General features: G+C 42.8%; 1 protein-coding gene across 1 annotated transcript; it reads right to left on the reverse strand.

The window, feature by feature from the left end:
• Window positions 1-2,267: 2,267 nt before the first annotated feature.
• On the reverse strand, window positions 2,268-98,140 carry SLC9A6 (solute carrier family 9 member A6). The gene is made up of 16 exons (XM_033945742.1): window positions 97,774-98,140; window positions 79,631-79,830; window positions 79,205-79,282; window positions 75,430-75,506; window positions 63,127-63,239; window positions 55,350-55,455; window positions 43,742-43,883; window positions 42,992-43,097; window positions 37,272-37,360; window positions 36,222-36,335; window positions 32,157-32,268; window positions 26,871-27,024; window positions 10,228-10,258; window positions 7,120-7,199; window positions 6,651-6,756; window positions 2,268-6,101 (listed from the first exon to the last, which is right to left on the reverse strand). The coding sequence occupies exons 1-16, from the start codon at window positions 98,042-98,044 to the stop codon at window positions 5,829-5,831; spliced, it is 2,052 nt and encodes a 683-aa protein (XP_033801633.1). The 5' UTR covers window positions 98,045-98,140; the 3' UTR covers window positions 2,268-5,828.
• Window positions 98,141-122,443: the final 24,303 nt, after the last annotated feature.

Raw genomic sequence — 122,443 nt, forward strand, 5'->3', positions numbered from 1 at the left:
CTTGTAGAGAAGTTTTTCAGCTGCTCCCGAAGCCAGGTGAACACCACTTCCTTTACTTCATCATGCTTTGTCTTTTGCTCTCGGGTCGCAGTGATGCACCCATGTCTCATCACTGGTGACAGTTCTCTCCATAATATTCGGATCTTCTTACCTTCTCAGGAACTGGGTTGTAACCTCCACACGCTGTTGCTTGTGCAGATCAGTAAGCTGTTTGGGAACCCATCGTGCACAGACTTTCCTGTTCCCAAGTCATCATGCATTATGGCAAATGCAGATCCATAGCTGATATCCAAATTTCAGCCAAATGAGACACCTTTATCCGTCATTCTTCTCTAATCAAGGCATCTGCCCTGTCAATCTGCTCTTGTGTGTGCAATATTGATGGGCGACCAAAATGACCATTGGTTACACCTGTCCTTCCCACTTCCCATACCGAGCCAATTTCAAACATGAGTTTCCACAAGTTTCACTCCCTTTGCCCCAAAAAAGCGCACTACTGCACATTCTTCAATGGTGCAATCTTGCAATGGAGCGTCCATGTTTCTGACCTCGTGGCTAAAGGCTAAGCGCTGCAGTGTGCATGGACGAACTATCCAACAGACAATGTATAAGTATATATGTTGCATTTCGCAAGCTCTATTGCCAGTTATTGCGTAAATTTAACAATTGTCTTTAATTTTTGATTCGTCCTTGCATTCTCATAGCTTTAGTGTTGCAGTCTTATTAATCTGGAAAGATGGGTCTAAGTTGAATTACACCTTTGGTGGAATTCAGTATGCTTGACTAGTAAATATGAGATGCTACAGCAGAACAACAGAATAGGTAAAAAGTTCTACAGACCTGGAAACCACTCGTGGACTTCATAAATACTGAACATGTATGATGTGGTGGAGCCCTCTTAAGTGAATAGCATGGTATTGCTACTGCTTTTTTTTTCCTCTTTATGTTGATGTGTTTCTGCCATTGTATGTCTGAATCGATGCGACATATATGTGCTTTATTGGAAAATTTTATTTTCTGTTATAAAGAAAAATAGTTATAAAACAGACCCCAGAGAAAGACACACAAGACACATAAAGCACCGCACTTTCAGATATCCTAGGAAACAGGTTTTAATCAACACATATTTGCTTTTATTAATTTGTCACCCAACAGCGCACAAGAGAAAAGCACAATTTTTTTTTTAAATTTACTCACTGCACATATCCTTTAAAAACATAAAAAAATAGTCAATGAAAATGTTTTAGTGAATCAAAACCAAATAAATTCAGCACATAAAACAATGAATTCCAGACATGAAGTTACAGGGTTGCAGGCATTATTTACAATGCGCTCTCTCCTAGAGATTCCTGCATAGCAGGAAAAAAAAGCAGCTACTTAAACAACTGGCCGTGGCAAAAGCTGGACCTGCTATTGCCGGGGTGCAAGGAACATTGCGCTGGCCCAGGGAACACATCTTTTACCAGAAATGGGCACATAGCTGCCCATATTGTATATATTTAACCCACTCAATTGTAAGAGGGGGAGGGAGGGGGACAGAAGGCTCACCGCAGACCTACAAAAATGTGTTTTCTTTGAAAACATAGTGCAAGGATTTCTCTTTAATCATGGGTCTAAGCTATTGCAAGGATTTGACCCAAAATTACCTTCTCACCAGAGAAAAAATTAAACACACAAGGAGATGTCTTACAAAAAATAAAATACAAAAGGCTGTCTAGGGTTTGCTTTTTGTTTTGATCTTTACGGAAAAAAAAATCTAGACGGACTACTTAAAATGTTCATTGCACCGACAGCCATTCCCACCACTACGTTATAACACACAATTCAAAACATTGACCTGGTCAATTGTTCTACGCTCTTTCTTCCGACGGGGAAACAGAAGGATGGCTCACAAGTAATGCATTTCTGATTTTAAAAGCTAGCAAACGTAAGAACAAAGTAATGAAATTTTGATAAAAACACACCGCATGCCAATGAGATTGTGAACATAAAGTGCAATGTTGTGATCAATAACCATATAAACTCCAATTCAATAGTATTTACATTCTTTCCTATGTACTGCTAAAAAAAAACATTCAAACTCAAGTCTACTGTACATACACTGGGTACCAGGACAGCAATAATTCTGTGCTGTAAAGTGGAACTGTTGCAGGATGCTGAACTTGTCTTTTCTATGGCATCATGCAAACAAGGATCACCCAACATAATCAAAAGATTGTACAAGAGAATATTTCCCAATAAGAAAGTAAAGGTTTCCTTCCATAGTGAAAAGACACACTGTCTCACACCAGATACATGCCAACTGAACGAACCATCAAGGAAAAAATTTGGAGGCTGGATTTGAAGCAATGGAAGAGATTATTTTTAAAATTTAAATCATATCTATTTCCTCATCAAAATCCTAACTCTATAGTTTAAAGACTCCCCAAAAAAGGCAGGATCCGAGGTCACAGTAGGTGAGTCAAAGATCTAGGGGATGTGCCCATCCAAAAAAAAAAAAAATCCAGGACATAATACATAGGTTATATGCTCAGGCTGTAGGGAAAACATCCTTTGAACAGGTGGTAACTTGTATAGTACACAGCAACTAACCACTGCTGAATAGGCTGACTCTGTTGACCGAGGTCAATGTGTAGAAGGTCTGGGTTTGGATTCTCCATCCACTGGGGCCAATCAGGATTGGGTACATCACAGCGGTAGTGAGCTCCAGCCTGGGAATGTAAGAAGGATAAACAGTGGCTAACACTGTGGTGGTCCCTGCTGGTTGCTGAGTGACACCTTAAAAGAGCCACTCTTCAGGCCAGCAAGGGTTTATTAAGTCACTAGGACACACCGTCTGGGAATGAAAAGGAGCAATGTCAGTATAATTAAAAAGGTAGGAAAAAGGTAAATAGCTTTGGTGCATAGGTGCTGTTCAGAGCATTTTTGAAGAGATGGGTATAAAGAGGACACAAGGTAAAAGACCTTATAGATTCTACTAGATTCAACACAGACATTAGGATGGATTTCAAGCCAATCTGCCCAGCAAATGATATTTTTCTCACACTAGTTTCAGTTAACCAAAATGACTGAAAATCAAGGATAATTCTGTGATTTTCTCCCAAGTTTAAAAATAAATGCCTTTAAAAGAGACTGGCCATCAATCCCACGGTAGTAGTGCACACTGTCATGTAGGAGACATGAGTTCTAAAGCTACATAAAATCAGTTTCCCATTTGGTGGGCAGTGCTGCAAACAGAGGGAGCAAAACCCCAGGCATTACGTTGCTGCAACACATACTGGCCTTTTTAAGAATAGTTTTGTGCTAGGCTAGAAAAGGTAGCTACAGATGGCTAAGGACAAAAGCCTTAAAAGAAAATCAGGATGCTGTCTGTACCTCTCTCCTTTTCAAGGCTTATCCATTCCTCCTTCACACCCCCAATGTGCTCAAATCTACCGTCACCACAATATCTAGGTTGGAGACGGGGAAGGCCTGATCAAGATAAAAGACACTAATGACTGATAAATGGCCCCTCAGTCTCACTGCACATTGCCCACACATGACAGCAAGCAGGGCTGCAGAAGCTTCCAACTGGGCTAGGAGCCCAAAAGCAGTAGATGGTGATACCAGAAACATTCCCAGAAAAATGGGATCTGCTGCTCAAAAAAAGAAGAGATTTTGATGATTCTTACAATTTTTTAAAAAACGAATCTTAAAATTATAGCTCCACTCCTCATTGCAAACTCCTGCCTTCCCATTTTAGAATTTCTTTCTACTTAATGCAAGAGTCTCCTTTCATCTCGAGCAATTTTCTCCCTCTCTCAGATGCCTTGCTCAAACACTTCCTCTACCAGCTTGGCCCCCTGTGTTATCAGTTTCCTCTGCCACATGAGCTAGGATCCCAAAATGAACTGCGATCTCATGGGATCTCAAGGCTTATAATTACAAGAACGACACCATGGTGCAGAGAAAACTTATCAGATCTGGGGACTGAGCCGCTGGGGAAAATGCTGCAGCACACTAAATGTAGTGGCTGCATCTTGAAGCCTCCAGAAGTGCGCGGACATCACCGTGATGACATCATGCACATGTGTGTTGTCATCACATTGACATCCACGCTTGTGTGAAGGCCCTCCAGATGGGACCTGAGCCACCAGTGGGGGGGGGGTGCCAGCAGGGAAGAGGTGCTGGCTGATTGCCTACAGGATGTGTTTCTCACTGCGAGAGCCGGCACAGGTGCCTCTCTCTCCTCCTCCCCAGTGTGTCGCGGCACACCTGAAATCTCCGGAGGCACACAGTTTATGATACACTGGCTTGGGGTTTGGCTTCTAGGGGAGGAAGGGTGTTTAAACTTCCTGCTCCACTGCCCACTACCTTTTTGCCACTCTCAGAATCTTGATGCACCAGGCAACTACCTAGTTCACCTAATAGAAGCACCGACCCTGGAAAAATCAGGATTGCTTAGATATTCAAAACAATAAGAAGAAGAAAAAAAAAAAAGGGGGGGGATTTCCTTTTGGCATATGTCCTATTGTCTTTGCATATTACTGTCTGACAATTGCTCCAAACCCATAACACCCTCATTTGTGTGGGAATCCAATCAAGAAACAGATAGGCAGGCAGTCAACAAGAGCCAGTCTGGCAGACATTAGTCAAAAACCAAGGAGACCAAGGTCTAAGAGTATTCCAAATGCAGACATTAGCAACAGTAGTGGAGGGATCAAAACAATGCCCGAATCAGCTGAGTTTCACCTAAACAGGCTGCCTCAGGGGCCTACAATACCAAATTGGTAAAGGAAACTGCTTGCACCAAAACGGGCTTAAAATGCTGCTCTTCCTTTCCAACTTTCTACACCATTTTTGACTACTGTCTGGAAACTAATCAAGGCCCAGTCCATGTGTCATGTGGGGGCAATGAACCCTTAAGCACAACTCATTAATTACCTCCAAGCCACATCTAGCGCTCAAATAAGGTCCCTACAGTGAGAGCACACGCATATTCACCCATCTATAGGGTATGCACACAAATGCCCCCTCCCCTCCTCCACAGCAGACAAGCATGGGATGAGCCCAGGAGTTCCACATTCGGATGATTCGCTCTGTAATCGTGGTGGTCATAGCGTTGCTATAGTTGGTAGAATTAATCTTTCATTTAAAAAAACAAAACAAAAAACAACCCACCATTAATTAAAATAAAAACAAAAATCGGTTCCTCGCAGAAATTCTATAAAAGGGCACTCCAATGTAACACAGGGAGCACCTATTCTATACTGCCTACGTGCACCCAGATTCCATTATAGAATACAAGTGCCAACCTTCATCAGCATGGTGAAATGTAGGTGTGATCACTTACACCAGGTCTATAGCAGGCAAGTAAGCATTGCAGGCAAATTACAGTGTTCTATAACTTCTGCATAAGTATGATACACACCCACATTCTGCCATGCTTCACTCTTGTGTATGCCCCCCCTTTTACAGTTAAACATTATGCCACGTAGCTACAGGCGCAGAGTTATAGAATTGCGCTTTTTTCTTTAATATACTCAGTTGCAGCTCTCCATCACCTAAACACCGAATTCTAAACTCTGCATGCACGCAGCTTCTCATATGAAACAGTTCCACTCTACTCCAATAAGCCAGATTTACGTTCAAGGTGAGACATGAGAGCTTGTCCTTCACTACAAGCTGCCTCACAAAATAAATAGGTACAGTCTTCCTGTGCCATATAAATAAAGATTTATACAGCTTAAATATTCGGAGACATGCATTAGATTTTAGGTAGCAGACACTTCTTCATGATCATAACACGCAAACATTACTGTGAACAGCCACAGCGGAGAAGATAAGCCTTACACAGGGCCACGCCTTGCATTATTTTGAATGTTTAAAGGAGGTTCCGAGTCATCCATGGGAAGGACAAGACGTGTTCCTCGAATGACAAGTTCATGGTCTCCAAATGTGAGCTCCCGGTCCAGGGCGTCTTCTGTGCTGTTTCCGCCAGCCCTTCTGGATATGCCCGAGGCCCCAGAATCTGTGTTCACAGTGGAATCTCCATATGTCAGGCTAATATCTCCATCATTCAGGATAAGATCTGAGTCGTCATCCTTCAGTTGCTCTTGGTTCTAAAATGAAAACAAATGCCTAGAGTTATCCAAATCTCCCTGTGAACTAATGCAGTGTCAGTGTCGCCATCCGTGGCACAAGAGGTCTATAAGCACTGGGCTAAAGACTGTCCCTGCATTGCTTCGCAAGATAGAACTCTCTTATTGTCAGAGCTCTGATAGAGGCTGGGCCAAACTAAAAATGCAAAAGAGAAGGACACTGCTGCACTAAATAAAACCCATGCAAGCTAAAACATACTGAATATTCTGGGGCAGCTGTATACACATACATTTTATTTTAGTAAAATAAAGAGAGGAAGGGAATAATAGTTTAAGACTTAAAACTGTAGTTTAATTTTCAGAAATGTATGGTATCTTGATTTCTTGTGGTATTATATTAAATGTATTATAAGGGGGGGGATCTGTAACTCAGTAATAAAGAGCGCAGATATATTTCCCATAGTCCCTGCTTCATGTTTGCATAATACTGTATGGAAAGGAATTCTAGCAGATAGAAGAGAACAAGCAGAGATTAATTTAAGATGACATATCTGTTACAACTGTTTTTACCTCGTAGGCCTGAGGACTTGTCAGACATCTCGCAACAGGTCCACAGCAACTAGGAAGCGTAGTTGTGAGAGGTGGGCCACTGTGCGTCAACAAAGGCTTCAAATAGCTACAGATGGCTAAGGAAAGAGCCTTAAAAGACAATCAGGATGCTGTTTGTACCTCTTCCCTTTTCAAGGCTTGCCCATTCCTCCTTCACACCCCCCCTCAATGTGCCCTAATCTACTGCCTTGATAAGCAAAGTCCCTCTGTTGGATTTCTCTGGGTTTGACCTGTTGGTGCCCTCGATTCTATAACAGCTGATCCTGACGTGAACAGCTGTCCTGCCTCCACCATCCCTGCATCCCTTCCATCAGCAGGTTCAGAACAAAGACAGGTGTTAAGAACTGAGCTGGAAGCTCATGCCAGGCCCTGTGTTATTCATGAAGAGAATTTTTAAATTAGCACCCCATTTCACTTCCATTAAGGATACTTATGATCAAAGTTGTACCATAGCCTGAAGAGCCAGGCACTGTCTGCTCTTGTACTCCGTCTTTCACTCTCAGGCAGACCCTAAAACAAAACAATAAATGAGATAAAAAGGCAAAGTCACACTTCTTTCTCTCTCAAAGGCCTGTGATCACCAGGAATCCATAAACTGTAGCAGGGGAGGCCACACTGTCCAGTATGCTTGGATGAATTTGTGTTCTCCAGCACAGAAATTCTCTCAATGTGGCAGAAATGAATCAGTCCTCATATTTCAAATGGAAAGGTAGAGAGAGTAAAGTTACTCACTGGTAGCAAATGTTCTCCAAGGACAGCAAGACAATATTCTTATTGTTGGGTGACTTCATTCAATGGAGCTCACAGCAGGCTTTCCTTCGCCAAGATTTTGAAAGCAGTCTACCATGCATGCACGTCTTCCTACCTACCATAGTCCCTGGGACCAGCTCAGTCTACCATAATAGTTGAGAGAATTCAATTCACTGGCAAGGTGGGTGGGGCAGTAAGAATATTCATCCTGCTGTCCTCAGAGAACACCTGCTACAGATGAGGAACTTTACTTTCACAAAGGAAAAACAGGAGGTCAATATTCTTACTGCTGGAAATCCAAAGCTACTAGGTTGTCTTAAATAAGAGGAGAAAAGAAGCCTGCAACAGGCAAAACCTTACATAGTAACTACAGTAAATAACTATCAATTTAACAGCCTAGAACAGAAAATAAATGGGTCTATGGGTGTGGAGTTGGACTCGGATTCTAGACCCTGAATGAATTCTGAAGGACTGTGTGATCAAACCAGCTGTCATGTTGGGAGTCTTGTTCAAGAGGTAAATGTATAGATTGAAGTCCATGTGGCAGCTCTGCAAAACTCCTTTATGGAGGCTGACCTCAGGTAGGCAATCAATACAGCCATGGCTCTGATGTTGTGAGCTGAAACATGATGCTCTAGGGTTAGCCCAGCTTAGGCATATGCAGACTGTAAGCCAACTGAAAAGAGTGTTATTTACCAATGGCAGCCCTCATCTTGTTGGAATAAAACAAAACAAACAACCAAAAATTAGGTTTTACCTTCTATGGGCTTTAGCCTACTCCAGAAAGAAGGCCAACACTCTCTTGCAGTCCAGAGCATGAAATGTGCTTTCACCCTGATGGCATGAGGCCTTGGGATAAAAGCTGAAGTTGCCTCACAGCCATTCGTGAGAGTGTGGTGCCGTGGTTAAAGCTACAGGCTCAGCACCCTGAGGCTGTGAGTTCAAACTCACGCTACTCCTTGTGACCCTTAATCTCCCGTTGCCCCAGGTACATTAGATAGATTGTAAGCCCACTGGGACAGACAGGGAAAAATGCTTGAGTACCTGAATAAATTCAAGTAAACCATTCTGAGCTCCCCTGGCAGAACGGTATAGAAAATTGAATGAATAAACAACAACTGATTGGTTAAGATGGAATTGCAACACTACTTTAGAAAGGAACTTAGGATACATGTGCAAAACCACTCTGTTGTTGTAAAACTTTGGTACTAAGGCCTGGAGCTCATTGACCCTGAGGGTTGAAATGACCACCATCATATAAACAAGACCTGCCAGGTCAGGCACTTCAGATGACAAGTATGAAGTGGCATGAAAAGGAGCTTTCATCAGCTGGATACGGACAACATTGAGATCCCATGACACTGCAAAGTGCAAGCCCCTCATGAATCAACAAATAAAGGCTGAGCAGATGTCTATATCCTCTATACCAGGGGTGTCAAATGTCGGTCCTCGAGGGCTGCAATCCAGTCAGGTTTTCTCCAATAAATATGCATGAGATCTATTTGCATGCACTGCTTTCATTGTATGCCAACAGATCTCATGCATATTAATTGGGGAAATCCTGAAAACCCGACTGAATTGCGGCCCTCGAGGACTGACATTTGACACCCCTGCTCTATTCATTATTGATATGCTCCAACTGCACTAAGGTAAACTCTTATAAAGCTGGTTTAGATTTGACTCAGACAGGTGAAGAATGTATCCAAACATCTTTTGTGTAGGACAAGAGAAACTATCTATGGCCCTGCCCTCAAACCAGACAGCAAATGTTTTCTGCTTGAAACCATATGATCTTCTAGTGGACTTGAATCAAATAGAACGAGAGAAATCCCCTGGTAGATCCAAGTGGTTCACTTCTAACATCCCAACATCCAAACCACGAGGGCCAGAGACTAGAAATTGGAGTGTAAAAGGGATGCCATATCTTGAGTGATGAGGGTCAGAAAGCATTTCAGTCTCCTTGAAGTAGAGGGAACCAAATCTGCTGTGGCCAGGATAGCACCACACTGGTTTCCGGTCCTGCTTGAGTTTCAGGAGGGTTTTTGCTATTAGAGGCTTTGGAGGATGCATGTACTGAAAACTCCTTCCCAACTGAGGAGAAATACATCCAAGGCTATGGACCCCAGCCTGGAACAGAACTGAGGGATTTTGTTGTTGGAGTGAGTGAGTGGAGAAAGATCTTCCTTGCAATGCCCTTGTTCAAAGGCTACTTGTGCAGTTACATGACCTGACTCAAGTCTGTCTGCCAGATAATAGCTTTTCTTTTCCAAATGGCTCATCACCACAGCCTGTCCACTTCCTGACATAGGAAGTATGAACCTGTGCCTCCCTGCCTGTTGACAACCTGATTGTGAATTTGGATCAGAATAATTTGGGTTCACCAACTTATCTTTGAAAGCCTTTAGAGCTTTCCAAACAGTTCTTAGCTCAAGGAGACTGATCTGGTAACCTAGGTTGGAAGCATCTGACATCAGTGTCTTGTAGTGCTGGGTAATTTGGAATTTATTTATTTAAAAGCCTGTATGGGAGGCCACTTCCAAAAGCTTTGAGAAGGAGTGCTGGGGAGCATTTAATGTGGTAGGCTCTGTCAGATGTCACCCAACAGCAAGAATATTGTCAACCTGCTTTTCCTCTGAGAAAAAAAACCCTTCTGTCTTCATATGTCCATTTCTCCCACATTCCTAGGAACCTCCATTTCCAGCTGCACTTAATGACGAACTAAGCACACTAAAATATGACACAGCTACAATTTATACAGCAACCAGAAACAGAAACAATCAATGCTTACCAACTGATCCTGATCAGCATCAACACCAACCCTAATCGGACAAAATAAATTGGCATTGTTAGAACAATCTCCCAATAGAAAGCTCTACACCTATAGCTAACTTGTGCAACTAATATATACATTTTTTTCAATTATATTTATTAAAGGTTTCCAAAACAAACAAAATGTAAGAGAGCCAAATAATGGTACTTTTATGTTTCATAATCTATACCAAGTATGGTAGTATACTGGCAAAAAACTCAGTTAGGCCCTTACAACCTAGTTTCCCTACGTTCCCTCCCCCCTCCCTCAACCCTTGCTCCTCATTTCCTGATATTCCACCTGTCCTTGAACAGAGCTGGTATCCCCAAAGTTGCTAAATTTGTGACCACTAGGAGGCGTAAGGTAGTGGTAGTTGGCGACTCCCTTTGAGGGGTACAGAGGCATCCATCTGTAGACCACACATGATGTCCCGGGAGGTATGCTGTCTGCCTGGTGTCAAAATCCAAGATGTTATGGAGAGTTTGCAAAGACTCATCAAGCCTAATGTCTATTATCCGATGCTGCTCATTCATGTTGGCACTAATGATACTGCTAGATACCCCTCCAAACGTATCAAAAATGACTGTGGTTTTGGGATAGAAGGTGAAGCAGTCAGGTGCACAGGTGGTATTCTTGTCAATCCTTCCTGTCAAGGGTAAAGGCCAGGGCAGACAAGCTTGCATCCTGGAGATGAATGAATGGCTGCATGGATGGTGTCAGAGAGCGTTTCAGCTTCCTGGACCATGAGATGATTTTCTAAGGGCTGCTGAGCAGGGATGGTGAACATCTATCAAAGAAGGGAAGAAGTGTCTTCAGCAGCAGCTAACCTACTGAAGAGGACTTTAAACTAGAATCGTTGGGGCAAGGTGATCCAAACCTCCCAGGTGAGTATAAGCCCTCAGGTAAGTGAATCATTAAATACCTCTACACAACTGGGACAAGGGAGCAATGTCTGGAAAGCAGTACATACTAATGCTCGAAGTATGGGACTAGAGGCTCTGATGGAAGAGGCCGAGTTGAATTTAGTGGCAAGCACAGAGATGTGGTAATGGGATATAGTTATACCAGGCTATATTAATCCGTTCAGGAAAGACAGGATAGGAAGAAAAGGAGGGGGAGTGGCATTATACGTTAAAAATCATATTAAAGCCACATAATTGTAGGATCTTCATGGTAAGGAAGAGGCACTGAGGGTCAATCTGGAAAGAGGTTATAGAAAATGTATTTACAGTACAATGTGAAGGAAGCCTGTATATCACACCAGACAGAAATGGACAGAGATTTAATAGTAGACATTCAAAACATAGCTGTAAAAGGGGAAGTATTACTAATAAGTGATTTTTTAAAATTTATTTATTTATAACTTTCAATTAAATTTCACAAGAATACATCTTGCTACATCAAACGCAGAGAAGGAAAAATAATTTCAGGAAATTAAGAAAAAACAATCTTACAATATAATCAAATCTTAAACCCCTTCTTAGACCACAATAATGGTGGGGGTAATCAACGTATAATTAAAAGGAGAAATTAAATGTATATCATTCTAAAGAAAGGCTTAGTGTGATTTAAAAGATTGCATTATTCAAAAAGTCCCTCTTTAATCATTCCTTAATGATCTTCTTGACATCTTGGAACTACTTCAAATGGTCCGGAGAAAAAAAAAAGTATACTTAACTCCCAAGTACGTGACCAGGCACTTACAAGATTTTTAACATGCCAGATGTTGATTGGGTTATCCCTATTGCAGGGTCTTTCAGAATTAGGGAGATCCTGGATTCTCTACAAGAAGACCTGCTCCAGCAGTTGGTAATGGAACCCACACAGGATGGGGCCATATTGGACTTAGTACTTACAAATAGGAAGAGTGTTTCTGATGTTACACTGGGTGATCATCTGGCATCCAATGATCACTGCATGGTGTGATTTAATATTAAGATAGGTGTAGAGGAGAACTTTGCAGCGCACGAAGATGGCTGGGTAGAGGATTAGCTCTGTTGTGACAGGCAAATTTTATTAAGATTTTGGCAGTTAAAATTAAAGAAAAGTGAAGGAAAAGAGAGAATTGAAGTAAGAAATGGCTTCGGGTAAAACTAGTAAAAGTAATCCGGTGAATTCAGGAGCAGGAAGTAAAAAAAGAACAAAAATTGATTCGGTATCCCCGACAGCGGTCCCGTTGCCTCAGGAAGAAATTGATAACAGTGATTTGATGAATGAACTTCAGAAAATTAAAGAAATAGTAAGTGATAACGCTAAAAATATAAAAGTTGTGAAGGAGGAAATAGAGAGTCTGACAAATAGAATGCAGGCAGTTGACTTCAAAATTGAGCAGTTAGAAAAGCATGCTGAGAAATCTGAGGCAGAGATGCTGGTGTGTAAAAAAGATCACAGAGAAATAGAGGCGTTGAAAAAGGATTTTGAAGATTTATCAAATCGTGAAAGAAGGAATAATTTGCGTCTGATTGGGATACCTGAGGGGATTGAGCAGAATGATCCTATTCAATTTGTGACTAATTTTATCCCAAAGATCTTGCCATTTAAAAGTTCTTTTCCTTTGGAGATAGAAAGAGCACATCGGATACCGATGAAAAGATCAAATAGTCAGAAGGGTCCCCGTCCACTAATCTTTAAGCTGCTAAGACATCAGCAGGTGGTAGAGATTATAAAGCTGGCTAAAACAAACAAGGATCTTAAATGCCAGGATTCTAAGATCTTTATAGTACCTGACTTTGCAAAAGCTACAGCCTACAAAAGAAAACAGCAATGGGAGCAAGATATGGATTGATATACCCTGCTATTATGAGGGTAATTTATGAGAATAAAATTTATAATTTTGAAGAAGCAGGCAAATTACAGGAATTTCTAGATCAATATAATTTGCCTATGGTTTCATGAAAGTATTTAGAAAATGTAATAAATAATATACTTAGATTATTTTTGGTTTATATTTTTGAGTGAAAATTGAAAGATATTTTATAAAGAAGGAAAAAGTGGAAAAAAAAAATAGAAAAGGAGAAAAATATTTTCTAGAAAATTGTTGCAGTTAGGTTTAAGGGGGATCAACATTTCAAACAAGATTTAAAGAATAGAAATGAAAAATTTTAAAGAGACAATAAGAAAAGAAGATTTTGACAAGGTAAGAAGAGGGATGGAGCATATAGGAAGTGAAGAAAATATGAGGAACAATTATAAGATTTGGATGGTTTCTTAATGTGAATTTATAATTTGCATTTGAGCGTGACTGAGATAATAATATGAGGACACATAAATGCTGCATTGGAGAAATGTGGGAACTTAGAATATAATAAGATGAAAAATACAAAAGACTATTGATGTAAAGAGAAGAAGATGTGAAGATGGACTGATGGAAATGACTTGAGCATTATTTAGATTTACAATTTGCATCTGAAATTGACTGAGATATAAGGATGATGTTGCAAAAATACTTTATTGGAGAAAGATGAAATAGCAATCTGCAAGAAGATGGAATAAGAGACTGAAACAGCAGGATGAAGATGTACAAGTGTTACAGTTGTGCAGAATGGAGAATAGACTGTAATAGATTGAAGATGCAATGAAAATTAATGAGTTTTAAAAAATATGAGGTCTGCTTGGTTGAAATGTTTGATCCTTCTTTTGATGTAAGGTTAAAAAAAAAAAAAAGAATATTATAGGATGGAGTGATGTATGTTCCATTGAAGTTGTGAGAAACTTAGGTTAGACAAAAAAAATATAAAATAAAATAAAATAATATTAATCTTGGGGGGATATATATTGTAAGAAATGGTTTCCGAAATATTGGGTATATCCTTTTATAAATATATTAGAGGTATAGGATGGAAGAATGTTTGGAAATTTGAATGAGGGGGGAAGTATATAATAAAGAATTATAGTAAATATGGGTATTTAGGGTATTGAAGAATGGATTGACTGCAGGAGAATTTAGTGTTGGTTGTTTGAAAGATTATAGAAAGAAAAATGAGTATGTTATTGCCTGTGGGGAGTTTATTTTTTGCTCAGTAATATGTGCGTTTCGAAGTTTGCATTTGTGTTAGGGGAGGGGAGGGTGGGGGATGGGAATAGGGGGGATGGGGAAAGAGGGGAGGGGGAGACTCATATATTGGTTTAAGGAAAAAGAAAAAATGTATATTTTATGTTTGAGTGGATTATATATGTATTTTATATTTTATTTGTAAAATGGGTTTTAAAATTTTTTCTTTGAATGTAAATGGCCTTAATCACCCTATAAAAAGAAAAAAGGTATTGGAATATATTAAACAACAAAATATAGATATATGTTTCTTGCAAGAGACACATTTGTCTGGAACAGAGTCTATGAAGCTGACAGATAAGTGGATAAAACAATGTTTTTTGGACCAGCGGTAAAAAAGAAGGCAGGAGTTGCAATATTGATTAATAAAAAATGTCCAGCAACATTTAATATGGTTAAGGCAGATCCTCAAGGAAGGTGGTTACTTGTTGACATGAGCATGGGCAGTAATACAATGGTGTTACTAAATATATATGCACCTAATTCGAATCAAAGTGAATTCTTTAAATCTCTACAACAATTAGTTTTACCACTGGCTACTACTAATTTAGTGGTGGCTGGGGATTTCAATGCTGTTATAGAGCCAATAATGGATAAAAAGCCTAGTAGAATAATGAAATCAATGGGATTAGATAATTTGGTACAAGTATGTAATTTAAAAGATATATGGCGTATTCTTCATTTTAATGATCGGGAATTTACATTTTGTTCACATGTTCATCAATCGTTCTCAAGAATTGATTATATTTTTGTTTCAGATCAGATGGTACAGCAAGTTATAAAAGCTGACATAGAACCAATAGTAATATCTGATCATGGTGGTATATGGATAGAAGTTAACTTAGTAGATCCAGATAATTCCAAACCTGTATGGAGGTTTGATAATACATTGCTTGCTGATTCTAAATTTTGCACAGAATTTCAAAATAAAATAAATGAATATTTTAGACTTAATGATTTAGAGGAAATTTTGATTGGAATTTTATGGGATGCTTTCAAAGCAACTATGAGAGGACAAATTATATCATATTCTGCATATAAAAAGAAACTGTTAAGAAAACAATATGTGAATTTGGAAAAAGAAATTAAGAATTTGGAATTAAAATTGGTTAATAAATGGGAACAGGAGACATTTCAAATATTGTTAAAAAAAATGTGAATATAATGAAATTTCCTCTGGGTTAGTAAGGAAAGATATTTTTGCTCAGCAGGTGGTGTATTATGGTAGTGCAAATAAGGCTGGAAGATTATTGGCAAATTATTTAAAAGCAAAGAAAAGGAAGGAGAAAATAAGCATAATTAGGAAATTCTCATTCTCAAATTGGAAATATATTAAAACAATTTTTAAAATATTATAAATCATTGTATTCTTCGGAGTCTTATTTAAATAAAGAGAAAGATGGGATGGATTTTTTGAGTTTAGTTGAAGGTCCTAAGGTTCCTGATCATATAAAAAGAAGTTTAGATAAACCTATATCATTAAAAGAGTTACAAATGGCATTGAAATCCCTTAGAGTTGGGACCGCTCCAGGTGGAGATGGATTTACAGTAGAGTTTTATAAAGAATTTCAAATTTCCCTATTACCGTATTTATTAAAATTATATCAGGATCAACTGAATAAAGGTTGTATATCAGGCACTATGGCAGAATCTTTAACTATTGTTTTGCCAAAGCCAAATAAAGATCCAACATTGGTTTCAAACTACAGGCCTATATCTTTAATAAATGTAGATGGTAAATTATTAGCTAAGATTTTAGCATTAAGATTGGCTAAAGCTCTTCCGCATATAATAGGAATGAATCAAACTGGATTTGTTGCTCAAAGACACTCTTCTAATAATACTAGACTGGCATTTCAGATGTATTATTTAACAAAACAAATTAATGATCCGGCTTTTTCGGTTTCACTAGATGCTGAGAAGGCTTTTGATCGTGTAGAATGGAGTTTCATGTATCAAGCTATGGAATGGTTTGGTATTGGATCCGGATTTATACAAATGATACAAGTATTGTACAGCTCCCCAACTGCTCGCTTATATATAAATAATAATTTTTCGGATGCTTTTAAGATGCAAAGGGGAGTTAGACAAGGTTGTCCATTATCTCCTTTGCTCTTTGATATAGTTCTTGAACCCTTATTATTAGCTATTCGACAGGCAAAGGACATACAGGGTATTCCATGTGCTGGAGTGGAATATAAAGTATCTGCTTATGCAGATGACATCTTGCTTCATTTGAGGAATCCGGAAACAACAATCCCATGTCTACTGAAAGTCATAGATACATTTGGAAAATTCTCAGGATACAAAATAAATTGGACTAAATCAGAGATTTTACCTTTAAATGTGCATTGTACAAAAGGTATACTTGATTCTTTCCCTCTTATATGGAAAGAGGATGGAATAAAGTACTTAGGTATTTGGCTGAATAAAACACTTGAAGAGACAATGAGAATAAATGAAAAATTTTTATTACAAAAAGTTACAGAGTTGTGTGAGCAATGGAATCCTTTACATTTGTCCTGGTGGGGAAGAGTACAAACTGTTAAAATGATGATTTTGCCTGTGGTTTGCTATCAATTGGGAATGATACCAGTGTTTTTTCAGGGGTCTTTCTATAAAAAATTAAATAGTATTCTGGTTAAATTTATTTGGCTGGGTAAAATTGCAAGAGTGGCTTTAGTGTCTTTGCAAAGACCAATTGAGGAGGGTGGGGTAAATTTTCCCAATTTTTATAGGTATCATCAGGCCTATATCATGCGCCAAGGTATGTATTGGGTCCTCCCAGAGCTTTTGGAACAATTACCAGAGTGGTTAAGGGTGGAGAGATCACTTATCTTTCCACTTAGGCTTGATCTTTTGCTTGGTATAAAAGTGCCTAGAATACGTAAGGACAATAGAGTATTAATGGATACTTGGAAAACATTAAGGTTTGTAGACAAATTAACTACTGATTCTATTTTAAAATCGAAACAACAGACTATTTGGGTAAACTCCAAGATACAAATAGGCGGGTTTAAGGTTGTCTGGAAAGATTGGATTAAAGCAGGTATAAGATCATTAACGGAAGTAATTGATAATGGTAAGATGCTTGAATTTTCACAATTGCAACATAAATATGGTCTGAATAAAAAACAAAGTTATAAGTGGTTGCAATTGAAGCAGGCTATTCAGGTGGGGTTCCCTGAATGGAAATCTTTAAATGATCATTACAGCTTAGAATTCTTATGTTTCCAGGCAGATTTTCTGGGTCACCAGGCCGCAAAGTGGTATAAAATTATATCTAATTATTTGAATAAGAAGCCTAAAAATGGATTAAGAGATATTTGGAGCATTGAGATTAAGCATCAGATTAATGCATCTCAATGGCCACGTATTTGGTCTTGGAGAATTAAAGGTACGATGTCAGCATCTATTAGGCAAACATGGTTCTTTTTGTTGCATAGAGCATTCTGGACCCCTACTAGATTACAAAAATTAGATTGCTCTAAGTCTAATAGATGCTGGCATTGTAAAATTGAAGTTGGAACTCTAGACCATCTTTTATTTTATTGTCCATGTATTCAGACATTTTGGATATCAATATGGGATCAAGTTAATATGTTGATGGAGAGTCATGTGGCTTTATCCTATGACACAGTGATTTTTGGAATGTGTATGAGGGCCAAATGCCAAATATCTACAGCAAACAATAAATTATTGTTGATTCTTACGGGAGTGGAAATTCAACAGATAACAACTAATTGGAAAGAATGTTCTAGATTGAATTGTAATTTTTGGAGGAACTCAGTTTGTCATATGTATAAGATGGAAAGATTTCTTGCGATACAGAGGGGGTATTTTAAAAGATTTCAAGAGGTGTGGAGGCCATTAATTGAATATTATAACAAGTAAAGTTTATTCTTTTTCCTTAGGGGATAATATATAGAAATGGGATGGGAGGGATAGGGAGGGAAAAATATTGGAAATATGTTGTTATGAAAAATAAGGAGATATATGTAATAGGATGGGATATTTATTGTTGTGCATTACTGGGTATAATAAAATGTTTAAAGTGTTTGAGGAAGAAGGATGGGGGGAGGGACAGATTTCATGTCAGATTAATTGTATTATCAAAAAGGGATGTATAATTATTTATAAATTTGGAAGGAATATTTTATTGATATGGAAAAGGGTGGGAGGTGGGGGGGGAAATAAAAACATGTATAATAATATTGTTTAAGAATGCCAAGTGTGTTATGTAAATTAATTGTAATAATACTGTACACTTGTTGAAAGAAATAAAAAGGAATAAAGATTTAAAAAAAAAAAAAAAAAGATAGGTGTAGAGAGGGTTCATTCAAAAGTAAAGGTTCTAGATTTTTTTTTTTTAAACTAACTTTGTTCAGATGGGGGATTACTTCAAGGAATTGTCGTCTGGATGGGAACATCTGGCAGAAGTAGGAAAGTAGTGGGCAAACCTGAAAGGAGCTATTGTAAGAGCAACATACCATTTTTGTAAGGAAAGTAAGGAAAAGCAAAAGGAGGACACTTTGTTTCTCAAAAGTAGTAGCTGAGAAGGTAATGAATAAGAGGTTAGCTTTCATAAACTACAAGAGATTGCAGAAAGAGGAAGACAGGCGAAAATATCTGGAAAAGTTAAGAGAGGCAGGCCAAGTAGTCAGGAAAGCAAAGATGTAAATGGAAGAAAAAAAAAATAGCCGACAGTAAAACAGGGGGAAAAGAAATTTTAAAGAAATATTAGTGATAGGAAGAAGTGCAAAAGTAGCTTTGTGAGACTCAAGGTGAAGGGGAGAAATATGTAGAAGCTGATAAAGATAAGGCTGAATTGCTTAATAAATACTGTTCTGTGTTCACAGCTGATGTGTCACAGAAGACAAACACAAATAGGAATGGAGATATGGTAGACCCTGATCGATTTTCAGAGGACAAAGCAATAGGGCAGGATGGTGTACATCCAAGGGTACCAAAGAAACTTAGGAAAGTTCTGGCGGCTCCACTGGCTTCCCTCTTCAATGCTTCTCTAGAGTCGGAAGTGGTACCAGAGGACTGGAGAAGGGCAAATGTAGTGCCTCTCCACAAAAGTGGAAGTAAGACGAAGTAGGAAACTTTAGGCTGGTAAGTGACTTTTATGGTAAATAAATTAATGGAAATGCTTTTACAACAAAGAGTAGTGTCATTTCTGGAATCCTGTGGATTACAAGACCCGAGGCAACATGGATTCACTAGAGGAAGGTTTTGTTAGACAAATCTGATCAATTTCTTTGTATGGGTGACCAGAGAATTGGATAGAGTGCACTAGATATGGTGTACAGGTATTTAGATTTTAGCAAAGCCTTTGACAGTGTTCCAAACAGTGTTCCAATAAATAAACTGAGCATCCCCAGTATGGGCCCCAAAGCGACAGACTAGGTAAGGAACTGGTTGAGTGGAAGGCAACATAGGGTAGTGATCAGTGATGTGCCTAAAGGTTCTATTCTTGGTCCTGTTCTTTTTAACATTTTTATAAGCAATATTGCTGAAGGGCTTTCGGGTAAGATTTGCCTATTTGTGGATGATGATAACGAAGCCTTAGATATTTATATCTAATCATTGCATACATACTAACCCCCCCTCCCTCCAATCTCTCTCTCTCCTATTGTTTCAGTCCAGTCTGTGGATTACTGTATTATTTGTCTCCTGTCCATTTGATTATGTATTCTTTTATGTTCCCCTATTTTACTTTTGTAAACTACCTTGAAGTCTGACTAGGTGATATAACAAATTTTATTAAAACTTGAAACTTAATTTTATAAAAGGCATTTTATGCATGTATAATACCGTCAAAAGAACATAGGGGCCCTTCTACTAAAGCTTAGCATGTGCTAAATGGTAAGAAGTCCAAAAGTATAAAATGGGCTTATCATTTAGCATGTGATAAGCTTTAGTAAAAAGGGACCCTATGCTCGAGGGTGTTATACATGCATAAAATGCATTTTAGAAAATGAGAGTAATTACTTCATTCCTTCACTAAAAACGTGTGGAGCGTGGAGTGTGGAGAGTGGTTAAAGCTACAGCCTCAGCCCCCTGAGGTTGTGGGTTCAAATCCACGCTGCTCCTTGTGACCCTGGGCAAGTCACTTAATCCCCCCATTGCCCCAGGTACATTAGATAGATTGTGAGCCTGCCGGGACAGATAGGGGAAAATGCTTGAGTACCTGAATAAATTCATGTAAACCGTTCTGAGCTCCCCTGGGAGAACGGTATAGAAAATTGAATAAATAAAATAAAAAAAAAATAAAAAATATCAGGTTAGATGTTTGGGGGGGGGTTAATTGCCATACTATGAACTATAGATGACACTTAGTGGTCAAACAGGTTTATTACAAGTTTATTACAATAGCCAAATTCTGAAATCCACTGTTACTGTTCCCATAATTCATTTTTATTTATTTTCATACTTTCACATTTCTCTCAAAGAGGCTTTGAAACCACTTATAACAAAAGCAATCACAACAGTAAAACAGAACTAACCTAAAACTTATATAAAATCTCATAAAATGTTATAATACACTTGCAAAATATATGATAAAAATTACATAACATAGAAATAGCCTTATTGGGTTAGACCAATGGTTCATCCAGCCCAGTATCTCATCCTCACAGTGGCCATTCCAGGTTATAAGTATCTGGAAACCCCCAAATAGTAGCAGCATAGTAGCTACTGATTCTGGGCAAGCAGTGACTTCCCCTATATCTGTCTCAATAGCAGACTATGGACTTTTCCTTCAGGAACTTGTCCAAACCTTTTATAAAAGCAGCTATATTAACTGCTCTTACCATATCTTCTGGCAATATGTTCCATAACTTAACTATTTTCTGAGTGAAAAAATATTTCCCTTAACTTCATCGAGTGTCCCATAGTCTTTGTAATTTTTGACGGAGTGAAAAATTGATCCACTTGAACCCGTTCTATTCCACTCAGGATTTTGTAGACTTCAATCATATCTCCCCTCAGCTGTCTCTTGTCCAAGTTTCAAGTTTATTAGGTTTTAATATACCGACCATCAAATAAATATCTGGCCGGTTTACATTATAATAAAAAATATAGATAAGAAAGAGGAGTTAATATATTCAATATTTAGAAGTACAAACAGTGTATATTAAAACATAAACAAGACAAACTTGATTGTGAGGGAAGAGGTTTGTGGAAGGGTAAAGTTATATTGTTAAGAGAAAAGGGAGAAAGAGGGAATGGGAAAAAACATTTGGGTGGGGAAAAAGTCTTTTAAAAATAATTTTTGAAGGTTAAATAATTGAAAATAACAGAGAAAGTAGATACTAAACTGAAATAAATGCATCGCGGAATAGAAAAGTCTTTAGGCCTATCTTAAATTTATCCAGTTGTTGTTCGTCGCGAAGAGGTTGTGGTAAAGAGTTCCATAGCGTTGGAGCAGAGACAGAGAAATTTATTTTCCGTGTATAGTAAAAATGTTTAATAGAGGGGATCAGAAGGAGATTTTGATTTGTGGATCTCAGAGTACGAGATGAACATTGGGGAATGAGGAGTTTATGTAGAAATGAAGGCAGATGAGAGGATTTTATTTTAAAGGTCAAGAGAATGATTTTATATGTGATTCGGTGGGCCACAGGAAGCCAGTGGGCATCTTTCAGAATTGGAGTGACGTGATCATATTTACCCAGTTTATAAATGAGTTTTATAGCTGTATTTTGAATCAATTGGAGACGTCGGATTTCTTTTTGGGGAAGACCGTTAAGAAGGGAATTACAATAGTCTAGGTGAGAAATGATCAGAGAATGAACCAGAATTGTAATTGATTCGATCTGCAAGATTGAAGTTAATGAACGAATGATACGGAGTTTATAGAAACAAGTTTTTATTATAGAACTGATGTGATCATGAAATGATAAATCTTTATCAATAATGACCCCTAAAAGTTTTATTTTTGTTTCCATTTGAATTGGAACTGATTTAATAGTTATTTTTTCCGGTAAAGATTCAGTATTCTTGGTTGAGAATAAGAGGCCACGGGATTTGTTGACATTGAGGGAAAGTTTGTTAGAGTAAAGCCAGTCGTTTATGGAATCCAGTTTATTGTTGATATCTTTTATGTCAGAAATGTTGGAAGTGTTGATTGGATGAAGGAGCTGAATGTCATCTGCATAGGCGAAGATCGTAAATCCGATAGATTGAGCTAGAGTTAGAAGAGGAGATAGAAAGATATTAAATAGTAATGGTGATAGAATGGAACCTTGTGGAACACCATAGATTTGAGCTAAAGAAATCGAAGTTTCATTCATTGCATGAACTTTAAAACTGCGTTCTGTGAAGTAGGACGTGAACCATGAAAGTGCAGATCCAGTGATACCACAGTCTTTGAGTCTATTTAAAAGGAGAGAATGGTCAATGGTATCAAAGGCTGCTGAGAGGTCGAGAGAAATAAGGACGACGGATTTTTGGTGTTCATGATAATAGTGTATAGTTGAGATGAGGCCTAGCAGTGACAGTTCCGTTGAATGTGATGAGCGAAAACCAGTTTGACAGGGATGCAAGGCGTGAGTTTTTTCGATAAATTCAGACAGTTGAGTGTGGACGATTTTTTCCGTTAGTTTCGATAATAACGGAAGATTAGCAATTGGACGGTAACTTGCTGGAAGAGAGGGATCAGAATTATGTTGTTTAATTTTTGGAAAGACAAGAGCAGTTTTCCAACCCGAAGGAACAGTACAGTCAGAAAGAGATTTAGATATCATTTCCCAGATATAAGGGCCAAAGTGAGAGAAAAATTTTTTAAGGAGAGAAGGAGGAATACTCTCTAAAGGAGTGTTAGAGGTATTTAAAGATTGCAAACTGAAGAGCCTTAACCTTTTTAGTCTTTCCTCATACGATCCCCTTTATCATCTTGGTCGCTCTTCTTTGAACCTTTTCTGGTGCCATTATATCTTTCTTGAGATAAGGAGACCAGAATTGAATGCAATTCTCCAGGAGTTGCATCATGAAATGATACAGAGGCATTATAAAATTCTTATTCTTGTTAACCATCCCATTTTTAATAATTCCTAGCATCTTGTTTGCTTTCTGGCCACCACCACACATTGGGAGAAGGTTTCATCATATTGTCTATGATGACACCTAGATCCTTTTTTTGGGTGCTAATCCCCAAGGTGGACCCTAGCATCCAGAAACTGCAATTTGGGTTATTCACAAGTACGAGGGGGCACTCGGAGAAATTGAAAGGGGACAGGTTTAGAACAAACGCTAGGAAGTTCTTTTTCATCCAGAGGGTGGTGGATACATGGAACGCACTTCCAGAGGCTGTGATAGGCAGAAGCACGTTACAGGGCTTCAAAGAAGGTTTGGATAGGTTCCTAGAGGACAAAGGGATTGAGGGGTACAGATAGGAGTAGAGGCAGGTTATAGGGATAGGAGTAAGAGGTAAGTTATAGAAATAGTCAGGGATCACTGCTCAGGTAATAGGCCTGATGGTCCGCCACGGGAGCGGACCCCTGGGTGAGATGGACCTCTGGTCTGCCTCAGCGGAGGCAACTTCTTATGTTCTTAGCTACCTTGTGAGGCTTGATAGGAAGAGGAATGAGCCCTCAGGATTAAACCTAAGTTCTAAAAGCTGTCTTGCATGCTCAAATCCTTGGAGGAGAGTATCCCATCTGCAAGAGCAGTGAGTGAGCCTCTGTGCCTGTGTCTCAGAGCCAGCCTCTACCCTCTGAGAAAGAGTTGCAAGTTAATCTTCACACCAATCTCTTATGGAGGAAGACTGAAATAGATCCATCAACAGGAACAGTACCCCCAAAAATTGAACTCGCATAAATGTCAAGCTCCAACACAGATCTCCTATGCAGGCCTCTTGTACCACCAAAGGCTTGTCACTTGACACTAAATGTTGCTCTATTTTCCAAACAGCTAAGGATATAAACAAGAATGGAAGTGATCTTCCAAGAAGGAATCATCCGACTGGTGCAAAAGGTGAAGTACCCATCCTGACCAGCCCTTGAGACTGGATGAAAGTCCTGGATCTACCAGAATTATCCAGCCTCCTGCTTTTCTTTCTCTGGCTGAAGAACTTTCTTGTCTTTGAGTTTTGCCAAGCCTATGTGACCGCCACTCACACAGGTGCCCTACTTTATCCCTTGTAGAGCCACAAATGCTTCTTTCAAGTCCAGATTACAGCTCCCCTCCCAGGATATCAGGTTCACTTCTATGGTGCAAAATAACCATGAAGGGGGACTCCTATCAATTCCCTACCAGAGACAACTGTGAAAGTGACCTACTCAGGCCTCTTCCAGTCTCCATAAAGAAACAGAAAGTAACCTTGTAACTCTGTGATAATGAAAGTCACCCTGAAAGGAGTCTGAACCAGAAGAGATATATATGGGTCCAAGTCTAAGTTACAATGTATAAGTCCATTATTGTAGAGCCCAGGACTTGCAAAAAGGACCAGTCCCATGGAGGATGTGAAAACAGGAGATCTGAGCAGTGCAAGTGGGGTCTTGGATCTCAAGACCATATCTCCTATGCTCCATAATAGGAGCACGAGGCAATACCCCATTTGGTTTAGCGACAGTGATGTTTTATAAATTGACAGCATGGATCACTGAAGAGACACTGAAATGGCATATTACATTGGACTTTACAAGCCGTTTTTTCAGACAATAGTGATTTTTGATTGCTGATAAACATTGTTAATATTGTGATTCTTTCTTACAGTGGCAAAACTTTTGGGGAGGACACTGTGGTATACATAAATATGTTATCTGACACGTTTGACTTGTATTTAGTAACATACCTGGGGTGATATCAATGATGTATTAACAGAGCGATGAGTGGTGGTGCCCATTGAGGCATCCATACTTTACTTCTGCGCTCTCCTGTTTAAGAAGTTGGTGGTGCAATTTATTCTGAAGGTCAACACCATATAATAAAATAACAATAAAACAAGGTATCATAGGGGTCACATTTTAGGGCGAGGCCTTTAAACTACTGATCTACAGCATTTTAGAGCATAATCAGAGAACAATAGTTAAGTGCCCTATTGTCATTTGAACATGTACGTCTACTTAGGAAACATAAATCCCAGTATTCTATAAATTTAAGCACATAATAGGCACTTAAATTTAGGTGACCTGTTAAAGAATGAGGGGGATATAACCAGGGATCTAAAGGAAAGCTGATTAAGAAGAGTGCAGTGTTCTAGCTGAACATAACCTTGGACATATGCATAACTGTGAAGGGGCCTTTATCATTAAAAATCTTATAAACCAGAAAAAAAAGCTTAAATTTCATCCATTGACCAACAGGCAGCCAAGTACAGGAATTCAGCTGCCTTACTCTACACGATCTGGAGTCTCATTAGCAGAGACTCTAAGAGAAGGCTGATCAAAACAGGGACTCCTCTTAGCAGATCAGAGTCCATCCCTGCTTTTGTAAGTTCATAACAGAAAAGGTCCAACTGCAAACAGTTCCCTCTGATCTCTCTCCTGCCAACAACCACCAGCTTACGACCCCCTAGTCCAATCTTCTGTAATGCCCCTCTAGGAATTCCCTAAGAATGTCAAGTTACTGTACTACCCAGCCTTGCCCTTTTGCGATTGTATTGTGTAGTATTGTATTGTTTCGTATCACTAAATATACTCTCCAATGTAACTTCTGTGAAAACCGTTCTGACCTCCCGGGAGGATAGAAATCGAATCAAATAAATAAATAAATGTAAATCCATAAAAGCTCCATGCTTTCATTATTAATCAGCTGGATTACTGTAATGCCCTGCTAAATGGTTTATGGATTACTAATCTGAAAAGATTACAAATCATATAGAATACAGCTGTTAAACTAATTACAAACTCTAAGAAATTTGATCACGTGACCCCGACTTTTACAAGAGGAACACTGATTACCAATTATAGAATTTTTAAGATCATGGCCTAACTCAAAAAGTTCACAACTTAAATTCCCCGTTATATCTGTCTAGGCTTTTGACTCCATATGGCCCCAAGAGAACTCTGAGATCCTCACAGCAGAATCTACTTGTCATTCCCTCCTTTTGAACTATTGGCCTTTAAACTGCTAGATCCAGAAATTTTAGTGTCTCTACTTCATCACTTTGAAATGCCCTACCTTTGGCCCTCCAAGTGGAACGTTCACTAGAGAGATTCAAGACTGCCTTAAAGGCATTCTGGTTTAACGACACCTTTGGTATCAATCAATGACATTTTTGTTTTTTGGGCCCTAATCCTACTTCTGTCGGGGAATATGCTGCCTCTAATTTGTATTCACTTTACCTTTTTCACTCCTATATATTGTAGATCTGTTTCTTTCTCTTTTCCCTATATTTGCGTATTAATACACTGTGAATTGCCCAGAGAGTCTACTGATTGGGCGATATGTCAAAGCTGAAATAAACTTGGAACTCTTTCTAAGCTAGCACTCAATTAATAAGGCCCTTAAGCTCGGACAGACATTAGGGCTGCCCTTCAGAAAGCATTCAAGATGTCCTTTAAGAAATAATTCAACCATGATTAATAAGTAGCTCATGAGGAATGCTATGTTCACATCTCACCTGATATGCAAGCAGGACAACATTGCTGTGGTGCCCCCTCCAAAAACCCAGACAGTAAAAAACACAATCAGAAGTGTTGTGGTGAACATCATCTGTCTTGCATAGGTGGCTGTGTCACGAATGGCCAGGGCAAAAGCCATGGCTCCTCGAAGCCCTGAAAAACAAACAAATTAAAAAAAAATAACCACAGTCTGTCTACAGGCCCCATCTTCAAGTCCTGCAGGAGGCAAACAACTAATCTGAATCCACATCATGTCCTACTAGATGAGAGAATCAATGGTTGCAAATCTAAAATGCACATTTCCTCCTCCTGCCAGCTGCATGCTGTTTTCTGACCTCAAGTTGCTCTCGCTGCAAGGGTGGTATTTATGATTTCTGTAGTGCCTTTTGGGGCTAGTCATCCATTGCATAGCACATGTGGCCCAAAACGACTCTCATTGCGCTCTCTTGCTCCTGCTCTTCCCTCCTAGTCTCACCTTTAAACACACTGCTGCCGCTTTTGAGGACCAACAAGCTAGGAAGCAAATGGCAGCCTGCTAGGTTCGCACTGCAGGCTGCTGTAATTAGCTTAGTGGCGGACTCGGAAGACAACCTCTCTCGCTGGATGCAGGAAGTAGCAAAGGTAAGGCCCCGCCCGTCGCAAGGGCCCCAGCGAGATACTGGATCTGGACACCCAGGATCTTGAGAGGGCGGGAAAATAGACTCGAAGACAGGGAAGATGCTGGACTGGAGGAGGTAGAGAGGGGAAACACCCTGAACCGAGAAGAGTGAGATGACAGGCGCTGGGGAGGGGGAAGACAAAGAGAGTGAGACAGAAAGACAAGGATCAAAGGTGGGAGGACTCAAAATGTTAACAGAAGGAAGATAGAGAGGGAGAAACCTGAAACAAAGGGGAGGCAGAAGAGAGGGGGACAGATGTTGACTTGGGGGGGTGTATAGAGGAAAGAGAGAGAGAGACTGCAGAGGTGGAAAGATTCTGGACCAGGAAGGAAGGAAGGAGAAAGAGAGAAGCACCTGGAAGAAAGGAGGTGGGGGTTGTAAGCAGAAGATAGGACAAAAGGGGATAGACAGGAGGCAGGTGCTGGACTATGGGAGGTACAGACAGAGTGTGAGAGACCCGAGGAAGAACAGAGAGATGGAAAATCATAACAGAGGAGGGAGAGAGGAGGAGATCTGGAACAAAGGTGGTGGTAGATACAAAGGAGAATTGACACTGGATCTGGGGAGGGTAAGCAGAGGGAAAAGAGATAGAGACCTGGACCCAAAGGGGATGGGGCTGGATTGTGAAAGAAATGTTGGATGCACAGTAAGAAGGAAGTCCAACCAGAAACTAATTAAATCACCAGACAGCAAAGGTAGGAAAATTATTTTATTTTCAATTTAGTGATTGAAATGTGTCAGTTTTGAGAATTTACATCTGCTGTGTGTATTGTGTGTATATGAAAGGAAAAAAAATTGCATTATAATTAGTAAAAGGGGCAGGATCTGGGGCACAGCTTGGGTAGGTTTAGAGCGGAGCTTGGGAGGTCTGTGGTTGGGGGTACTTAGCTTGAAGTATTAAGAGAAATACTGCTGTAGGCAATCAGTCATGCCTCTCCTCTCCTGCCCTCTTCCCTGCTGGCGTCTCATGACCCATCTGGAAGTCCTCTGTGCATACGCAGATATCAACGTGATAATGTCACGAATGCATGTAATGTCATCACAGCAACATCTGTGCACTTCTGGGTGCCTCGAGCCATGGCCACTACCTGCAGCCCTCGCTACATTTTCCGACTTTGTTTCGGCCCCGGATCATTTTTGAGTTGTGCAAGCCTGCCACAGCAGATCAAAGATTGCTGTAAATTGCTGTCTAATCTGCATGCAAAGTATGCACAAACTTCATAGTTAATTTTGAAAAAGAAACCACTTGGATATTTTATCTCAGAAAATCTGTTAGTAGGTAAATACACACACATCGAAAAGAATACTTGTATTTTGCAGCTGCTGTCTAGTTCCAAATGAAACTTATCAATCAAAACTTATCTTTTCAATAAATTTCTCTGACTCCATATTTATTTTGATGTATCTTCAAATGCTTCCAGACTAATCTGATTAATCTTATTATGCTGATGTCATTTTTGGAGCTTTTGTAATTTCGCTGTTTACAGTCTCTTCCTTTGTAAACCGCTTTGAACTGTTTGTGGTATTGCGGTATATAATAATAAAGTTATTATTATTATTATAATAATAAAAGAGCACATGTGAAAATCAAACTACTGAATATACTCGAATATAAGTCGAGACCCCCATTTATCCCCCAAAAAGAGGAAAAATGGCCGACTCAAATATAAGACGGGAGCTTAATATTCAAGTGCCATACCCTGCCAGGATCTGCACCCAGTGTCCCCTCCTTCACGCCCTCCCCTGCCAGGCTCTGTACTCAGCCCCTCTCTCTGCCAGCTTCTGCAACCAGCCCCCCTGACTATTTGCCAGCTTCTGCACCCAGCCCCCTTCCCTCCCTGCCCTACAACAATCTGAACCCAGCCCCCCCCCTCACTAACAGGCTATGCAGACAGCCGCCCTCACTACTTCCACAATGCACCCTGTCCCCCCTCCCTGCAGGGCTCTGCACCCTGTCCCACCTCCTCTTCCACCTCTGGTGGTAGGCCGGGACAGGAGGGATCCCTCCCATCTCCCGTCCGGCCGAAACTAATAATTTTTTTTTTTTACCCCATGTACCTTTTCTGTTAACCCTGATGGTCCAGAGGTGTATGGGCAGGAGTGAATTTTCCGCGCTCCTGCCTGCATACCCCCTTCCGGACTTGGAGCTCACTGCACACAGGAGCGAGCTTCTCAAGCTCCCGCCTGGCCCTGCGCCGCTCACTGAACGGCTGCCGCCAGTTCTCATGGGACCTGGTGGCAGCCATTCAGCAAGCAGCGCAGGGCCAGGTGGGAGCTCAAGAAGCTCGCTCCTACGTGCCTGTGTACCTCTAGCCCTGAGCCCAGAAGGAGATGCACAGGGCCGCACAGAAAGTTCGCTCCTGCCCATACACCGCTGGACCACCAGGGATAACAGAAAAGGTACGCGAAGGGAGGGGGGTAAAAACATTTATTAGTATCGGCCGGGACAGGAGACGGTAGGGATCCCTCCTGTCCCAGCCTATCAGAGGCCTGCATCAAGTCTTTTGACCCAAAAATCTCATCCTATATTCGAGTATATACGGTAATGTACGCTGTTTTGATTCACTGACTTAGACACACTGCTGGGAGCCACCAAAAGAGAAGTTCTACAATCCAGATGTGGGTTAGCACACGAGAACCTGTAAAAATGTCAAAGGGTACCTAGGCATTATTCTGCAATGGCGCATGCCAACGAGTCCTGTCAGAGGGTGGTTTGAAGCTTTTCAGCCTTTTGGCCACGCTTTTTATGTTGTGGAGACAATACTTTCAGTACGTAGCAACTCAATTTATTTGTCATCGCTCTCCACTTGTGTTTTACACAGAGTGTTGACCCCTGAGGCAGGCGCACTTTTGCGCCGAAATGCAGTGCTTTGTCAGGTCCGGTTCAGAACAATAAAACTATATTGTGTGGAATCTCCTGCTGCCTCCTTTCTTTGTTCAGCCCTACTTCCCTTTCCCTTTGCTCCTCTGCACATAAGGGATGTAGCACGGGTGGGACTCCCAGTTATGCATGTAACTTACTGAATACTGTAAGTTATGTCCGTGCTGCATATACATACCCCCAGTTACACCCTGTATGGCTGGTATAACAGAATTACAAAATATTCTATAAAAGAACCAGGGCATTCAGGGGCCATTATAGAATAGGCTCTTATCATGCATGCTCGGGGCAAGTATGATTTAATAATTTTTACTAAGCAAGATAAAATACACAAAAATAATAGCATAAGCAAAATTAAACATTTTCCAAGAGATCCAAACCAGAACAAAAACAAAACCCCCCAAAAAACAGAGCAAACTTTCCTGCAGTCTCTACTGTAAACAGAAAGAGTAAAACTCCCCCATTTCTATATATTTGCCTGTCAAACTACCCAACTAAATCCACATATTATCCAAATCAGAACAACGTTGCCCCTTCTAATCCCCCTCCCAAATACTTACCATATCCTTGAATTCCTAACAGGGCTAGATCCTTATGGCCTCAACCCTCTTCAAAAATAAACTCAGAATCTAAAAATATACCCTCCCTTCCCTACTCTAATTTATACTAAAATTCCTGATCCAGGAAGAGTGCCTACCATATATACTCAGATATAAACCAAGGCAACCTTTCTTCCTCAAAAAAGGAGGAAAAAAGGTTCTGCATGAAGAAGGAGCGAAGGTCACTCCTATCGCAGTTCACCAGGGATACTAAAGGAATGCAGGGGAGGCAGGAGGGAGGTAAAAATTCTTAGAATCGGCTGGGACAGGAGGCAGGAAGGATCCCTCTTCTCCCAGCCACCGCTGGACCACCAAGTCTCACTGCAGACCCGGCAAAGGCCTGCAACAGGTTTGGGAGGGGGGCAGGACCCAAATATAAACAGAGACCCCCATTTCTGGGCCATTTTTTGGCCCCAAAATCTCAGTTTATATTCAAGTATATACAGTAGTTCATGTTAGTGCAAGTAAATGGAGGTGTCCTTTGTGTCTAAATTTGAAGCCCTTTTGACCCTGACCAACTGTCCCCACTGTGAAAGCTTCTCTTAAATCCAATTAAAGTGAATATGCTAAGAAAGGCTGTCTGGGGTGGGGTGGGGAAGGCCCAACAGTTTTCAACTGGTGCTTTGGGTTGTCTACTCAATTGGAACCAACCATTTTGTGCTGCAGCATAAGCTGTCATTTGCAGCTACCTGGGAATTTTCCTTTATTTCATATTCCCTCTCAATTTAGCTCAGTCATCAGCTGGAGGCCATAAGCTGTGGCTCGTTCTGGAAGCTGGAAAGGTACACCCTAGGTCTGGCCACTAGGTTCCACTATTCCATGACAACTGAGTTTTCCTCTCCCCAGGGGCTTTAAACGCTCCCTCTCCATAGCATTCCCAGCCCAAGCCAACAGGCAGAGGTGAAGTCTGGCTCAAAAACAAACCCAACTCTAATGTACAGCAGCACCTGCCACTGAGACAAGCCACAAGCCTGAATGTTTGACCTCAAAGATGAGTGCTCGGAGATCCAAGAACCCACAGTGTTGCATCTTCTAGGGCAAGTATTACCTCTCATTCTGGGCACTGTACAATCTATGGTCCCTGAAAAAACGTTCACACCACCAGCCAGAAAATGGGAAGAAAAATGCATGCTTAAATCTACATACCTGCAAACATCATCATGTGCTGGAAATTTGACCCAATCTTGTTTCTTCGACCAAAATTCAGTAACAAGGAGAGTGGGTAAATATTGGCGGCTCTCCCCAAGAACACAGCCAGCTGTATTCAACAGGCATTAAGGTTCAACAAAACCTGTAGGACTATGGTGTGATCCGAGAATACACATCTACAGTAGGCTTGTTCAAGTTCAGTCCTGGGGGCTGCAAACAGGCCAGGTTTTCAGGATAACCCTAATGCAGAGATTTTCAACCTTTTTCATCTCACATCACACTCACATGGCAGTAAAACTGTCAAGACACACCCTCACACATGGTCTAGCATTTACCTTCTTCCCTTTCCCTCTCCACTCACACATGGTCTAGCATTTACCTTCTTCCCTTTCCCCTCCACTCACACATGGTCTAGCATTTACCTTCTTCCTTTTCCCCTCCACTCACACATGGTCTAGCATTTACCTTCTTCCCTTTCCCCTCCACTCACACATGGTCTAGCATTTACCTTCTTCCCTTTCCCTCTCCACTCACACATGGTCTAGCATTCACCTTCATCCCTTTCCCTCTCCACTCACACATGGTCTAGCATTCACCTTCTTCCCTTTCCCCCTCCACTCACACATAGTCTAGCATTCACCTTCATCCCTTTACCCCTCCACTCACACATGGTCTAGCATTCACCTTCATCCCTTTCCCACTCCACTCACACTTGGTCTAGCATTCACCTTCTTCCCTTTCCCCCTCCACTCACACATAGTCTAGCATTTTACCTTCTTCCCTTTCCCCCTCCACTCGCACCCCCACATATGGTCTAGGATTTACCTTCTCTTCTCCCCCCTCAAAAATAGTCCACCATCTCTCCCTCTTCTCCAGCCAGCAACTAGTCATCTCCCCTTGTTTCTCCCGATTGCCACCCCTTGTACTTTTAAGTTTTCTCGTCTCTAGCAGTTGGTGGCAGTGAGCAACAATTCATTTAGCCTGCTCATGCCAACCCTGGAGCCTTCTATCTGTCGACCACTAGAGACAAGAAAACTTTTAAAAGGTAAACTCTGTTCCAGCACAAATTAAGCTGGCTCTACTAATAAATGACCTTAAAGTTCCAAGACACATCAATTCTATCCTGATTAATATTGTGAAAGATTTGCATGCCTACTACATCCACTGTGCAGATCTTTCTCATGCTTATTTATTAACCTAAAGCCTATGCTTGGGGGTTTTATATTTAATTAAATAGCTGCTTATTGTATTATTCAAACTTTTAAAACCAGCTATTAAATATTTAATACAAACAAGTACTATTTTAATTAATTCCATTTTAATATTATCTACTACAGTTCATTTCATCTGCATTACATAATACTTTCATAAGTTACCAATGATTAATTTATAAATATCATAATAATTTAGTTAGTGAACCTAATTCCCATCAACTCACATTCACTTTTCAACATTAACACACATACTACAGTCATTGTGATTACTTTTATCCAAAAATGGATCTTAGTTCGTCAATCCATAATCATCAGATCAGAGAGGCTTGAAACCGGAAGCTGCACAGTAGTCTAACACATGGAAATCACAATTTTTTTAAACGCATCCAGCAAGCCCCTCTGCCTTCACAATAATCCTGGTCTTCAATTTGCAAAGCATTCTGCTCAACACTTTCGCCGCATGGAGTCTTAAGAAGCTGCATTTGCAAGGCTCACCAACTTCAAAACATTACCTACAACACAAAATAATTCACATACAATTCCCTTTCATTCATACCAGAACACTTCCATAACCGTTAAAAAACTTTCACCTACCAGTAAACTAAGCATGACTCAAGCAGGGGCCCAGGGTTCGGCACAAGCTGGGATCAGCTAACAAACAGGAAACACACCGTCCACCAGGAGATTCAAACTGCACGACCTCACTTCCTCTCTATCACCCTTATATACCTATTCAGACAGTTCCCAGATCCAGTTATAAGATATTCCATTCCACTTCTTTGTTGAGTCCATAGGGCTCAACCGTATTCCACTCATAAATTAATCTCTGTTCCCTTCTAAGCAATACCTCTGAAACATTACCACCACATGACAAAGACACTTGGATCAAAACCACAAACCTCATATCCTCTACCTTATGAGCTTTAGTTTGCCAATGCTGAACAAGCGGGTTATACTCCTTACCCAATCTTAGATTACTAAGATGTTGAGCCACCCTAAATCTAATCTTATGCCGCATTTGCCCTAGGTACTATTTGTCACAAGGGCAAACAATATCATATACAACCTGCTTAGTGTCACAGTCCGTGTGGGCTTTTAAGAAAAATTTGCGATCACTCCCAGGAATCACGACCCTGTCAGTTACCAAGGCAAACTGACAATATACACACCCTGCACATCTAAAATGCCCCAGTTGAGTTACAGCCTTACTCGCTGCCACTGCAGGATTGGAAAACAATTCCTTCAAATTCCTGCCCCTAGTGTAGGCGTTTTAAAAATTTGTGATTTCCATGTTTTCAAGCCTCTCTGATCTGATGATTATGGACTGATGAACTAAGATCCATTTTTGGATAAAAGTAATCACAATGACTGTAGTATGTGTGTGAATGTTGAAAAGTGAATGCGAGTTGATGGGAATTAGATTCACTAACTAAATTATTATGATATTTATAAATTATTGGTAACTTATGAAAGTATTATGCAATACATATGAAATGAACTGTGGTAGATAATATTAAAATAATTGAATTAAAATAGTACTTGTTTGTATTAAATATTTAATAACTGGTTTTAAAAGTTTGAGTAATGCATATGCATTAGGGACATCCTGAAAACGTGGTCTGCATGTAGCCCTTGAGGACTAAACTTGGAGAAGATCTAGAGAACTGGTCTGAAGGAAAATGTTGAGCCACCAGCTGGCTTCCAGAGAAATAACAAAGAGAATAAAAAGTTATTTTCTCAGTCTCAGGACAGACTGTTACACACTCACAAATATAACCTAAAGAAAGGACCTATATGACCCCCAAAATTCCTATAGTCCAGTATCTCTTCTGTTGGTCCAAGCTGGAATTCCAGCTGCCAAAGATTTCCTTAACAGAAGGAATTTTCAACTCAGTCCTTAGGACACAGCAGTTAGGAAAGAGAGAGGGAATGAGACTTATATACAGCTTTTTTATGGTTACACATTCAAAGTGGTTTACATGTATACAGGTACTTATTTTGTACCTGGGACAATAGAAGAATAAAGTGACTTGCCCAGAGTCACAAGGAGCAGCGTTGGGATTCGATCCAACAACCTCAGGATGCTGAGGTGGCAGTTCTATGCTCACCTCATAGCTTTTCAGGATATACACAATGAATATGCATGAGAAAAATTTGCATACAATGGAGGCAGAACATGCAAATTTATCTTATCCATATCCATTGTGAACATCTTGAAAACCAGACTGACTTGATATGTCCAGAGGACTAATTGAGAATCTGTGATCTCCCAGGACAAAACTTTTGTTATCTGACAAAATTGTTAAAAAGGAGTCTGAGCTGGGTTTGTAGATGCTTAGAAGTTGACCGAAAACAGGCCACCACTCCTTACATATCAGATAGTTGCTAATAAACACTCTGGGAGGGAGGGAGGATTTATTTTGAAATGATTCTCTGAATTCTTGTAAAATTAATGTATTGGATTATTTATTAGGGCTTATTATCTCTTATGGATATGAAATGTATATCATAATGAGCTTTTTGAAGATTTGATTATAAAATAAAAATTTATAATAGTTATGGGATAGGGTGGGAGGAGGGGAGATTGATTTGTTTCTTGAAAGAATATTAAGTGATGTCTTAAATATAAAATGTATAATTTGTACTGCACTTATTGGAAATATTGAAAATGAATAAAGAATTTGAAAAACAAAACAAAACACTCTGAATTTGCATTTAATGAAGCATTTTCTTGATTTCCCTCATTTTTGTTAACAGTTATTAGTTTTGCCTTGGGGGAGGGGTGGTCAGTCCTGCCTTAACACCCACCATGCAAGTTATCCTCATCCTGGATACCACAAAAGGATACAAAGCTTCCCATTATAAAGGCTGGATTAAAGACGTGATTCTGAAACGTGAAGAGTGCAAGTCCCATGTACGAAAAGATGAAGTTTTCAGCCAAGAAATTTAGGAGCTCAAATAACTGAAGACAAGAAGTATGATTAAATCACATGACTGATACCATTATGGTTTGAAAGATGCTGCGTACAAAGACACTCAAGCAGGGTACAGAAAGTATACCTTTACATTCCCATTGCTCAAGAACATTTTCTCATATTTTTTTATCCCTCTCCGCCTTCTCTGTTGCCGCTGTTGAACTGTCCTCCCCTGATGGCATGCCTAGATAACTGAGAAGCCCTCCTCCAAGAGAAAATGGATCTCTGGAAGCAGAGTTCTAAAGGCTAAGCATAGCATATGTAAAAGCACCACCACCGTAGCAGCAGCTATCCCGCCTCTCTCCCCCCTAGACCCAGGCCTGACTAGCACCAAAGGAGAGGACGTGATGAACCTCCACATTGCAGCAACCTGCTCATGGGACCAGCCCTACTAACACCTCTTTGACATCAGTGCAGACACAGATTCACATTAAGACATCTCAATAGACAGCACAATGTGTTAGTGGAAGTCAACCATATAGACCAGTGGTCTCAAACTCGAACCCTTTGCAGGGCCACGTTTATGATTTGTAGGTACTTGGAGGGCTGCAGAAAAAATAGTTAATGTCTTATTAAAGAAATGACAATTTTGCATGAGGTAAAACTCTTCATAGTTTATAAATCTTTCCTTTTGGCCAAGTCTTAATAATAATATTGTCATTTATAGCTAAAGAGACATATGATCAAGAGAACTGTTTTATTTTACTTTTGTGATTAAGATAAACATACCGAGGGCCTCAAAATAGTACCTGGCGGGCCGCGAGTTTGAGACCACTGATATAGACGGATAAAACAGAGTTAGACAGAAAATAAGGACGAGTAACTTAAGGAAAAGTTACAGGACAATGATCTCAGCTGGCATAGGAGAAGCAATGGAAAGTAGGTAACAAAGACCTCTCATGTCTCTGACCCTATGTACTTACTTGTTTAGTTCGATGTTGTGATTCTTGCGACAGATTGTTGTATGTATAATGAGCCTGCGTTATACCACAAAACAAAACTGCCACCACACCTGCAACCAGAAAAAAAAGATTCCATTACAACACATTTTACCAAATGGGAAATATTTGATGACCCTACTAATGATTTTCTACAGTCACGGTGCCACAGCCTTTTAGAGCACTCGGCAAGTTACTACAGTGGATCCTGGGATTAGAACTCAAAATCTCACGAGATCTAAGGTGCATCCCAAAACACTTCAGTAATAAATGAATCTGGGGGACTGGGGGGAAGGAAAGCCCAGTTATCAACTGCAGAGCCCAAACTGTAAGACAGGGTCTTAAGGTGAAGGGGGAGGAAAAAGAAAGCTTAATGCAAAGTTGTTTGACAACCTTTTGCACTTCCTTCCCTCCCTCCAATTACCTTTCATGTCCTGAGGAATTTCTCCCACCCCCATTCCTTCCCCATTTTCATAATTCAACTCATCATCATTATTAACCCAGTATCGGCCATCCTAGAACAAACCTGTAAAAACGCACAGAAGGGACATCATGCTTTCAAATATTTAAATGTTGCTTTGCATCTATGCTGTATATGTAATGAGGGCAATTTTCAAACACCATTTCTCAAGGTAAATAGGCTATTTGAAAATTATCCACACTCCCTACATGTAAAAGATAGCTCTTTGAATTGTTTGGTTGATAGGATCTATTGTTTTGATCCAACAGCAGTTGCTCTAGGCAACAGCCTAAATTGCTCAACTGTTGAACCAGTCCTGAGAGAAAGATTATTAACATTATCAGTAGACAAGGTATCCCAGCTCAGCAAGACTACTAGACTGTTGCAGGTGAAAACACAGGACCTGGCTATACCATCCCCTTTCCCTTTATAGCAACTTGGATATGACTGGATGGCAAGTAAACTCTGGGGCCTAGCCTAGAAGTAGGATATGAAGAAGCAAGGCATTTCTAGAGACCGCATGTCTACCTATCTCAGTGCCTCCTTAGAAAGCCTTTAGTAGTATCCAGAAATAAGATGGTGAGGAGAGTGGAAGGCAGAATGAAATACCGTATTTTTCGCTCCATAAGATGTACTTTTTCCACCCCCAAAAAGGGGGTAGAAATAAGGGTGCGTCTTATGGAACAAATACTCACCCACCCACCCACCCCACATCCTCTGTTACCTTATTTAGTTCCTCCGGCGGTCCTGCCCTTCCCTCCGGCTGACTCCCAAACTAACTGCAGCAGCGTCAGAGCGGGTAAAAGGCAGGCGCGAGCTTTTCACGCTCCTGCCTTGTCCCGCGTTGCTGTGTGAATGGCTGCCTCAGTTCTCGCGCCTGCCTTTTTCCCGCTCTGACGCTGCTGCAGATAGTTCAGGAGTGAGCCGAAGGGAAGGGAAGGCCTGCCGGAGGAACTAAAATAAGGTACGGGGAAGGGGTCCCGCCTACCTGCTTGCCTCGGGGTGGGAGGCCCTGCCTGTCACTACGCCACTAATCCTGCCTGCCTGTCACTACGCCACTAGGCCTGCGTGCCTGCCACTGGGCCACTAGGCCTGCGTGCCCTGTCCCTGCCTACCACTAGACCACCAGAGGAGGGACAAGGTACAGAGCCTGGCAGGGAGAATTTGGTTCAGAATGGGTTTTTTTCTAGTTTTCTTCCTCTAAATCTAGGGTGTGTCTTATGGTCAGTTGCATCTTATGGAGCAAAAAATACAGTAAATAGCTGTGTAAGAGAGAGCAGAAGAGACCTTATTCCACTCCCCAACATTTTGTTGGTCTCTTACTCCAATATCTTTTAAACAGATAGGTGATTTTGGAGGAGCATGAGGGGGAATTCTATAAATGACGCTAGAAACCTATCTCAGCAGCACCTAGCCAATTTTCATATGCAACTTAAATTTGTTAAAATTAGGTTAATTGCCATTTTAATTGAAAATGCCATTAAAACCTAATTTAAAAAACATTCAAGTTGCATGCAGATATCTGCACACCTAGAAGCACCTAGCTGCAATATAGGTGTGGTAAGAGGCGCTGGTTATGTTAGGCCAGGAAAACCCTTGGCTTTATATACCGGCCCCTAACTCAACGTAGGCGCCACTAGGCATGATTCTGCAAACGGCGCCTACATTTAAACGACATGCAGCAGAGGCCATTTTGCTAGGTGCTTGCCATTGTAGGTGTCCATTTACAGAATTCCCCCCCAACCCCCCCCCACACACACCACTTTCCAAAAGCACTGCTGATTCCTACACTCGTTTGTTAGGGCTAGGTCAGGCACAGAGATCCATTCAGATATGCAAAAATCGCATGTAAAATAAGCTCAAATCCTGTTCTTCTACAGATACAAGTCTCCAAACCCCTGATAACACCTAGCTCATTGCTTTCATGACCAAATTCCCATTAAACCTGAACAAGATAATTTATTTCACTTGCATCAGTCACATAATCACCCCAAGCTGAACTGCAGTCCAATGTATTCTCTACCCTTTAAAAGAACCTGGGAGTTCTTGTTATACCATTTCCTTTTTTTTTTTTTTTTTTTAGTATTTATAGACCACTTATAGCTTAAGTAGTTTACATTCATAGAAACATAGAAAAATGACGGCAGATAAGGGCATAGCCCATCAAGTCTGCCCACTTCACAGACCCACCCCCCTGAGTCTGCTCTCCTAGAGATCCCTCTCCTAATGACCCATCCTTAACTCCACCCTCTTAAGGATCCCACATGGGCATCCCATTTACCCTTAAAATCTGGCACGCTGCTGGCCTCGATTACCTGTATTGGAAGCTTGTTCCAATGATCAACCACTCTGTCCCGGTGGGCTCACAATCTAACTAACATACCTGGGACAATGGAGTGTTAATTGATTTGCCCAGGGTCATAAGGAGCAGCTCTGGGCTTGAACCTGCATCCTCAGAGTGCTGAGGCTGCAGCCCTAAACACTTGGCCATTCCTCCACTCTACTTTTCTTTGAATTCCTTTGGGTTTCTAGCTCAATTGACACCAACCCTACATCAACAACCACCTAGGGTAGGGATAAGCAACCTATAGCTTGCCACCAAATTTTATGCAGCCTACAAGATCATGGGAAGTATACACAAAGAACATTATTAGCCAGAATTCTGCCGATTTTAAATACTGAATTTTACAAATATGTTCAGAATAACCACTCTAGCAGCTTGCTTCTGTCATTTTTTTATTACATTTTTACTATGTATTTATCACCCAAGATCTATGGAGCTCTGAGCATTTCCAGTTCAGACATTATATAAAATTACAGCCCACTAAAAATAGTACCGACGTGCACATGGACCTCTTGTTAAAATGTTGCCCACTCCTAGCCTAGGGTTTCCCCACCATCATTTCTTAACACCACACTTCCTACCTAGCCACTGCTGAAAATCCTCAACCAAAAGCCACAGAGGATGGTTCCTGCTGGATCTTGCATATTAAGTCTGACCACTAGGTGTCCCTGTTGAGCAATAATTGAAGCCTCCTTCCCTCTTGGAAGCTGTGAATGCTGCAGCAGCTGTATCTCCCACCTCATCAGCTCAGGAAACAGAAATCTACCCCAAATCCTGGTATTCTGGATTGCAGTGCACAGTGCTATCAATCATCAGGATTCCATTTTCAAGAATTTTTCAGGTTTGCTGTTCCCTGCTGCTGGGACTTAGCAGAGAGCAGCACAGATCTCTGGGAGCATAAATCACCTAACATAATAGAATAGAGAGCTCTCTGCATCTTTGCAGACTGCATTATGATGCAACACTCCAACAGTAGGGTTATCAGACATCTGGATTTGCCCAGACATGTCCTCTTTTTTTAATTATTATTTATTAATTTTCAAACTTAAACATCAAGTATTATACTTGTACAGAAAGCAGTAATAGCATACAGGTTAAATTCCTAGTAAAATATAAATCTTTAGCATTCATTAATGAAAGAAATCTTTAACATTCATTACCTAAATAAATTTACTAACTATTTATGCTCAAGTCCTCAATAGGAATCCAAGATCGAATAAGCGAGTAAAGAAGGAAGAAATATTAAAGAATGCTATTGGCTATAGAGCTGAGAGCAAGGATCAATATTTAAATCCAAATCTATAGAGCTCCAGATTTTTCAACATCCAGATGAGATAACGCCAAGAAGGTTGTCAACTGATTCAGTTGAAAAAACATATTTAACAGTACGGTAACACACAATACACTTACAAGGATGTCTCAAATAACCCAGCTCCCAGAGAAATAACTTCAGGTTTCAGAAGAAATTCACAGCGATGCTTTTGCGTCTCTCATGAAAGATCAAGAAACATCTGTATTTTAAGGCCTAAAAATACTGTCTGTCTATTTTTAAAGAAAATTTTTAACAACCATGATTTATCTATCGAAAGAGCTAATGTTATAATCAATGTTGCTGGCACTGCTGTCTCTTTATAGTTCAGAAACATTCATTCGTTCTTGAGCTGGAGACTCTTTTTGTTGTTGAGTTACATTTCTATCAGACAGGTAATATACACGCGAGAATGGAGGTAATGTTTCTTCTGAAACCTCTAAGATTTCTAATAAATATCTCTTAAGCATTTTCCTAGGGGTTACCATCGCCAGCCTAGGAAAATTAATCAGCCTTAAGTTATTACTTCAAGAGTTGTTCTCAAGCATCTCAATTTTTCTTCTCAAATTAATGTTATCTTTTATTAATGTCTCTTGCAGTTGTTTAGATGTTGTCGATTCCTGTTCAAGTTTCTGGATGGAAGATTTAGAGACTGTCATTTCACTTTTCAAATCTTTTAGCTCTTTAGTATGTTCCGTTAATTTCTTTTCAATAAATTGAAAATTACAGCTTATGGTTTTTGAGAAACTAGCCATAAGATCCCACAAAGAGTCTAGGGTTGCCTCTTCCGGTTTGTTCAAGGAAATTAACGACATGTCCTCTTTTTAGAGAACTGTCCAGGCATCTAGACGGCTTTTCAAAACCCAGCACTTTGTCCAGGTTTTGAAAAGCTTCAAGCTCGGGGCCACATCGGGAGGGCATCGGCGCATGCACCCATATGTGTGATGTTATCACATCACACCTATGCATGCTCAGAGGACCTCCAAACGTGGCATCAGCTGGTGAAGAGGCGGGGCTGGGGGTCACATGTTCAGATTTTACAGGCCTAAAGTCTTGTAACCCTTCCAATAGGGCAGAATTACTGTAAGGTCAGCTGTGCAAAGAACTAGCATTTCTTTAGTGTTCAGACACAGCTCCATGCAGCAATAAAATTACAAACTGAAGATATTAATAAAACTTTGCAACTAAAGCCCACTTCCATATTAGCAGATGAATGGAGGAAAACCTAATTTAGAAAAACAAGCTACAGCCAGTTACTAAGTAACTTTTGCTTTCATTAGGTGGCATAATATTTCACCCTGCAGCCCAAGACTGGAGTGGAGGAGTAACCTAATTGGGCTGAGAACCCGATGAACTCGGTTCAACAGCCAGTGCAACTTCTTGGGCAAATCACCTAACCCTTCCCTGTCTCAGATACAAAAACTTAAGAATGTGAGCCCACCAGAATATACAGATATCTGAATATAATATGTAAACAGCTTTGGTTGTTCGCAAAAAGGTGATGCATCTAATACATTACCCTTACACATAAGAAAATGCAAAGCACGAAGCCTAGATCCCCACTAAACTGAGCCAGCTGAACTATGACCTACCAGTAAAACCATATGCTTCAGCCAAAAGGAAGGTGCTCCAGGACATCAGGAAAAACAAACCGGTCTCTAGAAGCTGGAACTCCCGCAACTTGGTGAACTTGGTGACGTAATAAGTCATGGTTAAGCACAAATAACATGGCATCGAATGTGTCTGTTCCTCAACTTGGCCTACTGCTTCCTTAAGAAAGCAGGTATTTTACAAACTCATGATGGGGGCAGAACGTATTGCATGAGCTATGCACTCACAAAGAATAGTGGATCTCAAATACACGTATGGATTACTTTTTTATTCAAAAAGTTTAAAATGTCCTTAAAACTACCCCTGGGCCATGTTTTGCCCAATCAAGGACTGCATCGGGGGTAATCTTGATAGTGCTAGTAAGTACCATGCACTATTTACCATATATGCTTATTCCCAACACAAAAGCTTACTAACTTCCCTCTTCAGCATAATGCACAAAAAACTGTTAGTAAGCTGCTGTGCTGGGTAAAAGCGCATATGGCAAAGAGCGCATGTTACAAGAACTCTTCCTTTGGCAAGATTACCCCCAATGAAGTCCTTGTTTGGGTGAAACCTGGCCCACATTGGGTTAATTTTAAGGACATTTTAACATTTTTGAATAACATAGTTATTCATACATCTGTTTGGGATCCACTCTTCTTTTCTGCATTGCTGCAGATTTATGAGGCCTCTATTTTGGACTTCCCGTGCACGAGCTGTATGCCACCACCCTGAAACATAAAGGATATTAAAGCAGTGACTATGCCTGTCACAGCTCCCATTGCAAAGGATCCGCTGAATATCCCAAGGAAATTCCCAATGGACTTAAACATGGCAGTCACATCAAACGTGTGGCTGTTGTCTCCTGCCGGCTGATAAGCTACGATTGATCTAAAGGAAAAATATGGCCATTAATCAAAAACAAGTAATTTTAAAAAGCCACAAACACATTTTAAGATGTCCAATTTATTCAACTTGTGTCCGAGTCCTGTATATTTGTTTTTTTCCAAATCAACCTTGTCTTACAAAACATACAATAGAGGAGACATGATAGAAACCTACAAGATCATGAAGGGCATAGAGAAAGTAGAGAGAGATAGATTCTTCAAATTTTCAAAACATAAAAGAACAAGAGGGCATTCGGAAAAATTGGAAGGGGATAGATTCAAAACAAATGCTAGGAAGTTTTTCTTTACTCAGCGGGTGGTGGATACCTGGAATGCGCTTCCAGAGGACGTAATAGGGCAGAGTACGGTAATGGGGTTTAAGAAAGGATTGGACAATTTTCTGTTGAAAAAGGGGATAGAGGGGTATAGATAGAGGATTGCTGCACAGGTCCTGGACCTGTTGGGCCGCCGCGTGAGCGGACTGCTGGGCGCGATGGACCTCGGGTCTGACCCGGCAGAGGCATTGCTTATGTTCTTATGTTCTTAATATAGCAGAATAATCACGAGAAAGATTTAGGCATTTATTGTAACTGAATGTTACTTGCCATTAAAGTGTTTTATGATCATAGCTCAACTGGATACTAGAGGAAGAATTATTTTGTCCATAATTCTTTTAGGTCTTTAATATGTTACATTAAAATAAGCATTCATTTGATTCTAGCCGACAAACGTTAACAGAAGGTACATGTGAAATCTTTACTTGGATTTCATATACAAGGAATTTATTTAAAAAGCTATGCAGATCACATCTCCCAGAGGAGTTTATTTAGTTGGGGCTCATTTTGCACACAGCATTTTTCTATTGCACAACCAGCTTTAACACAAAAAAGTTCTAGAAATATAGGTGGCTGGGGCAATGGATGGAACAGTAAGAGTTTATTCTGTAATGATGGATTACATTTTTCTGTGGCAGGCAAAAGGATCCTACACTGAAAAAAATTCAAATAATATAGGAATATGCATTTAAACTAGAGAAAAAAGGGGTGGTAGGTGATATTACCCCTAGCAAAAGCACTACAAGAGAGGCAAAAAATAAAGACATCTCTTATCAGCAACAAATGGGAAGAGAAAGCACAGTTACTTACCGTAACAGGTGTTATCCAGGGACAGCAGGCATATATTCTCACATGTGGGTGACGTCATCTACGGAGCCCCGATGCGGAAGCATTTTCAAGCAAACTTGGTTGAAGATTTAAGTTTGCTCTGCTGCTCCACGCATGCGTGCCTTCCTGCTCCACTAGGGGGCGCATCCCCTCGTGGTCTCCAGTTCACTTAACTAGCAAAGAAGCCAACCTCGGGGAGGTGGGCGGGTTGTGAGAATATATGCCTGCTGTCCCTGGATAACACCTGTTATGGTAAGTAACTGTGCTTTATCCCAGGACAAGCAGGCATGATATTCTCACATGTGGGTGACCTCCAAGCTTACTGAAGAGGGATGGAGGGAAGTTGGCAATTTAAGCAAATAGATTTCACAATACCGATTGGCCGAACCGGCCATCGCTTCTGGACAGTGAGTCCAGACAGTAGTGAGAGGTGAAAGTATGAACTGAAGACCACGTGGCAGCCTTGCAGATTTCCTCAATAGGTGTGGACCTGAGGAACGCCACAGAGGCTGCCATCGCTCGGACCTTGTGTCCCGTTACAGCGTGAGACCAGCCTGAGCGTAGCAAAAGGTGATGCAATCGGCCAACCAGTTGGACAAGGTGCGCTTGGAAACTGGGTGGCCTAACCGGTTTGGGTCGAAGGACAAAAACAATTGTGGGACTTTCCGGTGTGGTTGAGTGCGTTGGAGGTAAAAGGCCAACGCTCTCTTGCAGTCAAGAGTGTGAAGCGCCACCTCTCCGGGGTGAGAGTGGGGCTTGGGGAAAAACACGGGCAATACGATGGACTGATTGAGGTGAAAATCAGACACTACTTTAGGCAAGAATTTTGGATGTGTGCGGAGTACCACCTTGTCATGGTGGAAAACAGTAAAGGATGGGTCCGCTACCAGAGCATGTAGCTCACTAACTCGCCGGGCGGAAGTGAGTGCAAGCAGGAAAATCACCTTCCACGTGAGGAATTTAGGATGGCATTTGTCTAGGTGCTCCAATGGAGGTTTCATTAGTTGAGCCAGAACCACGTTAAGGTCCCAAACCACTGGAGGGGGTTTGAGAGGAGGGTGGACATTCAGAAGACCCTTCATGAAGCGAGAGACTAAGGGGTGGAGCGAGAGGGCTTTTCCTTCCAGGGGCTGATGAAAGGCCGCAATTGCACTGAGATGTACTCGAATGGAGTTGGTCTTTAGGCCGGAGTGAGATAATTGAAGTAAATAGTCAAGGACCAGAGGGACGGGGACCGACACCGGGTCCTGGCTGTGAGAGGAGCACCAGGCTGAGAATCTGGTCCACTTTTGAGAATAGCAGGTTCTCGTCGAGGTCTTTCTAGAGGCCTCCAATATCTCCTTGACTGATTGAGACACGGGGAGAGAAGTCAGGGGGAAAGAAACCAAGCATTCAGATGAAGAGATTGAAGATTGAGATGTAACAGCGAACCCTGACTCTGTAATAGTAGAGAGGGAAACCGAGGCAGAGGCAGTGGATCTCTGACACTGAGTTGAAGTAGAAGGGAAAACCAAGGCTGGTGTGGCCAGCGAGGAGTAATCAAGATCAGGGTGGCTTTCACCGTTTTCAGGTGGACCAGCGTCCGCAGGATCAGAGGAAACGGCGGAAACGCGTACAGAAACCTTCCCTCCCAGTCGAGGAGGAAGGCGTTGGCCTCGAGTCGGTCCGGGGAGTGTATCCGGGAGCAGAAGAGGGACAGTTTGTGATTGTGGGGGGATGCGAACAGATCTATTTGAGGCATCCCCCACTGTTCGAACACCTGTCGTAGGGTCTGAGAGTGCAGCGACCACTCGTGTGGCTGGAGGAGGCGGCTGAGTCTGTCCGCCAGACAGTTTTGTTCTCCTTGTATGTACACCGCTCGAAGGAAGGTGTTGTTGGAGATTGCCCATTTCCAGAGGCGCATGGCTTCCCGACAGAGGGACCAAGACCCTGTCCCCCCTTGTTTGTTTACGCAGTACATTGCTACCTGGTTGTCGGTTCGGATGAGGACCACCCGGTCGTGAAGCAGGTGTTGAAAAGCTACAGCTGCGAGTTAGATGGCCCGGAGCTCTAGCACGTTGATGTGACAGCAGCGGACTTCTGCCGACCACATCCCCTGAGTGCGGAGGCCGTCCAGGTGGGCTCCCCAAGCGTACTCCGACGAGTCCGTGGTGAGTACCTTGCTGTGAGGAGGGGCGAGGAAGAGCAAACCTTTGGAGAGATTTGAAAGTCGGCCCACCAGCGGAGCGATCGTTGCAAGGAAGGAGTCACTGTCACGGGACGATCGATCGGGTCCCGGTCTTGACGCCATTGAGAGGCCAGGGTCCATTGAGGGATTCTCAGATGGAGACGGGCGAAGGGTGTGACATGGACGGTGGAGGCCATGTGGCCCAGGAGAGTCATCATCTGTCGAGCTGATACTGAGGTCAGCAGTGAGATCCTTCGGCTCAGACTTACTAACGCCTCTAGACGCGGAGGGGGGAGGAAGGAACGGAGGCGGACCGTGTCCAGCGTTGCCCCGATGAATTGTAGGGACTGTGAGGGGCGTAGTTGGGATTTTGGGAAGTTTATCTCAAACTCCAGACTCTGTAGGTAGATAATAGTCTGTTGGGTCGCTGAGATAACCCCTTCCCTGGACGGGGCTTTGATCAGCCAGTCGTCCAGGTAGGGGAATACCTGAAGACCTTGGGATCGTAAGGTAGCTGCGACCACCACGAGGCACTTGGTGAAGACCCGAGGTGACGATGCTAGGCCGAAGGGGAGGACTTGATATTGCAGGTGCAGGTCTCCCACCTGAAAACGCAAGAACTTGCGGTGAGTGGGGTGCACTGGAACATGTGTGTACGCATCCTTCAGATCGAGGGAGCAGAGCCAGTCGCCCTCGTCGATCAGGGGGTAGAGGGTCGGTAGGGAAAGCATCCAAAATTTTTCCCGTACCAGAAATTTGTTGAGGCGTCTCAAGTCTAGTATTGGGCGAAGGTCTCCCGTTTTTTTCGGTACCAGGAAGTAACGTGAGTAGAAGCCCTTCCCCCGTTGGCCGGGGGGAACCTCCTCCACTGCTCTCAGGTGAAGCAGATCTCGAGCTTCGGAGAGAAGTAGGGGTAGCTGCGTCCGGTTGGGAGAGCAATTCCTTGGGGGGGTTGTCTGGAGGAATGGCCCGAAAGTTGAGAGAGTATCCTGATGAGATCACGCCAAGGATCCATGCGTCCGACGTGACTTGTTCCCAGCGAGGGTAAAAGGCTTTGAGGCGACCCCCGATGGGAAGGAGGCCTGGGACTATGGCGGAGGGGGCCCGCCCCCTTCCGCGTATCCCGTCAAAAGGACGGGGATGGTTTGGTAGTCGCAGGCGGTTGGGACTTGGGCAGAGCTCGATTGTGGGCTTGCGGACGCCTGGGCGGAGGCCGCGAGAAGGCAGGAGTGGATTTTTGTGGGTAGCGGCGCGGAGGTGCCCTGAACGGCCTGGACGCGGGCGGTTTAGGCTTTTGCCGCACGAGGGAGGCAAACGAGCGTTCGTGTTCGGAGAGGCGTTTTGTAGCCGCCTCGATAGTGTCATCGAACAGTTCTTTACCCACGCAGGGGAGGTTAGCCAACCGGTCCTGTAAGTTGGGGTCCATGTCGACCAGGCGCAGCCAAGCTAGGCGGCGCATGGCGATAGCAAAGGCTGCCTCTCTGGAGGAGAGTTCGAAGCCATCGTAGGCCGCGTGGAATAGATGGAGGCGTAGGTTGGAGAGGGACTCTGAAAGCAGGTTAAACGCTCCTTGGCGAGAGGCCGGTAAGTCAGTCTCAAAGGCTCTCAGTAGTCCAATGAGGTGTTTGAGGTAAGATGTGAAGGTGAAAGTGTAGCTTTGCACCCTAGAGGTCATCATCGCATTTTGATATATTCTCCTGCCGAACTTGTCTAGGGTTCGGCCTTCTCGGCCTGGGGGGACCGCCGCTGAGACCCTGGAGGGGTGAGCCTTTTTCAAGGAGGATTCTACTAACAGCGACTGGTGGGAGAGCTGCGGTTGTTCAAATCCCGGGAAGGGTACTGTACGGTACTTGGCCTCCATTTTGGAGGGTACTGCTGTGACCATATAGGGGGTCTCCAGGTTCCTGAAGAAAGCCTGTTGGAGTACCGGGTTAGGCGGTAAGCGAAGGGACTCTCTGGGCAGTGATGGCATATCCAGCTCCGCTAGCTACTCCTTAGAGTATCTGGAGTCGGACTGGAGGTCCAAGTCTAAAGCGTGGCCCATGTCCTGGACAAAGCGAGAGAAGGATGGGCGGGATGTTCCCGAGGCCCCGTGCGGGGTCGGTGAACGAGACCTCCGTCGGGTGGAGAAGGATGGGGAGGCTTCCCTCGAGTATCGAGGCTCCTGCTCCGATCCACGCTCCGAGACCGGAAGCACTGTGAAAGTGTTCCGGGGTCGTGGATCTCCGACGTCTCAAGGAGCCCCTCGGAGACGATGCCGGGGTTCGGGGTACCGATTGATGTCGAATCGGTGACCTCGACCCGAAGTCCCTCGGTGAAAGCCTGAAACCTCGGATCGGAGCCCCAGTCCGAGGGAGAGTTCGGAGGATGCGCGGGTTGGAGAGTGATAGCTCCGCCACCCTCAGCGGTCCCGTACGAGGTGTAGGTGAACGGCCTCGTAGAGTGGGGGAACCTCGGGCCTTCTTGGAGGTACGGCGGTTCGCGGTTTCTGTCGTTTTAGCATGACGTTTTGCCCCGCGGCGGTCTGTGGAGGGAGAGCGCCTCGGGTGTCTCGGCGAGGAGTCCGAGGAGGATAGGATGCAGCGAAGCTTGCGCGCTTTTCCCCGAGGTGGCTCGACGCGAGGCTCAGGCTGGTCTGGCACATGCGGGGTCGAGGTCGAGGCCGGTTGTAGATGGGCCATTGCAGCGGACAGCTCCGATGAGATCATCGCTCGGAGTAGGTCCTGGAAAACGGGCACGGACAGCATCGAGGGCATGTCCACTGCCTCGGTGCGCTCCACCGGGGGCGACCTCGTATCAGAGTATTCCCGTGTGGTGGAGGCACGGCCCGAAGGCTTGGAGGGCTTCGCCGGGGCTGTAAGCATGGGACTTCCGCCATGCGTCGCCGGTGTCCCCGAGGCTGGCTTCTTCGATGTTACGGGACCTGAAGAGGGAAGAGGGGACTTACCCGGAGCCGAGGCTTTCTGTTGTCCCGAGGACTTCGGATTCGAGTCTCGAGGCGATGCCGAGGTATTTGGGGCCGAGGTCAAGGCCGGGGCCGACCTCGAGGCCGAGGTAGAGGGTTGGTCGGCGGCGAAGAAATCCGCCATGCGGGGCAGGAGTCGGTTAGATGAGCAGCCCCCAGGCAGAGGATGCACCGGCGATGCGGGTCTGTGATGGAAAGAAGCCGCTCGCACTGGGTGCACTTTTTAAAGCCGGTCAAAGGCCGGGACATAGAATCGAAACTGGCCGCGGCTCGAGTAGCCACGCGGCCACGGGGACCCGTAAGCCTCCGGGTCGGTCAAAAACGAAGCAGGAACAAGTTGAAACAAGAAAAAATTCGCGCACAGCGACTTAAATCGAGAAAAATAAGAAAAAATCGCGGTGCTAGAAAGCAGTTGGGGCAGAGCCTGAAAAAACACGACTTCTAGGCTCAGCGGAAAATTTTGAACTGGAGACCACAAGGGGATGCGCCCCCTAGTGGAGCAGGAAGGCACGCATGCGTGGAGCAGCAGAGCAAACTTAAATCTTCAACCAAGTTTGCTTGAAAATGCTTCCGCATCGGGGATCCGTAGATGACGTCACCCACATGTGAGAATATCATGCCTGCTTGTCCTGGGATAATACCAGATTCATAGAAAATCAGAATCGAAACTTAACAAAATTGAACAAAGTCACTCATCAATTGCTGGAACGCAATAAGCACAAATACTCACAGTCCAGGCAACAAAGTTCCTAATCTGGAAGCCCAGATGGTGGAAATTGGCATGAATATCATGGCTATTATGGAGTCATAGTTCAATGAGTCTCATAAATGAGATACCATCATATCTGACTATAAACTATTTGGGAAGAAAACAGAAGGCAGAAAGGTGGGGGGAAGGAGTAGCTCTACATGTCAAAAACAGTATTAAAGTAGCTGAAATTCAGGGGACGTGGGGAAATGAGAACGCACAATGGACTATCTTTAAAAAGGGGACAGATGTGGTCAACAGATCTGCAACTCAAATGAAAGAGCTGAACAGAGATTTAATTAATGATATTATAAAGGTGGGAATGAAGGGAGAGGTGATAATACTGAGTAGATTGCAGTATCCTTTCTGCAAATCTGAAAAGGAGTAGAATGATTATGGATGACTTACAAGGGGCTGTCTTCAGACAAACAGTGGTGGAACCACAAATGGAGAAAGTGTGTTCACGTCAACAGCGATCAACATACAGTGTGGTTCAACATAAAAGCTAAGGCGGAGTGTTCATTCACAACAGACTCAATCAAGGTTCTGGATTTTAAAACACAATGACATCAGTAAAATGGGGAAGTAGCTGAAGGAGGCGCTGGCAAGTAGAGAGGAGATGACGGAAGTAGAAAGATTGTGGGCTAAACTGAAAGGGGCTGATCTACAAAAATTAGAAGCATGAACTGATGCTAGTTAAGATTTACTATGAGCCTACTGGGACAGACGGGGGAAAATACTTGAGTACCTGAACAAATTCACGTAAACCGTTCAGAGCGCCCCTGGAAGAATAGTATAGAAAACTGAATAAATAAATAAAAAATACAGAGTATTCTATTTTGAGTGCAGAAATCCAAAGGAGATGTATGTAATAGGAGAAGAGAAGCTAATGTGCACAGACCAAGAGAGAGATCTGGGGGTGAAAGCGTCCAAGGATTTCAAAGCAGTAAAACAATGTGACTAAGGCAGTGGCCATAGCGAGAAGGCTGCATAGAAAGAGGCATAATCAGCAGAAGAGAGGAGGTAATAGTGCCTCTGTAGAAGTCACTGGCGAGGCTTCACTTGGAGTTCAATTTTGGAGACTAGATATCACTAAGGATATAAAAGCCATAAAAAAATGGTATGGTGTCTGTCTAAATACTTAAGACAAGGGCTTGAGGCCTGAATATGTATACCCTAGAAAAAACGAGGGAAAGGGAAGATATGATGCAGACTTTCAAATACTTGAAAGGGATCAATGAACAAAACAAAGCTGTAGATGAGAACATGAAATATTGCTCTTAAGCACACTGCTTTGCAGCTTCATGAGGAAATACTTTTCCCACAAAAAGGCTGGTAGATGCCTGGAATGGCCTCCCAGCTGAGGGAGTGGTGCAGAAACAGTAACAATTCAAAAAGCATGGGATAAACATAGAAGATCCCTATATAGCAAGAGGATGAAATCAAAGCAAAACTTCAATGACATTCACACATCAAAAAAGGGCACAGAGTGGTGTAACCTGTGCTATGTTAGTTTTAAGATGGTTTGCGTGCTATTTTGTGTTTTCTCCGCCCATCTCTATAGATTATTTTAATTGTTATATTCAGTCTTCAAGTGTTTTATGTATGTCCTCATTTGATTTAAACCACTTTGATGTCTATTATCTTCATAGAACAACTTTAGTATAAACTATAAACTGTAGAGGGTGTGAGCAGCAAATACAAAGCTTACTGAGTAAGCTAGATGGACTACACTGTTCTTTCTTGGATTATTGTAATATTGTTTATTTAAGATTCCCAAAAAATATTTTATTAAGACTTCGATTGGTTCAGAATGCTGCTGTACGCTTAATCTTTGGCCTTAAAAAATATGATCCTGTAAACCCTTTTTATATTAGATTGCATTGGCTGCCTTTTGGGGCCAGAGTGTTTTTTTACGTTTGGGTGCATTTGTTATAAGGCTCTTTTTGGATTACTACCCTCTTATCTGGTACCTTACTTGAAATTGTTTAATTAAAAAAAACAATCAAAAAAAACATATCAGAAATTCGAGTATGTTTATCTTCCCTACCCCAAGGGCCTGTCGTTATAGAACTTTTTTTGACAGGACATTAGAGTATCAGCGGGGAAAATGAACTCCTGGATAAGTCCATTGTTTGTCCAAGCTTATTCCTACCCTATATTTAGGAAATTATTAAAAGCTCATTTATTTGATAAACAAGAATGTTGATTTTTACTAAGCCTATGCTTATAATTGTATTTTTATCAGGTTACATTTTTTCTAACTTTCTTTTTAATTAAGTTGTATTTAATTGAGGTATTACAGCTGTGTTTGACATTGTATTTTAACTATGTTGTATTAATCTGTTTACTAGATGCAATGTATATGAGATTGTATTTATTAATTGAAATGTTTCATTTCTCTCTGTTGTGAACCGCCTAGAACTGCTGGTAGGGTGGTATACAAGAAATAAATTATTATTATTCTCTGCTGTCAATTGCAACGTTACTATGTTCCATCTTGCTTGAGGCTTAAATGGCACTTTTGGTGAGCTCACAGATGCGATGCCCTAGCACTACAAACCTCTATGTTCTTAGACAAGCACTCTTAGGGTTTAAGAAACAGGAATCTGACAGACTGGCATTTGTTCGTAGCAGCTGTGCAGCAAGAAATGCCTTCAAATACAAATCACATGACTAGTCTCAGCAGGCAGAGTTCGTCCCTTTTGAAAGTATACTGCTTTAATTTGCATATCTTTGTTGCTACACCACAGCTGCAAACAAACATTAGCTGCTGCCTTGCTACAAATTGTGGATTGAAAGCATTCATACACCTGTTATCTTAATCTCCTTTCCTCCATCCACAAACTACTACCTCCCCCAACACAAACTGCCTCCCCTCAATCAGCAGTGAAATAACATTTTTTTTATATCTTATCTTTCTTAATTTTATAAGTGTTAAGGAATCAGGCAGGAAAGGGTGTGTGACATGGAACAGAGCAAACAGTGTGCGAGGGGAGTCCCTCACCATGAGAGGGCGTTTCACTTCTTCAAATAGCCATTGGCACATCCTGATCTGCAGGTTACGCCACTTAGAAGTTAGATAAGCGGAATAACAAATGTTAAATAAACTTGATCAGACCAAACTATAATTACTTCATCCTTCTGAACAGTACAAGGTGATGGTTATTGGCTTTAGAGCAGAGTATGAAGCAGGTAATCTAGATTTTTGTTTTAGTTCCCTGTGGATCGCTGATTGGAGAAGCAACAAAATAAAACATCAACGGAATTCTGTCCTAAAGAAGCACAGCTTTAAAGTATTCAAAGAAACTTAGGGGCAGATTCTATACTGCCTTACTGAGGCAGTAGCGGCAGCCAGTGAACAGAAGCAGCGCTGTAAACAGACTGCTTCCAGCCAGCCCCGGCAGGGCCTTTCCTCTGCCATGTCACTTCTGACACAGCAGAAGGACGTGCACTTCTGTTCACTGGCTGCTGCTGCTTCGGGGCTGATGGAGGTTGTTAGGATTGGCTGCTGCTGCTGCCTCAGGCCCGGAGGGAGGGGTTGTTAGGATTAGCCGCCGCCTCGGGCCCAGAAGGAGAGAGGAGGGTTGTTAGGATTGGCTGCTGCCTCGGACCCAGAGGGAGAGAGGAGGGTTGTTAGGATTGGCTGCCACTGCTGCCTCGGGCCCAGAGGGAGAGAGGAGGGTTGCCAGGATTGGCTGTTGCTTCGGGGGCTGGAGGGAGGGAGGGGGCTCTTTAGAGGTTGTCTGAGGTATGTGTGAGACACTTTTTAGGGGGGCTGGCAATTTTTTGGCCAGTTGATTGAGAGTACCGGTTAATTGAAATGCCAGTTAGCTGAGATTCTACTGTTGTTTAAAATGGGTATTTATAATCTTAAATTAAACCTGAATACACGAAAATGTTCTCTTTCAGCAGCCTAACATCTTCCCTGCACTAGTCTCCCTTTCCTGGGAGGGATTTTGAAATGCAAACATCATGAATTTTCAAAACAGCCTTAATTATAATCTTTTATAAAACATGGTTTAATCTAAATTAGCTCTTGGGATACGAGATAGTGAGATGTTCTCGTACGTAAAACTTCCATAACACATTTTTTCAACAGCTGGGAAGGAGAAAGAGCAAAGGAGCAGAAAGCAATCCATGTGTACATACACAAAACTACAATAACCAGACCCTTTTCTCTCCATGTTCAATTAGGACATCAGGGGTATGAATGTGTTAAAAAGATCATCACCGGCTGTGTGAAGGAAATCTCCAACTGGGTGCAGTTTTTCCGACATCTGAGATTTTTCAGTACAACTGGTCTCATCTACTAGTATTAATTTCAAATTAAAGAACATGTAAAAAAAACAAAAAAAACAAACAGAGAGAGAGAGAGACAGACAGAGAGAGAGACAGAGACAGACAGACAGAAATGAGGCACTTACGAGGAAAGCACTATGGCGACAGCATCGTTGAGAACGCTTTCACCAAAGAGTAGCGCATACAGTTCCACGTCTACCTGCAGCTCATGGAATATGGCAAGGACGGTAACTGACAAACAGACAAGCAGAACCAGCCTTAGATACATTTTATCAGATACATTTAATTCTTTTAACTTTCCAGTCAGCATTGTACATTCAAAAAAACTCCATATAAATTGATTTAGCCATCGCCAGGTGTCCTGTCAGTCCCAGCTAATAAGTAGAAAAGGTTTGACTCCTCATCCAAAAATATCACAAAGCCTAAAGTTCAATATAAATATGAAGAGGTCAATTTCAAATATAGTACACTCACACAGACCTGCTTCAGTTCCTTGTATTCCAACTATGCACCAGCACTCACTCTATTCAAAAAGAATTGAGAAGAATTAAATTTGTAGAATGGTTAACACAGGGAGACTAATCAGTTCTGGGAACTTCCTAAGAGTAAAAGCTCCAAAGGAGTTCACCTGTGTATCCTCAGAGCATGAGCGCAAAAAGCGCCCTACAGGATTATATCCATAAAAATCACCTTCAGTCTCCCCATGAACCTTTTAAATCTCAAAGTGTATTTCCTCATAGACATACCGAACAGAACAGTATCATATGATATTTCCACATGATTTTCCAATAAGCAATTTATTTGAGACCAAATTGAATTCCAAAAATTCTTAATGCAGGGGCAATAAAAAATTAGATGATCCAATGTCCCCACTTCTAGATTACAGTGCCAGCATCTATTAGATTTAGAGCTATCCAACTTTTGTAAACGAACTGGGGTCCAAAAAGCTCTAAGTAATAAAAAGAACCAAGTTTGTCTCATAGATGCTGACACTGTACATCTCATTCTCCAAGACCAAATTCGTGGCCATTGAGAAGCAGAAATATTATGCTTAATCTCAATGCTCCAAATGTCTCTCAGACCAGTTTTTGCCTTTTTATTTAAAAATCCAGATAATAATTTATACCACTGTGCGGCTAGGTGTCCCATGAAATCAGCCTGGAAACATAGGAACTCCAAACTATATTGAGTATTAAGAGTTTTCCATTATCAATTATCAGCACATAACAATAAGCTTTTGATGATAATGACGGGTGTTGCTATGCAACATATTACTAACAACTGGAAAAATTATAGTAATCTCAATTATACGTTTTGGTGGAATTCCCTGTGTCATATTTACAAGATGGAAAGAGCAATTGCAATACAGAAAGGAAGTTATAAAATTTTTTTTAAAGATATGGAGACCGATGGTTGATTTTTGTAGTGAATAAGCATCATTTTTCTTTGATAATATACATAGGGGGGGTGGGGAGATTGGAAGATAAGATGTAGCAAAATTGAAATTTTGAAGGAATATGATAGTTTTAATGATTGTATTGAAAGATGGGAGGGGGGAGGGTTTTTAATTAATTTACATATTAAGAATATAATGTATGATGTTCAAGTGTTATACGATAGTATTTCATGTTGTTCTTTTTGTGCACTTGATATAAGTTTGAAAAAGAATAAAGAAATTTAAAAAAAAAAAAATCTCAAAGTGTATTTCATATATAAAACAATCAATAAATAGTAAAGTGCCAAGTGCAAGTTTGGAATCAAGTAAATCAATAGTGTATCAGTGAAAATGTTTAAATCTAACAGTTCTTAAATGTAGAAGCTTTCTCCATAGAATGTAATATGGAGAAAAACTTAGCTTTCAAGAGTCCTCGTGGAGTCAAAGCTCTCTCTTTATGGGGGGTGCCTCAACCATTCTTTGTGCAATTCTAACAGAGGTGCTTAACCTTCCTGTGTAAGGATCAGAGCACAAATTCACAGGGATATGGACAGTGTAATCATATGATTTGTCTTGTAAAGTAGTTTTTCTGCTCTATGGAATTCTCTTCCTACTTTTCTTAGGCTCAAGTCTAGTTTGCAAAAATTCAAGAGAGGACTTAAAATCATATTTTTTAAATAATATCTGCTTTTGAGGATCTACTGTAGAGAGGTGGAGTTAAAGCTCTGCAACTGTCTTCCCTTCTTCTCCCATTTTTAAACTCTCTTCATTGAGTTGGATGAAAAACATTACATTCAGAAAAAAAGCCCATTACTTATATAAGACAAGATAACAGATTGTGTATAATGCATGCAGTGGTTTCTTATCTGTGTGTAGTCATATCTAGTAACAGTAAAACAAAAGAACTAATAATTTATATTATTACAAAACATTTAAACATGAGCAATAATTGAGAACATTCTGTAACAAGAGGATGTAAGACAGGAACATTTAATATCAGTTTCTGTTTCTCTACTGTTTATTCCCCTAGGTACCAATCCTATCCCCTCCAAGTTATCCAAACCAACACTAAATCCTCCTTACCGCTCTCTCTCTCTCTCTCTCTATCCCCAAGGCCCTAACTTAACCTGACTCCTTCCCAACTCTCCCCTGCAGCAATCATCCATGTACTTTCCCTCAAAACAATGATAACTCAAGAAACCCCAACTCCTTGATATGCAGTTTAAGACACAACAGTGATGGTAATAAAACGCAATGCACTCCAGCAATTTAAAATCAGACTTCAATTGCTATGAGTATGTGTCCCTGATTGGCCTGGGTGCCTTAGCTATCTGGACCAATCAAGTCTTAGGCCCCACCCAGTGCATCCCAGGATATCTTCCACTAAAGCCGCCTTATGTGAAATTGATAAGCTTGCTCTCTTGCAGTGGAATGCCACTACAAGCTCTCCCATTTGGCATAATCCTCATTTAAAAATACAAGGCCAATATACTGAATGGAAGTCATGGCGCAAACGTGGACTATGGACTAATAATAAATTGATGTCCAATTGTTCTTTTTTAGATTATGCTGCGTTATCCAGCATATATGGTCTAGAACCCATTTATCACTACAATTGGTTACAATTGCGCCACTGCATTACCTTCTTGAAACAGTCTACACTATCAGATGAAGTGCCATCTATTTTGAAATGGTGTACCTTCCTTAGATCCTTACCAGGAGAATCTTCTGCATGGTATAAGATTTTACACCAAAAGAAATTTACTCCACCTCATGCATTATATGATACATGGGCCCATGACACTGCCACCTCGTTTGCTTCACAGATATGGATGTCAACTTGGATAACCTCCTTTAAGGCCTTGAAATTCTCGGCCATCATGCAAATGGTTCTCTATCAGAGGGCGTATTGGACGCCTCATAAACTTTCAAAAATAAATTCATCAGTCACCAATAGTTGTTGGTCTTGTGTTCAAAATATTGGCACCCTAGATCACAGTTCTTCAACTGCCGGTCCGCGGACCGATGCCGGTCCGCAAAAAAATGTTGCCAGTCCGCGAAGGATTCGGGTTCCCAGCCACAGCAAAAAGTGCCAGCGTCAGCTGACGCGCAACTTCCTGTTGCCGTTGCTATGCCGACACTCCTGCCTTCCACCTCCTACTCCTGCCGCGTATGTCTCCGCACCCACAGACAAGCAAGGGCAGCTTTGTGTGCTTTTAACTTCGGCACACAGCTGCCCCTAGGCAGTATTTTAGCCGCGGTTTCATGAGGCAGCCTCGGGACCTTTGATAGGCCGGCCCACATCGCATCATCAAAGCGGGCCGGCCTACCAAAGGCCCCGAGGCTGCCTCATGAAACCGCGGCTAAAATACTGCCTAGGGGCAGCTGTGTGCCGAAGTTAAAAGCACACAGAGCTGCCGCTAGCCTACATAGAGGAAACATTTGCTGGAGAGGGAAGGGAGAAAGGGTACTCCTGGACAAGGGAGGGGAAGGGGCTACTGCTGACAGGGGAGGAGGAAAGGGAGAAGGGGTACTCCTGGACAAGGGAGGGGAAGGGGCTACTGCTGACAGGGGAGAAGGGGAAGGGAAAGGGAAGAGAATTTCTGTTGGATAAGGGGAGGAAGAAAGGGAGAAGAGGTACTCCTGGACAAGGGAGGAGAAGGGGCTACTGCTGACAGGGGAGAAGGGGAAGGGAAGGGATGAGAATTGCTATTGGATAAGGGGAGGAGGAAAGGGAGAAGAGGTACTCCTGGACAAGGGAGGGGAAGGGGCTACTGCTGACAGGGGAGAAGGGAAAGGGAAGAGAGTTACTGTTGGATAAGGGGAGGAAGAAAGGGAGAAGAGGTACTCCTGGACAAAGGAGGAGAAGGGGCTACTGCTGACAGGAGAGAAGGGAAAGGGAAGGGATGAGAATTGCTGTTGGATAAGGGGAGGAGGAAAGGGAGAAGGGGTACTCCTGGACAAGGGAGGGGAAGGGGCTACTGATGACAGGAGAGATGGGAAAGGGAAGGGATGAGAATTGCTATTGGATAAGGGGAGGAGGAAAGGGAAAAGAGGTACTCCTGGACAAGGGAGGGGAAGGGGCTACTGCTGACAGGGGAGAAGGGGAAGGGAAGGGATGAGAATTGCTATTGGATAAGGGGAGGAGGAAAGGGAAAAGAGGTACTCCTGGACAAGGGAGGGGAAGGGGCTACTGCTGACAGGGGAGAAGGGGAAGGGATGAGAATTACTGTTGCATAAGGGGAGGAAGAAAGGGAGAAGGTACTGCTGGACAGGGGAGGAGGAACATTGGAAGGAAACAGCTGGCAGGGAGATTAGAGGAGGGGAAGGAGTCAGGATGGAATGGAGAGATCAGATGAGGGAAAGGGGAGAGACAGAGGAATGACAAAGTAGAAAGAAATTGATGCTGGGAAGGGGATCAGATGAAAAATAAGGAAAGAGGGACAAAGATGCTAGATCTGGTGTAGGAGAGAGGGGCATAGAAAGAACGCAGATACCATATGGAAGGGGGAGGGGTAGAGGGCAGACAGTGGTGGAAGAGTCAGATGCTGGATTGAAGAGACAGAGGGTAGACGCTGGATGGAAGAGATGAAAAGAAGATGAAAGCAGAAACCAGAGACGACAAAAGGTAGAAAAAAATAATTTTATTTCTATCTTGTGATTAGAATATATCAGATTTAAAATATGTATCCTGCTAGAGCTGATGTTAGACATAACTGGGGAGTGCAAAGCCCAGGCAGTGCGTCTTTAGCTTCCAGCTGGCTTAGGGCTTTCTCTGACCAGGAGGCAGTTGCCCTAGTTCCACTCCCCTAACACCATTCGTGCCATGTGTGACTGTGGTATTCTGTTAGCATGATATTTGTGTAGCATTCTGTAATAATTTGGCTTATTCAGTTTTCTTGATAGTAGAGGGGATATATGTGAAGGGGAGGGGAGACGGGGGTTTTGTTGATCCTTGCCCTGTATTATTTATATTTATAAAATGACAATTGTACAGAATATTGTTTCTTTTTATACTTTAATAAAATATGTTCAATATAAAATCATAACTATTTGAGGCTTGTGCGGATGGGATCGAGCTCGCGGGGATGGGACGGCAATGGGGTTTTTAAAAATTTCAGTCTTATTAGTTTGCCGGTCCACGAAATAATTATTTTATTTCCGCCGGTCCATAGGTGTAAAAAGGTTGAAGAACACTGCCCTAGATCATATGATCTAATCATTGTCCTCACCTACAACTTTACTGGTCTGCCGTTTGGTCAACAATATGTAAGATATTGGCCATTACGGATGAGATGTCCTATCCTATACTCATTTTTGGAGCACATGCTCTCACGTCTCCTCTAGACAAATATGACTCTAAATTACTTAAATGTTTGCTGTTAATAGCATTTAAATCTATATTGGCTGGGGTGCCTCTGTAACCCAGGACATCAGAGTCCAGTCCTCTTGGGGGGGGGGCTTTTTTTTTTTTTTGTACAACTCAAAAATTTCTTGCCTGTCATTTTGCCTTTGTTTGTTTGTGGTTCTTCATTGTTAATAATAAAAACCAGATTTAAACATAAATCTATATTGTCATGTTGGAAAGACTTCTCTTAATTATATTACATGGTGGAACACTGTCAGTCTCTATTCTAAATTTGAGAAAATTGCAGCTGAGAAAACAAATATATCATCATCCTATGATAAGGTATGAGTTATTGTACAGAATGCTATACTTGATCACACTGGTTATACCTCTTTACTTTACTTTATCATTTTGTTGTTATTTTAATATTCTGTGTATTATGCATCGTTTTTGCTTGAATGATACCAGCATGTAAGTTATCGCCGGTTACATTAATGATTGTTATCTGCAAGATCTGTTTGCTGTTCATGCAATTTATTGTTGTTTTATTGTATATTTGAAATGCAATAAAAAGACTGAACTTAAAAAAAATAACAGGAATAAATAATACACAGAAAATCCAATACATTAGTATTTAACTTTCAAAAAGGAAACTGTGATAAATTGAGGTAAACAGTTTAAAAAACACAAATTAAAGGAACAGCTGCAAAGACCAAAAATTGACATCAGGTATTAGTGGTGTTCAAAAATATCATCCTGGAAGCCCAGAGCAGATATATTCCATGTATTAAAGGCAGAAGGAAGGCCAAATGACAGCCGGCATGGTTAAAAAGTGAGGCGAAGGAAGCTATTAGAGCTAAAAGAACATCCTTTAGAGAATGGAAAAATAATCCAACTGAAGATAACAGGAAACAGCATAAGGAATGGTAAGTCAAATGGAAAGCACAGATAAAGAAGACAAAGACAGACTTGAAAAGAAGCTTGCCTCCAGAGGCAAAAAAAAAAAATAATAAAAACTTTTTTAAGTACATTCAAAGCAAGAAGCCAGTAAAAGAATCAGATGGGCTGATAGATGATTGAGGTGTAAAAGGAGCACTCGGGGTAGACAAGGTCAGGGTGAAGAGACAAAATAAACTCTTTGTTTTGGTCTTCAATGAGAATGATTTGAGGGGAGATCTCATGTCAGAAATGGTATTTAACTGTGATGAACCAAAGAAAAACAAAGCTCCTTAAACTTGGAAGATGTAATAGGGCAATTTGACAATCTGAAGAGTAGAAAATAACCTGGATCAAATGGGATACTTTCCAGAGTACTGATAGAACTGAAAAAAAATTGAGATTGGTAATTTTATCTTCAAAATCCACCATGGTACCAGAAGACTGGAGGGTAGTCAATGCCAATTCTTAAAAAAAGGTTCCAGGAAGTGACCTGGGAAAAAACAGACCAGTGAGCCTGACTTCAAGTCTCTACCACTTTGTACAGTACTATTATACAGAACAAATTTATTACTGAGCATATACATAAGATGAGGGAAATCTATCCTCATCAATTTGCTACATCCCTTGGAAGAGGTGAACAAACATGTGGATAAAGGTAAGCTGGCTGATAATTTGGATTTTAGAAGACATTCAACAAAAATGCTAGTGCTAATCGGAAGGGGGAGGGGAAGGATCATGAAAAATTTGGTTCAATGTACCTTGAAGATTAAGAAAACTTGCAAAGTGTGCTATAAATTATAGATTAAAAAGTAGTACTAAGGAGCTAGGGGCCAAACTGCAGTAATTGGCATCTAAGAGAAGTCCTAGGAATTAAGACTCCATTATATGCTCTGTTTTTGTTCATGTTATACCAATTATCTCTATTGTGCTGTTTATTTTTATATTTTACCTCTGAGTTGTTCATGTAAAGTGGTTAATCAAATTTAACATTAAACTAAATATCTAGGTCAGTTTGGTAATTTATACACCCAACTGAGAAATTGCTCGTCTATGCTAACCTTAAAAACACTGCATTAATTATACAACTGGGTTCTAAATATTATTTTTTAAAAACCAATGTTACACATGGTAGAACAGCACTCTTTTTGATGTGTTAAGAAATGTCTGAATAGGGACATACCTGGATCAGTAGCAGATATGATGGCGCCATAGAACAGACAGTCTGTAAAGAAGAAATCCCCGCCGAGTGTGCCCATCGCTTTCATCATCTTTACACAGCCATACATGACTGATCTATAATAAGAGAAAGACACAAGATGATTACAAAATTGTCTAACCGGAAACTGGTAACTTCACTCAGCAGGCTGATTTCAAGTCTATTTTTAGGCAAAAGGACATGTCTATTCTAATAAACAGCTGGTTTCTAAGTATGGTTGTTATCTTCACATATGGCAGAGTTCTGTCCCATGAGATGGAAGAGTTCACGCCCGGACCTGGGAGCTCAAGGACCAGCTACTCTGCAGCTTGAATGAGCTAGCTTAATTCTTGGTCTGAGAGAGGAGGGAGTTTCCTTTCCAGGTTATACCATGCAAATCTGTCAAGATTAGCTTGTGTCCACATAAAACTCTTATAGTGATGCTTACAATAATTAATGATGTTAACATTCATTTATTGATTAGGATTTTTTACTGCCTTTTTACACCAAGGTGGTGTGCAGCAGGAATAAGCCAGACATAGGTAAAGCAATATTACTTACCGTAACAGTTGTTATCCAGGGACAGCAGGCAGCTATTCTCACTAGTGGGTGATGTCATCTGACAGAGCCCCGATACGGATGTCTCACAAGCATGTCTTGCTTGAAGAAACTCAGAAGTTTCGAGATGCCCGCACCGCGCATGCGCCAGTGCCTTCCCGCCCGATGGTCCGGGCGTGTCTCCTCAGTTCAGGTAGCTAGCAGAGAAGACAACCCAGGGGAAGTGGGAGGGCCTGCTGTCCCTGGATAACAACTGTTACGGTAAGTAACATTGCTTTATCCCAGAAAAAGCAGGCAGGTATTCTCACTAGTGGGTGACCTCCAAGCTAACCTCAATGGGATGGTGGGAGAGTTGGCAACTTAGGAGAACAAATTTTGTAACACTGTTTGGCCAAACTGTCCATCCCTTCTGGAGAAAATATCCAGACAATAATGAGAGGTGAATGTATGAACCGAGGACCAAGTGGCAGCCTTACAAATCTCCTCAATCGGTGTCGATCTGAGGAAGGTTACAGAGGTTGCCATTGCTCTGACCCTATGGGCTGTGACCCTACAGGGAAGGGGTAATCCAGCCTGGGCATAGCAGAAAGAGTTACAAGCTGTCATCCAGTAGGAGATGGTGCGCTTCGATACAGGTCGTCCCAACTTGTTTGGATCAAAGGAGACGAAAAGTTGAGGAGCAGTTCTGTGTGGTTTGGTGCGATCCAAGTAGAAAGCCAAAGCACGTTTACAGTCCAGAGTGTGTAGAGCTGATTCTCCAGGATGAGAATGAGGCTTTGGAAAAAACACTGGAAGTACAATGGATTGGTTGAGATGAAATTCAGAGACCACTTTAGGTAGGAATTTTGGATGAGTGCGGAGGACCACCTTGTCATGATGGAATACTGTGAAAGGCGGGTCCGCCACCAAGGCCTGAAGCTCACTGACCCTGCGAGCAGATGCGAGGGCCACCAGAAAAAACACTTTCCAAGTGAGAAACTTTAGTGGAGCCTTTCTCAGAGGCTCAAAAGGAGGTTTCATAAGCTGAGAAAGGACAACATTGAGATCCCAAACCACTGGAGGCGGTTTGAGAGGAGGATTGACATGAAAAAGTCCTTTCATAAATCTGGAAACCACAGGATGAGCAGAGAGAGGTTTCCCTTGCAGAGGCTGATGGAAAGCCGCAATAGCGCTCAGGTGGACTCGAATAGAGGTCGACTTGAGACCAGACTGAGACAAGTGTAGAAGATAGTCCAACACAGAGGATAGGGAGGCTCGCTGAGGCTCCTTAGAATTGGAAATACACCAGGAAGAAAATCTAGTCCATTTTTGGGAGTAGCATTGACGAGTAGCAGGCTTCCTGGAAGCCTCCAAGACATCCCTCACCGCCTGGGAAAACTGGTGAGGAGTTACGTTGAGAGGAACCAAGCTGTCAGGTGGAGAGACTGCAGGATGGGATGAAGTAGCGATCCCTGATGCTGAGTAAGCAGTGAAGGAAACACTGGAAGGAGAAATGGCTCCCTGCTGCTGAGTTGAAGTAGAAGGGAGAACCAAGGTTGACGGGGCCACCGAGGAGCAATCAGAATCATGGTGGCGCGGTCGGACCTCAGCTTGACCAGAGTCTTTGTATGAGAGGAAATGTAGGAAACGCATACAAAAAGCGATTCCCCCAATCCAGCAGAAAAGCATCTGCCTCGAGGCGATGAGGAGTGTATATCCTGGAGCAAAATTGAGGCAGCTTGAAATTGTGGGGAGCCGCAGAGGTCTATCTGAGGCGTCCCCCACTGAGCAAAGATCTGATGAAGGGGTGTGGAATGGAGCGTCCATTCGTGAGGCTGGAGTAGACGACTCAAGTTGTCCGCCAAGACATTGTCCTTCCCCTGAATGTAGACAGCTTTGAGGAAGGCGTTTTGGTGAACCGCCCAATCCCAGACTCTGAGAGCTTCCTGGCAGAGGGAGGCCAAGCCCGTGCCCCCCTGCTTGTTGACATAATACATGGCCACCTGATTGTCTGTGCGAATCAGGACCACCATGTCGTGAAGCAGATGTTAAAATGCCTGAAGAGCATTGAAGATGGCTCTGAGCTCCAGAAGATTGATTTGATGGAGTCGGTCCGCACTGGTCCAGAATCCCTGAGTGCGAAGCCCATCCAGATGCGCTCCCCAGGCATAGGTCGAGGAATCGGTTGTGAGGACCTTCTGGTGGGGAGGAGAGTGAAACAGCAAACCTCTGGATAGATTTGAAGAGGTAATCCACCAAAGTAGAGACTGCCGAAGAGCAGGAGTGACGATGATGTGTCGAGTCAACGGATCCGACACCTGAGTCCACTGAGATTCCAGGGTCCACTGAGGAATTCTAAGATGGAGTCTGGCTAACGGCGTCACATGAACTGTAGAGGCCATGTGGCCCAGGAGGACCATCATGTGTCTCGCTGAGATGGACTGGCGAGAAGACACAGACTGGCAGAGATGAAGAAGAGCATCCATGCGCTGATGAGGAAGGAATGCTCTGAGACGTATGGTATCCAGGACCGCCCCGATGAAGGGGAGCGACTGTGTAGGCTGTAGATGAGATTTGGGAAAGTTGATCTCGAATCCCAAACTCTGCAGGAACAGAATCATGGACAAGGTCGCCGAGATGACCCCCGATGCCGAGGGAGCCTTGATGAGCCAGTCGTCGAGGTAGGGAAATACCTGAAGACCCTGGTTCCGGAGTGCAGTGGCCACCACTACCAGACACTTCGTGAAGACTCTGGGAGACGAAGACAGACCGAATGGAAGCACTCGATACTGCAGATGCAGATGTCCCACCCGAAATCTGAGGAATTTGCGAGAGGCCGGATGAATGGGAATGTGAGTGTAGGCCTCCTTGAGATCCAGAGAGCATAACCAGTCGTTCTGCTCGAGGAGGGGGTAGAGAGAAGCAAGTGTCAGCATGTGAAACCTCTCTTTGACTAGGAATTTTTTGAGGACCCTGAGGTCCAAAATGGGTCGCAGGTCGCCCGTCTTCTTCGGAACAAGTAAGTACCGGGAGTAAAACCCCTGGTTGTGTTGGTCCACAGGGACCGGCTCGACGGCCCGGAGCCGGAGCAAAGCCTGGGCTTCCTGAAGAAGAAGGGCGGTCTGTGTCAAGTTGGAAGGATACTCTCTTGGAGGGTGGTCCGGAGGGACCCGATGGAATTGAAGAGAGTATCCTTCCCTGATGATAGTAAGGACCCAGAGGTCGGTGGTTACGGCCTCCCAGCGATGATAAAAATGATGGAGGCGCCCTCCGATGGGAAAAACAGGGGGAGGCAGATGGTTATGCCCTCGACGAGACAGTCAAAAAGGCTGAGGAGCCTTAGGGACAGCAGACGGCTGAGACTTTTGCAGAGCCTTCTGAGGAGGCTGCCGCTTCACCGGTTGCCTCGCAGGAGGAGCTTGCCTCGGCTGATAACGCCGCTGATAGATCAATGGCGGTCGAGAGGGTCGAGACTGCTGAGGCTTAGGCCTAAGAATGGACTGGAAGGACTTTTCATGGTCCGACAATTTCTTCGTGACAGTCTCGATGGATTCGTCAAAAAGATCCGCCCCAGCACACGGGACGTTTGCCAGGCGGTCCTGAAGATTCGGGTCCATGTCAATGGTCCGCAACCAGGCCAAACGGCGCATCGCCACAGAACAGGCTGCTGCTCGGGCCTAGAGCTCGAAAGCATCATAGGCAGATTGCATCAACTGAAGACGAAGCTGGGACAGCGAAGCAACCACCTCCTCAAACTCAAACCGAGCCTGGGACTCGATGTAGGGCGTGAATTTCCGAAGCACAGGCAGAAAAAATTCCAAGTAGGTGGCAAAGTGGAAATTATAATTCAGGACTCGGGACGCCATCATAGAATTCTGATAGATGCGTCGTCCAAACTTATCCATGGTCCTGCCCTCGCGGCCTGGAGGCACCGAAGCATACACCTGGCCAGGATGAGACCGCTTGAGCGAGGATTCAACCAGGAGGGACTGATGAGAAAGCTGAGGTCCCTCGAAGCCCTTATGATGCACCGTGCGGTACCGAGCATCCAATTTTCCAGGGACCACAGGGATAGAGTAAGGAGACTCAAAGCACCTCATGAAGGTCTGGTCGAGGAGCTTGTGCAGAGGCAGGCGTAAGGACTCGGCCGGAGGACGAGGCAAGTGCATGGTATCGAGGTACTCCTTGGAGTATCGAGACCCAGCATCGAGGGTAATGTCCATGTCATCCGCCATCTGCCTGAGAAACGAGGAAAAGGACAGTTGGTCCGCCAGCGCCGGTCTTCGAGAAGGACTAGAAGAAGTCGAGGCTTCGGGCTCCACAGAAGCCTGTGAGCAACAGGGCGAGTAAAACACCTCGGGGTCCTCGAACTCCGGGCCCGGAGGAGGAGACCCAGCCGAAGCAGAATACCCCATCCGAGGCAATTTCTTCTGAGGCGAGACGGTGGAGTGCCGAGAGGAATGCCTCGAAGAGTGTCTGGATCGATGCCCCTCTCGATGCCTGGAAGGGGATCGAGCCCTCCTGTGAGAATACTGGTCCCCAGAAGCCTCTAAGGAGCAGATAGGACTCGAGGCCGTCGATCGCAGAGGCGGAAGAGTCGGTGCCTCTCCAGAAGCCGTCCAGGCTTGATAGGAGGTTCAGAAGAACTCGTCCTGCTTCCTGCTATGCCCAGGACTGGGAGGCCTCGAAGGTGGACGCCACACTGTGTCATGGGGCGGGGTAATAGGTTCCAAGGGAGGCAAGTCGCTAAGGGAAGCTTTCCTCGAGGGAATAGGCTCCAAGGGAGGCATATCACTAAGGGAGGCCTTTCTTGAGGGAACCGGTTCCAAGGGAGGCATGGGACTACCCGATGAACGCCTCGAGGAACTGGACACCGCCTGCCGCTCCTCCTCGCCGAGTAACGAGGTCGAGCGGCGCGGTGGAGGCAGAGGGGGCGGCCCGCCCCTCGGAGCCGGAACTGGGAGGTCACCCTGGATTGAGGCAATCAGCCGGGGTCCCATGGTGGTCATGAGTTCCACAAACTGAGCCTCCAGAATGGACCTCAACGAAGCCGATATGGAGGGATCCGCACCAAAAGGGGGCCCTTCCGCACGGTCTCCGCACTCTTTCGGTGCCGCGTGCTTTCGCTCGCCAGCCTTCGGCACTTTAAGCACCACCGGCGGAACTATAGGGGTTGATACCTGTTCCGAGGAGACGGAGGAAGGCACCGGCGCCGAGGTCGAAACCGGCGTGAACGAGGCTGGTTTCAGAAGGCCCGAAGCCGCCGGGGAGGCAGAGGGCTTCGCCGAAGGAGTCGAGGCACCAGTCGATGTCGAAGCTGAAGGATCCAACGAAGCTTCCATCTTGAACATGGACTCCCACAGCAGACAGCGGCGCTTAAACGCTCGCGACGTCAGAGTGGAGCAAGGCCGGCACGATTTCGGAAAGTGGTCCGGGCCCAGACACTGTAAGCAGCGTCGATGAGGGTCCGTGAGCGAAATCGCGCGCTGGCACTTGCTGCACTTTTTAAAACCGGTGATCGGCCGGGACATAGGCTGGAAAAGTTCCGCCGCAAGGTCAAAGGCGCGGGGCCCCAGCCACGCGGCCGACCCGGTATCGGAAGTAAAAAAATTTTTATTTTTTTTTTTTAAAGAAATCAAAGAAAGAAATAAATGCACGGGAGAGCCAAAAGAACCCAACCCGCGGCAATAAGAAGGCAAAAAAACAGATTCAATGGGCGCAGAATTGAAGTGAACTTCTCAGCTCCGCGGAAGAAAAAGAACTGAGGAGACACGCCCGGACCATCGGGCGGGAAGGCACTGGCGCAGGCGCGGTGCGGGCATCTTGAAACTTCTGAGTTTCTTCAAGCAAGACATGCTTGTGAGACATCCGTATCGGGGCTCTGTCGGATGACATCACCCACTAGTGAGAATACCTGCCTGCTTGTCCTGGGATAATAATATCAACTAAAATATAATATCAAAGTAATTATTATTAGAACCAAGTACAGCGACTAGTAAGTCTTCATACCCTCGCATATAGACAGAAAAATGTACAAGTTAAAATGCATTAAGGCCCCCTTTTATCAAGCAGCGTTAGGGTTTTTTATTGCTGGCCAATGCGGTAAAAGCTCTGACGCTCATAGAATTCCTATGAGCATCGGAGCTTTTACTGTAGCGGCCGGCAATTAAAAAAAACCCATATGCAGCTTGATAAAAGGGGGCCTAAATTAAGTGTTAGTTTCTCTTATTTAAACCAATTCTATACTTTAAATATGAAACAATTGCAGAAATATTCAAAAAGGATAATAAATCAAAACATTTTGATTCAAGGTTTATGCATACATTGACTCAGTACTTGGAAGTGTCCTTCATAATAACAGCCATGAGTCTGTTTGGGTACAATTTCTTCCTTTTTTTTTGTTTATAATTATTTATTTTATTTTTAAAATTTCTATACCATTTTCCCCAAAGGTTTACAAGCAATTACATACATAATTATGGATTTGTATCATATGTGCAAAACTTTGTACTTAATATTTTGGTTCTTAGCAAGAAATGTGCTATTGTTTATGTAAACTTTTTTTAATGAACACTACCATATGTGAATATTATCATATTTCTGTTCCTTTCTTAAAATATTTAATGTTACACTTTATGCGTTTCTAATTTTTACATATATTTCACATGTATCTTAATTTTTGTACTGATGGAGTCGATCCAGTTGGTCCAGAGAAAGGCTACTAAAATGGTGCACGGTCTTCGTCATAAGGCGTATGGGGACAGACTTAAAGATCTCAATCTGTATACTTTGGAGGAAAGGTGGGAGAGGGGAGATATGATAGAGACGTTTAAATACCTACGTGATGTAAATGTGCACGAGTCGAGTCTCTTTCATTTGAAAGGAAGCTCTGGAATGAGAGGGCATAGGATGAAGTTAAGAGGCGATAAGCTCTGGAGTAGAGAATGACACGGTGGCAGTTACCCGCAGCTAGCCGCGGGTAACCCGCCAAAACGGTGACCAAAAAAAATGGTCACCGCAAGTTCGGGGACAAGGCAATTCACCGCCCCCATGGGGCGGTGAATGATAGCACGGGGCGGTGAACCATCTGGAACGCGCGGTGAACGAGCGGCAGCCCACTCTCTCCCGCCGGCCGGCCGATCATGCATCTCCCTCCCTTCTTTTCCCTTACCTTTTCTTGTTAAAACACGCATTTTCTATAAGGCTAGGAGCTGTATTATAGCCAGAGCCTTGAAGTCAAGTCACGTTGCACACTGGAAAAAGTCTCCTCTGACGCAACTTCCTGTTTCCGGTTGCATCGGAGGAGACTTTTCTAGCTGGCAACCCGACGCGACTTCAAGGCTCCAGCTGTAATACAGCTCCTAGCCTTATAGAAAACGTGCGTTTTAACAAGAGAAGGTAAGGGAAAAGAAGGGAGGGAGGGAAATGCACGGCTGGCCGGTGGGAGGGAGCTGCTGGACCGCGTGAAGGGTGCTGAGGGTGGGGGGATGGAGAGGAGAAGACGCTGAAGACAGGGATGGGGCCGGGGCGGTGAAAGAGACAACGGGGCGGTGACGGGGCGGTGAAGGGGCCGGCAGAGACGGGGACGGGGCGGTGAAAGGGACAGCGGGGTCGGGGCGGTGCAGAGGATGGTGGTCTGGAGACGGGGCAGTGACAGGGACATAATTTTTCCCCGTGTCATTCTCTACTCTGGAGTAATCTAAGGAAATACTTTTTTACAGAAAGGGCAGTAGATGCATGGAATAGTTTCCCGGTAGAGGTGGTAGAGACAGAGACTATCTGATTTCAAGAAAGCCTGGGATAGGCACGTGGGATCTCTTAGAAAGAGGAAGGGATAAAGGTTACTGCATTTGGACAGACTGGATAGATCATTTGGCCTTTACCCACCATCATGTTTCTAGGTTTTTACTTTCCTCTAGAACATTTTCACTGTAGGATTACCACAGAAAGCTTTCTGTCCTATATTCATTTTTTTTTTAGTTCACATCATTATAGAATTATTCTTATGTTTGCATATATGTGTGTTTTATTTTTATGTGTATGAACCCCTACTGCAGGCACCACATTGAAACACAGGCCATGTTGTATCCTTTAATATAATTTGCTTTCTCCAATCCTGGGCTCCATCTTTTCATTCTATATGTGATCCATTTCACTTCTTTTTAGACTATTTCACTTCTTTTTTTGGTTTTTACTTATCTGTGGCCCATTTCACTTGATTTATGTTTCAGCCCCCCCTCCCCCCCGTCTACTTTCTTCCATCTGGAGTCTTAACAGATCCTCAGCCAATACAGAGCTGAGTTTTACTAGTTTCAAATGTCTTTGAATTCTTTGAATTACCCCACCTATCAAAGGCTGAGGAAGAAATACATCCAGAGGATGAGATTGTAGGCAAAGTTAAACCAGGGCACATCAAAAACGGGAGGTGGTTCCTGTCAAAATTTCTGCAACAGACCAAGTTTAAAAAAGTAATAATGGTCTGTAGAGGATTGCCGGCACTGCAGCCATTCTAAGAGACTGCCCATGGCCTCCACTGCACTTTCCTTCTGCCCGTTTCTGTCTGGGACGGACCATGGTATAGGGAAGTACAGTGGAAGCCATGAGCAACCTGTTAAAATGGCTGCAGCACCAGCAATCCTCTACAGACCATAATTACTTTTTAAACTTAGACCGGGAAGGCCAGGGGATCGCCAGACAAGATGAGGGCAGTGACAAGGGGGAAACATGCCAGCCTTTGGAGGGAGGGAGGGAGGGGAGCCTAAAGCAACGGGGCTGAGGGCAACTGCCCTATTTGGCCTAAAGGCTCTTCTTTTGAAGTACACAGGGGGGGGTCATGGTGAAGAAATAATGGGCTTAGAAACAGAGGAGAGGAAGAGAGATGGTGGACATTGGGATGGAGAGAAGGAAAATGATAGAGACTTACAAGATCATGAAGGGCATAGAGAGAGTAGAGAGGGACAGATTCTTCACACTTTCAAAAAATAAAAGAACAAGAGGGCATTCAGAAAAGTTGAAAGGGGACAGATTCAGAACGAATGCTAGGAAGTTCTTCTTTACCCAGCGTGTGGTGGACACCTGGAATGCGCTTCCAGAGGGCGTGATAGGGCAGAGTACGGTACTGGGGTTCAAGAGGGAATTGGACAACTTTCTGCTGGAAAAGGGAATAGAGGGGTATAGATAGAGGATTACTGCACAGGTACTGGACCTGTTGGGCCGCCGCGTGAGCGGACTGCTGGGCACGATGGACCTCAGGTCTGACCCAGTAGAGGCATTTCTTATGTTCTTAAAAGAAAGGGAGAGAAGGAAAAGAAAGGGAGAGAAGTTGGTCCCAAGGAGAGGGTACAGAGATACTGGATAGGAGGGTAGCTGGAAAAAGAAAGGGAGAGATGGTGGACCCTGGTGAGGTGGGGAAGGAGGGAGAGATGCTGGATGAAAGGGTAGTTTAAGAGAAAAGGAAAGATAGTGTATCTGGGGATGGTTGAATCCGGGGATGGCAGGATCCATTTTTGTAGCCGTTCTGTCACTCTTTTGGCTGCCGGCAGCATGAGTGAAGTAAACACGCTGCCTTCCGGCAATCTGGAAGCTTTCCCTCTGCTAGTACTTCCTGTCCCCACTTAGGCACGAAGCAATAGCAGAGGGAAAGCTTCCAGGCCACCAAAGGCAGCATGTTTACTTCAGTGACACTGCCGGCAGCCTCAAGAGTGCCTTATCGGATCCTGTGAAGGAGAGGAACAGAGGGAGGGGGAGGAGGGTGTTATTAGAGAAATGCTGAACTGTGGGGATAGAGAGGGGGAAAAAAACAAAAGAGACCACAAGAAGGGAGAAATGGAAGAAGAAAAAATGCTAGACTGTGAGAAAGAGGGGAAGGGAAGGAGGGGAGAAAGACAAAGGAGGAGAGAGAGGGAAGAGATGATGCATAGGGATGGGAATAAGAGAGAAGATGAGAAAGATGCCAGATTGTGGGAAAGAGAGGGGAAGGGAAGTAGGGGAGAAAGACAGAGGAGGAGAAAGAGAGAGGAGATGATGCATAGGGATGGGAATAAGAGAAGAAAGAGGGAGGAGATGGTACACATGGATGGAGGGGAGGAGAGGGGAAGGGCAGATAGAGGGAGGAGATGGTGCACACAGATAGATGGGGAGGGAAGACATGGAACAGGAGATAAGATTTGAGAAGAAGCAGAAAAAATGAAGAAAGTTTAATATTAAAAGTTAATGCCAAAGATGAATGTAGGGCAGAAAGTGAAGGAGAGAAAAACAGGAAATGGATAAAAAGGCCTTGGAAACACAGTTAAGAGCACAAACAGAAGTTCAACAAGAGTCTGGGAAAAGAGGATTAAAAAAATAAAATCACCAAACAAAGGTCGTAAAAATTATTTTATTTTCAAATTAGTGATTGAAATATGACAGTTTTGAGAATTTACATCCGCTGTATATATTTTGTACTGTTCAGGAAGAAATGCATTAGTTTCTATTTCTCTGGTGTTGTACTACATGCAGAGTCTGGCATCTTAGTGTTTCGTTTGTGCATATTAGGACTTTTAGTTTGTGGTCCTGTATTTGTATAGCATTTAACTGTGTTCTGCATGTGTGACCAAGGCCAGGTGTTCTGATAGGAATGAATGTTGAGAAGTGCCATACGGTGTGCTTTGTGTGGTTTAATTTTGTGATTAACTATTATGTATTGTTAATACAATTGAGTGTATATATGAAAAATGGCATTACAATTAGTACTATTATTATGGGGGTGGGGTCTGGGGCGGAGCTTGGGCAGGATCTGGGGCAAAGCCTGGGCACCCCCAATCATTTTGAAAAGTTGGTTCCTATGGTTCTTTTAGCAGCTTTATGTTCAGTTATTTAGACCTCTGCTTCAGATTCAGTTCATGCAAAAGCAACTTGAGGAAGCTCAGCTACTGTGACTGGACACAAGTGGGATTTGAGTTCTAATGAGCCTTGCTAAGGCAACCAGAGTTAATTTGGGTTTGTTATAACAAAGGTGTGATGACTTATGCAATCTGTCTTTTTCATCCTTAACTTTTTCCAATATTTCTACAATTGTTTTTTCATGCTGAAAATGTAGTATATGTTGAGCAGGTCAATAAAGAAAAAGTATTTTGGGAGAAAATCAACTAAAAATATAGATCTTCATATCAGCAATTGTTCACATAGGAAGATATATTTATTATAATGAGTTGGGGGATTTAGAGAAATTATCAATTTTGCTCACTTAAAACATGACCACCACGTTATACTGGCAACAGATATCACAAGAAACGGTACTTATCTTGTATGATCTTATAGATTGAAGACGAGACGGGGGATGTGAGTGCAGAGTTCCACCACCACAACAAATTGCCAGTATCTGTGGTTTTTCCTGGCAGGTTGTTGTGGTGGTGGAACTCTGCACTCACATCCCCCATCTGGTCATCAATCTATAAGATCATACAAGGTAAGTACCTTTTCTTGTGATATCTGTTGGAACACCCTACCCTACAATTCCGGCACCTATCTTTCCTGGAGACGTGAGTCTCTATACAGCGCTGTCGCGTGATTGACACGCAATTGGCAGCCTCCGATATTGACGCCATATAGAGAATCCAGGCCTTAGTAAGTAAAATGTTGAAATACAACTACTGGATATTGGTTCAATAACGATTTCATAATGAATGTGACTATTGGGCAGACTGGATGAACCATGCAGGTCTTTATCTGCCGCTATTTACTATTCTGTCATTCTGTCATCCATTTACTTACCCTATAACAAAACATGAGATAGCTGTTCCAAGAAAAGCATATGCCAAGATAGACCCAAGGTTTCTGAAGAAATGTCTCTAAAGAGAGAAAACACAGCATATTACAGCTAGCTAGCCTGAAATGAGGCCATCGCTACACTATTATCCTAAGCAACTCTCTTCTACTGAAAGAAAAACTGGTAGCCTCCAGAAAATGAGTCAAAGTGGAGAAAAAAAAAAGATCTCAATCTTTCAGGGGAAATAACAAACGGCACACAGCCATGTCAAAGTACGCCCACTGGCATCACAGGTCAAAAAAAAACTCCACTGTTTTTTTATATATTCTAGGTCTACCAGCTTATTTATCAGTAGGTTAATCTTGTGTACTGTATTCCATTCAAACAGCCAGCCAGCAAAAAATTTGTAGGTACCACAATAAAGCCACATTATATAGCCAAAGGAAACAGTTTCATAATCAAGCATCTACAATCAATCTACAAGCTATCTAACTATCCCCCCCTTTTTATAAAACCGTAGCGGGTTATTAGTACCAGCCGCGGCAATAACAACTCCAACATCATAGGAATTCTATGAGCATTGGAGCTGTTACCGCCGCGACGGTCACTAAAAACCACACTATGGTTTTGTAAAAGGGGGGGTATATGTGTATGAGACATATATAAGCTATTAATTCAGTGTAACTGTACTATGTTTACATTTTCAAAGAAAAGCCTAAGTGTCTCACCATAAACAAAAGGCTAATTTTTTGTAGGACATCTAGGTTAGAGGACATCTAGGTTAGAAAAAAAGAGGCATCTGCAGTGTCTCAGGTATTTTACAAAATGTTCACAGAATGTAGATCCTTTTATAAAATAGCAAAAGGACCCACTGGAGTAAATGTTTACTTTGCAGCATGACCAGTGAGAATATCCATTTTATACGTCCTACTGTACTTTGAGGTACTACTGAAGGATGCGGGCCAAATCCAAACAATAAGAACTAAGGCATAAAATGACTTGGGTGTTTGTATAGCTATGTGACAATTTTGCAGCCTATGCATGTAAATGTCAACATTTACACATGTCAGTGGTAGATTTTAGAAAACCGATGTACTGGATTAGCCAATTAAGAACCCAAGATGAATAACCATATTTCAAAAATGTAGACACTATTTTATAGACCAAGAGATTAGAGAATGACACAGTGACTGTTATCCACGGCTAGCCGCCCCATGGAGCGGTGAATGGCCTTGTCCTCGCAAGTAAAGAGTCTTCCACGAATTGCCTCCCTTTCCACCCCTCCCAGTCAACAGCCCTCCTCGCGATCGTGCATTCAGCAGTGCCCTCTCACAATCGCAGGTGCAGCAGCAGCCACCCCCCCCATAGTGAGTCCAGCAGCCCCATCCCTCGGGTCCAACAGCCACTCTTGCACTCTCGAGATCTCTGGCAGCAAAACCCCCCCCAAAAACCATAAAAAACTCTCCTGGGTCAGCCCTTCACGCCTTTCAGGGCGGGCCTATCACCCTCTTAGAAGATCCTGCACACTGGGCTGCTCCAACCGGAACCTTCTTGCCGATTCCCTCCTTCTGATATAACTTCCAGCTGGACTTGGCGGCAAGAAGGTATCCTGCTAGAGCTGGTGTTAGACATATCTAGGGACTGCAAAGCCCAGCCTGTGCTTCTTAGCTTCCAGCTGGCTTAGGGCTCTCTCTGACCAGAGGGTAGTTGCCCTAGTTACACTCTTCCTGCCATGTGACCGATGTATTCTGTTAGCTTGATTCTGCACTAATTTGATGGTCAGTCTAGAAGAGGTATGCAGGCAGATTGATAGGCTTAAAAACGATAAATCCCCAGGACCGGACGGCATCCATCCGAGGGTAATCAAGGAACTGAAAGGGGTTATAGCTGAACTGCTCCAACTAATAGCCAATCTGTCGATCAAATCAGGAAGGATTCCGGAAAACTGGAAAGTGGCAAATGTTACGCAAATGAGATTTAACATGGAAAAGTGTAAGGTGATGCATTTCGGTAACAAAAATCTTATATACGAATACAAGATGTCCGTTGCAGTACTCAGAGAGACCCCCCAGGAAAGAGACTTAGGAGTACTGGAAGACAAGTCAATGAAGCTGTCCGCGCAATGAGCAGCAGCAGGAAAAAGGGCAAACAAAATGCTAGGAATGATTAAGAAGGGGATTACGAATAGATCCGAGAAGGTTATCATGCCGCTGTACCGGGCCATGGTACGCTCCCATCTGGAATACTGCATCCAGCACTGGTCGCCATACATGAAGAAGGACACGGTACTACTCGAAAGGGTCCAGAGAAGAGCAACTAAAATGGTTAAGGGGCTGGAGGAGTTGCCATACAGTGAGAGATTAGAGAAACTGGGCCTCTTCTCCCTTGAAAAGAGGAGACAGAGGGGACATGATCGAAACATTCAAGATAATGAAGGGAATAGACTTAGTAGATAAAGACAGGTTGTTTACCCTCTCTAAGGTAGAGAGAACAAGAGGGCACTCTCTAAAGTTAAATGGGGATAGATACCATATAAACATAAGGAAGTTCTTCTTCACCCAGAATGAGTAGAAACCTGGAACGCTCTTCTGGAGGCTGTTATAGGGGAAAACACCCTCCAGGGATTCAAGACAAAGTTAGACAATTTCCTGCTGAACCAGAACATACGCAGGTGAGGCTAGACTCAATTAGGGCACTGGTCTTTGACCTGAGGGCTGCTGCGGGAGCGGACTGCTGGGCACGATGGATCACTGGTCTGACCCAGCAGCGGCAATTCTTATGTTCTTTCAGTTTTCTCGATAGTGGAGGGGATATTTTTGAGAGGGAGGAGAGGGGACACAGAGGATTTGTTGATCCTTGCTCTGTATTATTTGTGATTTATAAAATGACAATTGTACAGAATATTGTTTCTTTTTATACATTAATAAGAAAAGTTCAGTATAAAACTATTCGAGGCTTGTGCAGATGGATCAGATGGTTTGCAGGGACAGGGACTGAGCTGGTGGGGACGGGGACAAATTTTTTCCCTGTGTCATTCTCTACAAGAGATTAAACTCAATTAGTTCTCTCAATTGATGTGAACCCCATGCCCAAATGAGCACTTAATTGACACCTATATCAGCTTCAGAGCAGGTTCAAATGGTGATGTCCACATGTATTTCTGTCATTAAAAAAATTGAAAATACACACTCCAAATATTCCCAAAAACACGCCTCTTCCAAAATACACAGCTCATGGATTTTACATATTTAAATGGCAGATTTATAAAACTAATTTACAAGCTATTTATATTGCATAAGTGGCACAAGGCTTCTAAAATAACCTTCATAATCTATAATCTTGTTGAAACAAAAGCTAGCTGAAGGATCAGGGTCTTACTTGAATATTATTGAGAGCCTAAAGGTATTACAGGTCCCTGATTTAATCGCTCACAATGTGTAAAATAAAATCTATATAGAATGTAACCACAAAAGTGATATTACAAGCTAAAAGTGTGGAGGTGCTCAGATGACAAGGCCTGGCAGCAGAAAGCAGGTACTCATTTGAATTTGTGCATCCTTTCCACCACTACAGAAATATGTATATTTTGCTGAAATGCAGAAATTTGAATCACAGAGGTTCACCCTTCAAAAGTGAAATAAGATGCATTGCAAATACATACCTTCAATGGAAGAGACTCACCTACTATAGATAGAAAGAACTTTTTGTGCATAGGGCAGGGTACCTACAAAATCTTAAAAACCAGAAAGTGAAAAGAAAAAATAAATCTGTGTGACGTACCCGTTTCAGGCTGTACCCAGCATAAAAAATAATAGGAGGCAGCAGAATGTTGAAAAACACTTCCGGGTCAAAAGTTACCTAGAAATAAATGACATTATTTAAAAATCTCGTAGTTAACTGACACCAGGAGCCAATCAAAGCAATTTTTTGTTTCTTTCAAGCATACAGGCTGTCAAGCAGCAATGCTACAGGTTAAGAGACCAGAGAGCCACCAACATGAGATTTGGTCCCCACACCGGGACAGATAGGGATAAATGACTGAGTAGCTGAATGTTAACTGCAGAAACAATTAATAAGCAGTATATAAATAAATAAATTTGTAACTATATTACCTCTTACCAAGAAGTGTTTTATGATTCACATTTTCTGGTTATCATTACAATACTTTCTGACCCTATTAATATTCAGAGAAGAAATACACCTTACCTTCCGCAGCATATCATTATCCTGGACATTATTGAGCGACTGCGGACGAATTTCCCCCTTCAAAGAATACTCATATAATTTATCACTGACATTTATTAAAAGCGTGGCAGGACTTGTCTGCAGTTTGCAAGTCAAGGTCACATTGGTGATATCACCGGGAACGTGAATGCCATACCGAAGGACAACACCAACCAAAAGACCTGAAAAGACAAAAAAAATAAAAATAAAAAGGCTAGAAATCGCCTAGAATATTCTTCCTCGTTTCATACATTACAAGTATCAGTTCCTACTTGCTCCTGAAGGTGGCAACTGTATATCTAACAATTCACAATGGCAGCAAAGTATAGGCCCACACCCTCACCACAGTTGTATAGAAATGCCCAGACCATGGTTTAACCTCATCTGCTTTAGTTTCATGTATTTTTTTTTTTTTTGTTCCTAGTTGCTCGCTTTTGGGGCTTTATTTATTTTGTCCTTTTCTACTCAGTTTTGCTTGCCTTCTTAATATCTCTTTTTCCATTCACTCCAGTGATAAGAAAGAGCTGTGGAGGGTGCGAAGTGGCAAATTTTCCCACCTTAATCATAACCATCATCTTCCTGAACTAATAAAAATCAATCACAACCTGCAAAGATCTCAGCTTCTATAAATCTGGACCAATCACTAATGTAGCTTGCAAAGACAGAAAGTTGTAGGTAAGTAACATACTTGTAAGGTTTTAACTCGTACTATGCTCTCCCTATTCCTCATAATGCCACCACATATGAGCTACAATATCTTGGGCAATCTTTTTTTGCCATATTGTACAATTTTATACACAGGCACTATTCTGGACCGAACACAAATGTGGAAAGCAAGGCAGAAAATTAACAATGCCCACCCTGCTACAGAAACAGATCATGGAAAGACTGCAAGTTTATGGTGGAACACCAAACTTACAAATGGAAAGCACAGGTTTAAAGCACAGTCATTTAAAAAGAAAGCAAATTCCTTGGGGCATTTTATTTTTTAAAAAAGCAATAATTTGCAGAGTAAATGGGCAGAATATATTGTCAATTTTATGCAAACCAAAAATGCCTCAAAGTAAAGTGACATTGAGCCAGATGCTCTAAAATCACTGTTAAAATCCCGTGGGTTGCGATGATGCCGGTAAATTGTCCGATTTGAAAACAGCAATCGATGTTCAAACAACTTTATATGCAAGAGTTTTGTCGAGATCCACCGTAATCCCATCCGATCAGTTGTAGGAGAAAAGTGACTGACACATGTGCAAAATAGCTACATCACAGCGACGCACAAGCATCAATCTTAGGCATGCCTTGTTGAAGCACTTCATTGGCACACATCATAAGAGAGGCAGAGAACCAACAACAAACTATGCAAATGTGAAAATGCAAGATATACTTTTTTCTACACTGCTTCGGCAGGGCATAATGCAATCGGCATCCCAGACCAGACGGCGTATGCCTTTAACAAACGCACATGAGATGCACCTTAGGCAAGCCTTTTAACACATGCGCTCTTTAACATACAAACATATTATATGGACCCCAATCCCATAAAAAGTATTTTCATAAACTTCCACATGCAATCAGTGGCCCAGACCTGCCAATATACGCTTCTAACACACATTTTATCGATACGGCATCTCCTGACCTGTTGCTAATTTTGGATAATTAAAGGCCAGCGCTTCATTTTATGTATTATCTGGGTTTCGGTCGGCATGCTCATTTTAATATTGATGAGCTTGTTATAATCCATTTACATACGATTATCAAAGGCTGCTACAAACCATGGAAAAGACCATGATTAGCCATTTTGGGCATCGGTTACTGAAATAATTTGACGCCAAGCCAGTTAAAACTGGTTTAGTGTCGATCATTCAAAGCACAGTGAGTTTTGAGCATATGGACCATTGTTTTCTTACTCCAGCTACCTCTTACACTTAAGCACAGAACACCACATTTGTGGCTGTGTTATTTAACTGTTAGGAATGAAGTCAGTGAGCTTTATTTCTGGAGAAAGTATATTTGCTCACCTATAATAGGTGCTTTCTGTAGACAGCAGAATACATCGGGCACATAAGTTGACAATGTCACTGCATGTTGCCAGGACAGAGCTGCTCATCCAGAACTGAATGTAAAATCTAACGCTCAATCCTTCCCGTACATAGTCTCCTTAGTCCCTCAGTTTTCAAAGTTCAATAATCAAGGTAACTCTTCAGGAAGTGAAAGGGACTGTGGCCAGGATTCTCAAAAACCCGTGTTAAAAAGCAATGGTCTGCTAACGCAGCCATTTTGATACCAAATCTAAAAACCAGAGACATTCTTAAAAAAATTACGCATGCAAATAAGATCGGCGGACAGCAGCAAAGATTTCCTACATTTGCATGGGCCTGATGGGCACATGCACAGAAAAACACTGTAAAAAAAAAAACAAACACACACTCTCCTGCTGCACTATTGGACAAATGGAAGGGAGAGGAGGGAAGAAGCAACGCTGACTTTTTCAGTTGTGCATAAAACATTCCTTTCTCTCCAAAAAACTACTATAATTCAGGTAAATCTTGTAATTTGTTTTTAATGTAAAATTTATGAAGACCCACAGCCAGACAAGGGTATCATACATGCGCTCATGAAAAAACATTGGCTTTTAAAAAGCGCACATGAAACATGCCTGTCTCTCTCAAAAACCTCAAGTGTGATTTTACTACCCTTCACTTTAAAATATACAGTCAAACCTTGGTTTGTGAGCATAATTTGTTCCAGAAGCATGCTTGTAATCCAAAGCACTCATATATCAAAGCAAATTTCCTCATAGGAAATAATGGAAACTCAGACGATTCATTCCACAACCCAAAAACTTGAATACAGTATTATACGTACTCGTATTGCAAGACCTCGCTCATTTAGAACAGTCACTACACTCCTGCAGCGTCAGAGAAGAACCATCAACTCAGTTGTGATGTGTGTATACTGTATGTACTTGATATACAAGCAACATCTTGCAATACAAGTTAAAATTTAATCAAATGTTTTGCTTGTCACACTTGCAAACCAAGTTACTTGCAATCCAAGGTTTTACTGTATTAGATACACATTTTTTCTCCATTAGCCACAATCAAAACAAAAGTGCTGGCACTGTAACGGCACCCCCAGACCAGCCACTGCTTTTTGTTGCCAAAAACAGACGCCACTCTTCAAAAATGCCTCAGTGATTTTTAAGAATCCACCGGAGGGCTCATTTCAATGTTAGAGAGCCCATTTGCATTACATTGTTGGAGACTGCTAGAAACCTTGCTAAAGGCAGAGATAATTCATTTTGATAATCCGCCACTAAAATGCATGCTGGCTAAACCGACGGAAAACAGTTTAGCGATGGCGTTAAAGTTTTGAAAATCTTGCCCTGTGTGCTTGATTAATCCTGCTGTTTACAGAAACCTTACAGGAGAACGATGTTGCTTTTCGATTGGCGAGCAAGCCTGAGTTGGGCACACAAGTTGGCGACTCCCAAACTCATCTCTTTATATTTATTGTCTATTATCCAGGAGCAGGTTACACATTTAAAAAGTACAGGGTGCCCACAAGAACACTCCTTGATTACAAAACCAAAATTTATTGGAATATTCTTTCACCTTTGAGGCTACAGTTTCAAAAACTCATAAAGTTTCACATGGTATCTGTTGATTAAATGAAAAATTTCAAAATTATGCTAAATGACATAATGGTGCTGGTGTGCTGCAGGGGTGCCATTATCCTTGGGAGCAGTGTGATGCAGCTTATAAAGGTGAAAGTGCAGGTGACTGTGTAAGATCTTGCTAACTGTGCTTTTTGGGACTTCTATTTGCTATCATCTTATTTATAAATATATTCCAATAAGTTTTGATTTTGTAACCAGTGTTCTTCCTAGCGTTCCGCCCGGCTAATTTAGGTGAGCACCCATCTGTCATCTACAAGGTGCCACTGCTCAACATTTTTTTTTAAAACCCTCTCACCGGCTTGGGGATTCAATTCGCTACAGGCTAAGGCAGGAGATGGGGCAGCGAGTCGAAGGGAGGGAGGGAAGCTTACAATTTGCTGCTCTTGCTTGATTCGTGCCTTCCTCACTGCCAAGTCCTGCCTATTTTGTTTCCACGAAAGCAGAAGCCGGCAGCGAGGAAGGCCTGAAGCAAGCAAGTTGTAAGGTTCTCTCCCTGCCTTCGACTCGATGCCCTAATCTCCCGCCTTAGCCTGTAGCAAATTGAACCCATGGTCTGGGGGCATGTGGCTGCGTGCTCACTCCCCATAGGTGTGTATAGGTGTGGTTCACCCTGCACGGGGAAAAGGCTGGACTAGTAGCAGCAGGTGCTGCTGCCGCCACTTCCTCCTTCTCCCCAGCCACCTCTAAGTGAGTTTTGGGCTGGTTCTGTGCACGGCCCCCACCTCTGAGGTGGCACTGCTCTCTCCTCTCTCTGCCGCTTCCCCTCATTATATTTTGTTTATGATGTTGGCTTCTCTTGTACTTTTCCTTGAATAGGTTGGTAATGTGGTGAAGTAGCCCTATATTGCAGGCTAGAAACTACCAGGCCTGGCATGTCACCAGAAAAAAAATCCAATTCAATTCTTAGTCTTGTATACCGGGTCATCCCGACTATGGGGCTCGATCAGGTTCACACAAAGTTATTGAAAGGACAGGAAAGCAAATAATTGGACAAGAAAGTCATTAATTGCAATCCCTTATTTATCATTTAAAGCTTTCTGAAATAGGTAGATTATTATCTACCGAAAGATTATCAGAGAAGGAAAAAGTCTAATTTCTGTAGGAAGATCATTCCAGATTTTTACAAAAGAAAAAGCCAAAGAATGATAGATCCGCAAAGGCAGGACCCGAAGCAAGCAAGAGCAACAAGTTGTAAGCTTCCCTCCCTCCTTTCGACTCCCTCGCTGCCCTATCTCCCGCCTTAGACTGTAGTGAGTTTTGAATGCTGCACTGCCAACGAGTGTGCGAAACAGGGAAGGGGGAGGAGGAAGAGAAATGCTGCTGCACCCAATTGGGGGGAAAGAGGAAAGGAGGGAGAAGGAAGACCAGGGAGAGGAGAGGAAAGAGAGATGCCAAGATCATGGGAGAGAGGGAAAGGAAATACCAGACCATGGAGGGAGAGGAAAGGAGACTGATGTCAGACCAGGGGAAAGGCAGGAAGGAGGGAGGAAAAGAAATGAAGGAGAGATGCCAGATAATGGAGGAGAGGAGACAGATGCCAGGGCATGGGGGAAGGAAGGGGAATTAAGGAGACAAATGCAAGACCAGAAGGAAAGGAAGGAGAAGAGGTGCCAGAGTAAGGAGGGAGAGAGATGGGGCATGGGGTAGAGATGCTAGACCATCAGGTTGAGTGGGAAGACAGGAAGGAAAGGAGAAGAGAGAGATGCCGGAGCATAGGGGAGGGGGTGAAGCTGAAATGAATCATGTACAAAGGAGAGAAAGGGCACAGGATATACAGTTTATTGAAGGGACATAGAAAGAGGGAAGATGCCATATGGAAGAGAGAGAGAGTGGATAGTGGATGGAAGGGTAGAGAGAGAAAGGGCAGAGGCTGGGTGGAAGGGGCAAAGAGAGAGGGCAGATGTTGCATGGAAGGGAGAGAGGACAAACGCGCAGAAACGACAAAAGGTAGAAAGAATTTTTTTGTTGCTTTACGTAGAATCAAGCAGTATTGTAACTGTATTGATAAAAGTTTATAAATAGGAAATGGAAATAAAGCAATTTTTTTGGGACTAAAACCCTTTGCTCAGGCCAGGACAAGATACCATAACAGCAGTATACTGTAATATTTTGAAGAAAGATTTGGCCTCTGAAAGCAAATTGAAAAATGGATTAGTCCAATAAAATGGTGTTTTCTTATTTCTCGTTATTTGTTTTATTTCTATTTGTTTCAAGTGGTGATTGTTATGTATCACTTTTTTCAAATTTACATCTACTGTCTTTATATTTTGCACACTATTAGGAGACATATGTCACTGTTTCTGTGGTGTTGCATTGTATGCAGAGTCTGTTTTTTTGGCGGTTCAGTTTTTTTGTCTACATATTTCTATTTTTAGTTTGTGATTATTTCATATTAGGCGAGTATGAAAAGGACATGGTTTTCTGGTAGCAAAGACTGTACAGGAATCTGGCTTGTTTAGTTTTATAATGTGTTTGTTGGTGTTCTAGTGCTCACTGCAGTGTTTAAGATGCTGCCTTTTCCTAGGTGCATCCTTGTGTGACTCATGGATTATTACTAAAAATATTTTTTTTATATTGAGGAGGGGGTTGTTAAAATGATCAGTACTGGCTGTCAAATATACTAATGATTTAATGACCCTATTCTAACCACCAAATTTCCCCATCCCACCCGGCTACTTTTTCATGCCACCCAGCTGGAAAAAATTTCTGGGGAGAACACTGGTAGCCATTTAAAATCAAGAAGTGTTTTTGTGGGCACCGTGCATAATAACAGCTGCAATATCACAGAGACAGAATGGCCAGTACGATCCACCCAAACACACTTTTTCTGTGTACTGATCTCATCAATAATGAGATGGAAATGTATAAAGAGGACAATGTAGCTGCTTTACAAATGATGTCCAATGAAGCAGGCTTCTGAAGAGCTACGGTATGTAATGACTGTTCTGCTAAGATTTCACTTTAGATGCGAGAGAAGGATTAGCTTGTTCACATCAGAAATGGATGCAAGATGGCAGCCAATTTGTTAAAGCTTATTTTGCGACTAGAATGCTAAGTCTTTTGGAATCAAAGGACACCAACAGCTGCATACTTGCACAGATATTTTTTTTTAAGTTCAAGAAGTTTTATTTAAAATTTTTCTGTTACAGAACATATAAGTATATTGGGCATCATAATAAACATATACAAATCAGATCAATAAAAATGAGTGACAAACAATGCTCTGGGAAAATTTGCATTATGAATAATAACTAGAAAAGAAGAAGGAAGGTAAGGAAGGTGAAGGTAAAGAAAAGCAAATAGAAAATGGACTAAGCAGAAAGACCCGAGTACAGTATCACAATGCACTGGTAACATCTGTATGTCAGTAAAGGAAGCATACTACAGTGTTACTACATACAGTCATTAGTTAGTTGGCAGTAGAGCCTGTAACATATTTTACAAATGCAGGACTAAACACAGAAGCCCAAAATAAAAATTGATATAATCTCCACCCCCTTAACAAAGCAATCTAAAGGCATTCAAAAATGTATAAACACATCAAAATGTGGTAATGAAAAACGTTCAAAATAAAAAGTGCACCCATGAAGCTGAAAACAACCTACACAAGCTCAAGATAACTAGGAACTGCAATTTATTTACCTACCCCAGGATCATTGGCTGTAAATATAAGTCCTTTTTGGACAGGATGCTAGCATTCCAAGCAAATAAACAACAATCCTGGTTAGGCAATTACATCAACGGACCCATGCAATCTTACAGCGCATTTTGAAAAGGAATTAAGACTGCACTATTTGACAAATTCATTTCTTAACTGAAGTCTCATAACAATACTTTTAATCTGCCTGTACTTTAGATAACATGTTGTACTTCTATTCTCAATACTTTGTACTTCGTTGATTGACCAGTTTCTCTTCTGTGTAAACCGCCTAGAAGTCATTTGATTGTTGGTGGTATAGAAGAATAAAATTATTATTATTATTATTATACCATCTTCTGTTTCTTTGTTTAGATATTTTGGTTTTATGAGAACTGCCGTCATCTGCATATCAGAAATGGAAGAATATCAAATTTTAAATAAACAAACTATTGTACATTCTGACCATGAGGTCCCTACCACTATCCTGGCGTCCAATCCGTGCCTGTAGGGGAAAACATCTAGCACCACCTGTGGTGGCAGAACAAAATGCATAGTGTATGCAAAACGTTTAGCACTGCCCTAGGGTGCAAAATGTTGACATATATTTTAAATTTTGCTCACACCTTTTTCAGCAGTAGCTCAAAATTTAATTTTATACTTGAAACAACAGCAGGTTAAGTGACATACTCAGTTCAAGAGGAATAACAGTGGGATTCAAACCAGGCACTCCTGGATGTCAAGCCCAGTGCTCTAACCGCTAAGCTACACCTCTACTCTATTCTGCACTGCAAAAACATTTTGCCCAAAGATCCAAATCTCTCTTTTCTCTCTTCTTTAGGAATAGCAGAAAGATGTGGCACAGACCTCTTGCTTTATTGAGAATAAGGGACCAAGGAGAAACACTGACTACTCTGGGGGAACTAATCCTATAGTATTTGGCTGTAAAAGAAGATTGGCTCTGATACAGGGTGTCCAGGTTAGGAGCTCTTGTCTGCGGGACCGCCAAAAGAGGAAGCAGCGCAGGCGCAGGGCTCCCAGAAGGGCCGGGACCGCCAAGAGGAAGCAGCAGGACACGGTAGGAGCTTCTACATGATGGGGGTGGGGGGGGTCGGGAGGCTGTGGGGGTGCGAGCGGTCCTTCAGGGTGGGTGTGCGGGTGGGAGTGCATGCGAGCGGTCCTTCGAGGTGGGGGTGCGTGCGAGCGGTCCTTCGGGGTGGGGGTGCGAGCGGTCCTGCGGGGGGGTGAGTCGGACGTCGGGGGGGGGCATCAGGCTTTCAGGGTGGGGACAGAACTTCAAGGGGGAGAGGAGAGTCGGGGCGGGCGAAAAGAGAGTCAGGGTGGCCAGAGGAGAGTCGGGGCAGGCAAAAGGAGAGTCGGGCGGCAACGGGAGAGTCGGGGTAGCATGCGCGGTATACGGGTGTGCGCGGTATACGAAACTTTTTTTACATATATTTAGGTTTCCCGCGCGCTATATCCATGTGCGCGTTTTACACGGGTGCGCGTTATCTACGTGAAAATACGGTAATCATTAGTGAAGATATGAAGACAGCCGATCAAGTGGAGAAAGCCTCATCCAAGGCTAGACAAATGCTGGGTTGCATCCGGAGAAGTTTGGTCAGCCGAAAGCCCGAGATGGTAATGCTGCTGTACAGGTCGATGGTGAGAAAACCAAAAAAACTCTGGAGTGATGATGTTCCTAAATGGACTTTATTTGAAAGTGTCAAAGTTCCAAAGGTACATTGAAATCATCCACATAAGAGTCTTAAAGGACCTAGTCCGCTAGGGATACAGGACCCTTTTATAGTGGGTCAATAAAAAGCAACAAGCAAAAAACAAAAGAATTCACCCCAAAATATCCACAAAGAAGAAAATCCAGAGAAAACCAAAAAAATTATGTGGAGTGACGATGTTCCTAAATGGACTTTATTTGAAAGTGTCAAAGTTCCAAAGGTACACTGAAATCCCATATGAAGAACATCTAGGTAAGTTGCAGCTATACTCTCTTGAGGAATGCAGAAAGAGGGGTGACATGATAGAGATGTTCAAATACATTACTGGCCGTATTGAGATGGAAGAAGACATCTTTTTTCTTACAGGACCTAGGGCGGCAAGAGGGCATCTGTTAAAAATCAGGGGCAGGAGATTTCATGGTGACACTAGGAAGTACTTCTTCACCGAAAGGGTGGTTGACTGTTGGAATGATCTTCCACTTCAGGTAGTTGAGGCCAATAATGTGATTGACTTTAAGAACAAATGGGATCAACATGTGGGTTCACTTCAGAGAAGAACTTAGGGGGGAGGGTTATTTGAGTGGGCAGACTTGTTGGGCCGAAGGCCCTTTTCTGCCGTCATATTCTATGTTTCTATGTTTAAGGAACAGCTCCATACAAATACATAGTAGTAGCTTATATGGATGATTTCCAATTCTTTTTGGAAAATTCTCAAGAATCTGTGCCAGCTATGCTAGACTTAATGTGTCAGTCAATTCACTATGTTTTCAAGATATAAAATTAAATCAAAGATTTTACCAAGAATTTCATTTTCAATGGTATAATTGTTTGCTGATTTTGACTTACAATGGAAAACTGCACATTTAAAATATCTTGGAACACTTATCAAAACCCTAGACTCAACAATGCAACTCATTATGAATAGAATTTTAGAGATTATGCAAACAACTACTCAACAATGCACACTACTTTATCACAGTGAACATGTTTGAAAGCAATTATATAACTAATTTCACAACATTCTTAGCACTCTATCTGACCTATACCTTAAATCCTTTTATTCTAGAATAGAATGGAAATGGTTAAATTTTTATGGAAGGACTAACTCTAGTTTTGCATACTCTTAAAGCATCAAAACAAAGAGGAAGTGTGAACTTTCCACATTTCTATTTCTATCTTGTTGCCTTTTTGTCCCATTATGCAGAGACCATAACACTGAATTACTTCTGTTATCTTTTTGTGAAGAAATTTGGATGGACTTTCATAAGGGGAAACATTACTTATTGGTATCCTTGGATGTGGCAGCTGATTTTGATATGGTCGATCATCAAGTACTTTTGTATAGATTGTGCTCTTTTGGGATTTCAGGAACTGTTTATAAATGGTTTCAATTGTTTCTCAGTGATAGAAGTTTTTGTGTAACCAATGGAATTGAACAAACTATTTTTTATCACGAATTGTGGAGTCTCTCAAGGCTCCTCTTTCACTCATGTTGTTTAACTTGTTCATAGCACCAATTAGTAAAGTGTTTCTGCAACTTGGGGTTTGGTACAGGATTTATGCTGATGACTTACAGTCTCTATTTGAGTTCCCTACTGATCATACTCAAGATTTTTGTTTGCTGTCATCTTATTTGGACTCAATTATGCAATGAATGGCCAGCTCCCATCAGGATTTTTATATGATGGGGTATCAATTAAGATACAGCGGGAGATTAAGAGTTTAGGTGTTCGATTAGACTCCTCTTTACAATTTTGTGGCCATATTGCATTGGTAGTGAAGATAGTGTTTTTTTAAAGATCCGTATGGTATCAAAATTACGGGATATGCTCTCTCCATCTAATTTTCGCCAAGTCATGCAGTGTTTTGTTTTACTTCACTTAGATTACTGCAACTCTCTTTTGTGTGGTCTCTCAAAGAAATCTCCGAGAGCACTACCGGTGGCTCAGAATGCCGCAACAAGGGTAATTGGCGGTGGTACGCCCCATTATGCGCATGTCTCTCCTTTGCTTGCTGAGCTTCACTGGCTTCCAGTAGAATGGAGAAACCAATTTAAGATCTTAACTTTAATGTATAAAGCTTAGAATCATTCTTCACCAAAAGTGGCGACTTCACTATTAGAGCCATATATGTTTTCCCATTCTCCGAGATCTCAATCTAAGAATGTGTTGGTTGTTCCCTCTCTTCGCGTCATAACTAAGGCAAATATTTGATCCTGTGTTTTTAATGTTATGGGCCCCCAATTGTGGAATTCACTTCCTGAATCGGTTCGTTGTGTTCCTACATTTGTAAATTTTTGAAAAAGTTTGAAAGCCTATTTTTTTTAGCAAGGCCTTTTACCATATTTCATAAGACAGTTTTAATACTATTGCTTAATGTGTTTAGGGCTGAAGAAATAGCATGTATAATTGTTTGTATGTTATGATTTATGTACATCTGTAACCCCCATGGAACTTTGGACATAAAGGATATAAATGTTTTAAATAAAGTCGACGACATACTGGATCTTAAGCCTTCCTGGCAATAAATGGAACAAGATTTTATACACCCAGTCCCTACTGACCAAATAGCCACTAAGTGTAAAATTAAATGGATCATTCTACACAATGGCTTAAATACAGCCAAGCCTCATTATAGTATAATTCCAACATAAAAATATGGCATCGAACAATAACACAGCCTTTGAAACAGCAAAAAAGAATCTGGACATTGGCTCTTATTGTACAAAGAGATTACCGTATTTTCGCGGATATAACGCGCGCGTTATACGCGATTTTACCTACCGCGCATACCCCTCGCGCATTATATGCCTGAGCGCGGTATAGAAAAGTTTTTAAACATAGTTCCCACCCCGCCCGACGCCCGATTCACCCCCCCAGCAGGACCGCTCGCACCCCCACCCCGAACGACCGCTCGCACGCGCTCCCACCCGCACCCGCATCCACGATCGGAGCAAGAGGGAGCCCAAGCCCTCTTGCCCGGCCGACTCCCCGACGTCCGATACATCCCCCCCCCCCCCGAAGGACCGCCAACTTCCCGACAATATCGGGCCAGGAGGGAGCCCAAACCCTCCTGGCCACGGCGACCCCCTACCCCCACCCCGCACTACATTACGGGCAGGAGGGATCCCAGGCCCTCCTGCCCTCGACGCAAACCCCCCTCCCTCCAACGACCGCCCCCCCCAAGAACCTCCGACCGCCCCCCCAGCCGACCCGCGACCCCCCTGGCCGACCCCCACGACCCCCCCACCCCCCTTCCCCGTACCTTTGGAAGTTGGCCGGACAGACGGGAGCCAAACCCGCCTGTCCGGCAGGCAGCCAACGAAGGAATGAGGCCGGATTGGCCCATCCGTCCTAAAGCTCCGCCTACTGGTGGGGCCTAAGGCGCGTGGGCCAATCAGAATAGGCCCTGGAGCCTTAGGTCCCACCTGGGGGCGCGGCCTGAGACACATGGTCGGGTTTGGCCCATGTGCCTCAGGCCGCGCCCCCAGGTGGGACCTAAGGCTCCAGGGCCTATTCTGATTGGCCCACGCGCCTTAGGCCCCACCAGTAGGCGGAGCTTTAGGACGGATGGGCCAATCCGGCCTCATTCCTTCGTTGGCTGCCTGCCGGACAGGCGGGTTTGGCTCCCGTCTGTCCGGCCAACTTCCAAAGGTACGGGGAAGGGGGGTGGGGGGGTCGTGGGGGTCGACCAGGGGGGTCGCGGGTCGGCTGGGGGACGGGCGGAGGTTCTTGGGGGGGGGCGGTCGTTGGGGGGGGGGGGGGGGTTTGCGTCGAGGGCAGGAGGGCCTGGGATCCCTCCTGCCCGTAATGTAGTGCGGGGTGGGGTTAGGGGGTCGCCGTGGCCAGGAGGGTTTGGGCTCCCTCCTGGCCCGATATTGTTGGGGAGTCGGCGGTCCTTCGGGGTGAGGGTGCGAGTGGTCCTGCCGGGGGGGGGATGTATCGGACGTCGGGGGGGGGCATCAGGCTTTCAGGATGGGGACAGACCTTCAAGGGGGGACAGGACTTCAAGGGGGGACAGTGCACGGAAGTCAGGGGGGGTGAACGGAGAGTCGGGACAGCGCACGGAAAGTCAGGGCGGGCGAAAGGAGCGTCGGGCATCATGCGCGTTATATGCCTGAGCGCGGTATAGAAAAGTTTTGGTACATATCATCGTGATTTCTGCGCGCTATACCCCTGTGCGCGTTTTACACAGGTGCGCGTTATATCCGCGAAAATACGGTAACTATTATCTTTTCTGAATCTACAAAGATGACATGAGGTTAACAGTAATGTTTAAAGTGATGCAACTTAATTAAGGCAATATTAAACACTATTACATTACATTACATTAGTGATTTTTATTCCGCTTGTACCTTGCGGTTCAAAGCGGATTACATAAGAAGAGAACTGGACATTTCCAGGAGGGTACATGACATTGGAGAATACAGATTGAGGATATAGACTTAATAACAGAATGATGGTAAAGACTTAATAACATCGGAAGATGTTTTGAACAGCAGTGTTATGATTTTTGGGGGGATGAGGTGAGGGAGATTAGGTAGATTGTATATACAATCCTTCAGTATTACAAATTTGTCAAAGGCTTGGAAGAAGTTTCATTAAAGGCTGGAAATAGTCTTACTGTTAAATTTAATTGGCATCTGTTCTGAAAAAAAGTGAATTGTCCAACACAATCTGCTAAGTAGGTACAATACCTTTACTTTCTCACACATAAAGCTATTTGGATTCCATAAAAACTGTGGGGAGCAGGCCTAATTATGAGCAACTAACAAATGTTAACATTGTGGTTTACTAAAGGGAACTCTGATTCACATGATTTATGAACATCCTCAGATACAATCTTTTTGGACTCTGATGTGCAAAGAAATGCAACAAATCTTTAAAACAAATACAGTCATTTTTCATTCCTTAAGATTAAACAAGACTTTTACAGATACTAGCTAAGTCTACTCGATTTATTAATTACAGTGGCAATAAAGATGGTCTGTGTCAACTGGAAGAATGCTTCTCTATTGTCTAATCAGTTTTGGTGGAATACTGCTTGCCAAAATTTCTAAAATTCAAGAAATATCTTTTGGGAGGCAATTTCATTATTTATTTTAAACATTTATCTCACCTAACACTAAGGATCCCTATTACAAAGCCATGCTAAAATGTGGCCTGTGCTATGATTAGTGCATGTTTTTCCCACACGCTGAAGCCACATTTAGCACAATAATATCTGTGACCCAAGGATAGCAAGGACAGATCAAAAATAAGTGGTTGTGTTTTAGGTCAAATTCACACCACAAGCTGTGAGTGTACCTCAGGGGGTAAGGAAAGACATCTTGAGGTGGATACCAAATAAAATGTCCATTTACAACATTGAATTGCTGGCTTAATCAAGTACTGACAATGAAAGAGACTATGTTGCAACGAAAATTACAAAACTACTCTTCGCTGATTGTCCAGCTCCTCTTATTGTAAACCGCCTTGAACTACTACGGCTTTGGCGGTATATAAGAATAAAATTATTATTATCAGTGATGCTAGTATATGATAATGAAAGAGTGTAACCTGCACGGACTGGCAGACTTGATGGACCAAGTGGGCCTTTATATGCCATCATATACCATGTTACTAGCTAGCGGCCATCGCTGAATATCTGACGGTATTTTAGATGCTACAATAAATTTTTTAAAAGAAATGTCAACAACTGAGTTTAAAGAAATCTTGAGAGTACCTGAATGGAACACTGCTTGAGCTACCACTGAAAAAAAAAATGAGCAAAGTCCAAATACTGCAAATAAATAACAGAGTTCAGAAAGGCAATCCCCAATTTCTCTTTATAAACTCTTCCAAGTACATTTATGAGCGCTCCAAAACAAAAAGAAAACAGTCAAATATCTCAAATAGATTAGAGTGAGCCCTTAATTATATCTATTTTGTAGGCGTTATAGATTCATGCACTAACCATGTGCTAGTTAGCAGGCGGTAATGTAGCTAGACCACCCAGATTAGCGCTGGGCACGCCTACTCTCCACCCTGAAACACACCCACCAAAATCTACCAAATACCCACTGTTTCCAACAGTGCACCACATCAATAACTCTTATGCCTGCAGGTGGCATCTATATGATAGTACAGTAGGTTTTTGGTGGGTTTTAGTAGGCTTACCTTCCACCATAAGTGTAGTAGTTAAGAGTGGGCTCCCTTTCCCTGAAGTCTACTGCACTGATCACCAGGCTACTCCAGACTAGAGTCTGACATAGTGTCTTTTACCCGCGGATAGCCGCAGGTATCCCGCCGAAACAGTGACAAAAAAAATGGTCACTGCGAGTACAGGGACAAGGCCATTCACCGCGGAGCAGAGAAAGACCTCGTCTCCACAGTTAAGTGAGTGAGCATGTTAAGTCACTGAGCGCACAGTCCAGCAGCCCCCTCCCTCCCCCCATCCGTCCGGGCATCTCCCTCCCTTCCCCTCATGGCGATTTCTACAAGGCTATGAATTCTACTGCAGCTGGAGCCTTGAAGTCACGTCGCGTGTGACTGCTGGAAAGGTCTCCTCTCAAGCAATTTCCTGTTTCCGGTTGTGTCAGAGGAGACCTTTCCAGCAGCCATATGCGACGCGACTTCAAGGCTCCAGCTGCAATAGAATGCATAGCCTTGCAGAAATCACCACGAAGGTAAGGGGGAGGGAGATGCACAGACATCTGGCAGGAGGGAGCTGCTGGACCACGCAAAGAATGCTGGGGGTATGAAGAGAAGACGCTAATGCAGCTTGAAGGGAAATGGGGAAGAAAGAGTGGGGAGAAAACGCTGGGAAAGAGCCTAGATTAAGAATATTTGTTTTTCGTAAGAAAGATCACTCTGCTTCAGTGCATCCAGTACATAGATTTCAATAGTCATATGGTTCATAAATTTCTTTGGTTCCTCCACCTTTTCTGTCCCTCTCTTCCAACCAAGCACAGCATGGCTACCCTGATTCTTCTCCACCCCCATCCCCATGATACAAGAGCACTGCATTACATATTGCAGTCAATAAACTGAAAATAAAATGCCTTTTCTACCGTTGTTGTTCAGGAGGTTTTAAAAATCGAATCATACTGATCGTTTTTCTGCTTTCTTCTTGTCTATCTTGTAACTCTTTTTCCAGGTTCTCCTCTTCATTTTGCTTATCTTCTTGTTCCTCTTGTCTTTGTTACTTACTTCCTTAATTTGTTTCTGGCTTATATTTTTCTCTTTCATCTCATTTTCTCTTCTGTGCCTTTATAACTGTCTGTCCCTTTCATGCCCACCTCTACATTTCTATCTTTTTCTTGCTGTTCTTCATCTTTTCACATCTCATTCCTTAAAAGTTCTCCCTCACACAATACTGTCACTGTGTGCCACATCTATTTCCCCAACTAAACCCTTTGTCTCGCTATCACTAGGTATCATTTTCCCCTTTTGACTCTTCCCTATCAATCTCCCCTGCCTTGTCTCCGTACCTCCCCACCCACCTTCCCGATCCCATCCACTTTGGATAACTCCTAATTAAAGAACAATCTTCTTCTCTCTAAGTTTGCAGGGACAGGACGGTGATAGGGACCGAGCTCGCTGGGACGGGATGGTGACAGGGACGGGACGGTGATGGAGACCAGTTCGTGGGGACAGGACGGTGACAAACTTTTTTCCCCTTTTCATTCTCTACTCCAGACACCTGCTTGCTATTCTACTGGGACTAGGTAACATCTGCAGCTGGCTTACAGGCAGGTATGTTCTGTTTCATGTACATCTTTGGGGAGGGTGGGTCAGTGACAACTGGAGGAGTTATGCCTGCATCCCTTCAGTGGTCATCTTAGTCAGTTTGGGCACCTTTTTGACACTTACAATGAACCAAAGATGACCTACTTAAGCTTGTAACAGTGTATTTGTAACTTTGACCTAACTGTATTAATAACTGTAATGATCTACTTGTACTAGCAACTCTATTGAATATCCATGTCAAACTGTCCATTGTAACTTCCTGGGTAACTGACCCAACCTCTTGTAATGTAATCTGACCTTGAACTGAATAGGTAAAGGCAGAATAGAAAACCTGATTAATTAGCCCCAAACGTCCCAATTGTGCTCTGAATGTATTCAAAAATGTTTGATTATGGTAGAAAAACATCCAGTTCATAACCCCACCCTAGTCCCATCCACACAATGCCTCTAAAATGCCCCCTTTAGATTTAGACAAACTGCAGATGAACAGCATAGATATCTGGTTAGAAAATAGGTTTTGAAAATAGTAAAATGGAAGGATTTTACAAGAAAAATGTTAATCTGCCCCTTTATGGACGTCTTTCTTTTTTTGAAATTAGTCCCATTGTATCAGTTTGCAATGCTAAATTGAACATAATGGTGACTATAGACAGAACTAGACAACTGTGGAAAAGGGAGGTTTATTCTTCCTCGGAAATCATGGAGCAAGCTCCTAAAGCAAACAGAATCAGGCTTCAAAATTCACCACTCCTACAGGTTTGCTTACATCCTGGCCTGTCTGTTGCTCCCACACAAATTCCGTATCCTAACAGAAAATAAATCTCAGCAACAGCAATGCTCAAATATACTACTACTACACACACAACCACCTGATTAGGGAGCCTCAGAATGAATAACCACTCAGCAAACAAGAGCTAAAGAAAAAGAGACCGAAACATGTTCTAATCAAAAACAAACAGAGGACAAACCTATGGTTTCTCTCAACTCATGCCCATAAAAGCTCTCTGGAAACACTAGTGCCTTGAGTTTGAAAGGCCACGGATAGAGAGGGCTTTTTTTTTTTTCAAGCTTTTTCTCTTTCTCTCCGATCTAGTCAACCATCCCCCACACGCCCCCACCCCTTCACCGCTATCATGATTTCCTGCTGCACCATCTGAAAGTCGCAAGATTTCAAACAGCTGCCACCCGGGAAGGGGGGGTGGGGAAGAGAATCAGGACAAGGACTAGAAGGGTTTTGGCCCTCAGACCACTGTTTACTGCATAGTCACGGCGCTCTTCACCACCTGCCACACCGGACCGCGCAGCCCCGAAACAAAACCACCCAAGGCGTCGCTCGGGCCACTGACCGTAGATCATGGCCAGGCCGGTCTCGTGCAGGAAGCGGAACCGGCGATGCTTGAAGAGCCAGATGGTGAGGATGGTGAGCGTGAGCAGCAGGATGAAGATCAGCAGGTTGGCGCTGTCCTGCCTGTGGTAGGCTTCCGCCCGCTTCTCCGTCACGATCTCCTCCATGGCGCTGTCCTCGGCCCCGCAGACACGCAGAAGCGACAGGCACACGGCGTAGCAAAAGAGCGGCGACCGGCCGCCGGCCCTCACCAGCCTCCCGCCCGGCGCCATCGTTCCAGCGCCTCTTCCTGTTCCCGAGGAATGCTGGGAAGGAGGGCGCGAGGTGCGCGGCCCCGCCCCCCTTTCTTCCAGCTGCCCTCGGGTGAAGTTCACGCTGTGCTCTTCCTCACTTTTGCTTTAATTTTAGAGAGGTGAAGTTTAGGAAGCTATGATCAAAAAAACAAAGATACTCTATGCCAGGGGTGCCCACACTTTTTGGGCTTGCGAGCTACTTTTAAAATGACCAAGTCAAAATGATCTACCAACAATAAAAATGCTAAACATATATATATATATATATACACACCGAGTGTACTTTGTATTTATGTTCAAATATTTTTTTATTATACAGCTCCCCTCCTCCGAAGGCCTGACCCCCCCTGAAGGTCTGCACATTCCCCCTCAAAGGTTGACCCCCCCCCCCCCCCCGAAGGCCTACCCTCCCCACATCCATTTACCTAATTCCAGCAGGGAGCAGTCTGCAGAGAGGATCGCTGGTACTTTAGCGATCCTTGCAGGTTGCCATAGGCCTCAGGAGCTGTCTTCCCTCTGCCCAAGCCTGTCTCTGACTTAGAGAAGGGGCAGGACCACTGCAGAGGGAAGATAGCTCCTGAGGCCTATGGCAACCTGTAAGAATTGCTAAAGTACCACCTGCCACCGGCCGTCTCCCATTTGTCCCCTTTGGAGATCCCCACAGGAATAAGGAAGTTAAATTAATAGAATACTTAGGCACAGAAAAACAAAGAAATACTTCCAAAAACTGCCCCATAAGAACTGCCTGTCACAATGCTCATTAGTGGAACTGAATAAAAGACAAGTGGATTTAGAAGGGGGACGATCCGCCCGGGTGCACGGCTTGGAGGGGTGCACAGCCGGCCAGGTCCGGGTCATCCTGCCTTTCTTTTCCCCCGGTCCACGCTCGGGGCTTGCGCCTACCTGGTCCCGTGCCGACGCTCGAATGGTGCCGTCAACTCCCGCGAGTCTCGCGATAACCAACAGCACCATTTGGGCGGCGGGTGCGAGCCCCGTGCACAGACCGGTGGAAAGGAAGGGCAGGAGGACCCGGACGGCTGTACATCCCTCCAAGCCGTGCACCCGGGGCGGGGGCGGACCGCACCACCTCGGTACGCCACTGATTGGGAGGCCGATTTTGGGGTTTTTTAAATTGTATATCGGGCAGCATTAGGCCTCGCTCTTACCTCAATCATTACAGGCGCTTCTATTTCTTGTGATGCGCTGAGCTCCGTCCCCCACCGACCTTCACCCCGCCCTTCCAGCACTCTGATTGGCCAGCGTTCTTTAAGAGGCGGGCCAGTCAGGAGGGGAAAAAAAGAGAAGGGAAGAAGGGAACCTGCTGTGCGATCGACTGGGGTCGCCTGAGCGAACGACCTGTGATCGCGATCGACGCGTTGGGCACCCCTGCTCTATGCAATCCTTGTGACCCTGGGCAAGTCACAACATCCACCCATTGCCCCAGGTACATTAGATAGACTGTGAGCTTGAATACCTGTATGTAAAAAACGCTTTGAGTGTGGTCGTAAAACTACAAAAAGGCGGTATACAAGTCCCAATCCCACCCCCCCTTTATGAGCTATAGGGAGGGAGGAGGAAAAGAAGCATGGGAGAGTTGCCGAAGAAGACCCAATAGTCTTAATCTAGACCAGGGGTCTCAAAGTCCCTCCTTGAGGGCCGCAATCCAGTCGGGTTTTCAGGATTTCTCCAATGAATATGCATTGAAAGCAGTGCATGCGCATAGATCTCATGAATATTCATTGGGGAAATCCTGAAAACCTGACTGGATTGCAGCCCTCAAGGAGGGACTTTGAGACCCCTGATCTAGACCGAGATGGGCAGTGTAATGTTTATGTTTTATTAGAACTTGTTATACTGCTTCAGCATATGACAGATCTAAGCGGTTTACAATGCAAATATTTTATGAAAGGAACTCCATTAAAGATAGGAAAGTAAAAAGATAGGATACATATAGCATAATGTTATAAGAGGTTATAAAAAAGGTTTCTATACTGACCCTAATGTCCACTATCCATCACACTCCCCAAAAGTCATGCCGCTGAATTGAGTTCAATCAATAAATATGGGAAATATCTGATAAGGATATGTCAATTCCAAATGTCTCCTTAAAGTAGAAGGTCTTAAGCCTAGTTTTGAATGCCTTTGTGGTTACTTCTAATCTAATATCTAATGCCAAGCTCTGCTCAAAATAAAATTCATTTTTTCAAATTTGTTGTCAGTGGAATGGGAACATAAGATTTGCTATATTGGATTAAACCAAAGATCCATCTAATAACTCCCAGTAGCTTATTTCCCAACCATGGCTGGATTAAAGTAGGCACGTGCCTAGGGCCCAAAATGGTCAGGGGGGCCCGATGAAGTAGGATATGAACGGAAAAAAAAAATTTCAAACGGCGATGGGCCCCCCCCAATTGGCAACGCGGGCCCCTCCTCCATCGATGGACTGATCGGCAACGGACCCCCCTCTTGAAGGAAAGTAAAATCAGCAAGCAACACGGGTAAGATCGGCAACAGCAGCTATAATTTTGCAAGTGGTGCTGCTTGCCCAAAGCTTCCCTCTGACGTGCCCAGGTAGAAACAGGAAGCTGCGTCAGAGGGGAAGCTTTGGGCTGAGCACCACTTGCAAACTAACAGTTGCTGTTGCCTTTTTTACCCGCGTTGTTTGCTTATCTTACTTTCCGTCAATGGGGGGGTCCGTTGCCAATCGGTCCGTTGATGGGGGGCACATTGCCAATCGATGCTGGGGGGGAGCGTTGCCATTTGGAAAAAAAATTGGAGTGAAAGGTGAGTGGTGAGATGGGCCTGGGATGGAGGGAAAGAGAGAAAGGGGCAGAGCAGGGCAGATGATGGATGTGGAAAGAAAGGGGCAGGCCAGGGCAGATGATGGAAGTGGGGAGAAGGGAGCAGGGCAGATGATGGAAGCACTGCTGCTGCTTTTCCACATGCTGGATGGGGGGAAGAAGATAGAGTTAGTGAGATAGTGGAGGGGTGAAGTAAAGGGGTGGCAAGCTGTGAGTAGACACAGTGAAAAGAGGGAAACTGAGGGCTGAATAGAAAGAAATCATTTAATTTAGACAGAGGCAGAAAATAGAGAAGGAAGACCAGAGAAGAAAAGGGAAGGGAGAGGAGAAAGAGATGCCAGAGAACGAGGAAGGAGATAGAGATATCAGATCTGAGTGGAGGAAATGAGAAGAGAGAGATGCTAAAAACCACAGGGGGGAGGGAAGGAGAGAGATGCCAGACCATGAGGGGAACAGAGGGAAGATGATGGATGCCAGACCAAGGGGGGAGGGAGGAGCAGGAGGAGGGAGGCAGACATTTTCTGGAAGGGGCAGACAGTGGATGGACGGAAGAGAATGACAAGAAGTTGAGGAAAGCAGAAGCAACATGACAAAGGTAGAAAACATTTCTATTTTTTATTTTTTTGCTTTAGGATAAAGTAGTATTTAGAAATAGTGATCCTTTTATTGGACTAATTTTTATACATATTTTATTAACTTTCAGAGACCAAATTCTTCCTCAGGTCAGGACAGGATACTGTAACAGCAGTATACTTTACTGACCTAAGGAAAGAGGTTTTGACCTCTGAAAGCTAATTAAAAAATGTATTAGTCCAATAAAATGGTATTATCTTATTTTCCATTTTTTTGTTTTATTTTTATTTGTTAATTTGTAAAGTGATTTGTTATTTCTCTTTTTTCAAATTTACATCTGCTATCTTTATATTTTGTTCAGTATTGGGGGATATGCACCACTGTTTTTTTACCCCATAACCGTACCATTCTTTTGGTTTGTAGCACAAGACAGCATGCTGAATGCTCTGCACTGCTCTGATGGTCATAGAATTCCTATGATCGTCAGAACAGCACAGAACATTCAGCCCACCAGCCAGCCCTAAAAACCTCTTCCGTGCTTTGGTAAAAAAAGAGGGATTTAGTTTGTGATTACTTATTCCATACTGGGTGAGGGTGGTTCTGTAGTTTTCTGTTAGCATTGACCAGCCTTGTTTGGCGAAATGCAACAGGCATGGTTCCTGGGAGCACCTTGAATAAATCTGATTCAAATCTCCTTATTGTCTATTGATCTTCTTTTGTTCCACGTTGGATTTTTTTGGGTGGACCACTTGCCTTGTTGTTTTGTTACAAATTAACATACATGGAGTGGAACATACCAGAGGAGTTACAGATTTAGTTGTTTATACATATGGGTTAAAGTTGGACGACATAGAGTGAGTCAGTTGAGAGGAGTTGCAAACTTTGTTATTAATATAGACTTATGTTTCAGATAGTATTACTGCTGTATAATGCATTTGAACACTTTTATATACGTATGGAAAGGGTTCTGAGTTAAAGTCCTGGGCAAGTAGGTGGGAAGGAAAGGAAGGGGGGATTTATTCAGAGATGTTTGGGGCTTGCATAGAACTAAAACTGTACACTGGCACTGGTATGGTAATCTTTGTTGTTTGTTTTGAATTTTATAATAAAAGAAAAAAAAAAGAAATACAAGTGGAAGTAAAGAAGAAAACAGGTAAATAAATGGGAGCAGGGTGTAGGTGGGGCCCAGTGTACTTGTGTGCCTAGGGGCCCTTGAATAATTAATCCTGCCCTGTTCTCAACAGTAGCTAATTGAAGTGACAAGTGCCTAGTAGAGTCCAAAAAAGAAATAAGATTTCATGTACGTTAAACTTAGAGACAAGCAGGGCCTGATTCTGTAAACGGTACCTAGCTGCACCTACATTGTAGATCAGGGGTCTTCAAAGTCCCTCCTTGAGGGCCGAATCCAGTCGAGTTTTCAGGATTTCCCCAATGACTATGCATTAAAAGCAGTGCATGCACATAGATCTCATGCATAGTCATTGGGGAAATCCTGAAAACCTGACTGGATTCGGCCCTCAAGGAGGGACTTTGGAGACCCCTGTTGTAGATACTAGTGTTGCCCGATTCAGGGGAAAAAATTCAATTCGATTCAGCCTATTGAATCGATTTTTCGATTCGATTTTCCCTGCCAAAGTGGATGTTTTTTTCAAATATCCTGTGGTGGGTTTATTTTATAGCCTCTTCACCCCCTTTTATAGCCTCTTCACCCACTTTACCTTCTCCTACCCACACTGGCGCTGTGGTGTAAACAAAATAAACAAACAAAAAAGACTTTTCCTCTCTCTCTTAAATCCTAGCTCACGTTTGTGGTCTAACACCACAAAATAGAAAATAAAATTATTTTTTCTACCTTTTGTTGTCTGATCATTATTCAGATCTTATCGGTCCCTGGCTCCGGATGTCTTCTGATAACTTGCTTGCCAGGATCTCCTTCTTTCTTCTTTCTCCTTTCTCCGTGGTAACCATCCATCTTCTATCTCTGTCCTCCCCTTCGGTTTCCCTTCCCTCCCCCGGAGGTCTGGTATCTTTCCTTTTTTTCGTCTCCATCCACAGATCCACCTTTTCTGAATTACCCTTTCATCCTTCATCGCTCTCTCCTTCCCCACCACCCCAGGGTCCACCATGTCTTCCTTTCTCTTCCCAACTACCCTCCTATCCAGTATCTCTATCCCCACTCCACACCATCCCTTGTGTCCAACTTCTCTTCCTTTCTGTTCCTTCCCTCCCTAAATCCCATTGTCCACCATCTCTCTCCCTCTCCTGTTTTTAGATCATTATTTCTTCTATCCTTCCCCCCATCTCCCCTCTCCTTGATCTTCCCCAAGTCCATTTCCCCTCCACCAAGTTCATTTCTCTCATCTCTCCTCTCCCCATCTCTCCTCCAGTCCACCAACTCCCCATCTTCCCTCTCCCTACATCTACCTTTTTTTATTTTTTTTTTATGGCACTCCTAAGCCCCCACCACCACCACCACATCCCCGCACCTTTCCCAAAGAGAATCCAGAAGAGGTCTGCCGGTGGTGGTAGCATTCCACTCCTGCCACTACTCCTTGTGTCTTCTCTCCACTGCGCCGCCCTCAGTGAAAACGTCCTGTTTCTGCTTGGGCGGCCGAATGGAGATAAGATGCCCGGAATAGCGACAGGGTAGTGAATTGTATTCGCTACTGCCACTTTTGCCTGGCCGGAGAGGAGAGGACAGAGCCTTGCTGCCGGGAAGGAGAGAGCCTTGCTGCCCCAATCTGCACCAGAGAGCCGTTCAGGATTTCCCTCTGCCACCGGAGTCCTTGCTTCGATGTAACTTCGGTTTTGCAATTTGTTTTTTTTTTCTTTCTTTTTCTCTGTTTAATGGGGTTACAGTTCTTGTGGGTATGTTTTCTTTGTGGGGGGGGGGGGGTTTGCGGTTTGTTATGTAATTATTTTCTGTTGTGGGGGTGCGGGGGAATTACAAAAAACTGAGTGACACAAGTTTCTCTTGTATTGGATTGTTTATTGTTGTTTTTGTATTGTCCTCCATAAAAACTTTTTGAACTTAAAACTTAATGCCAAAGATGAATGTAGGTCTATCCCAAAAACAAAAAGGGGATTACTATAACAGGAGTTATTAAGATGAACCAGGACTGAGAGATGATTAATCACTATTAAAAAAAAAATCAATAAATCAAACAGTTAGGAGTAAATTCTCTATTAGTACGTCTAACATAGGCGTGCTTTAGACGTCCGGCAAACGCAAGTGTCAATCAAACGGTACTTAGGCGTGCGGTAGACGTCCCTACAACCTCTTCGCACAAGATAGACGCAGGTTTCTGAAACGTCATTAAGACGCCTCCAATGGACCCGTGATAGACGTGGGTACGATTTTTTTTGTTTTTTTTTAGATTATACTTTATTTATACTCTTTATTATCACTCATTCAGCATTGTAAGTATAGGATGATGAAAAAGATAACCAAAACACAGTATACCATTTTGTAAACTATATATTAGTTGATCTAGCAATATCAGTGAGGTAGGGAATGGCAGACAGAGAACACTGCTGTGTTGTATCTTTTTCCTCTAGGATATCAGAATTGTACAGTTTACCATTAATACAAGGAAAAAAAATATGTTATGTTTCAAAGGAGAACTAGAAGATGAAACGTACCGAGTGGGTGTTGAACTTACATTATCAGTATGGAAGGTGGGAACCGGTAGATGTATGCTACACAGAAAGCTGTACAGAAATGTCATACTCACCTCCTATTAGAAGTGGAAAGGATAGGACTTTGAACACCATGTAAACTTCGTTTAAGTTCCACAAAGACTGGCAGGAAAGGCACCCTAAGTCATCCAATAAGCTTTCTCTCGATTTCCCAGAGACATTATTTCAGAGAGGATAGATTAGAAGTGATATCTTGCTCGAAAGAACACTCTCCTGGTCTTAAAACATTGCAACAATCAGCTCATTCTTCAGAACAAAGGTAAATCCCATAACTTACACTGGCCCAACTTAGAAACAGAATCAAAACACAGATTAGACCTGAATGTGGCTTCTAGTTCACAGGAAGAGGAAGTAGCAAGCAGCACAATGCTGACCTCATTGTGACATCATCAAGGTGCACCTGGAAGGTAGATATGCCACAAGTAAAAGACAAGCCAGGAGTTGAACTCACAACCTACAGATGATCGATATAGTGCTTTTACTCACTGACCTACACCTGTGTCTCTGGTTCCCTTGTCATAGCATACCTTAGTGATGTGCTAAAGTATACTCTACTTAGCTATCATATCACAGTCAGTTGAGGCAAAAGACTGGTAGCTCAATGGTGTAAAGCACCGTTGTCACGGATGCAACACCCATATTCTTAAGTATGGTTCAATAAATGTAATACAGAGTCAAAATTATGCTGTTTATTTTATCAAACCCAAGCTCAACTTTGTAATGTATTGTGTATAGTCTCGCTAATGTGTTTGTGATGAAAATGAGATGCGATAGGTGTATATCCTATATAATAAAACCCTAGCTGCGCATGCGCACATACCTGCGTGCTTCTGTGATCTCTGCTCTGTGATCAGTAGGTCTTGGCCAGCAGGAGTGCAGATGCAGCAGCCAGGCGACTCCCCCCTCCCGCCCTCACTCACCACCAAAACCACCACCGCCAAAGCCTCCTCCTTCTGCCCAGCCGGGAGGAGGGCTCCGAGTCGCTGAAGACTGTCCCAGATCAGCTTACACAGTCCCTAAAAAATTAACCTTTTCATCTGAGGCGCGAGGCTGCGGTGACCTTCCTCCCCCGGCTCACTAAGGTTTCATCTTAAGAAATTCAAATGCATTGTTGAAAATGCAAGTGACTATTCTCTGTCATCCTAGACACCCCTGCAACACCCCAACAACACACTCCTGCAGCATAAATCCCTCATGTTATAATCAAGTAAAAGACAAGCCAGGAGTTGAACTCACAACCTATGGATGATTGGTACAGCATGTTTACTCACTGAGCTACCAAGCTACTTAACTGTAGCCCTAACCCTAACCATAAAGTAGCATCTGACGTCATAGAAGCCGTTAGAATTTTGAAATCGTTTTGGACGTTCATTGGGTGTTCTCAGATCAAATACACCTGTAGATACTTGCAATGATTACCCCTTGTCAAAGCTTGTACCTAAAGCCATTTCTGGAGACTCCCATTCCCAAATCCCCAACATAGCTCAGTGCTTAAAAGCACTGCATGTATCTTTCAAAGGTCAGGGGTTCAAGTCCTGACTAAGATTGCCAAAGACATAATATTCTTTTTATTTTCCACCCACCCAAACATGCATAGCTAAGCAAGTGAACCTCACTTCCCAATCTTCATTTATTTAATTTATAACTTGTCATTGTGTTTGGGGGAGGTGAAGTTTCATTAGGTTTACATGGTAAGCTTCTAAGCGTTGTGCTATACTTTTTTGTATAACAGCGATATCGGCGTGCTTTAGGGTGTAATCAACAGTGTTGATGTAGCGCGGAGCGGCCGCTGCAAGCACGCCCAAGCGGCACAAAAACGTCATCGCGTTTTTTTGCGTTGTGACGTCATAGAATCGCCCGTTCTTCATACGCAGTTATTTCTCATAAAATGGCTGCCAGAAGACAGCCAAACTTTTCCACCCAGGACTCCAGGCTGCTGGCCAGGCTGTTTCTCTCCCGGGAGCACCACTATTTTGTAGTGCCTGGCCATCGCAGGTCATACCTGCAATTCAGGGACTCATGGACCCGCCTGACCCGGCGGTACAATCATAGAGCCTCCTGTCCCAGGGAAGTAAGTATTCCAAGTCAGGCCCTCACAATTAATCATGTAAAAAGTAATTATGATGGAAACCTGCCTCGATCAAATTGGTCATGTTTTTTGTTATTCCTTTTTAAAACTACAATTGTGCATAATAAATCTTTTACATTGAATAATAAAATTAAAGCACATCCCAAAGGAGCAGTAGTAGGATTTCAAAGACAAATTCAGCTCCTACAAGGCATCTATTCCATTCACAACATGCACACAACTAATTTTTGTGTCACGAGCATTGCATTTGTAATAGAAACATCTTGAAATCAACTTTGCCAAAGGAAAACAAATATATTAAAGTGCTGCTATGTCATTTCAAATACCTTCAACTTTCCTGTATCAATCTGCTGGTCTAGGGAGATAGTGGCATGACGTTTAAAGTGACAGCGTCAGTACCCTGACGTCAGGGGTTTCAAGCCACGCTGCTCCTTCTGACCAAACTATTTTATTGCCCCTGCTGCATGATTGTAAGCTCACCAGGACATGCTGTAATGTGGGGCAGTGCTGATAGGCTACAGCCTCAGCACCCTGGGGTTGTGAGTTCAATCCCACACTCCTCCTTGTGATGCTGGCCATGTCACCTCACCCCCCCCCCCCACTGTCCCAGGTACAGTAGAGAGATAGCGATGCCTCCAGCACAGAAAGGGGAAAATGCTGGAGTATGTGAATACATTCATGTAAAACATGTGGCAGAAGGGGGTGGAGGCAGGCAGCAAAGCGGATAGGGGCTCTTGGAGGGCAGCGTACTCCATTTTTATGTGCTTATAGAGGTCAATACTTAAGTAAACATGTTATGCCACAGTGCTAGATGGCACTCATCATATCCCTCCCTCTCTGTTCTTTCTCTCTCTCTCTATTATCCAGGTTGAGGATCTCAGGAAAAGGGGGCGGCTGCTGAGGCGCCAGGAGCGGGCCTTCCTTGAGGGGGTGAGGGAGGAATTGCGCGCTGAAGCCGGTGAGTAATGAGTCCAGCGTGTGTTTCTTTGTGATCAGCCTACCAGAATAAATAGATGAAAATGCTTGAGTAGCTGTAAACCATTCTTAATCATAAAATCTGCAGTAAAGCTGCTATTGTGATATCATGTCACAATGGCGTTATGGTGTTCTACTTGCCTCACTTACTTACGCTACATTTTGATGTTTACAGTGGAGTAGGTGCTTTGCATCCTGTTATTAGCATTTGAAGAAAATAACGTAGTAAAGAATGTCATGTTCAAAAGTGTTGTGGACATATCTGACTGTATCCTATTTCTCTCTTGTCAAGCAGCAGCGCAGGCACCCCCTCAGGAGGCCCCGCCACTAATGGAGGGAGCCCCACCCTGGTCCTCGGCGGAGGAGGAAGAGGAGAGGGAAGAGGAGGAGGAGGCCTGGCAGCCCTCAGGACCACCCACACCGCCTGCCCCACCACTGCCCCCTGGACCTCCACCACCTGCCCCACCACTGCCCCCAGGACCCCCACCGCCTGCCCCACCACTACCTCCAGGACCACCACCACCATCCCCTGTTGGACCTTCCCCTTCCCCCACCCATAGCCCTTCCCCTCACTCTCCTGCCCTTCCTGTTCCCATCCCACCCCCTTTCCTTGCTGTTCCCCCCCCAGGAGCAGCCCGACCAGGCTCAGGAGAGGGTGGTCAGGGAGATAGAGCCCTACTCTGCCCTCTTGGAAGAGGTGCAGGTATTGAGAGGGTGTGTTGAGAGGATGGAACATGCCCTCTTGCGGCTGGTAGCCGAAAGAGGGCATGGTGCCAGCAGTCATACACCCTCTCAATAACTGCACCTCTTCCGCCCCCCTCGCCTGAGGTAGCTCAAGCTGCTCTTGGGGGGCACCCACCCTCTTTCCCTGCGTTATGTGTTATGTAAATAGTTATTTTATTCAAAAGTTTAAATTAAAAAAAAAGTTTTATATTTGAATAAAAAAATTGTTTAAACTTTCCTGTGTGGTTTTAACCTTGTAGCATCAGCAGTTTAGTGGACAGAGTCCAAGGTAGATAGGGGTTCAGGAGGGACTGCTGAATGGGCCCTTTTCAATATAACAACAAGGTGACATATAGAAAGTTTGACAATCTTTATTGGAGTCTGTCATTCATTCTATTACCTGCTAGCCACTCTGATGTCAAATCATTGCAGAATCTAGGAAAGCAGCAAGTGAATGCAAGGGTATATGCAACTGTAGGTAGATGACGACATCTCAGCTATGATGTGCAAAGTAAGCCAGTCCCTGTTCCAAAGTAAATGGCTACATAAGGAAGAGAATATAAGTCACTGTGGTAGATTTGTTGTTGAGGAATAGGGTTACTGCTAGTAAGAGTTGGCTCCACCCCAGGAGAATCCAAATGAGACATGTGGGTTTTTCTTCCTTTCACGGAAGGTGATGGAAGTAAAGGCCCGATACCTCAATCTATCCTCCTCGTTCTTGAGCTGCACTATTTTGGTTAAGCAGGTGTGGAAACCACAAAGATGCTCACAGCTGCACTGCTCTCAGTAATACAAAACCCCATCTGACAATACTGCAGGAACAACTACAGTTGCCTGAAAACAGAAAAGAGAAGAAGCTGGTTTACACAAGGTTCACAAACAGGGGGTTCAACCCCCAAGGTCCATATCTGTCCTCCCTTACCTGAAGCAAAGTGTTAACCTCATTTATGTTGAGCTGCTTAGATGTCACTGTGGTATAGTTGTTAAAGCAATAGCCTTAACTCACTGATGGTGTGGGTTAATATCACCTGTAATCCTCCACTGCTACTGTTTAGAACTCATGTGAGGGAATAGACTAACTGAAAACAAAAAGTTTGTGTGCATATAACAGCAGGAATGCGTGCCATGGTGTTCTATGAGGCCAACATTATCAATTTACTATTGTTCCTGAAAGTCATCAAGGATACCTGTGTGAAGAGAACAATAGAAGTGTGAAACATTTATTTTACTCATCAGAAGAGTGACTCAAGTGAAGAATAGTAGAGTAAGCAAATAAAGGTTACCATATATCATTCTCACCTACAACTGTTTGGCTAGGTGCAAGCTGGTGTGCTGAGCTGCTCGTCTGGTCTCTCTCTGGCAAACACATAGGTGATGAGCAGAGTTAACCTGAAATGAAGAATAGAGAGAAACTGTTAACAAAGACCTATGTCTCCAAAATTAAACACTGAAGTTGTGGCAGAACACACACCTAGAAGTAACAGAGCTGCTAACATACCTTTAGACTCCTTATTAAAAATGGCAGCCATTAGGCACTCATTAGGAGTTTTCCACCTGAACCATGTACACTGATTGGATGTCCACTGAATGGCAGTGTTCCCCCCCCAACACACCCGACCTATTCTTATCAATGAGTTAGTACACAGAACCATTCCTCACCTGACTTTAACTTGCCTGTAATTTGATTCTACAAAGAATTAACTTTAGCTCTATGAGTAAACCCTCTCAGATATATGAACACATCCATTTTACTTACATATCCATATTTCTCCCAGCAAAATTTCTACCAGCATGGTCTTTATCAGTCTTCTCAGTCATTTTTGTCAGCCCTGTGGAATGGAGAGTAAGAGATATCAGAAATAAAATAACTATTATAAACAATAGCACACAATGAAAGCCCATAAAGAGAAGTCAGTTTTTGCTGGTTGGTTTCTTTAGTTCTATCATAAGGACACCTAAGTAGCTTACAAAATATAATTCTCACCTGGACTTACTATCTGAGCTGCTTCTAGAAAAGATAAAACAACATATTAGAATGACATGTAGCTTGTTCATGGCTCTGTGGAATAGAGAGAAATGGGAGGCAGAGATAGGAAAAAAAATGTAAAAGACTAAGACAGAGTAAAGTCTCAAACATCTGCATAAGCAATAGGACAGAATAGAAAAGAAACACTGCTCACCTGGACCTTCTTATACCCATGCACGCCTATGTAGCGTCTGACGTCAGCAGGGTGGGAAAACTTTCTCTATGCCTATTGGGCGCCGTTCGGGTGCGGTTCCTTGGCCCGCTTCCTAACCACGCCCATCACACCTCATTGGGTGTTCTATGGGGGGTGTGCTTGAACGTGTTCTACAAGTAGCCTGAAAAGATGGCTACACCTTGCAACATGGCTCCAAAACGGAAATCCAATTTCTTGCATGGAGAGTTGCAGATATGGAAAATGGAGGTGGGGCAGACCATGACATTATAATAAGGTCCTAGTTTTTTCCTATTAGCTCTTATAACAGGGTCTACATGGTGGACTTTGCCATTTGTAAGATGCACATTTCCCTTTCCAGGCAAACCTATTTTCAACTTACCATGGCTCGGACATCCTAAGCAGTGATGAGAGGAAACCTTTACTCTGACAGCAAGATGACATTTGTGGATCGCCTGGTTAATGTGCTCTCATCACTGCTTAGGATGTCCGAGCCATGGAAAGTTGAAAATAGGTTTGCCTGGAAAGGGAAATGTGCACCTTACAAATGGCAAAGTCCACCATGTAGACCCTGTTATAAGAGCTAATAGGAAAAAACTAGGACCTTATTAAAATGAGCAAAGGTGGGAGTTGAACTGGGGAATTTCAGAGGTCAGAGCTTGCAACAGGAGCATTACCGTGTTGACCTAGAAATGCTTTCTTGTGCTTATAGCAGTTTGGATTTGCTTATACCGCTTCTTATAGGCAGTTAATTCTGCTAGGAGAAAAAACACTGCAGTTGTATATTATTGTTTCTTCAACATTTCAGAAATGTATACTTTACCATGATAAAAACTAACAAAGTATGCCATGTTTAGAGAAATATAAGATGAGTTGAACTCAAATTCTTAGCATGGAAGGGGGAAAAGTTTATTTTTCTGCTACACAGCAAAGTTGTACAGTAATGTTATATTCAACTCCTATAAGAAGTGGAAAGCATCATCAAAGTGCACCTGGAAGGTAGATATGCCACAAGTAAAATACAGGCTGGGATTTGAACCCTCAAAGCCCAGAAGATTGGTAGAGAGTGCCTTTCCTCACTGAGCTACAGCAACTTTTGCTCCAATGTCTCTGGCTCCCATGTCATATCATATCTTAGTGAAGTGCTAAGGGAAAAGGAGTTTAGCTATAATGTCATAGTAGACTGAGACAAAAGAGTGGTAGCTCAATGGTTAAAAGCGCTGCTTTCACTGAGCCCCAAACCCATATTCCCAAGTGTGCTTGAATGCATATGAGGTGGAGCTCCATTTTTCTCACACGCTAATCTTCATTCTAAGCACTGTACTAATGGATATATGACTGTAAGTAATCTGTTCCGTTTAGGCGTCATACCGGAAAAGTGGTGTTTTTTTGCCTTTACCGATCAGCGTCAATTGTGCTGCAATTCTTTAATACATATTTGATATTTGTTTTCTACTTGAAAACCTTCCAAATCTTTAGGCATTCCTTTGCTTAAACTTATTTGAGTTCATCCTGATATGATAGCTAATGAAGCATAGACAGCTCAGTCAAGTATGATATGAAAGGGTGGTGAGATGGACCTAAGTAGAAGCAGCTGTAGCTCTATGTGTTAGGAGCCAGCCTGTGCTCCTAACATCCAGAGGTTGTGAGTTCTACACCCAGCACATTTTTTAATTGTAGCATACTACTTTGAAGGTGCAGATTGATGAGGTCACAATGAGGTCAGTTTTGTGCAACTGAAGACCTCCATTTTGCAATGAGGGAAGCTTGAATGTTAAGGTGTGTATCTGTTTATTCTCTTTTTAAGTGCTGATAATGTGTGCTGATTTTTCTTTGCTTTCAAAAGAGAGCCGATTGCAGTGCTGTTTGTTGAGAAAAAAAAGGGGGTTGTAAAAGCCATGTGTAAATTATATTATTGTTCGGACAGAAATGTGGTTTGTTATCCATGCAATATAATGTGTTCCATTGACATTATATTTATTAGGACAGAGAAGAGATGAAAATTACCTATTCAAACTCACTATTGGAATTATTGATGAAAAACACAGCGAACGTCTGCCTCGCGTCTAACAAAGAGCCACAATTACGAAAATTGAAACGGCATTGAAATCCAAGTTAGACCAGGGTTTCTTACGTCTACATAATACACGATATTTAGACGCAGGCGTTCGCTCAGGTAGCACCTATCTAGCGTCCCCATTTGGCACGCCCACAGAACGCCCACGGAACGCCCATGTCCAGAGCTGGAGACGGGACTATGCTTTCTGTAGACGTCAGTCCGTCAACTACCTCTTAGGGACGTCTATGTGTCGTTTATTTCCCAATTAACATTAATTAAGACCCTTAACTCCGTAATTATTCACTTACATCGGACGTCCAAAGCACGCCTAAGTTAAACGCAGTAATAGAGAATTTACCCCTTACTGCTTAACTTAATAAAGCATAAATTCATTTAAAGAATAATCTTTATGTGCTCATAGTTCACAGGGCACCATGTGGTAAATAAATTTTACCATTGGTGCATGTTGTACTCTTTACATTGAAACTTTAAGTGAGGTGGATCGTTATTGGCGGTTGTGGGAGGACCCTTGAGACAACAATGTACTCTAATCATAGCACATAAGCTTCAAGTAGCTCACTGGTAGAAAACATTCTGTTGACATACTTCATATATAAAATGCAGATATTTGGACACTAACAGTCGTGAAAAAAAATTAGGACACCCCATGAAATATTCAGTTCTTTCTTAAATGTTCACATATCAACGTCAAATCTTTTTTTATTTATCTCTGGAAAAGAGAGTGATGCATTTGCAGGTAAACAACAAACATTTTCCTTGATTTACTCATGAAACAAAATATATCCACAAAAATGTGTATTCTAATTAAGGAATAAATTAGGATGCCCCCACATATCCTCCCACTTAGGGCTCCTTTTACTAAGGTGTACTAGCAGTTTTAGTGTGCGCGCTACACGCTAACACCTCCATAGAGCTTGCGTTAGTATTTTCCATGTAGCGCGTAGGTTAGCGCGCGCTAATCTTCAGCGCACGCTAAAAACGCAAGCATACCTTAGTAAAAGGAGCCCTTAATGGCTTAAATCACACACAGGTGTATCACATCAGGTGCATATGATTAGAACATCATTACTCAACATTTTGAAGGAGGTTTGCCCTACTTAAACCTCCGACATTTAGTTTTGTGTGCTCATGACTGCTACGGTTAGAGTCAACACCATGGTGAGATCAAAAGAGTCAACTGAGTCTGGTTCTCAGTGCTGATACAATAAAAAACTCACATAATGCTATGATGACTGATTATTGGTGGATGGGAATTTAGAAATCTTGAATTTAACTGTTTGGGGTTGCCCATGGATATTTGGTGCTTGGTAAAAAAAATTTAGGGCTCCTTTTATGAAGCCACGTTAGCGGTTTAATGCGCGTAATAGCGCACACTAAACTGCTGGCCGCGCTAGCTGCTACCGCAGGGTTTAGCGCATGATACAAAGTCACGTGTGATAAAGCCGCTAAAGCACTCTGGTGCTGTTTATGGCTGGGTTTTTCTGTATGGTGTCTTCAGTGCCTCTGAATCTCTGGCTTTGCACTAGCAGGAGATAAAAAATTAATCTGACATTATAAAAACTTTGAAAGTAGTTTATTTGACTGAATAGTTGGGCCACTTTCACTTTTGTTATTTCTATTTCACAGTTGGGAATATTTCTGTTCTAATCTCAGGGCTCCTTTTACAAAGCTGCGCTAGGGCCGTAACGCGCAGCATAGCACTTTAATCTGTTCCACTCTATTCAGGATTTTATAGCCCTCTCTCCTTCAGCCATCTCTTTTCCAAGCTGAAGAACCCTAACCTCTTTAGCTTTTCTCATATGAGAGTTCCATCTCCTTCATTATTTTGGTTGCCCTTCTCTGTACTTTTTCCAGTTCCATTTTATCTATTTTTAGATGCAGCAATCAGAAGATGTGGTCTCACAGGGGAACAAAAGAGCAAACTCCAGACTCCGTCCCTTCTACCTTGCTGCACCATATACCTGGAACAAACTGCTTGACTCGATACATCAGGTTTTGTCTTTGGCAGTATTCAAATCCAAACTCAAAGCTCACTTTGAAGATGCCTCCAATTCCAAACTCCAATTCACCTTCTAGGCACCAATATCTATCTTTTAATTCACTCTGTAATTCCCCCACCTGAGCACAGTGTATTGATGCACCTAATTGTCCAGTTTGTCTGTCTTGACTAGATTGTAATCTCTTTTGAGCAAGGACTGTCTCTTCTGTGTTTTGATATAAAGTACTGCATATGACTAGTAGTGCTATAGAAATAATAGTTGTAATATTATGATATTTGTTTTATTCTCTATTCCTTTCCTAACATTCTGTTTGCTTTTCTTGTCCACTGAGATAAACAGAGCAGATTTCAACATATTGTCTACAATGGCACTTAGACCATTTCCTGGGTGCTGACAATTAATGTGGAATCTAGCATTGTGTAGCTATAAATTGGGTTATCCTTCCCTTGCCCACATTAAATTTCATCTACCATTTGAATGCCCAATCTTCTAGTCTCCCAAAGTCCTCCTACAATTTCTTACAATCTGCATTGATTCAACAACTTTGAATAGTTTTGTGTCATCTGCAAATTTAATTTCACTTTTCCAGATCATTTATAAATATTGTAAAAAGCATCAGTCACAATACAGATCCCTGTGATGATACTTCACTTTTTACCTTAATTGAGACTATGAACCGAGATAACTCACCATTTAATCTTATTCTGGTTTTTTTTTCTATATTTTAATCAGTTTCCAATGGCTTTTCAATGGCAGTTCCAATGGCTTTTCAATTTCCTCAGGAGTCTATTATGTGGCTTTGTCAAAAACTCTCTGAAAATCTGGATACACTATAGGGCTCATTTTCAAAAGAAAAAAATGTCTAAAAAAGGGCATAAAGTGGCATTTGGACGTTTTGTTTGCTAAAACATCCAAATTGCCATTTTCAAAACACAATTTTTTTTAGATGATTTTCTGTGCTGTTTGTGTGAAGTGCGTCTAAATGTCAAGAGGCATGTTGGGGTGGGATTAGGGAGGACTTATAATTTGGATGTTTTTTCCACAAATGTTCAAAATTAGATTTAGACATCATATTGCAAATGCCCCTCCATGTCACCTACCTCACCCTTATCTGCATATTTATGAATGTATTTTAAAAATGTAGCAAATTTTTAAGGCAAGACTTCCTTAGCTAAAACCATGTTGACTTTATCTAGTTAAACCATGTTTATGTCTAGATTGATAGGGTTCTGGGGATTATCAGAGTCCAAATTCCGGCCTTTTTTGTTAATTGTTTAGGTTGGTCTTGTGGGGACATGGTTCTATCCATTGGAAATGCAGCAGGTGGGGGAGGGGAAGGGGGATGGTTTGGGGATGTTTGTTGGGTATTATAGTTAATTGTGTTTCTGTGTCTTATGGCAAATCTTTTCAATAAAATGTTTCAACACTAAACCATGTTTATGAGTATATATGTGTTCAGTAATTTTGTTCTTTATAATAGTTCCAACCATTTTGCCCAGCACTACCTCAAGCTTATCAGTTTGTAGTTTCACAAATCACTCTGGAGCCCTTTTAAAAAGTTGGTGTTATGTTGAATACCTTCCAGTTTTCAGGTACCATTGAAAATTTTAATGATAGGTTACAACCGGGGGTGTGGCTTGACAGCGCTACGAGATGGACGGGTAATTGACTAGCTCCACACCTCCAGGCATAAATTTGTTATTTTTCGGCTGAAAAACCAATTTTTCCCTGTCCATTTTGCTATTCCTTCTTTAAAATGGCTTCAACTAAACAAGTTAACTTGGAAACAGCATTTTCTGGGGGTAAATCAAAGAGGAGTAAACAAGAACCGGTTACACCCTCTAAGATTCCCCTGCCCAGTGATATTACTGATAAGGCTGATTTTATGGAAGAGCTTAGATTTTATGGAAGGCTCTTGTACAGGGCAATTCAGAGAAATTGGCTGCAGTGCGAGAAGAAGTGGCTAATCTAACAAAGCAAATTGAAGGAACTAATGCCCATTTAGATAAATTAGAGGGGAGAGTGGAAAAGGCAGAGTCGGCTATGGTTCAGTGCCAAAAGAATCATAAGGAGACACAGGATTTATCAAGGCAACTGGAATATCTTGAGAATAGATCTAGGAGAAGAAATGTTAGGATACTGAGCCTCCCAGAAAATTCAGAAGGGAAAGATGTAATTGTGTTTTTAGAACATTTTATTCCTAAGTTGGTCCCTCTCACTTCCAAGTTTCCATTTGAAATCAAGAGGGCCCATAGAATTACAGCAAAACGATCTAACGGTTTTTCTGGCCCCAGACCGTTAATTTTCTGCGCTTTACGCTTCCAACAAGCATTGGAAATTTTACAATTTGCCAAGCAAAACAGAAATTTAACCTATAAAGACTCAAAAATTATATTAGTTCCTGATTTTGCAAAAAAAAGCAAATTTGAGGAAACAATTTTTGGAATTACGGCCCCAATTAAAACAGCTTAGAGCACAGTATGGGCTTTCTACCCCGCGATTATGCGGGTCACATATCAAAATAAAACATCTCAATTTGAAGATCCAAATAAATAACAGGTCTTTATTTCTCAACAATGATAGGTTACAACCATAAGGTCTCGCGAGAACTGACGATAGCCATCCAGGGAGAGGTGCAGGGCCAGGCTGGAGCGTGAAAAGCTCGCTCCTGCCTTGTGTGCCACTGGCCACAAGATATGATGAGGCAGCTGTCCAGCGAGGGAGGGGCAGGAGCACGGAAAGATCGCTCCTGCCGATACACTGCTGGACCACAAGAATTTAAAAAGGTACTGGGGGGGGGTTAAAAAATTGTTAGTCAGCTGGGACGGATCCCCCCTGTCCCAGCCACCATTAGACCACCAGAGGGGGAGCAGGGTGGTGGGACAGGGTACAGAGCCTAGCAGGGAGTGGGGACAGGGTGCAGAGCCTGGCAGGAAGAGGGGCAGGCTGCATAGCCTGATAGGGAAAGGAGGAAAGGGAGCTCGGTTCAGAGCCTTGCAGGGCAAGGAGGGAAGGGGGCTGGGTGCAAAGCCTGGTAAAGAAGGGGGGACAGGGTGCAGAGCCTGGCAGGGAGTGTGGGGTTGGGTGCAGAGCCTGGCAGGGAGTGAGGGGGACTGAGTGCAGAGTCTGGTATATTTTATTAAATGTTAGTACACAATTTGGTTCAGAATGGGTTTTTTTCTTGGTTTTCCTCCTCTAAACCTAGGTGTGTCTTATAGCGTGAAAAATACAGTATCTCACTAGTTATTCCAATCTCTAGATTATTACATTACATTAGTGACTTCTATTCCGCCTGTACCTTGCAGTTCTAAGCGGATTACAGAGTAAGATAGCTGGACATTTCCAGGAATTTACAAATAACAGTATAAGGTAGCTGGACATTTCCAAGAAGTTACAATTTACAGTATAAGATAGCTGGACATTGCCAAGAAGTTGCCTTTTTTGGGGATGATTACAGAGTAGATGCAGGGGACGCTTATATAGTGGATGCAAGGGAATTACAGAGTAAGGGTGTTGAATAGAAGGGAGGAAGAGGTTTAGGTTATTGATAAAAATGTTTAAAAGCAGTGGTCCCTGCGCAGACCCCTAGGGAACCCCACTATTTACTACATAACAACAACAAATCACAAACTCAGGGGATCCTCCAATAATCAATTTCCCAAAACAACCCCTGTATGAATTGTAAACCTAACTACCACAAGGATCACAGACTATGGTAAGTTTTAAGAAGGAACAAAAAGCCTCAGACTCAACTTGCCGCTAGAATATTCAGCATGCATGCAAGTCATAAATGAGATACCTCATTGACATAAAAAACCTCCTCCTACCAACCACCGGTTTTATGTGCAAAAACTCTTGTGTTAAGTGTTTGAATAAATTGTGTAGAAATCTTGCTCAGTAGTTTCACTCTTTCTTTGATTAAATATTTAAATAAATTATTAATTGATGTAAAAATTCTTACTCAGTAATTCCACTCTTCTAAAACACTTCACTTGTTTAAAGTGCGAAAAACCAAACGGTCATGCTGTGATTGAAACCACCATTTTACAAGAACCCACTCCTTCAAAATGAAAAGGCTGTTTCCAACAGTGTGCAAATTAGAATTCTCATAGAAATACTTATCTTATTTGAACCCCACTATTTACTTTTCTCCATTGAGAATACTGACCATTTAAACTAGCGGTCTCAAACTTGCGGCCCCTCAGGTACTATTTTGAGGCCCGTGGTCTTGTACCAGATTTTGCATTCTGGGCAGGAAGAGAGGCGCTTGCGTCAGCTGACTTGCAATTTCCTGCAGCCCTCCAAGTACCTACAAATCCAACATGTGGCCCTGCAAAGGGTTTGAGTTTGAGACCACTGATTTAAACCCACTCTCTGTTTTCTGTCTTTCAACCAGTTCCTGATCCATAATAGGAAATTACCTCCTATCCCATGACTTTCTAATTTCCTCAGAAGTCTTTCATGAGGTACTTTGTCAAATGCCTTTTGAAAAGCCAAATACACAATATCAACCAGTTCACCTTTATGTACATGTTCATTTATCCCTTCAAAGAAATGCAGTAGAATGGTAAGGCAAGATTTATTTCCCTTGACTAAAACCATATTAGCTTTCTCTCATTAATCCATGCTTACGTATTCTACTATCGCTTTGCATCTGCTCATGCTCGGAGGTCCTCCAGACATGGCCCCAAATTTGTGGAAGATATGAGGTTTGTGGGTGGGGGGGAGGGCAGGGTTGGGGGCAGAATGGGGCAGGCCACATGTCCTCTTTTTTAAATGAGGAAATCTGGTAACCTAGCCCAGGCCTCACTCCAGATCCAGCTCCATCCCCAGTCCCTTGCAAATGATGAGCACAGTAGTGGACTGTGGCTCACTGGTTCAGCAGCTGCTTCTGCACCCTTGTAACCTTGGGCAAGTCACTTAATCCTCCAGTTCCACTGCTTTGAATGTCAGTTTTAAAATGCCAAAGCAACAAAAAAGACAGTGTTGCCCGATTTACTATTTAAATCGATTCACTGATTCACTTTGGGTGAATTGATTCAAATCGATTTGTATTTACAAAAAAATCGGCCTCAATGATTCGGGGCTCAACCCTCCTCCCCGTGCCTTCAGTCTCCTGAAGCAGGAGCGGCAGCAATGCCTCTTGCTGGCCATCCACTGCCGCTCCTGCTTTAGGGGGCTAGGGGGGGGGAGGGTCAGTTTGGAAGTGCTGTAGTGTCCTCCGGCTTCCTGCCCTGGCCTCCTGGTCTTACCTTTACTTAATTACAGCAGCGGAGCAGCCTACAGAGAGGATCGTCAGTGCTGTAGTGATCCATGCAGGCTGCCGTAGTCCTCAGGAACACATTCAATCTGCCACGATCCTGCCCATGACATTAGAGGAGAGGTGGAACTGCGGCAGAGGGAACGTGCTCCTGAAGACAATGGCAGCCTGCAAGGCTCACTACAGCACTGGCAATCCTCTCTATAGGCTGCTCCACTGCTGTAATTAAGTAAAAGTAAGACTGGGATGCCAGGGGGGAACATGCAGGCCTTCAAGGGTGGAGGGCTTTGGGGGGGAGACAGGCCTTCAAGGGGGGACAGGCCTTCAGGGGAGGGGGCCCTGGTGTAGAATTACACAGAGGGAGGGAAGGGGGTTTCAAAGAGATGTGCATATGTTGGACTGGGGGGGAAGAAATAATGGGTCTAAAAACAGAGAAGAGGGAGAGAGATGGTGGGCAATGGGATTTAGGGAGGGAAGGAACAGAAAGGGAGAGAAGTTGGACACAAGGGATGGTGTAGAGGGGGATAGAAATACTGGATAAGAGAGTAGTTGGGAAGAGAATGGGAGAGATGGTGAACCCTAGGGTGGTGGGGAAGGAGGGAGAGATGCTGAATGAAAGTATAGTTAAGAAAAGGAGAGATGGTGGATCTGGGGATGGTGGGGTACATCACTGCAGCTGTGGGGATGGAAACAAAAAAAAAGGAAAGATGCCAGACCTCTGGGGGAGGGAAGGGAAACGGAAGGGAAGGACATAGATGGAAGATGGATAGTTAGCACCGAGAAAGAAGAAAACGACAAATGGGCAGGAGACCCTGACAAGTAAGTTATCAGAAGACAACCAGAGCATGGGACCAACATGATTTGAATAATGACTAGACAACAAAAAGTAGAAAAAATAATTTTATTTTGTTTTGTGATTACAATATGTCAGATTTGAAATGTATATCCTGCCAGAGCTGGTGTTAGACAGCAAGCGTGAACTAGGACCTAAAAGAGAGAGGTAAAGTATTTTTTGTTTGTTTATTTTGTTTACATCACAGCGCCAGTGTGGGTAGGAGAGGGCAAAGTGGGAGAAGAGGCTATAAAATAAATCCAAGTTGATGGAAAAATAGCTTGTTCAACTAATCATACAATATGCAACTATGTGTGAACAAACTGATTGCAGCTGATTTTTCTACCAAGACCTCAAACACTCAAGACACTACTTATACTTGTTTCGTGTCCTTACTGGGGTGACGTGTTCATCATTGGTCTTGTTGAATTTTTTAATGTAGGCTATATCCTAATGCATCTATGTGGTGCTGTAAATGATTTTAGGAAGAGCACTTAACTTATAGCCTGATGGCTATCCAGCCATTTCACTAGCATGTTTTCTCAGGGGCAGTTGCTCTTCTCCAGTATTATTTATTAACACTGATGAATGGGCTCTCCCTACACCACATGGGCAAGAAAATTGAATCCAATAATCGATTCAACAGGCTGAATCAAATTGATTTTTTTTTCCTGAATTGGGCAGCACTAGTATACAAGTCCCCATTCCCTTTCCCCTCCTTCTCCAAAGCCCCATCCAGGAAGAGGAAGGAGTGGCCTAATGGTTAGAGCTGTTCCCTATAACCCTGGGCAAGTCACTCAATCCTCCATTGCCTAAAGTACATTAGATAGATTGTGAGCCCGCCAGGACAGATAGATATAAATGCTTGAGTACCTGAATGTAAACCACTTAGATAACTTCCATTGATAGGCAGTATATAAATAATTTTTACAAAGGAGGTATATCCTGAATGGTCAAGAGAGCAACAAAACTAATAAAGAGGGTTTAAGAAAAATAGATGGAGGGCTTAATTTCTAGGGGAAACAGCTTGGAACACAGCTCCACCACTTCTTTTCAGACTCCAGAGCAGCAGTTTTATTCTCCAGTGTCCTCTTGCAGGTGACCTGAAGAAGAGAGGGTAAAACAGGGGAACAGAGAACAAGCATTCT

The sequence above is a fragment of the Geotrypetes seraphini genome, chromosome 5 (genome assembly GCF_902459505.1).
Source record: "Geotrypetes seraphini chromosome 5, aGeoSer1.1, whole genome shotgun sequence".
In the NCBI taxonomy this organism is placed as follows: Eukaryota; Metazoa; Chordata; class Amphibia; order Gymnophiona; family Dermophiidae; genus Geotrypetes; species Geotrypetes seraphini.

Bases quoted from the DNA above. Each gene is read 5' to 3' on its own strand.
- SLC9A6 (XM_033945742.1), bottom strand. From the start codon at position 98,044: ATGGCGCCGGGCGGGAGGCTGGTGAGGGCCGGCGGCCGGTCGCCGCTC. The intron at 79,831-97,773 runs GTCAGTGGCCCG...TTGTCTTTTCAG, and splicing joins CGGCCTGGCCATGATCTACG to GTCTTTTGGTTGGTGTTGTC. The intron at 43,098-43,741 runs ATATCCTTTATG...ATGACTTATTAC, and splicing joins CAGGCATAGTCACTGCTTTA to GTCACCAAGTTCACCAAGTT.